General features: G+C 41.3%; 10 protein-coding genes and 1 long non-coding RNA gene across 21 annotated transcripts in view; 4 read left to right on the plus strand and 7 right to left on the minus strand.

Annotated features, from left to right (window-relative positions):
• Positions 1-643: 643 nt before the first annotated feature.
• mypn (myopalladin) lies at positions 644-33,330 on the minus strand. Its single transcript, XM_080782409.1, is given in 23 exon segments — positions 644-3,120; positions 4,072-4,205; positions 4,367-4,532; positions 4,933-5,222; positions 5,224-5,361; positions 6,036-6,115; positions 6,221-6,370; positions 6,595-6,816; positions 11,670-11,747; positions 12,735-12,885; positions 14,407-15,735; positions 17,384-17,488; positions 17,747-18,461; positions 18,569-18,685; positions 19,256-19,279; positions 19,908-20,049; positions 20,780-20,854; positions 21,262-21,561; positions 22,071-22,260; positions 22,392-22,443; positions 22,799-22,974; positions 31,335-32,480; positions 33,310-33,330. Coding segments are annotated over 22 exon segments (5,961 nt in total). The 5' UTR covers position 32,480; positions 33,310-33,330; the 3' UTR covers positions 644-2,938.
• A 778-nt stretch (positions 33,331-34,108) lies between these two features.
• Positions 34,109-42,530, minus strand: cacul1 (CDK2 associated cullin domain 1). Its single transcript, XM_080781567.1, has 8 exons — positions 42,078-42,530; positions 41,002-41,128; positions 40,509-40,611; positions 40,334-40,429; positions 40,106-40,208; positions 39,724-39,813; positions 38,211-38,349; positions 34,109-36,758 (listed from the first exon to the last, which is right to left on the minus strand). The coding sequence occupies exons 1-8, from the start codon at positions 42,400-42,402 to the stop codon at positions 36,719-36,721; spliced, it is 1,023 nt and encodes a 340-aa protein (XP_080637693.1). The 5' UTR covers positions 42,403-42,530; the 3' UTR covers positions 34,109-36,718.
• Positions 42,531-42,713: 183 nt separating this feature from the next.
• Positions 42,714-48,957, minus strand: sirt1 (sirtuin 1). Its single transcript, XM_080781711.1, has 9 exons — positions 48,826-48,957; positions 48,206-48,334; positions 47,608-47,846; positions 46,711-46,863; positions 46,144-46,291; positions 45,973-46,052; positions 45,306-45,492; positions 44,640-45,200; positions 42,714-44,100 (listed from the first exon to the last, which is right to left on the minus strand). Exons 1-9 carry the CDS (start codon positions 48,839-48,841, stop codon positions 43,787-43,789), a joined length of 1,827 nt encoding a protein of 608 aa, XP_080637837.1. The 5' UTR covers positions 48,842-48,957; the 3' UTR covers positions 42,714-43,786.
• Positions 48,958-49,698: 741 nt separating this feature from the next.
• Positions 49,699-53,306, plus strand: dnajc12 (DnaJ (Hsp40) homolog, subfamily C, member 12). Its single transcript, XM_080782853.1, has 5 exons — positions 49,699-49,951; positions 50,203-50,281; positions 50,374-50,513; positions 50,608-50,749; positions 51,676-53,306. Exons 1-5 carry the CDS (start codon positions 49,874-49,876, stop codon positions 51,756-51,758), a joined length of 522 nt encoding a protein of 173 aa, XP_080638979.1. The 5' UTR covers positions 49,699-49,873; the 3' UTR covers positions 51,759-53,306.
• A 1,008-nt stretch (positions 53,307-54,314) lies between these two features.
• cox5b2 (cytochrome c oxidase subunit 5B2) lies at positions 54,315-55,814 on the plus strand. Its single transcript, XM_080782354.1, has 4 exons — positions 54,315-54,488; positions 55,127-55,197; positions 55,371-55,470; positions 55,566-55,814. The coding sequence occupies exons 1-4, from the start codon at positions 54,392-54,394 to the stop codon at positions 55,676-55,678; spliced, it is 381 nt and encodes a 126-aa protein (XP_080638480.1). The 5' UTR covers positions 54,315-54,391; the 3' UTR covers positions 55,679-55,814.
• An 808-nt stretch (positions 55,815-56,622) lies between these two features.
• Positions 56,623-73,437, minus strand: herc4 (HECT and RLD domain containing E3 ubiquitin protein ligase 4). Of its 2 annotated transcripts, none has more exons than XM_080781390.1 (24): positions 73,062-73,437; positions 72,344-72,613; positions 70,402-70,561; positions 69,183-69,259; positions 68,826-69,047; positions 68,518-68,609; positions 67,984-68,114; positions 67,499-67,659; positions 67,041-67,117; positions 64,238-64,365; positions 63,875-63,934; positions 63,563-63,674; positions 62,602-62,791; positions 62,321-62,493; positions 62,084-62,203; positions 61,883-61,981; positions 61,604-61,771; positions 60,429-60,572; positions 60,167-60,333; positions 58,747-58,813; positions 58,520-58,602; positions 57,636-57,819; positions 57,330-57,432; positions 56,623-57,217 (listed from the first exon to the last, which is right to left on the minus strand). In XM_080781390.1, exons 2-24 carry the CDS (start codon positions 72,567-72,569, stop codon positions 57,009-57,011), a joined length of 3,153 nt encoding a protein of 1,050 aa, XP_080637516.1. In that variant the 5' UTR covers positions 72,570-72,613; positions 73,062-73,437; the 3' UTR covers positions 56,623-57,008. The 2 variants fall into 2 exon arrangements, with proteins under 2 accessions (XP_080637516.1, XP_080637517.1); XM_080781391.1 differs by lacking the exon at positions 73,062-73,437 and adding an exon at positions 72,841-72,970.
• On the plus strand, positions 72,500-76,822 carry LOC308327836. Its single transcript, XR_013965225.1, has 4 exons — positions 72,500-72,633; positions 74,744-74,874; positions 74,998-75,051; positions 75,711-76,822. It is a non-coding gene; the product is annotated as an uncharacterized lncRNA (long non-coding RNA).
• An 85-nt stretch (positions 76,823-76,907) lies between these two features.
• LOC308327834 (androgen-dependent TFPI-regulating protein) lies at positions 76,908-80,114 on the minus strand. Of its 2 annotated transcripts, XM_080781393.1 has the most exons (7): positions 80,006-80,114; positions 78,871-78,957; positions 78,661-78,786; positions 78,217-78,318; positions 77,745-77,860; positions 77,141-77,292; positions 76,908-77,058 (listed from the first exon to the last, which is right to left on the minus strand). In XM_080781393.1, the coding sequence occupies exons 1-7, from the start codon at positions 80,039-80,041 to the stop codon at positions 77,036-77,038; spliced, it is 642 nt and encodes a 213-aa protein (XP_080637519.1). In that variant the 5' UTR covers positions 80,042-80,114; the 3' UTR covers positions 76,908-77,035. The 2 variants fall into 2 exon arrangements, with proteins under 2 accessions (XP_080637519.1, XP_080637518.1); XM_080781392.1 differs by having other exon boundaries at positions 78,871-80,050.
• Positions 80,115-80,389: 275 nt separating this feature from the next.
• fam83ha (family with sequence similarity 83 member Ha) lies at positions 80,390-90,469 on the minus strand. The gene is made up of 6 exons (XM_080782295.1): positions 90,264-90,469; positions 88,837-89,287; positions 87,414-87,578; positions 86,350-86,474; positions 81,649-85,924; positions 80,390-81,524 (listed from the first exon to the last, which is right to left on the minus strand). Exons 2-6 carry the CDS (start codon positions 89,281-89,283, stop codon positions 81,513-81,515), a joined length of 5,025 nt encoding a protein of 1,674 aa, XP_080638421.1. The 5' UTR covers positions 89,284-89,287; positions 90,264-90,469; the 3' UTR covers positions 80,390-81,512.
• An 11,493-nt stretch (positions 90,470-101,962) lies between these two features.
• mlh1 (mutL homolog 1, colon cancer, nonpolyposis type 2 (E. coli)) lies at positions 101,963-109,553 on the plus strand. Of its 2 annotated transcripts, none has more exons than XM_080781559.1 (20): positions 101,963-102,067; positions 102,163-102,304; positions 102,480-102,570; positions 102,662-102,760; positions 103,198-103,271; positions 103,380-103,452; positions 103,565-103,656; positions 103,779-103,821; positions 104,205-104,293; positions 104,422-104,534; positions 104,775-104,868; positions 104,962-105,115; positions 105,592-105,923; positions 106,521-106,648; positions 107,861-107,969; positions 108,068-108,131; positions 108,246-108,410; positions 108,555-108,647; positions 108,731-108,844; positions 109,258-109,553. In XM_080781559.1, exons 2-20 carry the CDS (start codon positions 102,198-102,200, stop codon positions 109,411-109,413), a joined length of 2,190 nt encoding a protein of 729 aa, XP_080637685.1. In that variant the 5' UTR covers positions 101,963-102,067; positions 102,163-102,197; the 3' UTR covers positions 109,414-109,553. The 2 variants fall into 2 exon arrangements, with proteins under 2 accessions (XP_080637685.1, XP_080637686.1); XM_080781560.1 differs by having other exon boundaries at positions 102,026-102,071.
• Positions 109,554-110,259: 706 nt separating this feature from the next.
• lrrfip2 (leucine rich repeat (in FLII) interacting protein 2) overlaps positions 110,260-133,270 on the minus strand; it is a 24,716-nt gene continuing 1,705 nt past the window's right edge. For 2 of the 8 annotated variants that reach the window (XM_080782192.1, XM_080782191.1), the window contains exons 2-27: positions 133,117-133,270; positions 124,770-124,856; positions 123,865-123,927; positions 123,190-123,267; positions 123,001-123,039; positions 122,418-122,489; positions 121,862-121,915; positions 121,632-121,706; positions 121,248-121,349; positions 120,502-120,576; positions 119,947-119,997; positions 119,784-119,831; positions 119,001-119,069; positions 118,454-118,567; positions 117,929-117,970; positions 117,492-117,623; positions 116,600-116,671; positions 115,227-115,397; positions 114,949-115,041; positions 114,177-114,269; positions 112,985-113,086; positions 112,468-112,600; positions 111,663-111,833; positions 111,470-111,549; positions 111,103-111,207; positions 110,260-110,992 (exon numbers count right to left, since the gene is read on the minus strand). The exon at positions 133,117-133,270 is cut by the window's right edge and continues 2 nt beyond it. In XM_080782192.1, coding sequence (XP_080638318.1) covers positions 110,885-110,992; positions 111,103-111,207; positions 111,470-111,549; positions 111,663-111,833; positions 112,468-112,600; positions 112,985-113,086; positions 114,177-114,269; positions 114,949-115,041; positions 115,227-115,397; positions 116,600-116,671; positions 117,492-117,623; positions 117,929-117,970; positions 118,454-118,567; positions 119,001-119,069; positions 119,784-119,831; positions 119,947-119,997; positions 120,502-120,576; positions 121,248-121,349; positions 121,632-121,706; positions 121,862-121,915; positions 122,418-122,489; positions 123,001-123,039; positions 123,190-123,267; positions 123,865-123,927; positions 124,770-124,856; positions 133,117-133,206 — 2,319 coding nt within the window. In that variant the 5' untranslated portion in view covers positions 133,207-133,270 and the 3' untranslated portion in view covers positions 110,260-110,884. The remainder of the gene's footprint in view (positions 110,993-111,102; positions 111,208-111,469; positions 111,550-111,662; positions 111,834-112,467; positions 112,601-112,984; positions 113,087-114,176; positions 114,270-114,948; positions 115,042-115,226; positions 115,398-116,599; positions 116,672-117,491; positions 117,624-117,928; positions 117,971-118,453; positions 118,568-119,000; positions 119,070-119,783; positions 119,832-119,946; positions 119,998-120,501; positions 120,577-121,247; positions 121,350-121,631; positions 121,707-121,861; positions 121,916-122,417; positions 122,490-123,000; positions 123,040-123,189; positions 123,268-123,864; positions 123,928-124,769; positions 124,857-133,116) is intronic. The other 6 variants (XM_080782193.1, XM_080782194.1, XM_080782195.1 and 3 more) reach the window with 6 other exon arrangements.

The following is a 133,270-nucleotide window of genomic DNA, read 5'->3' on the forward strand; positions in this document are numbered from 1 at the left end:
TCTCTGCTTCAAAACACAAGTTCATGTTTCAGCTTTATTATATTATATATAATATATATATATATATAATATAATGAAGCTGAAACATGAACTTATATATATATATATATATATATATATATATATGTATATAAGCTTTTTGGTATGTGAGTGATGCAGCACTTTACTTTGGTTTGGAGTTGAATTAAAATAAAACTCTAAAGTATTCAACCAGTGTGTGGACATTCTATTCAACGTTTTCAAATGTTTAGCTGTACTGGCATACACTGTTATGTGTACTTGAACCATTCGTTATTTAAAAGATGGTATTTCAGGCAAATATTGAAGTTATTAAAAAATAAGCCTATCCATCATTGCTGTAGGAAAAAAACCTTGCTACCCATCCTTCCCACGCAAATAAAATAAAATAAATTCCTTGCTACGTCAGTATATTCTCCATTGTATGATTTGAGCATACTCAGCCCAAAAAAGCTGTAGGCATACACTGTTATGTGTACTTGAACCATTCATTATTTAAAAGATGGTATTTCAGGCAAATATTGCAGTTATTAAAAAAGAAGCCTATCCATCATGTGTGCATTTATGGACCTGCAGCAGTATTATGCACCACTCAGTTCACACGGGTGTGATTTTTTTTAATACGTCATACAAATAGAACAAAATTAAATAACCCTCACAGGCTCACATCGTCTGCACTTGCACAATAAGTGCAAAGTAAATAACTTTTCTTAAGGCTTATGGCAAAGTTTCGGTCAATAGACCTTCTTCAGGCATCGTGTGATACTTCATACACAAAATGAAGTATCGCTACATCTCAGAGGCAACTATTACAATGTTTTAACAGCTTTAGTTACTATATAGTAACTTCAAAAGTATTTCCACCACTGAAAGTGCACGTTAAAGTGATAAAATCTGAGAAATATCAGGTGATGTCTAGTCACCATGCAGATAATTATATCTACTTGATCAAGCCAGAACACCGATTTTTAAATGGGACACTGCCTTTGGGGTACTCACTCAGTCAATCAGTTAAGGGTGGGGATCGAGGCTAAGGGCTGATTCATACTCCTATTTTACCGCTGTAGTGCCGAAATGATTTCAGCTCGTCAGAATTGTTCAGTATGAATCGCGCCTATGACAGAAATATAAAACAATATTATTTGTCAGTATCAGGAAGAATGTTTTGTGAATTCAACATTATGGTAGAGAATAAAGTTTTAGAAACACTGAGCTAGATAATTACAATACTTTGAGTTTGAATAAATATAACTTTATTCTGAGAAAACAACCTACTATTTTACATTGTGCAATTTTACATGAATTCAATATGTGCTTCAAAACATTTATTTTTCTTAATATTGTTTTTTTATACCGACTTGGATGTTTCATAATGTGTTTCAATCAAAGTTATGTCTTAATATCCAATATTTCACTCAACGCCGTGTCCCTAAATCAATTAAGCCTGCTTTGACATTGAAACTCATAGTATTAGCCTAAAAGTAGCTAAAGACTCTACTGCCTTAAAAGTATGGCCAATGCAGCTCGTTGTGTTATTCTAATCGAATTAAGCCCAATGCATACTTCATTCATCGAAAACATCCGACTTCGAGCGACATTCGCAGAGTCACACCGCCGTACCACAGAGTATAAATGAAGCATTAGCACTTAGCAGGACAAAGACCTCACTTTATATTGGCATAAACATGACGTTTTGTGTTTGAACTGCAGTAAATTCACTGTGCTACTCTTGAGTCTTAATAACAGAGTTCAATTGTGTGGCAATGAGCTAAAATGAGACATACAGTACACTATATCATCTTTAAAAGCGACTTCGTTATACTGCATTGCGTCTCCTTCAACCAAAACATGGTGCAAAAGTGTGATTCATTTACATGTTCGATTTCTCACTAAATAAATTTAAAACCGCATTCCTTGGAACAAATTAAAGAACCGGCTCTAAATGGCACAATAAAACATCGATCAGTATCCTCTAATAATGTCTTTAATTATATTAATCTTTTCATCATACTTAATTAATAATAAGCAATAATTTATAAATTCCTTAAACAATAATTTATGAATCCTTTCATATAAACTTTCAAACACACCGGCATTGGTATAATATACTGTAACATGTTTTTCAAAAATATATATGGTACAAGTACCGCATCAAGAGTACAACTACAGTTTAAGAGCAGATGTACAGTAGAATATAACATAAAATTAAATATTTTGTCAAACATTCAACAACAACCTAAACAAAGAAACAAAGTATAGAAAAAAAACTACGGTATGAATAATTCAACTCCACCAGTGGCTCGTGAACTAAGACTTTGCAAACCTGTCTGTCTTTTTGCTATTATTATTATTTTTGTATGTGAATAACACACAAATGACAAATAAATAGGAATGGTGACTAACCTACCATCAGTTCCGATAGCTTTGCCATCTAGCAGGTGAGACAATAACTTCTTCTGTTACTATGTTTTGAGTGCATCCCTTACTTTAAATGCATCACTCATATCACACAATACGCTGGAGGCAATTGACCATATTCACAAATTGCATTGAGTTGCTGTGTCATACTTGGGGGGTGGAGAGGGGTGTAAAGTGAGAGTGAAAAGGTGGCCGTGGATATGGTCAATAATCCTGAAAGCTCTTAATTGTCTTATCCACAGTCGCCACCTCAAATCAAAAAGGTAAATTTATCACAAAATGTAGAACGCAGCACATCAAGAGTTTCATTCTTTCCACCATTTGAAAAGAGACTTTAACTGTGGTTTACTCAAATTAAATGGATTCTGCCAAAAAATACAGAAATTATACGGAGTACTTTTGGAATAAAGAAACCCTTGACATTACATTCTCAGGAGACCTCAGAGGATTCTGCCGTGCGTGGCGAATATTCACAGTGTTGCAGCCTCCAAGGCGGTCGGTCTCACAGCTCCTCGCTCTCCAGCGTAACCTCAGGAGGAGAGCTGGAGAACAGGATGGGGCTGTTCTCAGAAGTGGGGAAAGCTGACCTGATGTCCAGCCCCTGGCCTGTCAGAGCCGCGTAGCGGCTGCCCGCGCGATGAGGAGCCTTCTTCATTGGCATGTGGACGCTCTGATGCCACTGAGCTGCGGGTCCACACAGACAAGAACACTTTTACTAAGCAGATTGATGATCACCACTTGCCTACATAATTATTTGACATAATATTTGAGATAGATTCTAAGTCAATTACATAGTTATACGTACACAGCAAATTCCTGGGTATTTTTCAGCCTATGGATTTGTGTCTACTATCACCTCTCAATTTGGTCCAACCCAACTCCCTTGGGAAACTTTGTGACACCTGCTGAAAGTTGGGATACCATTAACAACCTATAAGGCAACATTTTGAAAATGTCATTATGCTTTAAGTAGCATGTGATGTGTCAAACTAGGGGGTTTTCATGATTCTGAATTCATTGCAAGCATTAGTTTTGCACAAAAAACACTCCTTCGACTAAAATGGCCATAGCCGTCATCACAAATGTGATGAGGTCAACACATTGGCACAGTGGCTATGGCCGACTTTAGCCCAAGGAGTGTTTTTCGTGCAAAACTAATGCTTGCAATGGACTAACCCCCCCTAGTTTGACATGTCACATGCTACTTAAAGCATAATGACATTTTGAAAATGTTGCCATATATACAGTAGGTTGTTAATGGTACCCCAACTTTCAGCAGCTGTCACAAAGTTTCACAAGAAGGTTGGCTTGGAACAAATTGATAGGTGATAGTAGACACACATTTCTCTAACTTTCCCTAACTAAATGTTGGTACCAGTTTTATTGTACACGTGCATGTGACAGTAAACATCTTGTACTGTGAACATTTAACTCTGAGTTTCAGTACCTGTAAGGGTCACTGAGAGTTAAATTAAACCTCAGTATTTCACTTAGTAGTAATGATCAAACTGTTGGATATTGCCTATGATATTTCCTATGGTCCATATGAATTGATTAACACTGAGGTTTCTACTGTATAAGCAGATGGTGTGATGGCAACTGTGGCTGCCGAGAGATTTATTCTTTACACATTACCATATATGTCTAGTCTGCACGTGCAAGATACAATTCCAGCCTCATTTTTAGCTGACACTGTGAACCAGCCAGCATCCTCTTTCCTGGTTGGCTGGATAACGATACACACATATCCAGTAGGATCCTGGTGCATGCTGAAATAAATACACATTCACAGACGCCTCAGATACTTATAGGGTTAGGGTAGAAGTCATGCTAACATGACTTGCAAGCTCTGAGTACTTATACAATGTGTATTGCGTGCAAATTCAGACAAATAGCTTTTCTACAAAAGTCCCCGATGTTGAACTCTAACCTGATTCTGTCCGTGGCTTTAGGAATGGTGTCATTGTCCTTCTTCCAGAAGATAATGGGAGGGGGCATGCCTACCACCCGACACTCCAGCCTGACAGGGCTGCCCTCTGGGATGCCTGTGTTCTGAAGCTTCTCCACAAACAGAGGAGCCTGCTTCATTTCTCTCTCTAAAGTGGACACAACTCAAAAGATTACTCTATTTTGCACAGCACAGAGTACTATAATGTTATTCTGGCTAATTATTTATTACTAAAATCTGTTTGATATGGTAGTATTACGCTGAGATGTATACACCTCTCTTGGCCGTTTCAGGACTTCCCTGTATTCACATCTCCTAACAACCTGTTCATGCTTCTAATACTGCTTGCACACATGTTTACTACTAACTTTGACACAGATTATAGTACTGTTTTCTCCATTATTTCCATATGTAAATGAGTCGGGTCAGGGTTAGGGTTAGGACCCCCTCTAAAACGAGATGCTGCATCTCAAGGGGCCATCCTCTCAATACAATTCTGACAAATTCTACTACCATATATACACAGTACAGTATGATGAAGTCCTTACCTACGACTTTGAGTTCTAGACAGAAGGAGCTCTGTCCTGCTTTATTACTTGCAATGCAGGTATAGGTGCCGGCATCATTCTGTGTGGCAGGGTCAATGACCAGCGAATGGATGCCATTCTCCCGCACCATCATCCTGTGAATAAGATCTGGATAGATTGGCCTCCCGTTGACCAACCACATCAGCTCAGGGTTAGGAAGACCATTCACCTGCGGAAACACAACGGCAGGAATAAACGGCACTTCCACTAAGACAATGTCGCCAGAACATTCCGTGGGTCTCATGTCACCTGCCGCCTACCTTGCAGTCTAGTCTACAGAGTCTTCCTTCGTGAACAACCATGTCACCTGGAGCCTGGAGGAAGTGAGGTCGAAAGAACCGCTCCTGCGTTTGCTCTCCCTCCTCGACTTCCTGTATACGGGCTCGCACCCTGTAATCAAGGTATATAAAAAAAGAAGGTAAAGACACCAACGTCAGTTTCGCTACCACACAATTCCAGACGGCAGGTTCGTCGCACCATGGGAGCCCAACTACACCCGGAATTTCAGTGGAATGCATTGGAGTCAATGAGAGCCCGGTGACCAGCTCATGAGAAAACACCATTTTTGAATGACATATAGACAGTAACTGTCCACCGTTTCCTATCTGGCAGCCAAATCTTGCGATACCACCAGAAACAATACCTGCCACTGTTTAGATCCTCAAATAAGATTATGTACTCTGTGCACATCTAAAAGAAAGTCTGTGATATGTCTTCTTTTATATTCCTGAACCGATTATATGACGAAGGTCGCAATTGTTTAGAAATAATGTTTGTTCTACATAGATTTAATGTCTTGTTGAGATATTGAAATTGTTGTTATTGTTGATGTTGTTGTGAATGCATGCATGGGGTCCCACGGATGGAAACAAGACCGCAAGATCTTTCTTCGGTGATGTTCCATGGCCAAATGTGCGTTACTGTACCATGTACTGTTTTGCATCTTATTGTCTAATAAAATTATCAATCAAAATCAATAAATCAAAATAATTATCCTGCATGTGCAATTGTGCATCCATGCTGCAGGATGTTTGGTCCATACTGTACATCGGCAGATCACTCACCTCTGAGAGTTAATAGGCGTCATTCGGTTTCTTGGGGGACCCGTTTGGATGATCAAATGCCCAGAGCAGCTGATACGTCCCTGGTATAGGAAATCAAACAGCTGATCAGATTTGGCGGTTGAGCAAAAAAAGAAGAAGAGGGAAGCTGGGAAGCACATAGGAAGTGTGAGTGTGAGGTTTTTTACTTGGGGATTAGCTGCCATGACGGTGTAGTTTCCGTCATCGTCATTGTTGGTGGTTTCTATGTGCAAGGCACACGTCCCGTCCCTCTCTCTGATCTTCTTGTAATGCTCGTTCCTCCTCAAGATTTGCTTACCATCTTTGAACCAGTACACCTAAAGAGAAAAACGCCCGTTAACGATGAAGGCCAACCCTTTATTTTATTTTAGCCACTTGATGCAAAGCGGCGACACTTTGAAGGAGATTGATCAAGACATGACGATTGCAACAGAAACTACTTTACCAAAGGGGGGAAAAAGCTGAAAACTAAATATTTGGATTAGTGATGTGTTGAATTATTAAATCATTTATATCTAGAATATGTCGACCTCGTCCTCACCTTTGGTATAGGGATGCCCACTACTTTACAGGAGAACGTGACAGGCACGCCTTCCATTGCTCTGAAGTTCTTCAGCTTCTTGTCAAAGATGGGCGCGATGCACTTCCCCGTAGGGACCTCCGCATGCTGCACCTCGTCGTCAGACTCCTCCACTGGCATGCGCTCCAAGCGGTACTCTATCTCACTCATTAGCCTCTGCTCAAAGTTGGACACTCTGTACTCCTAGAACAAGAAAGAGCACTATATAAATGTGCTGAATCACGTCACATTACCAGAGGACCAATCTCTTTGCATTTTAGAGTCGCTCGTCTAAAGTCCTCACGTATGGATACGGTCATAAGGTGCAAAACACTATCTGTGTGTGCCTAACACACCCGGAACATGCACTTGGAGGTGGGCATTTATATACCATTTCACGACATTATTTTAATCTTAAAGGACGACTTCAACCATTTTCAACCCATCTTCATATAATTGGTACTCCATTTATTTCTTACTCCGTCTGTCTCAGAGGAGGGCTGCGGAAAGTTCTGAAACCCGCTTACCACCAGTGACATCATCGTTGGGGATTCCAAGATAATCGAAACTGCAGGCATTCCTGGAAAGTTGGCATGCTATAATGGAAGCCATTGTTCTTGCGTTAATAAAAAAAAACGTTTATTTGCTTAGACACATATGATGAAAATTCTCCATTCATTGTCAATGGGTTTGTGTAAGACGAAAATCTACACTAATACCGGTAATAAAAAAATAAAGAAAAGATAAAGAAAAACACCTGCTGAACGATGTTGTCACTGGTAGGCAGGTTTCTGAACTGTCCACATCCCTCTTCTGAAACAGATCGAGTAGACAAAAATGTTGTCATTTTACCGTATCATGAGCATCAGTGAGGACCAAATATATGAAGATCGTTGGAAATGTCTGAAGTAGTCCTTTAATCTTTTTTCTCCCAATTTTGGTGTTATGCCAATTCTCCCCCATGTGTATAGACCCTGTCACTGCTAAGCCCGACCGTTTGGCCTCAGAAGGGTGTCGACAACCAAGTGTCATCTGACTGGGAAGGCATAAACCGTGAAGCATGCTGAGGAATCAGTGGTGGAAAAAGCACTCCATCTTTTTACTTAAGTAAAAGTATCAAAACAGCAATATGGCAATAAGTAAAAGTACAAAATTCAAAATGTACTTGAGTAAGTACTAAAGTATTGGCATCAAAATGTACTTAAAGTACCAAAAGTAAAAGTACTCATTGTGCAGAATGTCCTATTTAAAGTTTTCAAATGTATTAAAAGAATCTTTAGAGAATAGCCGATCTACAGTACAAGCTCCACAATGCGTCGCGGGTAACAAGTACAGTAACTAAAGTTTTCAAATAATTGCAGTGAAGTAAAAGTGCAATATTGTTAGTGTAGTGGAGTAGAAGTAAAAGTACAGATTTTTTTTTAAATACTCCAGTAAAGTAAAAAAGTCAAAATGGTACTTAAGTACAGTACTTGAGTAAATGTACTCAGTTCCACCACTGTGAGGAATATGCTATCCCACCCAGAACCTTGGCCAACCTGTAGGAAGTTGTTAGTGCAGAGACAGATATCCCCCCCCCCCCTCCCAACTGGCTTCCCACCCACGGACATTAAGATACAGACATTGTGGCTTTAAACCACTTGATAACATAAATAATGCGAAGTGATTAGAGTCATTCGTCAAGCAAAATGCAAATTGTCAAGCAAAAAACATTCATGTAACAAAAATATAAATGAGTCCTCCTTGGTATTTGAAAATGCAGCTGAAAATGCAGAGATGCAGTGTAAAAGCCTGCATTGAATGCTCTTGTGTTATATTACAACATGTGATTAGTAAAGACATTTCAATCTTATCTTCTCTGAGTCTCTCTATTAATGCATGTAATCTCCCAGTGCCTGCACGTGTTTGTTGCGTGTCTCTTGTCTCCATCGACTTGACTTCAAACATGGTGTTTGTATCGCAGAGACAGAGGCCCCGAGGGGTGACTGAGCAGTCAGTCAGATCAGCGGTTCTCTAAATCCTTAAAACCCCATATATGGAGTGCCCAGATACTCTGATAATGCATTCCGACGGACATAGCACTAGATTCATTCAACGAACAATTAATTTCATATCAAAAGACCAGTGTTGGAAAAAATACTCAAATGTTTTACTTAAGTAAAAGTATCAATACTGCAATATAAGAGTACTTGCGTTACAAGTAAAAGTCTGGAATTCAAACTCTTCTTGAGTAAAAGTATTGGCATCAAAATGTACTTAAAGTACCAAAAGTAGAAAGTAGGCTACTCATTAAGCAGAAATGTTCCCATTTCAAGTTTTCAAATGTATAAAACTTTTGAAAATAGCCGATCTACAAGCTCACAATGCGAAAGTACTGAATATCAGCGAGGCAAATATGCTTGGACATTGTAAAGGTTTGATGAGCTCAGATTGATCAGGAATGGCCATATAATGATGACCTATTGTTCTGGTATGTTCCAAAGTCCTACTATTTGTCACATACACTAGCGGTCCTTGAGGCAGTTCCAGGGGGTCCCCAGCTAAATTATCAAGTTTGTAGTCCATGAGCCAGACCTCCAAAATTGGAACGTTAATCATGAATTGAGTGTCAAAACCATACCTAAATTAAATTGTTTATAGGTTCAATCCGTGCTGCGCCCGGTAATCATTTGTAGTTGATCTAACCCCCCAATCCAACCCTTGATGCCGAGTGCCAATTAAGCAGGGAGGCATTGGGGCCCGTTTTTAGAATCTTTGGTATGACCAGGCCAGGGATTGAACCCCGACCTCCCAGTTTCAGGGCGGACACTCCTAACCACAAGGCCACTGAGCTGGTTGTTATATTGGTTTTCTGAGAGTATACGGGGCTAATAAAGGCTGCAAGCGTCAATGGGGAATTCTTCAACCTTCATTGAACGACTCATTGGCTGAAAGTCTATGGTAAATACATGTCTTGTATTAGCAACATCATCAAGTAAAAGTATCAAAACAGCAATATGGCAATAAGTAAAAGTACAAAATTCAAAATGTACTTGAGTAAGTACTAAAGTATTGGCATCAAAATGTACTTAAAGTACCAAAAGTAAAAGTACTCATTGTGCAGAATGTCCTATTTAAAGTTTTCAAATGTATTAAAAGAATCTTTAGAGAATAGCCGATCTACAGTACAAGCTCCACAATGCGTCGCGGGTAACAAGTACAGTAACTAAAGTTTTCAAATAATTGCAGTGAAGTAAAAGTGCAATATTGTTAGTGTAGTGGAGTAGAAGTAAAAGTACAGATTTTTTTTTAAATACTCCAGTAAAGTAAAAAAGTCAAAATGGTACTTAAGTACAGTACTTGAGTAAATGTACTCAGTTCCACCACTGTGAGGAATATGCTATCCCACCCAGAACCTTGGCCAACCTGTAGGAAGTTGTTAGTGCAGAGACAGATATCCCCCCCCCCCCTCCCAACTGGCTTCCCACCCACGGACATTAAGATACAGACATTGTGGCTTTAAACCACTTGATAACATAAATAATGCGAAGTGATTAGAGTCATTCGTCAAGCAAAATGCAAATTGTCAAGCAAAAAACATTCATGTAACAAAAATATAAATGAGTCCTCCTTGGTATTTGAAAATGCAGCTGAAAATGCAGAGATGCAGTGTAAAAGCCTGCATTGAATGCTCTTGTGTTATATTACAACATGTGATTAGTAAAGACATTTCAATCTTATCTTCTCTGAGTCTCTCTATTAATGCATGTAATCTCCCAGTGCCTGCACGTGTTTGTTGCGTGTCTCTTGTCTCCATCGACTTGACTTCAAACATGGTGTTTGTATCGCAGAGACAGAGGCCCCGAGGGGTGACTGAGCAGTCAGTCAGATCAGCGGTTCTCTAAATCCTTAAAACCCCATATATGGAGTGCCCAGATACTCTGATAATGCATTCCGACGGACATAGCACTAGATTCATTCAACGAACAATTAATTTCATATCAAAAGACCAGTGTTGGAAAAAATACTCAAATGTTTTACTTAAGTAAAAGTATCAATACTGCAATATAAGAGTACTTGCGTTACAAGTAAAAGTCTGGAATTCAAACTCTTCTTGAGTAAAAGTATTGGCATCAAAATGTACTTAAAGTACCAAAAGTAGAAAGTAGGCTACTCATTAAGCAGAAATGTTCCCATTTCAAGTTTTCAAATGTATAAAACTTTTGAAAATAGCCGATCTACAAGCTCACAATGCGAAAGTACTGAATATCAGCGAGGCAAATATGCTTGGACATTGTAAAGGTTTGATGAGCTCAGATTGATCAGGAATGGCCATATAATGATGACCTATTGTTCTGGTATGTTCCAAAGTCCTACTATTTGTCACATACACTAGCGGTCCTTGAGGCAGTTCCAGGGGGTCCCCAGCTAAATTATCAAGTTTGTAGTCCATGAGCCAGACCTCCAAAATTGGAACGTTAATCATGAATTGAGTGTCAAAACCATACCTAAATTAAATTGTTTATAGGTTCAATCCGTGCTGCGCCCGGTAATCATTTGTAGTTGATCTAACCCCCCAATCCAACCCTTGATGCCGAGTGCCAATTAAGCAGGGAGGCATTGGGGCCCGTTTTTAGAATCTTTGGTATGACCAGGCCAGGGATTGAACCCCGACCTCCCAGTTTCAGGGCGGACACTCCTAACCACAAGGCCACTGAGCTGGTTGTTATATTGGTTTTCTGAGAGTATACGGGGCTAATAAAGGCTGCAAGCGTCAATGGGGAATTCTTCAACCTTCATTGAACGACTCATTGGCTGAAAGTCTATGGTAAATACATGTCTTGTATTAGCAACATCATAAGATATAACCATCACTGGACCAACTTTAACTAGGTTTATGTTTTAGGGGAATTATTCATGCATAACAAAAAGATTGAATGCAACATTAGATACCGTACAAACATTATAATATATTATAATGTATTAAATATCCTTTGAAATGACTATATATGAGTAACTTAATCAGGAACCAATACAGCCAATACAGTGCTTGGAATGGAGGAAGGTCCTTGTTGTACCTCTTCATAGTTAAAGACAGTAGCAGGACAGTTTGGTCCAAGGGGGGTGCTCCCCGTTTTCCCCTCATAATTCAGCTTCTATGAGAGGATAGGGATGGATGAGGAACACACACGCGCACACACACACACACACACACACACACACACACACACACACACACACACACACACACACACACACACACACACACACACACACACACACACACACACACACACACACACACACACACACACACACACACACACACACACACACACACACACACACACACACACACAGATGAATAGACGAGTACACACTGCACAGGCAGGCTCATTCAGTACCATGGATCATGTGTGATCCATATGGATGTTATTGAACAGACACACATGAAGACAAATGAACATGATAAATGAATGATTGGGAATGGAACGATGATGGGAGCACTTGACCCTCAGTGTCCATCTGACCACATTCTACTTTACCCCATGTAGTGTCATACAGGGGTCACCATCATCAACATGTCCGTAGACAGACAATGGCAAAGACTTAATCTTGTCTGTGGCAATGTTTAGATTTTCTGTTTTACACACCATTATAATAATGTTCTTATTTTGATCATAAGCTTACTGAATGTCAATCTCTAGGTTTTCTTCAGAATATGTATGGCAATTATTTATTATGACACTATAGCACATTAGGGGTCCACTAGTAGTGGTTCTCAAATGTTTTATTTGCAAAGACCCCCCTTAACTCTGAGTGTTCATTTTACAGACCTGTTGTGGTCATTCAGGGCTATCTATTCATGTGTTTCTGGTGATATTTTTGTCCACTCATTTTACTATGTCTGTGGCAAAAATGTAATGTTGACAAAAATGTCCACCACAAGCAAACATAGCGATGATGACCCCAGGTGTTATAGCACCACCACAAATACATGTCTAGGAAGGCAAGACCAATCATTTGGTAATACTCCAAAACAAACACAGGAGCTCATTTATCATTCATTTAGTCACATATTCACACAGTTGGAACCACTCAGTGACACTTGCAGCATTGGAGACTATAATGTGGTACTGTACCTGTTGATGTTGTTGTCCAAAGCGCAGGGAATCATCCCTAAAGCGAAGCTTTTTCTCGATGTCCTGGAGGAGCTGCTCTTTACTGTCACGGATGTCTTCGTCGGACAACAAGCGCGTTCTGGGTGTCTTCTTCAGTATGCCTTGAGGTGGCCTGAACACAATACGACAATAAAACAAAAAATCAGACCTGTCTGAAGTGAGTGTTGCAACAGCGCCCCCTGTTGGTACCCTAAACACGGGGACACAGGGACAGACAAAGCTGGGCATTGGAGTGGCTGCACCCTATGGTTGCACCACTCAAACGTAATGGAACGTCCTGCGTTTCTCATACCTGCCGTGCAGTGTTGATTTTGGCATCAAATTTAGATTTTAGTTTTAGTCATAGTTTTTTGAATAAAACTTAATTTTGTTTTAGTCACCTGGAATGTTTTAGCGTTAGTCTAGTTTTAGTTGAATAAATATCATAGGACTTTATACGACCACATCTACAGGTGATTTAGTCGACTAAAATGCATTTTGGCGGGCCTTGATGTCGTCACAATGACTTTACACTTGCTGAAAATAGCATCTACAAGCTCTAGCTTGTAGATTGTAGATCTTCAGCATGTAGATTTTAGATTTTCAGCGCGCAACCAAGTGTAAAATCACTTGTCTTTTACTTAAACTGGATGTCTTGTCCAGTAGTCCCTCCCTAATATTTTAGTCTAGTTCAAAGTTGTTGACGAAATTGTCAATATACGGTATTTATTTTTACTTAATTTCTATTCCACGATTTTGCAACCCAGTGTCAATTATCGAAATGAAATCCTGGGCGCTACACTTCCTCTGCCAACCTGGGGGGGCAGTGGACTGACCTCATGCTTCCTTCCTTATGCATGAGGAGTTTCCCCAGTCGGACAAAGTGTGTGGAAGGAACACGTTATTCCGACCAGTTCCATCCCCTCCATCAGGCCAGGGGAAGGTAGTTTAGAGACCAGGATTACTGCATGTGTTTTGTGAGGGTACCTACCCTAGGGGACATGGGGAGAACATGCAAACACAGAAAGGCCCTTTCGCCAACCCCGCCTCGGGTATGGACACTGATGACGTGGAGGAACACGCCCCCTCTGGTAGACGCTACAGAGCGTGTCGTTGCAAGAGCAACCGCTTCAAACTTTATTTTCTTCCCACTTCAATTGTTCTACTAAACAACCGCCACATAGTTCATAGTTCTTAGTGGGGAAGGGACTTCTTGACCTTCATCAGATATTTAATGCATATTACTGTGAATACTCTAGCACTTTTTTTATATATTATATACCTTCTCTTATTGCAACTTGCACTTCTCTTGTGATACTCTTGTGACTTGTACTTTGCTGCTACTGTGTATTGTCTTTTGTGTATTGTCTGTCTGTTTTAAAAAGCGTTGATGTATGTACTAATGCACTTTTGCCCAAGACAAATTTCCCCTTGTGGGACAATAAAGTATATCTCATCTCATCTCATCTCATCCCAGCGCCCACAGCCCACTAGTTGTAAGTTTTAGTCTTAGTTTTAGTCATCATAGCTTGGTTTTAATTTAGTTTCCATTTCGTTTTCGTCAGTGAAAAACACTAGTCGACGAAAAAAAATTGTCATAGCATTAGTCGACGAAATCAACACTGGCACACTGGTAATCCAGGAAGTGGCTTACGCTGATGGAGCGCGCTTAGGCAGGCCCATGGAGTTGGTGGCCTGCGCTGTGTGGAGCGACGGCAGCACCGAGCTGAGGAACGCCACAGGGTTCTGTATGGGGCTGGGCGTGGAGCTGCTGGACGTGGGAGAGGATGAGGCCCGGGGCGGCGACTGGGCACCGTACCTGAACACCGAGTTCAGGTACGGAGCCGACATCAGGGTGGGGGACGACACGAGGGACGACGAAGGACTTGTGGGAGAACCCAGCACCCGCGTGGGGAAGAACCTGGGCGTCGGGCTGAACGGGGGGATGGTGGGGGAGCTGGCCGCAGAGGAGCTGAGCTCCGCAGCCAGCTCGTGGAGCAAGGGAACCGGCGACTCCGTCGGCGACGGACTCCGGACGGGCGAGAGCGGCGTTGTCGGCTGCGCTGCGATGAACTCCTTGGGCCGGGCGTAGCTGAAGCTCTGGGAGGCGGGGGCCAGGTTCATCAAGGAGGCGTGGGTGCTCCTCAGCAGCGGAGTCGGGGAGGTGATCTGCGGCGATGAGGAGGAGACGAAGCTGGTGCTGTTGAAGGAGTCTGATGAGGTGTGGACCGCACCGACCTGAGGCGTAAAAGGAGAGCTGAAAAGAGGCGAGGCCACAGTTCTGGAAAGGGATGAAGGGGTCAGATTGAAGTGGGACGCGTGGATGGTGTTCATCTGGGTTACGGGAAGTGCTGTGCTGAACAACGAACTAGAGGCTGCTGCGTTCAGCTGAGGGACACGTGGAGGAAGGGGCGACATCAGCGGGGCCGTCTTCAGCTGCGGCGAAGATGGAAGCGTGCTCGCGGGGGCCAGGCGCGTCGTGTTTAACAGAGGTGCAAACGTGGTGTTTAGTAGGGGCGGCAGTGGAGTGGAGACCAGTGAGGATGTGACAGTGGGTGGTGTGGACATGGACGGGGGCGATATGGGCTCAGGGATGGGTGCAAAGATGGGTGTGGGTGGTGCAGGAGTGGCCATGGGTGCAGGTACGGATGCAACTATGGGTGCAGCTACGGATGCAACTGTGGGTGTAACTATGGGTGCCGGTATGGGCGCAGGCGCAGGTGTAGCCAGCGGAGGCGCAGCAGGGTGGAGGGCCTGTTGGGGAGTCACGGTGGTATGGTGGGGCAGGCCAGGCTGTGGATGTGGTTCATGGTGCATTCGGGGTGACCAACATACGCCGTCGGAAGGACTCGGGGGGGTCTGTGGTTGGATCTGGGCATGATGAGGTGGAATCTGGACCTGGGTTTGGGCTGCGGCGGGTTCGGTATCCTGCTGCTGTTCCAAAAGAACCTGGTTGTGCAGGATCCGGAGCTGGGCCGGGTCCCTGGCAAAATAATTTAGATGCAAGGGATAAGAGAAACGGAAAGTCAAAATATATTAATCTACAGTATGTCACCTTTATAGCTTTTAACCACTTTAGCTGTTTTATCATAGCAGATCTATAAGCTTGTAGCGTGGCACTCTCGCTATTTTTGAAAGGTCGTGAAAATGTGACTATATAGTCTTTCACAGCTAATGTTTTTAACTCACATCTTTGCTTGGGGGGGTCCCTGAAACAACATATTTTCAGATGAGTCGCCAATTTCATATCATTGTGGGGGTCCTTGACATGAAATGGTTTGTGAACCACTGACATAGAAACATAGGTTTTTCAGAAAACTGTCAGGATTTAGAAGACATTTAGTATAATCTGGTCCCAGGTCAAAATCGGTTAAGAAAAGCAGAGGTGCATGGGTGAATGGGTGAGAGTATGTGCCTCTCAAATCGAGCCCTTTTATGGACTACCAACAAGTACTTCAAGAACCTTCCAAACACTACACTTTCAGCTTACAGGCAAAACAGGAGCTTTGTCACTTGTTTCAGGCACATTTAATCACAGTAAAGTATACAATACATGAGCTTTTAATATTATTTAAAAGTTTGTCTTCCCATGTATGATAAAATATCTATACAGTGCCACATAAAAACAACTCATCATTAAAGTTGCATTCACAATTTGACATTACAAACAATTCTAAACAAATTATTTATCAATGACAAATTTGTGGAATTTAACTTACAAATAGAAAATGCCATCCTTTGTTTTGGAGAGAGTAAAAGTCCACATGTTTTAGGTCCAAATAAATTCAACAGTGAAATGCGACTGTGATTACATCTACTGTGTGGAGCCTTAGAGAGGAGAGCCCTCCCACCTGTGCTGCTGTTTCTAAATATAGCACTCATAGTCAAACTCATATAATGTAACACTAATTACTATCTATACAACCCATATGTAATATATCATATTCTACTACACAATGTGTATATTCATATATTGTATACAATGTGATGTATTAAACATAATTTTTGCCTTGTGTTATACTCCGAGTGTGTTTTAGACCAGTGGTTCCCAAACAGTGGGACTCGGGACCCATTTGTGGGTCGCGGAAACATTTTTATGGGTCCTTCTATTTTTTGTAAACCGCAGTTTAGGGTGGATTTGGGTCATTAAAATATATTATAATATATATATATATATATATATATATATTATAAGCTTATTAGTTATTATAGCTTTTAACACTAGCATCAGGGCCGGTCCTGAGCAATCTGGCGCCCCAAGCAGGATTTTTTGCGGCGCTGGGGGGTCACTAGGGAGGCCCTGGGCATACATTGGGGAGGCACTGGGGAGTCACTGGGGGGGTCACTGGGCAGACAGAGTTGGGACAGAGTAAAATAATAAATAATGCAATTTCATGAAGAAATCAACGAAAAATCGAAGAAATTCCATAAATTAGAAAACAAATGTTTAAATAGCCGAACTACAAGCTGTGAGCTTGTAGATCTGCTTTTTTCACTAGTTTGGGTCCCGGGGGAGACATACAATTTGTGTTTTGGGTCACGGGCTAAGAAGTTTGGGAACCACTGTTTTAGGCGGTCAACTCAACATACTGTCACATGAAGAGATCACAATTATTTGCTATTATACTTACAGTTTGGGTTTAGCCAGAACTGGTGGTGGTCCTTTATTGCCCTGAGCCATGTCATCAGACTGACTGGTGTCACTTTCTTCCTCCTCCTCCTCATCCTCTGGCAACCTGAAGTAGTGTTGTTTTTGGCAGAAAATTGTTGATTTAGTTTTTAGTCTTTTGAATCATTCTAATTTAGTTTTAGTCACACTTAAGTCACCTGAAATGTTTTAGTGTTAGTCTAGTTTTATTTTTGTTGACTAAATCTACAGTTGATTTAGTCTAGTTTTTATGTGTTGACGAAATTGTTCGCAGACTACCGTGTACAACGGTAGTCGACGAACATTTTTCGCCATAGTTTTCAGTCTGGACGAAATCAACACCGACCTGAAGTGCACACGGCGGCCAACCCTGGAGCTGGAGCGTGAATCTCTGTGTTTGGTCAAACCGCCCTTGAGGCAGGAGTTGGCAGGAGGATCAGGAAGGGGCACCACCACCGTGGTGGGGGTCCCATTGTGGTGGTTTGGGGCCGCCTTAACTTTAGCAGCCCCGCCGGCAGCCAGGTCAGATAACGTCGGCAAAGAGGGCCTGGACACTTCCTGCTCGGCCTTGAGGCCGGAGGAGCTCTGAGGAGACTCGGCCATCGGTGAACCAGAGAAGGGTTTCAGATAAGAGAGAAGCTCTCCGCCTGCAGCCTGTGGCTCCACGTGTCCTCCGTTGGTTCCCGGCAGCATGTCCCGGTGACACGTGCTCAGGTAGAGGGGGTCTAGGCGCGGGGCGCTGAAGCTGTGAGAGGCGGTACCGGGACTGCCTCCGATGAGGCTCGGGGGGTCCAAGCTGGGAACACTGGCGCTGCTGACGGAGGCATCTGGACGCAGCATGCTGGAGCTGTGCGGGTCCAGGCGGAGGGTGCTGGTGCTCAGAGGGTCCAGGCGTACGGTGCTGGAGCTCAGAGTGTCTAAACGGATGGTGCTGGAATGGGCCTTCGTGCTGTTGGTCCCGGAAGCCTCCGGCGGAGGCTTCACAGCTGGAGCGGTGAAGTCTGACGAGGAAGGTTCCTGGATTTGGCCGAGGTCCGTTCTTCCGCTGTTATTGCCACTGCCTGATTGGAATTTGAAAGAAAGAGGCAGAACTCAGGATTCTGCAGTCATTTTTTGTATACATTTTATTTGTTTTATCTTTTAATGCGATAAGATGCAGAAATGGTACCTTTCACCCTTAGCGCAGCAATACTGGACACAGTTCCATACTTGTTGCTTGCTGTGCATGTAAACATGCCTGAATCTTCTGGGAAGACCTCAGCGATGACCAAAGTGCAGATTTCCTCTAGAGGCGATAGACAAGACAACAATCATCAACGGATTACGTTTATTCGACATTATCAGATTATGTTACAGTTGTGTTCTGTTTATGTGAGAAGATTCTCAATTCTAACAGAAAATGTGTTATTTTGCTCTTCAAAAGCAGTAGTAGTAGTGATGCAGATTCCAGTCTAGGGGAATAAGGCATGTGTGGGGGAGCTTTGATAGATTCTAATGATATCTGGCCTTGGTGCTTTGGCACAGGTTGAGAAGGTGCCTTATATGGTGCAGAGGCAGGGAATCACAGCCCTGGCCAATGTTCAGAGGAACAGGAGACGCTTCAGCCAAGAGTTATAAACACTTCAGTAGACTAATATGTATACAGTGGACAGTGCACAGTGCTTCTCAAAGTGGGGTCGGGGGACTAGTGGACTACCATGCATGGGGTCAACAGCAAAATGTCTTTCTTTCTTTCTTTTAAACAAATGTTGACAAATCTTCTTTTATGGGGGTCCCTGGCACAAACTCCTTTCAAATGAAAGTCTGCGGTCAAATACATATCAATTTGGGGGTCCTTGATGTGAAAATCTTGTACCTGATTCTGCCGTGGATCTAGGCTCTGTGTGAAGAAAGCAATATCAAAATCATCATTAGTTTCAGTTCAATACAAACTCATTCATAATCAATGCAATGCCAACTAAATTCAACGTTAACTTTTTATTTGAACAGATCTGCAGTACTTCTTTTACTTCGGCAGAACAGAGCATTAATGTTGCTACAATTCTAAACAGTTAAAATGTATCAAATACAGTCACAATAAATAACCTGCATTGTGCAAGTGTTTTGTCATGTATTGTTAAACAGTGGTTTTCAACCAGTGGTCCGAGGATCACCACTGGTCCTTGAGGGGGTTCCAGGTGGTCCCCAGCTAAATGATGGAGAGTTGGTAACCAAAAGATCTATTAGATCTTAAAATTATCTTGAGAGCGTAACGGGTCCATTTGGTTTAATTTTACTCTCTCAAGAGCTAAATTATTGTTAAATACTCTGCATTAGGCTACTTAATTTACAAGAAGTCTACACAATTAGAGCATGAAAAAATAATTGTCATGGAATTGTGGGCAAATATATATCCGACGACAACATGACGTGGCTTAAAATGCTGAATAAATAATGTTAATGGGTCTTGAAAACCACTGAGGTACTGTATGTGAAATGATCAAACGGTAGTAAACGGCAGTGCATACTTTTCTGTAGGATCCGAAAGTCAGGAGAGTCCTGTATGAGCGTTCCCTCTCTGTACCACTCTACTTTAGGTGAGGGCACCCCCTTCACACGGCACTCCAGCACCACCAGCTGGCTCTCCCATGCCAAGAGCTCTTGCAGACTCTGGTGGGACAAAATGTGTGGCACAAAAACATTATTGATTGCATTTGTATTTGCATAAAATACAACAAAAACTAAAATGCTAATCAGAATGACTTAGTCGTTTTCCCCATGTACACTACTTACATACATAAAGAACAAATACCGTTTCCCCTCAGTCACTTGCAGTGCAACATAAAACATAACACACCCGGTAACATAAAAGCTAAAAACTAAAGACAAGACAAGTTAAAAAGTTCCCAACACAACACAACACAACACATGGATAAAGTGCCATGGTGCACCTGTATGTATGTAATATTTTCATAGTCACAGACATGCAGGAGAGACTAAATAAATAAATCTTGCTAAAGATGACCCGCCTAGTGGACAAACTGGGGAGCAGAACTGAAAGCTGCTGTCTTCATGAATAGGTCTACAGACTGTAGCTAACTAGCTATGAGAAAGTTTAAATGTGATAAAAGACATTTTGGCAAGTTACTTTGGGAAATAATAGGGATTTTTCTTTGGAGATTATTAAGCCAATGATGCGTGCGACTCCCTATCTTCATTCAAAAACACCATAAAAGAGCACCTGTCTACAATTCACAACATGACCCAGATAGGTCTTCTAGCTTGCCAGCAGAGAGTTGATCAACAATCATTCATTCATAAACACAGTAACAATCACATTCAGATTGACTAATTGTGACATACTGTATATAGATTGTGTTTGGTAGAGAGAACGGTGTACCTTTGTGAATACTGGTGCAGCCATGAGCGGTCGGCCGTCCAACCCTTGAAAATAGCTGTTGTCCATGTTTTGACTCTGAAGAAAAGATGCAATGAACTTAATAGCAACGGAAATCTACTATCACTGAACTACAACTAATATATAATAAGAATAAAAGAAACACAAAACTAAAACTTTATTTGTATAGCACCTTTCATGACATGAAAGGTGCAGCTCAAAGTGCCTTTACAGATCAATGGAGAAAAGAACAAGGATTTTGAAAATAAAAGCAAGAGTGTAGAAGTATGTCTTGAGCTGTGCTTTAAAAATGACAGAGGCTGTCTGTCGAAGGTATAATGGGAGTTTGTTCCACGCCGTCTGCCTGTAGAAGCAGAAAGCTGCTTCACCGTGTTTTTTAGTTGCCTTTTTTTTATATATATAATACAATAATTGTATATTTTATGTATATGTCAAAAGACACAGTAATGAAAGAACTGTCCTACCTCGGGTAAGGCTGTGTGTGTAGGAGCCACCTGGACAGAAAGAGTGGAGGACACCACTGGGGTCAATGATGGCAGCGCCGGTGCGGTTTGTACATGATGTTGATGTGTGACTGCAACTGGGTCAGCTTCCGGAACCTCCTGGATGTCTAGAAATTGGGAATCTCCCGGCAGTGACGTCGTACTAGGGACAACTTGGACCAGTGAGGCCGTTGCCTCGTCCTCGGCAGGTCGCAGCGTGGTGGTCACCTCAGACTCTTCCGAGATCTCCGGCATGGTGTGCACCGTGCTCTGTAATGTTACCTGGATGCAGTGATTGATTTTTTTGTTTTGTTTTAGTCATAGTCTTTTGAATGGTTTTCATTTAGTTTTAGTCCCCTGGAATGTTTTAGTGTTAGTCTAGTTTTAGTCGACTAAATCTACAGTTGATTTAGTCGACTAAAATGCATTTTGGTGGTGCCTTGATGGTGGTGTCGTAATGGCTGATTTTACACTTGGTTGCATGCTGAAAATAGCCGATCTACAAGCTCACAACGCATCGCGCTGCGACACGTTGTGAGCTTTTAGATCTGCTATTTTCAGTGTGTTTAACCAAACATATAATGACTTCTCTTCTCCTCTAGTCTCTCTCTCTCAACTTACATTTTAGTCTAGTTTTTATTTGTTGACGAAATCGTCGATAGATTTAGTCTTAGATTTAGTCATCGTAGCTTACATTTCATTTAGTTTCCATTTAGTTTTCGTCAGTGAAAAAAGGTAGTCGACGAACATTTTTCATCATAGTTTTAGTGTCGACAAAATCAACACTATACCTGGATGGGCTGTGGCGGTGCCGTGGCCACTTCGCCCGACGGCCGACAGGACAGTTCCTGGGCCTGCTCCTCGGCAGGCGGCGCACAACGAGACGAAAGTATGGAGTCTTCAGTTCCATCAGAGGCCGTCAGGCCGGCCTCCGGAGCTTTAGTCTGGGCGGGGCCGCCGGTCACCGTTTTTCTTTGCACTCTTTGAAAACATTTGCAGAAAAAGACAAGAGAGGGTCTAAGCTTACAGTTACTATCATGAAATCCTTATTGTTAACGTGGGAGGATTATGACTTATGAGAAGCGATGACGCTTTGTCGCCAACATACTCACTGGGGTACGTGTTCAAAGTGCTGTTCCCCTTCAGACTCGCTGGAAGAAGCGCCTGTGAGACACAGTGAGCAAAATAATAATAATCCGGTAATAATAAAATAATAAGCCTAATAATAATTAAATCTGAGCTCACCCACCCCTTTCTCCCCATACTGTACATGTTTTTGTGTATATTTGTTGTACGCCTCTAAATATTCTGATGAATTGAAAATGGTGGACCCTGTTGTAAATAAGTGTAATGCTTTATCATGGATCGTGCACAAAGTAACAGTTTTTGTATTGACTTGTGCTTTCGTTTGAAATGTACCTCGTCTGCATACTGTGAAATAAAAACTTCAATCAATCAATCCCTTATAGATCCACTTTACATTCTCAGAGTTTTACTCAGGGTTTTACTGTGCAGTCACCTTCGATGTAGATCTCAGCTGATGTGGAGTCAGTGCCATAGAAGTTGGAGGCAAAGCAGGAGTAGCGGCCTGTGTCCTCCTCAAAAGCCTCTGCTATAATGAGGGAGTGCAACTCGCCATTGGTGAGGATCTGAATATCTGGGCAGTTCTCCAACTCCTTTCCCTCACAAAACCACCTGGGAGTAAACCACACAGTACAAATTAACTGTTGTCATTAGTAATTGTGCTGCCGTTGCTTTTTTTGGCCAGGTGCAACCTGGCTATACTGTCGATGTTGAGACTAGTGAGGGCCAGAGCCATAAAGTAAGACAGAGTTACGACATTAAGGGGTCAGAAAATAGCCCGGTCACGTGGTTCATGTACTCGCGCGAGCCCATAGACTCCAATGCATTCCGTAAACTTCTGGTTGTCCCCATTCAATAGAAGTGAACGGAGTTGTGCTTGACCACAAATGCTAAGAATGTTATTTAAATTATTTGTTACATGTTGTTCAGATGCTGGGTTTGATGTTTACCTGGTATGCTAGTTTCTTTGAAGCACTACAAAATGTACTTTGTGACGATCTTCTTGACTAATTCATGCCATTTACTTTGATCTTGCTGCTACTGTGTTTGCCAAATGCCAACATGAAATTAATACCAGGGATTTACAGTGCACAACTCTTCAGCAAGGACAGTTGACACAATTATGTTCAGAATTTCAATCCAGGATAGATGCCAATTTCTAATTTGGATAAATGAATATATATTATATGCATAATATGATTGTATTTTTTATTTGACCTTTATTTAACCAGTAAAAAACACATTGAGACTGAGTCAGTGGGAACTGGCCAAGGAAGAGAGGGCGAGGGGCAGAAATAAAATGACATGCTACATCATACATGTCAAATTACAGAATAGCCAATAATACATTCAATAATACATTCATGATATACCTCAAAATACCTATAACATACATACAACAATCTCCTAACTAAGTGATACACTTTAAGTAATAGGGCGCAAAATACACAATGTACAATATAGACAGAAATAATAAATATATATTCCTATACAACGGCTAGTACACATCCGAACATGTGCAGGTGTTGAACTGTACATCTACATCTTGATTATTTTGGAACTTCCAGGGCCAATTTTAGCTTGGACTGCAGGTCATTCCACGACCAGGGGCCAAATAAATGTGGCATTTGTTTTAACCCCCCTCAGATTTGAATGCTGGTACTACATGTATGTTGGTGCACAATAATGAAAAGTTAAGAATTTATATAAAATATATAAATAATCTCATTATAAACCTGAAGTATATCCAACATTGTAGGTTTCTGTGATACCTTTGCCTCAATTTGTTATACTAGCCCTTACCCGTTGTGAGATATTTGCTCCCCCTTGTGGCCGTGGGGGGTACTGCGCCCGGGTGACTAATACATTCATTCATAATCATTAATGTGTCAAATGGAAAAAAAGGCTTCGTTACGCCCTCCATATTCATATGGTCAATGCCTGTGTGAAGTGGAGTGATTGGTGCAGGCAGTAAGGAGCTACGGCAGTGTTTCTGACACACACACACACACACAGACAGACAGACACTCAGACATTGTTAGAATTATAGTATGATAAGTCAACACTGTAATCAAAACTGGCACATGGCTGAAGTGTCGTTTTTCTAAATCCCAGCCGCCTACTCGTCTTCAGTGTCATCATGACACTGACATCATGGTTTGTGTGGCATCGTTTCCTCGGTTTTCTAGTGGAGCTATATGCAGGTCAAGAGCAACAGGTTTTGATGAGCATGGGCATATCTCCGTCCCGTCCCTGTAACGTCCCTGAAGCAACGTCAACTCTCCATGCAGTTTTATGGGACCTCGCCATAGTCTGCTGATAATATTACTATGACTGGTGATTTTCAAGATGCTTCTAATGAAGTGGCTAGCCTCCCCAGTTAGCATGAAGTGAGGAAAGTCAACAAAGTATCGCCGTTTTCATGTATTAACCACTTGAACTACCCTTGAACTACCCTACCCAAAATCCCGATTTTGGGTAGGCTATGTCATAATAGGTGAAAATGTGGCTAAAATAGGCAAACAGCAGCAGAAAATAGCAGATCAACAAGATCACGGTGCGTTTGCAACGTGATGCGTTGTGACTCGCTTGTATAATGGCTTTTAGTGTGGAAAAAAGGAGGGTGCAGTATATAGGGGTTTAAATGGTTAAAGTTGTTCTTTGTGTGCCAACCTGCCACAAAAGAGCTCTGCTACAACTCCACCTAATCAAAAGGTGAAGGAGCAAGGTCAAAGAATTCCAGACACACTTGAAGTACTGGGAATACCTTGTACTTCAGAACTGAGGCATTTGTCTGTATGTGGCCTTCTTATGACTAAAAGAATATCTTACAAATAACAAATATTAAAATATTAACATACAGTATGTGTCATGAGGGAGTGCCAGATACAGTACAGTACATCATAATTATTAGCACACACACACACACACACACACACACACACACACACACACACACACACACTAGAGACTTTGCAACATGCCTCTATTAAAGTAAATTAGTCTTTCGATTGGCTCAAAAATCTCTTGTCTGAGCACTGCAGGTTTTACCTATATGGATACCTCACGATACGATATCTGTGGCGATATTAGTCCTCGATAATGATAATGTCACAAGATTCAATATATTGCGACATTAAATATATTGCAAACGATATATCACGATATCTGTATAACTGAAAATTAAAAAGGCAAAAATCTTTGCCAGTAAAACACTGACTGCAACTTGTCCACAACTTGTCTGTCCACAACAATGGGTAATTATTCTAGTACTAACTAATCAATATCACAATATTCAATACATTGCGATATTGCCTGTAGGACGAGACAATATATATTGCGGGCTGAAGTATCATGATATATCATGATATATTGGCACACCCCTAGTTAACATTCCTTGTAATGTTTAAGCTGCAGCCAATGTGCATTGCCCTGGGTTTGAGAGCAGATGAATTACCACTTGAAGCCTGACATTTAGTTTACCACTAAAACTATCAATTTGCAAAAGAATCCTACTAGTAGCCCTCACTGCCTCTGATATGGCTGGTGACCTATACAGCAGGCTCTACGTCTAAGTAGATCTATTCTGAGTGAATGAGACCATGCTGCTGTATAAAATAGACCCAATAAACGAGCAGGAATGAGTCAACATGCTGATCTGGACAGCAGTCACAATGCATCATCCAATGACATCCGTTGCTTTCATCAAGCCTGTAGTACATCAATCAAATTGAAGTCATTTTGAAAATCAACCCATAAACAACTGTACCTTTTTTGGACTGGGGTAATATGTCAACCATACACTTATTGCGAACGCAGTGATTGCGAATGCAGTGAGCACTTACTATGAGACCTAGCAGATCATGTCTGTCTGTGTGTCTGTGTGTCTGTCTGTCCCGCTTTTGTGCCCATATATGGAGCTGAGTGATTACGTCACCATGACTCAGCCATAACCATATAAGGAGTCCCCAAAGCAGCTATACGTCCACCATGACTCAGCCATAACCATATAAGGAGTCCCCAAAGCAGCTATACGTCCACCATGACTCAGCCATAACCATATAGGAGTCCCCAAAGCAGCTATACGTCCAAAACCCAAATATGTACGAGCTGCGTTCGCTTCCCGCGTTTGCGCGTCTTACTGGTATATATACTTGTATATATTTTGTTTTTTCACTCAGTATTTTACTTCGACTGACACCAAATCAAATTACACATATTGTCCCACATATTGATTACACCAGACCATTATTGTATACCGGTATATCTTTTCCAATCAGTCAAAAAGGTTGGCTTAATTTGGCTATTTCCCCATTGGGGTTCTCCTCCTCCACTTGGCTGCCCTTTGGGAGAGGAATTGGATCCTAGTATTAAAACACTTGATCTGGTATCATTTAAGTGCATGCACCATTTCAATGCAAACACTACAACAGCCACACTGGTCCAGACACTTTGGACACAATACAGCCAAAACATTACTGGAATGTCCGGTCCCATATTCTGTGTCAAAGTGTGTGATTTTCTAATGAGCAAGGGTCTAATTTGAAAGCATGAGTAGTCGAGGGTTTCAGCTGATCCATGTGGCAAAGAGCCTGTTCTCTGCACCTGTCAGGGCTATTTTCCCTCTGGAGTTCAGTACTAGAGAGGAGATCCCTGCAGTGCCTGGAGCACTGATGGGTTGACCCAATCACATACGCACAACGCTAAACATAGAGTTGGACTATGCATAATATTATTCCCTGACGCACAACAAAACATTTCAGATATAATACTGTGCACAGGAAAACTGAACCCAACTCGAAAAAAGTTATAGAGCAGTCACGCACAGTGAGTGAAGTGAAGTGTATCCAAGGGAACAAAAAGGCAAACAAATCATATTAGCACACTGGCCCACACTAAAAAGACAAAAAACACATGTAATCAACTAGGAGCTATTATATTCTGTATAATGTTCACTTTAACATCTTCAGACAAGCTATGCAAGCCAGCTAAGCAACACGACCCATTAGCAACACATTTGCTTAAGAGCCTGAAAGCAAACATAGCAGAACACTAAAACTGCATCCTGAATATCCACCAAGCAACAATAAGTCCAATATATCTCAACTCACCACTCTATCGCATATGTTCATGCTTTCGTCGACAGCTCAGGCCATTCCATTATCAGTCACAGACACAACTACAGCCCAGTGCCAGTCCCTTCTAAAAATGGCCGAGAACTATATTCTCCCCCCCGGACAATATTAGTGGCTGAACAATGTTCAGTTGGATCAACAGGCCCAGGCCCATGCCCATGCCCACACTCTACTTAGTACTACCTTCACGTCAGCTGCTGCTCAATTCACTTCCATTCAGTTCAATTTAACGACATCAAACTGAAACCTTTACTATCCAATTTGAGAAAAGTAATCTGAAGGAAACATAAATGACACACTAGAGTCACCATCGTGTTATGTAATGTACCATATAGACTTAGCAGCAATATTAACACGGTCAGTACTGTAGATAGGATCAGTCTGATGCTGAGCTAGGAGCTCAGGTAGAGCAAAGACAGTCTGCTGTACATGTTTGAGTAGAAAATCAACAATGCAAATGGAAACCATATAAACTCCATTTTGGGCTAATCTTCAATTATTATTATTTTTTTTACTCAAAAACAGCCTTCGTAATGCAATGCGTGAGCTATTAGGTAAGCTATTTTGTAGTATATGTTATGGAGCTTAAAGTGGTGAATGCATTCTGCCCAGCAACATGCGGGTGGCTGGATGGAGTTACTGGCTTATATACCCCCCTCTATACTGTGCAGCTTAGCTTGTAAATACTTGAAGGAAATTAACACATTTTAAAGTGCAGTCACTAACAGAAACAATACACTATGAGACAATTTGTCAATTGTAGTACTCCCAATGTAGTTTACATGATTTCATGTCAATGTAATCTCCAGTATGTAGGCAAAACAGCCAGCCCCCCCCGCATAGAGCTAAACCCCTTAACTTCTATGCCATTTTTTCAAAAAAGATTTGTTGAAAAAAAATCTTTCAAAAGTAGTTTTAAAAGAATGTTATGTTCATATAGGAAATGTTTCACAATTGCGAATGTACAGTAATACTGTGTAACGTTGGACTTCTTTGCCATGGCGATCACATCGAGTAGTGATCCTCAGCACCTGAGCTGATCTAGAGCAGTGCATGGTTCCCAAACCTTTTCATGTCAAGGACCCCCAAATTGACACCAATTAGCCCACGGACCCCTCATTTGAAAAGATATGCCAGGGACCCCCATAAGAGAAGATTTTTACAGCTGTAGCAGAGATTCTCAACCCGTCTAATTTCAAGGACCTCCTGTTTGACATGCATTAGTCTACGCCTCTACGGACCCCCAATTGATATTGTAAAATCAATGTTAATTTAACTCTGAGAGTGTACAAATGGACCCGTAAGGGTCTATCCAGGAGGATAGGCACAATAGACAGATAATTGATCCAATGTTCCAGACATTAGAGAGGAGACACACACACACACACACACACACACACACACACACACACACACACACACACACACACACACACTTACTTCAGTGGCAGCTGTTGACTATCATCACTTGTCATCTCTCTCTTATCTCTCAAGAAAAACACTTGCATCATTCGTCTTAACTTTCACACCACAAAGCACTCTGGGTGTCTTGACTCTTGAGTAAAACTGGATGATTGATTAGTATTACAGACAGGTATTAACCAACCCAAATCATAAAACTTTACATTTCCATATGCTCTTTCGTGTTTTCTCAGTACAAATGTTGGGTGGCTACAGAAGTATAATACAGCATCATGGATGCGTAACTCAGTAAATAGGCTAAAACAACACACTCACAGGCACATGGCACGTAGGCATTCATCACTTTCCCCCTAAATATCTTTTCACATTTTCGCAAAATGTTGTAGTTATGTCCTTAAAGGTAGGGTAAGTGATCATTGTTTTGGTTAACACAAAATGTTTTTTGTTAAAATGTTAAACCACTATATTCTGATAGTAGGCCTAATCATTGCTACAGTGTTTGTTCAGTAACAGGAGTCTTAGCTGTCTCTCCAGCCCGTTAATAAACAGGGGGGGGAAGAATTTCGGGTAGGTGACAAAATTCACCTATAGCAGCCAATCCGGAAAGAGTAGCTATTTATGAGCTTAGTTTTTATAGTGTTCCAGTTCCAATTTTGTCTGCTCATTTTTTTGTGTCATCACTTACAATTGCACTATTCTGTACTCAGTGTACTGCGTTCTCTTATCCTCCTGATTGGTATCCCGACTTGAAAATGCATTTTCTCTTTAATGAAAAGCCGGAGACACGGATAGTCCTGTTACTGAACACTCTATAGTCTATAGCAATGAGTACTATCACAATCTAGAGCTTTTTAACACTAGAACCAAAGAAAAATCACTTACACACTACTTTTACGTTGTCACTGCTGACCCCTACCGTTTGGTACCGTGGTGGTGGTAGTGGTGTGTGTGTGTGTGTGTGTGTGTGTGTGTGTGTGTGTGGACAAGCACTTGTGTGTGCATGGACAAGCACGTGTCTCATCTGGAGCCACCAGCTGCTTCTTTTCAGCAGACAGAAGTTTCACCGGGAGGGCATAACGAGTGCAACGTGCCCTAACCAGTGGTGGATTAAAGTACTCAAAGTTTTTTACCTAAAGTATCAACACTACAATATAGAAATACTCTGTTACAAGTAAAAGTCCGGAATTCAAAATGTACTTGTCTAAATGTACAAAGGTAATTGGCATCACAATGTACTTTAAGTAATAAAAGTAAAAGTACTCATTATGCAGAATGTTCCTTTCAAATGTATAAAAATATTTTGAAAATAGCCGATCTACAATTTGTCTTAATTATATTACCAGAGGATGTATTTAAAAACTACTGAAGTACACTATTATTTAATTATAACGTGCACAAAATGTACTAAAATACATACAACTAAATACTCTAAGGCCTCACTCACACCTTTCGATCTAGCATACAACATTGATGCAACAGTGATGCTAGGGGTGCGTTCGGAAATGCGCCCTGAACGCACTGGTGTGCTCTCTTGTCGTTCGTTTATTCAGTGCACTCGGTGCGTTGTCGTTCGAAAATCCAGTGCGCTGCGCACCGGGTGTGCCGAGTGCCCGCACTGAGCGACCCGACCCTGAAGCCGGTGTCGGCAGTTTGAATGCGTCACAGCTGTGGTCGTTCGTAAATAAGTCACACTGTGACGTCACCGCCCACCACACTCAACAAACTGACCACATTCCCGGTGCGCATTTCCGAACGCACCCTTGATGTAAGCAAGATGTAAGTGTCATGGCCGCCCCAATGCATTTCCAATGGAAGTCACATGGTTTGATACAACATTTTGGATTACAAGCTGTTGTATGGCTTTCGGCTGTGTTTTGACTACCCCCTCCCCCTCATACAACATAAATGTTGTGTCAAATCATGTGACTCCCATTGGAAATGCATTGAGAGCTTGCATCAGCTATACATCTCATACAACAAGCATACATCAGTCTGTTGTAAAGGTGTGAGTGAGGCCTAATACAGTAGCTCACCCTCCTCTCCTCGTATCTCCAGCTAAACAAGCAGCTAAATAAGATCAGTAATCAGAGTAATTTAAAAATCACACCCGTGCGAAGTGAGGGGGGCTCTTATCATCGTACATCATCCATTCATTGTCAATGGGAATTTTGTGTAGGACAAAAATAGCCGATTTGCTCGTCCACATAATTATGACGTAAATTCTCCATTCATTGAATGTTTGTGTAAGACGGAAATCTACACTATTGCTGAAAATAGGAAGGGCCCCTCAAAAAACGTGGATTCACAGGTGAAATAGTATCTTTGGAAATCAAACAAACAAACAATTATCCCTGAATGAAAAGGATCAATTAGTGCTTTAAAGTTTTTCATGCATATTATTTGGGTTCACCTTACCGTACTTCAGGCGCAGGGAGTCCTGTTACAATGCAGTCTAATTGGACCTTACTGCCCTCCAGAACCTCCCTGCTTTTCAGTTTCTGGATGAAGCGGGGGGGCTCACAGACAGGATCTGTTGAGTACGGCGTCTGTGTCAGCGTGGCGCTTTCGGCCTCCATCTCTTCTGGGGAAGCAGAGTTGCACGGCTCCTCCTCCTCCTCGGGAAGCCTGCAGCCCTGCGAGGGGAACTCCACGCTCCCGGTCCCCATGTCTGTCTGGAGCTCTGGCTGGCTGCGAACGACAGCCGGGCCGGGCCTGTCCGCCTCCAGCTCCAGGGGCGCGACCGGCCGCTCCCTGTCGTCGGGGCCGAGGACATACGCAGCCCCGTCATGTTGGCTCTTGTTTTGGACCCTACTCCGGTGGGGTTTGCACGATCTCTGCCTCCCCCTTTTGGAGCTGTTGGCCTTGAAGAGAGAGGAGAGCTCCTCTATGAAGTCTGCAGCCTTGTTGAGGAACTCCTTCTTGGACTGGTTCTCCAGGCCGTACGGGGCACTCCTCGATGACCTGCTAAAGTCGTTGAAGCCATCGCCGGAGGCACTGTGGCTCCTCACAGGGCCGTCGTGCTGCTGCGTGGAGCCTTTGTGGTGCATCTTTCGGTCTGCAGAGAACGTGGTGTGTGCCTGCGGTAGTTCTTTAATTTCAGGGGGTGGCTGGGAGGACGTGGCCAAAGGGTTAGAAGACTTGGGAGCGGAGGAGTCAGCAGGGGGAACGGGGGAGAAGGAAGACGAAGGAGCGGAGAGGCGTGCGGAGGGAGCAACAGGAGAGGTGTCCGAGGGGTTGTCCGACGGGGAGGGTACGACGACGTGGGCCGTAACCTCCGACCTGTCCTCGCGGGGATCATGTCCGATGGCCTGGCAGGCGAGGTTAACACTCTTATCCAGTTCCTCTTGGCTAAGGAAGGCAGACAGGTCTGAGAACTGGGGGTCTTCGCGGCCCACATGATCATCACCCTTGCCTTTGAGGGGTCCGTAGACCAGGCGGCGCGAGGAAGACGAGTCCGATCGGCTCATTTCACTGTGACGCTGCTGAGCTCTGGCCTCGGCCAGGTAGCTCTCTCTCAGGAGCTGAGACAACGACGGCGACTGGTCGATGTTCTCTTGCATGCTGTGAGCAAAGAATAACAAAGGTTCATTCAAACACTTATGGGAAACACTAAATATAATGTGCACCTCTGGGCTATCAGTTAACATTTCAGTACATTAAACAATACATGATTGGTATATATCGCTTATATCTTCTGCAGATTAGAAACAACCCATACTCCATACTTAACAGTAAGTTTACTCAGTCAGTAATGCATTGCACATTGCTACAGTTAAGTCTATGTCCACTCCACAAGTTCAACAGATATTTAAGGGTTTAAGTTCAAATAATCAAGTGTTAAACATGCTATTATTGACCCTAGGTATATAAAACGTATAGCATTATATAAAGATGTAATGAACAAAATTTGTCCCCAACTACATTCAAACACATTTGGCCTTGTGGCCTCAACAGGATATCAGTTTCCTGCACGGTCATCAGATTCAGGCGAGTGCATGCTCTTCCCTTTCCATCTCAGACACGTCAGTCTTTACACAACTTTTTGACACTGGCCTGGTGTAGTTTTTGAATACAGACATGAGATATGGTACACATATGCCACTGACACTCAAATCAGTGCAATTAAGAGAGGCTATGATGCCCTTCCAACAGACCTGTAGCTGCAGCTGTTGGGCACATTAATCCTGTGCAAACAGCCCCCAAGCCCACCAAGTCATATCTAATAATAGCAAGGGCTCAGTTTACATGTAGAAAAAGCTGGGGAAAAAAGGATCTCCACCCCCTCCCTCCATATTCTAGCTCTGAGTAATAACAGTTTGAGAAATCATAAAAGTTAATCTAAGAAGACAAACAAAATAAGTAAGAGGTTTATTAATAGGACATTGCTTACCGAGAATAAACTATGTCAGTCCACACAGATGAACAGGTCCCTGTTTAAAGACAGCACTACACAATGTCAGGTTGAGTTAATTCAGTTAAGTGCAGAGCATAGCATTTCAAAGACAAATGGAAGTCCATGCTTGCCTGATGGGTCAATAGAAAGGCATCTGTGGGTAGACGGACATGTAGGTCAAGCCAAATGGCAGCCATCATGACTACCAACAAGAAAACAGGGGCAAGGTGTTTTACCTTCAAAATAACCCCGGCTGGACCCGTCTGGTAAATCCTCGGAGCGCACCGGTGCTCAAAGAGGGAGATTCCGGTCTTCCGGTGGTGGACACCTTGTGAAACCTGTACACATGCAGCTGGCCAGCCTTCCTACAGTAGTGCACAGAGCTAACCTTTGGGTTTACAGGAAATGTGGAGGGGAGTAGCTAGGGTAACCTGCGGCCAGTAAAAGTAGCAGCATTTGTCAGCGCAGTAGCCTCACGGTTATTTTGGGGGGTTGGCCTGGCCCATGTGTCAGGGTGGAATCCCAGCCTATTGGCCAAGTGGGGGTGTACTGTAAAGGGATTCCTCGTCCAGCACAACACCTACAGTAGTCTGTCAAAGACCACCACCCAGAGCCCTGGGTGGTGGTAGAACTACTGTTAAAACAGCAGATTACCAACAGTGGTCTATCAGGGTGTTCTACATCAATCTGCTTTCTAATTATTATTATTTTAATTTCTAAAGGCAGAGCTTTGTAAAGCATGAATAGAATAAAAATAAAGACTATCCATAATATAGAATTAATGAAATTAGTTTATTTGAAACCATGAGTCAGTACACACCATGAAAGAACCATCTGCACCAAAAGAAAAGACAGTCAAGCCTGAGCATCTAATTACACTTAAAACAGTGTGAAGACCTGCATCATACCCACCAATTCAAGTTAAACATGTAACAAAAATAATGGTTCTGAGAGTTAAGTGGTGTATACTGATGACCATGCAAATGACATATTTACATAATATTAAAGAGCACATTTTCAGGATAATTTCATCAGCAAGCAAAACTTGGGTCGAACAATATTTGAAAAATACATTTTGGGTTTTGTTTAAATTTTTATGGAAAGCATGTGTGGAGCTACTCATTCTCAACATACCAGGTTGCAGATTTTCTCTGAACATTTCTCTTATTTCTTTTACGGTTAGGGTCAACTCTTACCCTAATATTTAACAATCATTTCTCCAGAGAAATTACTATTGCCTCAGAGAGACTGTAAAATGTGAAATAATATTCACATTAAAGATAGAGTCCCTATTTTGGGCATGGCAAACATTTTAGAAACAAAACAAAAATGATTTCATAAATATCAAATCTTCTGAAAGATGTCCGATTTTGCCATATGAAGAACAACAGTGTAGGAAAAGATAAGTTGTTAATCAAACCAGTAACAAGTATTTGCAAATACTAATTGTGGTGCTGTGGACACATGGAGCAATCAAAAAATTAAGAAATTAACTGGCTCAATGTCTTGGTACATTAATAACTACAGCAGCAACATAACACCATGAGTTTGATTCTCAATGCATTATATATTTTTTTTAAAAGAAGGAAAATAAGCACTGTGAAGATTCTTTGGCATGCCTGGAAAATACAATCTGGTTTACCAGTAACTACAGTAGGCTACATGTTATAGAAAATGAGAATTGAAGCTGAAGTGGGCAAGTGATATTTATGCGTTTTAGATTTTTTTTTTTACATTTCTCCTTAATTTAGTAGTTGCCAATTCCCACCCCACACACACCCACTCACGCATGTTTGTAGTCCATGTCACTGCCATCCCCTACCGGCCTATTTGGTCTGAGGATAGTCTCGCGTAGATATTATTTCACAATATCTGAATGCTATATACTGTAGTCTGGAACTACACCTCCCGGGCAAGGAAGCTGCCATTTCGCTTCACAGAAATATATTTTAAAATATCTTTAGATTTATTTTTTGTATTATTTCCATTTCTGCTAAGCAGCAAGCTATATATGTGTAGATGATTTCGATTCCAGACTGTATGATGGAAGCACTTATATTATACTCATCATCAGAGCTTCCGTGCTCCAGACTGTATGACGGAAGTCTTTATATTTTACTCATGATCAGAGCTTCCGGGCTCCAGACTGTATGAAGGAAGCATTTATATTTTACTCATGATCAGAGCTTCCAGGCTCCAGACTGTATGACGGAAGCATTTATGTTTTACTCATGATCAGAGCTTCCGGGCTCCAGACTGTATGACGGCAGCATTTGAAAATTGCCAGGCAACAGTCTGGCAATGCGAGACTAGTCTGGGGATGGTGTAGGCCAGTGGTTCTCAAAGTGGGGTCCGTGGACCCTTTGGGTTCGTTGAGGTTCCAAATGGCCCCTTACAGGTCTGTAACTAGTACAAATGGAACATGTGTATACTCTCGCAATTATGGGGATCCTTGAAGATTGTAGACATTAACCACATCTCCTCAGATACACGTGATGCCACCTTCTTTTTTTACCCGACAGTTAGCCGTTTCTCAGGGAGGATGTAGCACATGCTGTGGAACACAATATCCACCTCAGTTACGCTCCCTACTGAACAGGTCGCATGATCAACCTGTAGGAGTATCTAGTGCAGCCACAGCCAGCTTCCCGCTCTCCACCACGGCCAATTGTGTTTGCCGAAATGCCAAGCAAACCCCATGTCTCCACAGAGGTGGGCAGGAACTTTACCCTTGTACCATTTGGACAACCCTTAAAGTGAGGTAAGTGTCCGTTTCTCACAGTATTTTGTCATAAAACGAGAGAAGTCAGAGTAAGAAATCCTCCATGATTGACAAATGTGCTACGTTTGATTAACGCCTTTTCCATGAGCCTTTATTAAAAGAGACAATACTTGATGCCATTTGTGCCAAATGGAAACAATTGCTCACACGTGTAAACATGTGAAGGTGAAGAACCTAAACTTAATATAGGATTGATCTCACTAGCAGCAGTGGAGTCTTAATTGGCCAAATCTACACAAGTGGAAAGTCCCAACTGACTGATAGGAATGAAAGCTCTAATATGATATCTGGTCAGAACCGATACCTGGAAGGCACTCTTCAAAAAGGAGGGAAACATTAATAAACACCTGAACGTGTCCAGCAGCAGTGTTAATGAGGACAGCACCATACTGAACTCACTGTGCTTTTCAGAACATGGATGAGCAAAAATATCATATTTCTACTCAGCAATGCAAAAAATCATATAATGCTCACTTTTCAGTGTTTTGTGAGTTTGAGTTCAGACAGATGGAAACAATAGTGTACCTAGTACAATGAGCCAGTTTCTGATAAAAGATATCAGAGGCACAGTGTTACGTTTTGTGGCATATATTTTGTGGCAATGTTGCAACTTCAACTTCACCATCAGGAGTCCTCACTGGCCCTCTTACGAGACTGGTCCCCTCTGGGAAAAAAGGAAGAAAACAAAAGACCATCAGTGACTTGGGGAAAAAAACTGCATCAAAGTCACACTGTGTGTGTGACTTTGATGCAGTTTCTTTGATATGTGGTTCTGAGTCATTTTGATCTTTGCTTGATAATATTCAGTAGTCATTTTATACTAGTTGTGAATTGTGAATTTGTAGCTATTCTTGGTGTGCAACCAAAAGTGAAATATAAATCACATTGTATCAGCCTTTGTGTATGAATAGATCTACCAACCTCTGTAACACAAGATCAACTGTGGATAATCGATTAGCTCCACAATATAATGACGTTCCCACAACTTAAAATAAACACTATAAAAGATTTATGGGTTCCGTTAGGTGGAATAAACTTCCCATATCAATCAAACCCACGACCGCAATGCAGAAAATTAATCAAAGTGTTAAAATGGTGGTTTATGGTTAAAGAACCGAATATATGGGATAGCAAGTAACCGGATCTTACAGAAATACGTAGATACAGACTAGAAAACCCCCAAAATCTATGACACTGAATCTCTCCTCCCCATTGATAGACGGAGGGGCGTCGTCTCTACCGAACTTGAGCCATGGGAGACACCACCGAGCGACCTGCGAGTTGCAGCGCCGAGTGTTGGTCGAGCCGACTCAGCCCTGTCCGAGTTGTAACCCGATATAGAATAGTAAATAATGCCAAACCCGAACTCAACAGCGTCTAAACAGTAGTGTCATATGTACGAAGTTTGGGGTTTTCTAGTCGTGTATGCACGGAATTGCAATTCCGTACATTTTTATGCATTTCTGTGAGATCGGTGGGGAATAGAGCTGTCGGATAGCTACAGTTTATTCTTCTTTATTTATCATTAGTCCTTTTATGTATGCAAATGTATACATTTATGAATGTAATATTTACTTTTTGTCCGCTAGGTAAACAAGTCAGCTTGCTTGACTACTGTCAGTAGACACCTTTGAGGCCTGAAGTGAATATCGTTGCTGTCGGGAGGAAACCTCATTTTTAGGTTTTTTATTTTTATTGTATAAAGCAGTGCTATTGAACACCCTTTACTTCTGTGTGTTGTTTCGAAAATATTGAACCAATGGAAAGTAGTAAAAAAACGCTAGTAACCCTAACCCTAACCCTAACTCCATTGGACCCTCAAACTGTCTACTAAAGCAACTCCAACCACCTCTCATGCAAGTAATTGACAAAATATAAACTCACAACACCAACTTTGATGAGGCAGTATTGCTTCGTTTTCAAAATATAAGGTTTTCTTAATTTACTAAAGATTTTATATTATTAATTTCCTGAAAAATGAACATTTTGGAGTTAGGTGGTTTAGCAGAGATATGTTTTTTGTTCATCATGAGCCATCATTTTATGATGCCATATTCATCAATCAACTATTCAACTTAGTAGGTTAATAGCTGTGAGTGAGCATCCTGCAACTCACCTGGGGAAGCCATTCATGGAGAGCTCCATCTGTAATTTCTGGTCATGAGCAGCGTAATCCAACAGTTGAGACTCCACAGCAGGAGGGTTGATTTGTGGAATAAATCCAGAAAAGAGACTGGGAGCCAACTGGGCCCATTCTTAAAAAAAAAAAAAAAAAAAAAAGGACAATAGGTTTTCCTTAACCACTTCAACCAAATACTTAGTTGACCATATTCCCATGGGCAACCAAATACTTAGTTGAACATATTCCCATGGGCTACACTAAATATCTTCACCAAAAATATCCGATCTACAAGCTCACAATGCGAGCTTGTAGATTGGCTATTTTGGGCAATCGTTCCTTCCAGAATAGCGATACTATGGTTTAAGTGGTTAAAAATAAATTACCGGTAGTTTATGCATGTGCAGTGTGTAACTGAGAGATTTGAACCACACTGGTGGTCAAGAGTTTGTAAAGTTGTAAAAAGATTTAGCAATCACATTTAGGTTTTGATGTGTGTATTAAATTAAATATGGTATTTAGATATTTTAGTCATGGCGCCATGTTCATGACCAAGAACTTGCCATGAAAATGTGGTCTCACTTCCTTCCTGGACTACAAAGTCACACCTCCATGCAACCTCCCCCATACACTGACACGGAGCAAGACAGGAACGCCCAAAAACGTCACATCCGTTTTTTTACCCTGGGCAGAATTTTCTATGGCTGCCAATGCAACTTTTTCCAATCCTTAATCACATACGGACATATATAAACGCCTCTTCCGGAGCTGGGCCGTCTGTATCTCAACGGAAGGCAACTGGAGGCAATGGTGATGCGTGATTGCATTGGCAAGCTTTCCCGAGATTCCTTGCAAAGCATATAGCGGAAGTAAAACGGAAGAACGGTAGGCCAATCAGAGGCGGGATCAAAACGTAATTCCGACGGAGCATTAGTCCGACATGTGGGAACAACGATCGGACTACCGCTCGAACATGCACTGCTCCCGTGCTTGCGGTTAGGGTTAGGTTAGGGATAGAGGTAGGTTGTCAGTCTAATGACTGTCGGAGTCAAACATGTGTCAAAACTAAGTACTGCACCGCCACCGGCCAATGAGGCATCTATATTTTTTTAATCTCTATGACCTCATCCCTCTCCACAAGGAGGGGTGCACTGGGCATTGTAGGAATTCAGCAATCCAGTCAAACTCACAGACTTCATTCTTTTTCTGGCCATAGGGTGCAAATTTCAAATTGTGCTACTGTTATCTACACTACAAATATTATTAACATTGAGTGACTGCAGTTTCTTCCAGCTGTGAAATGCCCCTTTAAACATGACTTATACTTGGTTGTGCGCCGTGTTGTGCACGGAATATGTTAGGTTTACGAGCTCACTTTGAGCTTGTAATTCTGCCATTTTCAGGGCAGAACACTGGTGTGCACAACTACCTGTGAGTCAGGCTTTAGCAGTTCAAGGAAAGGTTGCGTTAATTTCAGCAGGTGAGGTCAGAACTCAGAAGGGAGCCTTACCTGGCCGAAGACTATACAGTCCTTTAACCACGTTAGCCATCGTTGACGGTTGCACTTGAAAGGGCATGGAATGTGCTTTGATGAGGAGAGCTAGGGATGACACACAATAACTATGTTATAAGCAATAGCTTTCTTTAAGGAAGAACCCTCTCGTGTCAAACCCCCTAAGCAACATGATAGACAAGAGCACAAAGAAACTGATCAAATCCACACCAAGAATGCAAAGTTTAAGCGAGAGTTAAAGTAACATATTGTAATTTTACAACTAACTGAATGGCCAGTAAAGTGAAACGAGGAAGCGAGGGAAGAGAAACAATTAAGAATTTAAACCAACCCACAATGACTGCTTAAGCCACCAAGATGAAGTAAGCACTGTACTCACGCATCAGTGTGTTCACGTGTTTTTCGGCAATGTGGTCGGCAAACAACTTCATCAAATCTTCTTTTAAGTCTCTGTTTAGCTTTGTCTCGATGTAGAACTTGTTCTGAAAACAGCAAATGTGTAAAATATTAATATAATTGAGCTCTTGTGCTAGAATAATAGCTAACAATCAGCTAAAAAAGCTCTATGTGGTAAATAGGGTTAATCATTTTTAAAATAAATGCATACCATGTACATGAATACAGGAACTATACACTGCAGTGAAGCTATGTACTGGCTCAGTGCTTGGTTGAAGTTTTCAATGAAGTTCTCTGGTGGACTGGTCTTTAGAATGAAATAGAGAACATGTTATCACATCGTTTCGTACAAGCAAATAAACATGGGCTAGCTATATCTTTCTTACTTCTAAATGGGAGGAAACTTGTTGTAGGTGAGACGTTATTTTTGATGTCAGATCTCTGTAGAGCAATTCAGAGTGCTGCTGACAGACACATTTGTAGACATAACTAGAAGGGGGGAGAAAACAAATCATATCAAATACACCCCGTAGAGTAGACAATGATGCATTTTGATTTGCAATGTTGGAAGTTACAACTAGTGGATACAGAGGGGATTCAATTAAATAGTCCCTCAACAGATTAATCTGCAATCGTGTAGCTTTTATCACATACCGTTCCATCATCCAGTGGCCAGGGCACATTTTAATTTTCAAATAGTAGCCCCAAAGGGGCTTTTTTGTGTGCCATCCTGTTGGTCTTTTTTCTGTATTGCTGGTGTAATGTTTTAAAATGTTCAGTCATCATTTCCAATCTGCATGATCCTAAAATACTTTGTGGATAACCTTCAAACTTAAAGAAAAGGAAAGAAAATCTTGGTTTCAGTTTATATTGCCATACCTGTATATCTGTGCATAAGAAATGGAGATGTGATTTGTGGGATTCTGGACAAGGAGAAGATCAATTGCTTTCTCCAGGTTTGGCCAGTGATTGTTTTGGTAGTCCTCCACGGCCATGGCATTCAAAACTGAAGAAATAGAAGAATGTTTCTGATGATGATAATTAATGATTTCTCCCATCGTCAGTGAGTGGGACGGGTGCTTGTAAATTCATGAAACGTGCCTAACAATCCTGTTCTTCAAAGACATAATAAGATTGACTAATATAATATCATCTAGGCTATGCTATGATTAAGATGATGGATCATAATAAAGCGCATAAGTCAAACACACGTGGTGGAGGGTCAGCCTGTCAGTCAGCCACAGCCTGAGGTTTTGAATGATTGCGCATGTGCCTGAGTCAAACCAGTTTAAAAAACAAAAACAAAAAAACATACTGCAGTGCAATAGAAATATGCAGAGTGCAATAAACCTTCTAGAATGTTTACTACCAATGCCAACAGTTAATTAGCTCAATTACAGTTATTAATCCAATTAGTAGTCTAGGCCAAAATACAGCATGGAGTTTATCATCATATTTAGTTTATCACAATTATCACCGTGGCGTTGGAGCATAGTTGGCAAGATAACTATTGTATCAAGTGGATGTGGTGGACCCTATTGTAAACAAGTGTAATACTTTGTGTGTCGTCCACACAGACAGTAACAGTTTTAGTATTCAGTTGTGCTTTCGTTTGAAATGTACCCATTCTGCATACTGTTAATAAATCAATAAATCAATGCTTGTAAAGTAGTATAGTTAAACCTTGGGGGGGGGGGTGTAGGTGTGTGTGTGTGTGTGTGTGTGTAAAATGTACACGGATTATCGTTGTGCAATGGAAGGACTTGGCACCAGACAAAGTCGTCATGTCTGTCTGGTTCCATGCAGCCAACGGCCTGCACACACCGATAGCAGTACATGGCTACATGCATGCAGCAATAGGCTGTTAACAAGTCGAGCGTAATCGATTAATTAGTTTCGACAGCCAACCGACAGATTGCTTATCGCTTAAATAAGCATGCTCGAGAGAAACTTACCAAACTTTGAGGTGGAGTTGAGAGTGAATTTGCCTGCAGCAGTAGCAGCAGGACTACAGTCTGTCTCACTGACTTCACTGCTCTCACTGCTCTCGTCCGAGTCCATGAACTTTGCACCCCCGGTGCTGCTGAAGGAACAAAGCTTCTCTCTTCCATCACAGCCCGGTTCACCTCGCTGCACCCCGGTCACCGGGGAGGAGGGCAGAGGCTGAGGAACATCTGACAGCTGCCTCCTGAGATACGAGTGGACGTTCGCACTGCACGGACAATAGTTGTGGTTGTGGTCATCGTTCAATTCAAACGTGTCCTCTTCCATGTCCTCCATGCTCACACCTCGGTGCTCCTCCTGTTGTTCTGAAATCTAGGCTGTTGTATTATAACCCACAACGATTACAAATCAGAATAAAGATAAAGTGCCAAATGTCTTGGCTAGTTGGTTTACCATCTCGCTTGCTTTGCTTGTGCTGTAGTTTACTTTACGACACGTCGCAACGCCGGAACACCGAGGGTGCTGGGCGGTGCTGGGTAATGTAGTTTCATTTTACACGCGAGAAGTAAAGGCGATAATAGACGCTAGAGGGCGCACCTTTGAAACGAACTCGTGATGGTTGCATTTGAAATAACTGGAATGCGTGGTCAGTGTTTTAAAGAGTTTTTGTTTTACTTATAATAAACCCCACTGTAGATAATGTACAACTGCAATGTATAAAATTATTCCCTTGAACCGTAAACAAAACATGAGGCTTAAATAAAATGGCATGTTAATGTTTGTGTAGACAGATCAAACACAAATTGGCTCATTTGTCTACTAAAGAACAAAACTGAGGTTTCTTTTTCCTACAGGCAGCAGGCTTCAATAATCTACAATAAATGAAAATAGTCAACCTTTCTGGTTTATCAAAAGTGACATTGACAACAAAACCTGTCTTGTAAATAGGAAAAAGTGCTATTTCCTCAATGTTGACTTACTGAACATAGTCCTAAGGCTTATAATTTTGTATAACTTTTTACAGATAAAAACTATCACCTACTCTTTGCTGAGTATGTCTCTCGTTAGAGTATAAAAATAAGCGGCTTGACCGTATAAAGTAGCTGCCAAATGTCAGGATAACATCAATTATATTTCTCTCCAGTATTTACATGACAGGTTAAAGACACAAAGTTAATGACAGCTTGGGTTGGGGAAGTGTTCTTTGGTTTAAATTGAATTGAAGATCACATTCCTTTTTCTTTTCTTCAGTAAGTAGAGTTGAACTGTTTGTAATGCAGGTCGGGCAACATGTCCTAGCACCCACCACTCAATGAACAGTAGGTTATGAACATTTACATAGTCCATGCCAGTGACATGTATACAATGAAGAACGCATTGGGAACATAATGTCATGTTGATTGTAAATATTGGCAAATTTAGTAATTGAAATCGAAAAGCTTATTCTACTGTTGCACCCAATGCGAGTTGTTATAAAATGAGATGAACATGTTGACAGAAATAAACAAACAAATTCCATTGAGGTGTGCACAGTAAGTAGTTTCAGCATACAGGGCACAAAAAATAGAAAAAAAGAAATGAGAATGAACTTTCTGCATAATCACACAGTGGTCTCATCTTTATGAAAATGAATAGTAAGGTTGCTAAGTCAAAAATATACAAAACATAAAAAAAAGAGGGAATTAGGACAATTAGTGCTTTGAGGCATGGTAGTTTACATTTAAAGGTGTGTGGTGCTCTGAACATCATCAGAAGTACTGTCTGTCTGCACATTTGATGTGCCCTCATTGGCCAACGTTAGCTTGTGTGGTACTGTGTCTCTGAGGCTAGCCTCTTCCTCTGCCACTAGCATGCTGGAATCCTCAGCATCACTCTCCTCTTCTTCCTCCTCCTCCTCCTCCATACCATCAGCACTACAGCATGAGTCCTCACTCTCACTTTCACAGGAGCTTGACATCTCATCTTCAGAGTCAGAGTATACTTCAGCCCCATGGAAGATGTAGTGGTTAGGTGCTTGGAAAAGATACTGACATGCTGAAGGAAAAAATATAAACAATAAACACACAATCAGTTGAGTTTAGCTTCAGTGCTTGATATTTTTGTACCGATGTTAAAAAATAATGTTCCAAAAGGCTCCTCGGCAAGCATAGGTTCAATATCTAAAAGTATCATCCTTCAAATGCCATTTAGATCACTTTATAACACATAATGCTCACATTCACAACTGTCCTTGCTTTTTTCCATTTACACACATCAGTTACGTGACGTGACACATGACTGGTCTTGTGATATTACTGATATACTGTTCACAATTCACATTGCATGTCAAAACAATGCACCAAGTCAAATTCAATCATGGCCAATTAACAGTTTCTGAGTATAGTGATCATCACTAATTTAAAGCAGATAGCAAAGTCAGTAAATTAAAATCATTCAAAAAGAAAAGCTCAATGTTAATTCTTGATAGTGTTCTTATATTTTTTACTTTTTACTCTTGCAAAACATCCAATTAATCAAGTTCTAATTTTGAAAATTATACTGATTCAGTTTAGTTACTAAAGTCTAAAACATACTTTCAAGACGTTTGCTGATTGGACTTCTGTTGATTCGACTGATCCAGCATCGTCTGCGAACTTCGAGGTTGGAGTTTTGGTTCTTTAATTCGGCAGCTTCTTCTTTTGGCACGTCCTCCACCGGCTCTGAAGATGCAGTTGTCTCTTCCTTAGGATGCTGGGCATTTGGACAAGGCTCTGGGGGTGTTACATCATCAGCTGTTGCATCATCATCATCATCATCAGGTACAGTTTTTGTGACATTCTGACCTTCCAACTCATCTGATGGCTTGACTGAGTCTGCATTGCATGGACTATATTCCTCCTGCACATCCTCACCAGAACCCGACAAGTTGTCACTCGAGGAATTCTGTTCTGTGGGAGCCGGTAATCGAGGGGGCTTTTCTGTGATTTCAGTGAGTCTTAAGGTGTTGTAGCACAGCTGCTCAAAATCTCCGGCTAGTCGGTGACAGAGCTCGTTAATGATGACGTCACAGTCCCCTAGTAGCTCCACATCGAAGTTGAGGTGAGGCAGCTGTTCCCGATTTATGAGTACCTGAGGCACTTCATGAGGAATAGAGTCTGGATGGAGAAGGACAATAGGGGCACTGTTACTAATGCATGGATTTACTGAGTCTTATTAAACAAAAGAAAAACTGTCTATAAACTGATGCATTGCAAACATACTTGGGATGAGAGCAACTGGTCGGACTTTAAGCGACGAGCCGATGACGATCAAAAGGTCCACCTCATCCTTATCCTGTTTCATGGCTCTGTGGAACATTTCTGGAAGATTCTCTCCAAAAAAGACAATATCAGGCTTCATGATTGCCAAGGGGATATCTGGGGGACATCGTGGACAGCGAGGGACAACCTGCAGAATGATAAATAGGGACATACAATCATTTAAAACAACTTGATGGTAAAGCTATGCTGAATGTCCCATTGTAATACAGGTGGACACAGATTTTCATACATGATTTTTTTTCAGTACTTTCTTAGTAAAATGGACCTGGGTTACAACTGTATTTGGACTGCTTTTGTCTGGTGTCCTCTATACCAAGAATAGCTGATTAACAAGCTCAGTTAATGAATCGCAATGTGAGCTTGTAGATGTGTTATTGCGCACATGCGCAATATGGATTGTAGTTCAAATAATTATAAACATACAAGTCGGAAAGAAATGTGATGATTCCACTCAAGTCTGATATGAATGAAAGATTTTCTTAGACTTGGATGTTGATTTATTGGCCAGGAACATAATTTGGTGGTTATTATAATTTGAACTGTTTTATGTATAACTTTGCGGTCCGGTGTCACACTCAAAATCGGTGGTATAGTGGTAGTACTGTACCTGGTTAAAGATGTCTTCCCTTACAGCCTCGCAATCCACTTTGTGTTTACAGACAAGACATCTTGCAGTTGCAAATGACCCTAAAACAATTAAAGTATTATTGACTCTTGATCACTGCATGAGTATTTAACAAAATATGTTGAACTTTTATATAGGCTATAAAAAACGTACCATGACACTGGATAATCCTCTGTACACCAGCCACTTGTTCTAAAGTATCAATGTTCTGTGTGTAATTCCGTAACAGCTTCCCCTGCTTATCCAGCATAGATATGAACTTGTGACAGGGTGATGGCTGGAACTGACCTGGGTAAATTTCCTGTAACGAAAGAGACATTGTCAAAATGTATACACTTAAATGTAAATGTATACACTTAATCCACTTGAATGGCAAGTAAGGCTGCAAATATTGATTATTCTCTTCACGATTATTCTATTGATTACCTTTTTGATTAATCAAGTAAGGGAAAAACGCATTTACTTTAAATATAAAAAGAATGAATCTATTTTAATGTAGTGCAAAAAAGTGAGGGGTTAAGAGCTTGTTTTTCTTTATTAATCATTTCACCCGTAATGTAATGCCCAAAATAGGAATTGATTATTGATAATTATCGATTACAAAAAACATATTTGATTAAATTTATTCATTTCGATTAACTGTTGCATCCTTATTCAAGTAATATATTTTATATATTCTATACAATGTCAGAAGTGAAACAAGGGGCACTGTCAACAAACCTTTGCAAATTTGAAGAAGGGTCTTGGGTCTCTTCTAAAGTACTCTATATCAAACATAGCTTGTGGGTCTGGAAGATCAGGGAAATCTACAGCAAGCCTTGCATATATACCATCCCTGGAACGAAAGTCTGGTATTCCACATGAAACAGACACCTATGGAAACAAAAAGTGCAAAGTAAATCAGCGAAACCTCTACAATAGCCCTACGATATATTTTAAAGGGTTAGTTCACCCAAAATACACCAAAAAGACGTTTTTCCTCTTCCAGAAAATGTTTGCCAAGTTTAGGAGTTTTCTGCCATTATTGATTATGAGGTCATTCCAATACAATGGATCTCAATGTCATTTTTAAAACTCAACAGCTATCTCTGGGCCATGCTATGTATAAATACAGCGTACAAAACTATTAATACAATTAAATGAATTTTGCTCCGAGCAGTGGCGAGCACTCTCAGTCTTAAGACAATATACACAACAACTATAGTGCAAACAAACAGTAGTGCACTGCAAACAGACAACAAGAAAGTGCAATGTAAAGTGTCAGTGCATACAGTGCAAGGTCAGCTGTTCAGCAGCCTGACTGCCTGGGGGAAAAACTGTTGTGAGATTTGATGCTCTGGTAGCGTTTTTTGGGAGGAGACTATGCCTCCTGCGCAGTAGAAATGCTTCTAAATTAAACTTTTCACAACATGGTCTGTAGTTCTAAAGAAGTCACTCTAAACACTGGGTCGGGAACATTTTATGGGTTTCCGACATGTTTTTAATTATTATTTCAAAAGGTTTTTAACAATTTCAGTCAGATATTAAAATGAATTTAAAGGTGAAATCACCCTTTAGCATTTATTATAGGTTAATTTGTAATAAACGGAACGAAACAACACTAATGTTAATACATACCCCAGCACCAGTCAGAACCAGGATCTTTTTACTTTCATGGAGCAGTCGGACCACATCCTCCAAAGTGTTAATATCCTTGCGCTTCTTTCTTTTTGGAGGTTCTGAGATATTAATTATGATCTGCCACAACGTCATGTCATCTAAATCCGGTGGGAGTACGGTCTCTGGAAGCAAGTCTTTCAGAATGGTCCTCGGGTCAGTCTCTCTCATGATGTGCTGTTGGATGAATCTGTAGGAACCTATTCAAAGACATGACAAGACGTCAGATTTTTTTGTCCGAGTTGTTTGTTTCATCGCTGACTGAGTATAAAATTACTTAGAACTGCAATCTGTGAAACAAAGTTTATGACTCCTAGCCGGGATTCCGATTCCAATTCCAAACCAGGTCTCTGGTGCAAGCGCTAAAATGCTGAGAATGGAAATGGAAAGCCCATTTGGGGAGCGGAGAATATACACTCTGAGCTTCACTATTCACCGTCTAATACGAGTAGTGGACCTACCTGACCAGACTCTAAAATCAATCAATAGAAGATTAGGGAGTAATCAAATAACAGTAATATATGCCAGCTTCCAGTAAGACGACATAACTATCTGTCACCTATTTGTGGTTGAGGTGTCCAGTCACTTGAGCTTGCATGTGAAGATCTGTCATCCTCCTCGTTGATGTGGTCTGGGGTTTCTGCTAGCCCATTTGAAGGAAGTTCCTCACCAATGAGCCCAAGTACATCTGAGTATTAACACAGAACACAATTATTACACAAATGTGAAACGTAATTATAGTAATACAGTTATATCTACACTGTTGTGAACTTGTGACATGTAATAACTTATGATGCCACAGCCCACAATTATACCAGTCTAAGAGTTGACATGTTGATAATTATAAGTTGCTATTTCACCCAATGCAATACATAATATAAAGATCAAATGTTAAGCCTACTGTTAACTTAAGTTATCTACTACTGTGTGCCACTGAGATCAGAGATTCACGCCGTAAATTGACATTTGGCTCCATTTGTACTTTGCCCAATGCCCACCATTCGAGTTTTTTTTTACTACTTTTCAAATGTTTATCTAATTTTGTTCAAGGTCCAATTAGGGATTTTACAGTGTCCTGGACTATCAAATAGTGTTGTTCGCTAAACGTGGCTACTTTGAGCTCATGACAACACGGGGAGCTCTGCTACAGTAAGTAACGTCTGGGGCTCATGCGTCTACCTGTGGCCGCTCCCATCGTTCCATGAAGCGCGCTGTTCTCGTGTGCTTCCACGGCTCTGCTATGGGGCTCCGGGGTCAACAGTGTCGGTCCATTGTCTCCGCCTAGCGCCGCTGCCGGCCTAGCCGGTGGTGGAACAGGCCCCAGCAGCACTGTTGCTGGGGCCTGTTCCACCACCGCCATCGCCGGCTCAGCCTCCTCCTCCCCCTCTGCCGCCTCCTCCTGCCGCCCGCAGTTCACCGCCGACTCCCGGCGGCCCTCGGCGGCCTCCGCTGCGTGCGAGAGCTGTCCAGTCTCGGCTTTTTCCAGTCCATGATCTACGACCGCGCTTATTTTGGACTTTTTCGCGACCGGTTCGTCCGTATCGGAGGCCCTCGAGCAGGCCCTGCCGAGAGTAGTGCTCTTCGTGTCCGCCATCTTCAGCCCGTAAAGCCGCTGAGAAGAACAAGAACTGGGTTGTAAAAAAGAAAAAAGAAAAAGAGAAGAATTCTTCCCCGGTCGACAGCTGGTTGATTTGCATGGACCACGTGACTCCTTCTCCACCAATAGTGGCGTCCTGGCCGCGACTTCCTTTACGTCGATGACGTCAAACCATAACAAAATATGTCATGTGGTTAAAAATTAAAAAATCATCGTAGGAAATGAAGTATGGAGTTATGAACGCTATTATTGTTGTGTTTTACACACTAACACACATAATTCACAATTGGTCCATGATCCATAATCCCTAAAATGTTTATCTTGACAAGATCGCAATCTTTTTGAAGCCTTAAATTTGTACAAAATAGCAGGTTTTCTGCTTCTTGGAGAGAAAAAACACAACCATTAACCATAGGAATGTGTACTTTATTCCCAATGATGAATATAACTGAGCTAAGTAACATGTGTGTAAACAATGTGCTTATGCCAGTGTCTGACCTAACGGATCTTACATCAGAGTCAGTCAGACAACAGCCACAGCAACAGCTGAACAGAACAGAACAGCCGCTAGTTAAGCAGCTGTGATCCTTTAGAAATCCGTCCTTTATTGCGAACAGTTTTGCGTATTTTATGGAGTCCGTTTTGAATTGTAGACCAGAGGACTTGGAGGATTACTACGGTTTATTAGGGTGTGATGAATTATCGTCGGTAAGTATTGCCATTTGCCAGTTTCCATAGATTAAAAGTGGTTTACTGTCTTTCTCCTGATCAAAATTATAACAGTTTAAAATATAAAACTGATAAAACATGACAGAATTCACTATGAAACGTCATCAACAACGTGCAACGGGCTATAATATTATGTAACCCGTAACCGCGCACCGCTCCAGATCCTGCAATTCCTCCAGAACCTGGACCAGACCTGTAACAGCACACAAAACGCCTTATTTTTCTTACAGACTGAACAGATTGTCAACGAGTATAAGATTCGAGCCTTGGCATGCCACCCAGACAAACACCCAGACAATCCAACAGCAGGTAACATGTAACTTCCCAATTTATTGTCCACAATCTATGTAAATTGCCTTTACAAATGCACCATTTATTCACCATTTATGAAAACATTGCAGTGGAAGATTTTCAAAAGTTGCAAGAAGCAAAAGAGGTTCTGTGCAATGAAAGTAAAAGAAAAAACTATGACCTTTGGAGAAGAAGTGGAATTGCCATGCTGTTCCATGACTGGCAAGCCTTGAATGATTCTGTGAAAACAGTAAGTGACTTTGTAAATCAGTTGCAAATACACCAGCTGTAATTTTATGCCATTATGGCTATTGCTATTAATTGATCTGGTGAACTGTTTTCAGTCAATGCACTTTGCAGTGAGAACCAAGAAGGAGGCGATGTTGGAGGGGGTGAAGGCACAATACTCTGCTACCTCTGCAGATGATTCTCATTTGGAGCTGGAGACACAAGGAGTGTCCTCAAATGAAGAAGTGCCATCCTCAAGTAAGTACAGTTTGAAATAACTGAAAAGGTCTGAAAAACAGAAATGTGTTGTTTACCGCTACCTACTACTTAATAAACTTAATACGACTGAGGTTAGCTCTGTGCTTGGTCCTGAAAATAGCCGATCTACAAGCTCACACAACACATAGCAACAACACATTGTGTGATTGATTGATTGATTGAATGATTGATTGATTGAAAATGTTATTAACAGATTGCAGAATGGGTACAGTCCAAGAAAGGTACAGGTCAATACAAAAAATGCTAAGAGAATGAAACCTGAAGCAATAAGACTTGTTTACATCAGGGTCCTCCATTTTCAATTCATCAAAACATTTAAAGAAATATACAAATATACACATCGATGCAAAAAAACCCCATCAAATACTAGAAAAAAGGTAAAAAATAGAAGGGGGGGACTTTACAGGGGGCAGTTTCGAATTGCAGACTCCTGTAAGTGCTCTATGAGAGCGGTTTTGAAGGAGGCTAGGGATTCGCATTTGTTAACGGCTGTTGGTAGGGCGTTCCACATTTTAGTGGCATAGGAGCTAAATTAATTTAACCCCTTGTTTGAGCCAAATCTGGGTTGAATGTGGTTTGTTGAACTCCCTCTGGTGTTGTGATCATGACGTGCATGGTGCATGTGTATCTTAGTGGTGTAGCGAATCTTGTAGACCAGGCCCATTGCAAGTTGCTGTACTCTGTCGTCAACCATTCCATTCCAACCTATCAAAATGAGCAGGGGTGAGGTGGGTTCTGGGAGTAAGGCCAAGTAGTAGTAGCCTGACCAGTTTGTTTTTAGGGCCTTTAAGGTGCAAGCTGAGGTGTGAGCTTGTAGATCAGCTTTTTTTGTTTTAGCTATCTCTGTCTTTGACCCAGCTGTACACCTGATATATGAGATAACTTTTATCCATGAATTATTCTAGGTGACTACTGCCACAGGCGCTTCCGTTGGGCAGGTGACTCACCATCCAGTCTACTGCGGAAGTTCAGAAATTATGAAATCTAAATGTAACAACATTCTTTTAAATGTTATCAGTCTGCCGTAAAGTCTGTCACTGTGATACCAAAGTTGTGTGAAAGTGGTCTGAATTTAAAATGGAAATAGTTGTAGAAAAACTGTAAGTTGGCACTGTGAGTTAAGAACCTTAAAGCTGCATTATGTAACTATCCTGTTCAACTCCGGATTGAACCCAGGTCTCCTGCGCATGTGTTGAAATTATAACGACTAATGGAGCTTGCCTGCTTGCTCTGGGGAGAATTTGAATTTGCCTTTCAGGTCAAAATGTATGTCAAAGGTTGTGCGCACACCCCATTTAGCCTTGAATTCATAGTAGGAGAGTCTCCTACTGGGTTGACCGTGCGATGCCCCGGTCATCAAAGTATTGGCTTAGGAATGCATTGGCTTAGGAATGCGACAAAACCGGGGGCACGGTGGCACAGTCGGTAGTGGTGTTGCCTCACAGCTAGAAGGTCCTGGGTTCAATTCACGCTGGGAACGCTGTGGGTGCTGGGGGTGTGTCTTCTCCTCCGCGTCATCAGTGCCCATACCCGAGGCGTGGTTGACGAAAGGGCCCTTCTGTGTGCATGTTCTCCCTGTGTCCCCTAGGTACCCCCACAAAAAACATGCAGTAATCCTGGTCTCTAAACTACCTCCCCCTGGCCATAGCCTGGCTAATAAGCCAGACTAATATATCGCACAGGCAATTTTCTTTTGCCAACGGCTGATTCGGTATGGCTTATTAGACAGGCTACCCTGGCCAGCCTGATGGAGGGGAAAGGAACTGGTCGGAATAACGTGTTCCTTCCATGCGCTATGTCCGGCCGGGGAACTCCCCCCTGTCAGGTAAAAAGAAGCAGCTTGGACTCCTAATGCATAGAAGGAAGCATGAGTTCAATCCGCACACACATCACATTAGATAATTGACACTGACACTGACATTGACACTGGTGAAAAAATGGGTTGCAAATTCATGGGATAAAAAAGGAATGCGACAAAACCATAAAAATCTCCATAAATTCAAGGCTTCGTGGGGTGTGTAATTGATAGAAAATACATAATTGTTTGAGTGAACTACTCTACCATACAGTAGGACAAAAACATCCAGTCAGGTGACAAAATGAAAAGAAAGGTGAATAGATTTACAGTAAATACCATTTACGAGCCCAATTCGTTTGCGATGGTTTTTGAAAACCTTATAGAGCGTCGCAGTCCCGTCTTTAAATAAATACTTTTTGAAAAGCCTATGCGAGTATGCGGGGACAATGAATTATTTCCTGGGCCACTCCTCGTTCTGAAAGGGGACTGCTCTATAACGTTTTTAGACAGGCCTTTGTCACATAGTGCTGTATTGATCTCTTGATTATTATTATTTATTTTTACCAGTGCCGTTTGTTCTGTTTTCTCTTTCTTTGCTTTATTTTTAATTATTTTTATTTTTATTATTAATATTACTTGTTACTATTGATATATTTAGCTTTTATTGTTGTGAAGCACTTTGTGACTCATGTCTGTGAAATGTGCTCTATAAATAAAATGTACTTACTTACTTACTATAACCATACCAAAATCGATCTTGTTGATTTTGGACGAATTCCGCCCCAGCTATCAGCAATTTATTTTAAGGTTATGCACCTTTTTTGACACAAATTCCACTCTTAAACAAAATGGATGCTTTTCTTTTTGGACGATTAATTGTATATATTAAGAAATATATATTCATCAGACTTTAATGTTGTCAAATAAGCTTTATCTTTTGTATTCCTAATATATTAGGCTATATTATTTGTAAACTAAAACGTTGCAGGCTCATTTTTGCCTCAGGCTCAAAATAAATTAAGGTTAGCCACAGATCTCTTTTTTGTGTATTTCTATCATCCATGTCAGAAGTGGTTTTCAACCTTTTTTTATATCAAGGCCCATTATTGAGCATTTGGTCGGACCACCATTTGATGAGATTTAGCCTCTCAGACTTAAAATGACTTTTGTTCAAAATTCCATGCTGTTGGGTGTTGGCTAACAATTCTTCTACATTCTCTAATTTGTGTAGACTTCTTGTAAATGAAGACATGAAGTAATGCAGATGTTTAACAATAATTTTACTCTTGAGTGCGTTTACGCTATCAAGAGTTAAATAGCTACTATAAGGTATAAGCTGCGCTAAAGGGACCATTTGGTTATCAACTGTCCATCATTTAGCTGGGGACCACCTGGAACCCCCTCAAGGACCAGTGGTTTTCTATGTGAAGTGAATGTTAACTGGACTGAGCGTGAGCAGGCGCGCCACCCTGCCTGACACCTAACCTAGGGAGTATTGTTCTGATCCGGTGTAGAACCCGCCTACTGTACCCGGTATTTTACACACACACACACACACACACACACACACACACACACACACACACACACACACACACAGGTCTACACCGTTTCCGCTCTATTGCCAGACAGGTCCGATCAGCAACTTGCAAATTCTGCGCTCAATTTCATTGGACGACATAGCCATCGTCTGAGCTGTGAGTGGACAATCACCTGCCACTCAGATCATGTCCGAATATATGGGTTCAACTCAGGACAAGTGAATGTTTAGGGTCAAACTGAAAAGCAGTACCTGACAGTCAGACTGAGTCAGTAATATCAACATGGCGGGACGTCTTCTTCTAGTCAGAGCTTGTACATTAGCGACAAGACCCAATGTTGTATCCAGACCACTGCAACGCGCCATGGGGACTCTGAAAGGTAAGATCATGCGTTTATGTGTGTGATAAATGAAACCACTGAATATAACGTTTAGAGACCGCGGAGATACGCGTTTTTCATAGCCCACTTGAAATGAACATATATCGAAAGACTTGTAGAGTAATGTAGACTAGTAACTATAATACATTATAGCCTTGAACATTTTTTACCAAGCTTGTCAACTAAAGTATAGGCTATCATGACACACGCATTTTCACGCACAAGACATTTTTTTATTTTAATTAAAGATGCTATATGTTTTCCCTTGTGGTTCTCCTTTTTTTTACCCATTCTTATAAATGCCGTACACAAGCTGGAAATAAAAAAAATGAAGGTCATTTGGATTGAAGTGGTATAAAGGCCTTTGATAGACCCACCTTCCTTGGCGTACGTGTGATACATACTGGACTTGTGCCAGCAGCCAGCATGTGTGCACAGCACAGGACAGAAGTAGCCCTGCTCTAGACTGTGGGTGGCGTCTATAACTATTGTGGACATGCTCATCTAGTAACAAAAACTATTCATAATTTAATCACTTGAGGTGACCAAACCGCAACTGAGAATTGCAAAAACTATGATTTGGCTAATTAAAGTATCACACAGGTGTCATAAATGAGTCTGACATTGATTTATTGCAGGGATACCAACGGACGAGGAACAAGCCACTGGGTTGGAGCGTCGTGCTATGGAGGGTTTCAAGAAGGGACAGGTAGGCTTCTGTGTCCAATATAACGACCCCCCCCCCCCCCCCATAACTAAATGTACAAATGAACCTGTGGTACACCGAGTTAAGACCTAGTTTGAATGAGAACCACTAATTATGCATATTTTCCGGTGTAAGATATTCCACAGAGGTTTTCAACTGTTCTATTTACAACACAGGATCCATACAGCATTCTCAAGCCCAAGGACTATCCTGGAACCAAAGCAGAGCCTCACATTGTCCCAGGCGTCAGTAACAAAAGGCTGGTGGGCTGTCTGTGTAAGTGCAACATTAGCCCAAAAGATAGGTCTACAATCTCACAATATATTGTCTTGTCTTGACTCATTTATTTGCTATTTTTAAATTATCTGTAGGTGAGGAGGACAACAGCGCCATCGTCTGGTTCTGGCTCCATGAGGGAAATGCACAGCGCTGTCCCCAGTGTGGTTCCCACTATCAGTTTGTCCATACAGAGGTGCCCCACTGAAACAAGCCTCCAACAGAAGACTAGACACCACTGTCAGCATTACTTTCCTCACTCAAAGTCAAATACCCTGATCAATGTGTTCCGGTTATTGTACATGTACAGTTTCTCATCAATAAAATGTTAACTCCGAACTAAATGGTCTCATTGCAAATGAGACCAGTTGTCATGTGAACTGGGCACTCTTCTTGTGAAAAGGGTAAGCTGATTGAATTCATCCCTTCAGTGCTGTTTTACACAGTACTACTGTGACAAATATTAGTAGGAAACTACATGTCGGAGTCGGAAGATGTTTTAGGGTCTAACCCCTGAAAAGTCATGGCACATATGATACTTGAGAATTTTAAAGATGGTTAGGAAATAACGCAACATTATTTCACCACTGGAAGGTGACCACGGCTTGATACGTGTGCAGGTATCGTGCATGAATACCGTCAGTGCCACTTTGTTTGCAAAGCGTCAGTATAGCTCTGTTGGGCAGAAACCAGGTATGAACAAAATATTACCTTCAGGAAACGAGATCCTGCCTCATGTCTGTATGGTGACATACATGTCAAACTAAATGTGTCCATAATCCATTTACCTAAATTCAGCTCAAGTGTATCCGTGGGGATGTATAAATTGTTAGTATTTATTTAAAGACCTGGGAAATTACTGGAAAATTATCTTCCTAGCCGATCGTTGGACTGCGACGCTCTATCGTGGAAAACATTTTGCCTAAAATTAGGTGAAATTAAACTTGATAAAGCCTAATTCACTAGTCCATAAATACAAATGTGGTTATGTAGAAAACAAGTTAATGTACATTTCCAAAACTTATGAATGGCTGTAATTTATTTTATTTGTGACTAGTTTAAGGCTTACAGCCAAGCAAACTCACTCAGCTTCTAAAGCATATCCTCATACATTGTTCTTGACAAATTGTGACGACATGTGGTCTAACGCCGTTTTCTTTTACACCATCTGAGCCCAAAGATTCAAAGTATATACTGTACCAATGCTTTGGCTTCATTATACTATTCTTATCCAAACATGAAAAAGCATCTCTCTACAATAGATATCAAACCATGTGAATTGACTTTGAAATTAGTTCAGCGTTCAATACTGCGTTGGCATGAGGAAATAAAAAGAAAAAGCTGAACTTGAAAGTCCATATATCCAATCCCTTCAGCCTGTTTAGTGTCACTTGGCCCCCTGCTGAGTGTTCTTTTTCCACACTATGATAGTGTATTAAGATTAGAACAAGATTCAGCAGACAAAGTTCTGTGAGGCAAAACATTTGTGCATGTGGTTACCATTGGCAGTCTGTTAAGTTTTCGCCATTTTCAGAGCATCAGGCAAGGTTGAAACCTTGATTGTGATCTATAGCTTTGAGAAGCTTGTCACTGAGTGCCTCATGACTGGTGTACTTGGGCAGGTCCAGCAGGTTGAAGCAAGTGTGTGCGACAGGCAGGTATTGCTCTCCTCCACCAGTTGGCTGAATCACCAGCTTCAGGCTTTTCATGCCCAGAATGGGTATGCGGTCACTTCCTGTAAGGAACACTGAAGCCAAGAGGAATTTGTAAGTTATTCCCTACTGTAAGCATTGTCAGATGTATCTCAACTACTAAGCACAAAGGCTGTATGAACTTGTGTGATGAAAGGTACCACTTACACAGAAACAGTTTTTTCTTTTCTATAGTGAGATCGTGGAAAACCTCCCAAAAGATCTTAATGGTGGGATGGTCAGCCCAGTATTCTCCTTTATATTCAGTACTCTGAAAAGTAAAAAAAAAAACATTAGAATCCCCAGAAATGGGGATACGTTTTGATCAGGGGATGGACGCAATAATCAATGATTATTATTCATTCACATTGAAGTCAATGAAGCTTTACAGTAGATGGGTGGATTAAAGCGATTGTAGCTAAAGGCTTATAGCAGAACTTCAAACAATCTCACAGGAATATGCCATCGCAATACCTTTTCTAGCTCTTTCCAGTCATAGTTGGTGTTGCCAATGACCATGGCCTGCAGTTCATTTGGCTGGAACAGCTCCAGAACCTTTCCACCACACACTTTGTGGAACCCTGCAAAGAAGCTCTCAAAAAGCGAGGCTACGGACATGTTGAAGATGTAGTCCACATATGCGTTGACAAACTCGTGTCTATGAGAAAGGGAAAGATTATTATTAGCAATGGCATGCTCATTATGATCAACTCAGCAGTGAGTCAATATGTAACCGGTTAAAGGAGAATTCCATGCTAGAAGGCTTCTTTCTTACCTTGTACGGTAGTTTGTAGTTGTTACGTCCCCACCAAAGAGGTCCAGGTGTTATTTTGTGCAAAAGCGCATTATTGGCCATTTCCCCTACCATAAGCCCTCAATGAATTGCATTGAATTGAATGGGGCTATGGGGTGCTAATTCGCTAATTTCCATCGCTCAAAAATCAATATTTGTTGTATATATCCTCTCTTCATAATGTAAATAGTATCCCAAGCGACACACTTTACTACTTATTTCGATGGAAATAAGCGAATTAGCACAAAAACCCAACCCCCATTGCAGGCATATTAGGAGAAATAGCCAATAATGGATTTTTGCACAAAATAACACCTGGACCTCTTTGTTGGGGACGTAACAACTACAAATAAAGGTAAGAAAGCCTTCTGGAATGGAATTATCCTTTAAAGTACAGCTATAGTAGGGTCCAAAATGTGCATGTCCATTTTAGTGCATTTATTAGAGGTAATTTCTAAAGATATCTACTTGGTGAAACTATTTCACCATCAGCCAGTCAGGGCCAGCCCTAGAAATTAATCCACCATCTTTTTATACTATTATATGGTGTTTACTGAATAATTACCTGTTTGACTTATTAACAGAGATATTGTCACCATTTGGAACAAGCTCCAAGACCTCTGTGGCACCAAAGTTTTCTTCTGTGACCTAAAGATGGCATCACAAACATTGACACGATACTGGACATATCACATTCCCAACTCATCCATTGCATCTTCTAATCTACACTGTACCCATCATAGTAATACAATAAACGCATATATGTGGCTTTGAAGCTGGCAATCAACCTACTGTGAAGTTCAAGCAGAATGTATCCTCAAGATCATCTTCTGTGTAGTCCAGCAACTGCTGCAGACTCCTAGTTTTAAAAGTTTGGTAAAGTTAGGGATTTATTATTTTAGAACAGAACATTTCCTAACCATTTCTGATGGTCTATCAAATTCTCTGAATGCTATAACATACAGGGCGATGAGACTGAAACCTCACTAAAATAAATTATTTTCACCAACATGCTTAACCGCAAAGTTTTATTAATTTTGTTTTCTCTCCAACACTTTAGTAAGAAAATACCTGGGCTACAATTTTCATCCAGTCAGAAGAGAGATTTTTATCAGCTTTTCTTATAGTTCCAAATTTGCCCGCTCATTTGTTTCGTCAGTGACTCAGGGGTAGAGTCCCCCAGAGTTAGTGTCAATGTGTCCTTGAGCAACGCTCAAGATTGCTCCCGATGTGCAGGTTGGTGCCTTGCATGGTCCCCCCGCCATTGGTGTGTGAATGGGTGAATGTAAAAGAAATGCACAATCATGTAAAGCGCTACATAAGTGCACCATTCATCTAACGTATTTATCCTGTATGAATTCTCTCTCCTGATTGGATGCAATTGGTATCCCAACCTGAAAATGTATCTTGTGTTTACTAAAGCTGGAGAGAGGGGAGACCCCTGTTATTGAACAAACGCTATTTAGCAATGATTGCTCTGGGGATGTGAGGTGCACATAACTGATGCAATCATGCACCAATGGGCATGCATTGTCAAAATGCTTGCTGTGCGGCAGATTAAAGGCATGGAGGCGCTTTTGCGTACTGAAAGATTTACTTTCTGAGAATCCTGACAACATTCCAGTGCCGTACTGTATTTACGATATGAAAACCATGCATCTGTCACTTAAACAATGTACACACTTTGGAGTTATGTTAAAACATGTGAACCTCTGTGGCATTATTAGGCGAGTACCGTAATTCATTTTATCAGTAGGCTATGGCTGCAAGGTTCATGTGCAATCTCATGTTGGCTAAAGTAACGTTGTGGTAGAGTAGAGACATCCGTACTTAAACCAACAAAATATTACTTAGGATTTGTTTTTTTACTTAAAAATAGCAGATGATCTACTAGCTCACAATGTGTTGTGACACATTGTGCCGTCATATGACAAAGTACAGTACCGTATAGGGCCTAATGCTGCATTCACACTTGCAGATGAAAAGATAGAGTACAGTCATTCATTTTCAATTGGAGCCAGCGGCATGAAGAGACAAAGATACATCCAACGTTTGTAGCTGCTGCAAAAGCTACAAAGATACAAAAAGGTTGAGCTGGTTTAAACTTCAGATTCAAAGCTACAAATACACTGTGTAGCTTTGCATAATTTTGCATCTGCCAGTGTGAACACAGCTTTAGTGGTTAAGGGTAACTAAACGTTGATAGCCTGACCTTCCCACATCTGGCATCAACTCCTTCAGGTCATCCATTGTTGGGTCCTTCTTCAGCAGCTTCTTGTAAAGAGCCACAGGGAAGTGAAGCTCCACGATGGTGAGGTTGTAGATGGCCAGGCCACAAATGACTCCAATGAGGTGGAACAAGTCAATGTCCTCAAAGGTCTGGAGGGGACATTCTCAGTCAGATGTATAAAATATAGAAAGAAAGTTTCAACGGTGCGACAGGAAAAACTATGGAATTGAAAGTCATAATGTACCTTGTGAGAAAACCAGATGAGCCTGGACTCCTCGTAGTAGCGAAACATTCCATATTTGGGATCCAGCAGTTCTCTCATGATCAAGAGGAAGAACTCCTTTCTCACTCCTCCAGCATCGACTGCCTCCTCACCCACAAATATCACCTGCCAATGTTAACGTATCTTATTGTGATTTTTTGTCTTTAATAAAAAAAACATTTGATAACAAAAAAAAAATATCACCTGCCACAAATTATATCAGACAAAAAACATTGCAGGTGCTTCTTAGATTTGTGAGTGCTCCTACATTTTAGTAAAAGTTCATTTCCATCATTGTCATACTGTGTACATAGCGCATAACCCAAAGTCTGCAAATACTTTGAAGTCTTTGTAATGGACCCGATTTTCGGGCTACATCCCTTCCCCCAGGAGGAGGTCACTGATGTTGTTCTAGAGAGGGAAGTCTGGAGCTCTCTGGTGGAGCTGTTGCCCCCACAACCAGACTACTGATAAGCGGTTGAAGATGGATGGACAGTAAAATGGTTATTTAGATTTACTACAATGTATCTATTTTACAGTAAAATTAAAACCGCTAAGTGCAAGTGTAAACCTATTTTTTGTAAACCTTATTTTGTAAAGTTTGTGTCTATAAACTATGATAACCATCAACAATTAACAACCAAATTTGTGCAGACAGCACAGTTTAGGCCGTCTGTCATATTTTTGGAACAAAATGCCTCAATTATCATCCAATTGCCATCAAAGGCGTAAGAAGAAATGGCACCCTTTTCACATTGGCCTATTATAATGCCACCAGGAGGCCACAACCTGACCTGGCCTGGTGGAGACCTGTGCCACTTTTTCTAGTTGATTATGTGACCTTTAGCACATTAAACTCGTGAAATTGCTGCAGTATATCTTCTGCTAAAGGGACACCCACCCTTCAAACTGCATGAACATGGTTAACATTTCTGACACGATCAGAACTTTGCTGGAGGCATGGGGCCTACAATGCCATGCATTCGCTCATTGATAGCCACCCTAGAACGACTCAAGGCGATTACAATTAACATTTTTGCTACTAAATTGCATCTGGGATGCCACTAAGACATAATATTGCACAAGGTGTGCTTCCCATTAACAAAGTTGTCAAAGTTACCATTCAAAGAACTTACTACTCAAAAATCTCAATTCACCTTGAGTGGTTTCTTGTAGTCCACATTCTTGGACTTTCTGAGAACCTCCATGGTATCTCCGACAATGTTTTCCCTCCGAACAATGAGGATGAGACAGGGGTTTACAGACTCCGCCACTGGTAGGAACATGGAGCTGAAGTTTTGCCTCTGTGCCTGGTCGACTGCCATCTGGCAACACATAACAAGTACGTGGCTATATATTTTCACAGATGGTTTGATCACAATTCTTATGAAATTGAGTGCAGGCCTGTTAAGCATAGGTTAAGCAGCATAGGTTACCTGCATTTGTATGACAGCGTCGGTTTGAAGTAGTGTGGTCTTCGCCTGGGCATCGAATACAAATGGGTACTTGCACAGGGTGACAGCGCCATCATGGCCCTGAACATACAGTACAGAGATAGACAATATCCTATTATGATGTTTGATTTAACTTTCAGTAGTAGACGTGATAATCTTAAGATTTTGAACCAAGTGACTCACCAAAGGGTACATCTGCTGCTGTATCCATGTGATGTAGTCGTTTCTGATATCGATCAGGTCATCCAACTCATGTATGTAGAATTTATCATACTGTATGATCTGTCCTGCTCTCTCGTTTACCTGACGATTGAGAATAGACATTTTCAACCAGCTACTTATTAGAATGAGAATAGGCTATGTTTGAAAAGAGCAGCAATCAAATGTGTGAAACATGAAACATGTTCTCAGCACTCTTACTCCATGCAGGATCTCCAAGAGGCGGAGGGATGTGTCCAGGAAGCAGGTGAAGATCCTCTGCTCCGAGTGAGGGACGCCCACTTTGTTCATCCTGAGCAGATACACCACAACCTCTTTGTACAGCTCCACCAGCCTCTGGAACACTGGGGCCTCAAAAGTAGACCACCAATTTCCTATAGCGCAAGCATAACCAAAGGTTGCCCAATGATACATGTATCTTGACAGCAACAATGACAAACAAACATGTTCATCATGAGCAGTGACAATAGTCTTCAATCTACCTAGCACTTTGAGTGGAGCTCCTTTTAAGCTGATCAGTGATTTAGCAAAGGGGATGGCGAGAGTCACGTAGCTTCCTGGGTCACTGAAGAGTGGACATTCTGGAAGAGTGAGGTAGAGTCTAAGAGCCTCAATGTCTGGCGGAGAGTTGCTTAGTCTGGGAATCGTGTTCTTTTCCAAACTAGCAGCAATCTGATGGGAAGAATAGAAGATCACAGACCTAGCCCGACTAATATCACTGTGTTGATATCTGGAATCTCTGTGTGGCTGATTTTTTTAAAATGCCTCTGGTGATACCCGCCCCAGATTTCACATACTGCACCCCGATTGGTGCCCCACAATTTAGGGAGCAGCGAAATCCAAATACAACTATTTGGTCTGGTGGGACAACACCAAATCTGCCGATTTTTCTTTTTTTGCACTGGCACATTCGTCTCGTTAGTAGTGTATGCATGCGCGACGCATCAATATGATGTCATAGTACCAACGTCATAAAGTCCTATGTTAATGGTACTGCACTAAGTACTCGGGTACAACCAGTGGTGTCATGCTGGTAGAACGCAGTACCACAACGTGATACCAATACATTTTTCACGCGCACGTACAGTACGGTGTGTGTGTGTGTGTGTGAGACAAAGTCACAAATTAACTTGTCGGAAGATTTTAAACACAGTATTGGTGCTAGGTAAAGGCTGGTAGAGTGTGTTGTTAGTCTGTTACTGTTGTTTTATGGTTGTTTGAATTAATTAATGTGTCACAAGTTGTCTACTTTTGTGCATTTGCGTGTCTAAAAACTCGGCTGTTTTGTGCGCATGACCATATGTAGCTGCACGTGTGTGTGCATCACCATTACACCACTGGGTACAAGAGGTATGCATAATCGACGAGGGCATAGTACTTACAATGAAAGGACAATCAAATGACTAGTATGTGCTTTGACTTCAACTCCTGACCACCACTCACCTGCTGAGCTAGTTCCGGGTGATCATGCTGAACCACTCTGTGAAACAGGATGCGTGCCATCTTCATATCCACCCCTGAGCATTTACTGCTGGTGTTGTAGTGATCTGGATGACTTGGAACAGCAGATATAAAAAATAAATCATAATTCAAGGTCCAGGGGAAATGGATTTTGCAAACATTAATAACAGAATCAAGGACATGTCAACATGGCTTCATTTTTCAGAGATGCAGCCCAAGAAGAAGTACTGTATACTGAACACTTGACAGACATATATACTGTATATCAACTTAAGGAAGCTCAAGTTTGGTTACCTTTCTGCCAAGAAGGACCCGTTGAGACAACTCGAGGAGGAGAATACCAGGTCAATCTCACTACAGCAAGTATTAAATACAAGTAATTAGTGTGACTGCTTTAAAAACAAAATGAACATAATTTACAAATACTGACAATGACAATGTATTAAAAAAGGGGGTCATCCTTATGTTCTCCAGGTTCTATGTTCCCCACTAGTGTTTAGGGTTAGGGATAGGTTTATTGTTGTAAGCAGGGAACAAAGAACCTTTTTTGCAGGGTGGGGATAGGTTTATTGTTGTCCGCGTGGAACAAGCATCACTATTGCATAGATAGCATGCAGGCAGTTACTGTGTTTGTATTTTGTGAGGTAAGGACTTTACTTGGATATCTCTTGGGGGAGTCTTCCTTGTGAGTGCCTCAGCCAACTCTGGATGAGATCAGCTGTCAAGGTGCAAATCTGACCGCGGGGATCCGGCGGCGTCCTCGTATTATCCGAGGCTTGGTGGTTCTAGGACAATGAAGAACATTAGACTTGGTGGTTCTAAGACAATGAAGAACATTAGACTTGGTGGTTCTAAGACAATGAAGAACATTAGACTTGGTGGTTCTAGGACAATGAAGAACATTAGACTTGGTGGTTCTAGGACAATGAAGAACATTAGACTTGGTGGTTCTAGAACAATGAAGAACATTTCAAATCAAAGTTGTAAAATTGTATTGTTCAGGGACAATAATGCATTAAATTATTTTAACTATTATTTACATTCACCAATGTTAACCTGTTACTAAACCGCTAAATGAATTGTACAGGTATGGATTTGTTTTAAGCCTGTAAGAGCGACCGTATATAATCAATTCATATTGCACCGTCACCCTTGGTTGATTGTCTGATTGTTTATCATATGAGACACATTCATTTTGAACAGTAGGCTACCCCATGATTATTACCTGTAAACTGTAGTAAAATACAAATCTAACTTCTGTTACTACATTACATATTTCTCGTCTCAAATGTTTTCGGAAACATTATGTATTGTTTAGTGTACAGTTTAGCTGTAAAATTTGATTATTTGGAAAGGCCCCCAAGTTGGATAGGGCAGATGCATACAGTAATACTGCCCTCTGGTGTCAGTAGCATAATTAATCTGTATAGAGTCCTAGCTTTGTGTGGAAGACTGACTAATGGGTAGATGTCATATTATTGTTTGAAATTGGTTGGTATTTGCCGACATACTTTAAGCATGCATCATATATACACACACACGCGCGCGCGCACACACACACACACACACACACACACACACACACAGACAGTATATTCAAATTGGTGCACAATATGAAAATATGGTAGAATGTTATCAACAAGCTTCCTTTCTGTTGTTCCCCCCCACCCCAATTGAAGCTAGATCTACTGGGTACTAGCATTTTGACTCATTGGCTACGTTTACATGGACAGTTAAATCCCCTTTTCATTCAGAATAAAAGTTAAATCCTATTAAAAGTTCTCATGTAAACACCTACAAAAACTTAAATCGGAATGAAAATCTGTCAATCTGATTTAAACTTAGATCGGATGTAACTGACCGGTTTATTCCATTTTTAAATCCTATTGAAACAATTGTGGACTCATGTAAACACTCATTCGGATTGAAGTTCATTCTGGTCTTTCTGTGCATGCTTGTTTCCATGTAATTGGTATGGCTATATTATGCTCTATATAATATATATATATATATTTGTATTATTACTCTGTCATTGTGTTTTCATTTTATTGTTGATCTATGTGTTGCTCTTGTTTTATTTCATTTTATTTATTGTACAGCACCTTGTGACATTTGTTTTGAAAGGCGCTTTATAAATAAAATTTACCTTACCTCTTGTTTTGCGATTAATTATATTAAGAAATTATATTAGAAACCTCTCATAGGCTACAGGATAAATCAAATATAAAGTAATACGGCATAAAAGTGTTTTTCTATTATTATTTTTTTTTTTTACTGAAATGTAGTGTAGTAAAAGTAAAACAATTGGAAAGTAAAGTAGAAATACCTCAAAATTGTACTTTAGTACTAAAGTACTAAAGTAAATGTACTTTCCACCACTGGACGTAAACATATCCGCCCGCCCCCTATCCAATCAGAAGCCTTCCCAGCCCCAAACCTGATGTGGAACGAAATAATGGGATTTAAAAGTATTGTCCATGTAAACACTCATTCGGAATGACCTTTCCCATGTAAACACGCAGCAAAAAACATTACTTCTGAATTAATTCATTCTGAAGTTTTCATTCTGAATGAAAAAGCCCTCATGTAACCTCAGCCACTATCAGGGAGAAGAAAAGAGCTTGTGTGGCTGCTGCCGCAGGGGTCTGTTTATGTATGGCTTTCAAAGGAAAAAGTGAAAAGTCACTGTTCAGACTATACAAGTCTGAACAGTCTAATTCTCGTTTTGCCTTCAGCTACAACTCATCTCATTCAAAATGCTTGCACTGAAGAGTTGCGTCTTTTTCTAGCTGTAGTTAGTGCTACCGATATAACATAAAATCTACGTTTGCGACATGATACATTTCCTCAGTGCATTAATCCTAATCTTCCCCTTCACACAGTCTTGTAGTCATTGATGAAAATTATTTCTATTTATTTATATACATTTGAAACACAATTCAAGTTACTGTTTATCTCACAAAAATATGCAACTTATTTAAAATGTATAATCCTAATCAATGTAAATCTGAACCAAAGGGCAATTTCCCAAAATGTATAATTCGGTCTTCCTTACCCAGGGTTGAATGTAAGTGTGAGATTTGACTTTAATTTGATATAGTTTAGTTTTATTTTAGAGACCATGTTGTTGTCTTTTTTGTTATCTTTGTTTGTCACTTACATTGTGTGTGTTAGAGAATTGCAGACCTTCTTGTTGTACTTATATACTTTGTTGCCTTTTCTGTCTGCATGAAATTGAAATCAATAGACATTTGTAAAAACTCTACTCCACATGCTGACGAAGGCTCCTGCCAAATGCCTAAGTGAAGTGTCAGCAATGGTCCAATAAAGGCTTTTTAACTTTTGTTAAACCAGAACTTTACTTCCTCTTTACATTTGTGCAGATCAGATGCCCCTCAAAAAGTCAGAATTTGGACAGAACAACAAAAGCAAAATAAAAAGATAATAAAATGCAATTTACATTCGTAGTGTGATAGTGGGAAAAACTCTGGTCTCCCCCTGCATAGATCCGCTTGACACAACATCTTTGTGTTGTATCTGCAATGAAAAAACAAGACAAGGTCTAATAACAGCGTGGCTTGCTTCATGTGGATGTCAGACTTAATGTGTTTCCCCACCCTCTTGGCTTGGCTCTGCAGCTAGCAGAAGATGCAAGCCATCACCTTAATGCCTCAGTTATACTTAGTTGCGTGCCACTGTCGTTAAATTAAATCTGCTATCTGTCAACATTTAGCGATGCGTTGTAAGCAGAATGAATGTTCGCCCCCAGAATAGGGATGCTGTGGTTCATACAGTATGAACTTAATGAAATTAAACAATATGTGGAAAAATGAATTGAAAAGAAATGAAATTTCAGGTCAGGCTAGGTAAGCATGTAAACAAGGTAGTATTATAGTTGATGTGAGTTACATTACTCACCTGTATGTGAGGAAATTGGGCCATTAGTAGCAACCCAGGGGCCTTTTACAGGGGCGGGACTTTTTCTATTGCAAGTAGACCGTGTTCCAAGTTGGCCGTTGCCGCCAAGCCCAAATGCATCCATCTTTCCCAAGGAGGGGATGAACGCCAAAGTATGCTGCCTTAAAAAACGAGATTAATTAAATACAATTATTATTGTATCTATTGTTCCACAGTTAGACGGAGCCTATATGCCTAGGCATGCCTACCACTGACTAGTCCAGTCCTTTCATCCATTTGTTTTTCTATCCGTCTCATGTATCCAATCAGTGCTCAGCTCACTATCGTGCACTTGTTCATTCATAAACATATACTCACCCTTTTGCCCCACTTCTACCTCTTGTCTCACATTGTTAAGCCTTTCTATTACTTTCAATGAAATACTGTATCTTAGTTATTATAAAAATGTCATAATAAAATGGGAAAATTCTCATCAAAACACTTACCTTCCGCATGCAATCTGTGTGACGACATTACCCATGAGCTCAAACACTTTCCTGGGGTTGATCTCATGGTTGGTAGAATTATGTCCAAGTTGGCCATACCCTCCTGCTCCAAATGTAAACACACCTCCTTCCTGCATAATCACCAGCAAAACCTAGTTATAACCTTTCCACCAATAACTAGAACTTGTCTAAGAGTGTATTTAGACACACAACTGAGACACACAAGAACAGTATAATAAAGTTAATGACAAGTTTGTGTACTGCTGTTCAAGATGTAAATGTGAACAGAACAGAAAATCAAATGTAAGACAAGAGTAATTGATCTAACAATCCTCTGCCAAGAAATTGACTTGTGGCTGGAGTAGTGCTGTGCGGTACTAATGGATCAGATTAATTTCTCAGCAGGAAATGTATCTGGCTGGAGATACTGAAACCAGTTTCAGGCTGTATTAATCTGGACAACCAAGTTTAGTGTGTAATCAAGACCTTAATTATAACTACTACTACATAAAGAATATTGAGTAAATAGCTTAACTTGGTCAGTGCTGCTGTGTGGTCCTCTCCACAGGAGATGTAAATTACCCTCTGTGACCTAAGGGACTTCAGTAGGGTTGGGAAATGTCGATCTGCAAAAAAGCTTTTGAGGATTATTTCAGGTCTAAGGGATTTATGTGATACCATGATTTTATCTAAAGTGCGTTACATTCACCAATTTACACTCCCTAATGACAGAGGCAACCAACATGCTCATCAGGAGCTGTTCATCGGGAGCTCTTGGAACCTTCTGTTTCCAAGACCACCCGGCCTACCTCCTGAGCCACCAAAGTATTTGAAAATCTCACCATTATTGTCATTGACACCCAGCTGTCCAAACTTGTTCCGCCCCCAACCAAACACTGCCCCTGAGAGTGTGAGGGCAAAGCTATGGGCTCCCCCTGCTGATATCTGGGCAAAAGGAATGCCCTGCAAAGACTTAATGAGTTGGGGTGTGGAACTGCTTTTTCCACTTATTCCAAGTCCCAGTTGGCCATATCGATTCTGACCCCAGGAGAACACTTGTCCCCCTAAATCAAAGTAGAAACAATGTTACAATTGTGTTACAAATGTTTCAATTACATTGAGTGACAAAATGACAAAGATCATGAACAAAACCTGGAGGATCTTATCTTAACTTACAATAAAGAAAATAGCACACTCACCTCTTGAAAGAGCAAGGGAATGCCAGTATCCACAGGCTACCTGAGCAATTTGTACATCTGATAAACACTTTGTGTTTCTAAAGGGGACAAAAAGAAAACCAATGAGTCCTAGTCCTACTCATTGCATTCACCTCCCATATTGCCATTGTATCTGTCTGGTATGACCCGGCCGGGGATCGAACCCCGACCTCCCAGTTTCAGGGCGGACACTCTAAACACAAGCCACTGGGCCACATCAGCAGTGTCATGCTCGTAGAACGCACTACCACGCTGTGGTACCAGTAATTTTTTGACGTGCACTTGCAGGGACGGAACGAAACGGTGCATGTGCGTGCACGCTAGAACGTGATGCGTCCCCCTAGATTCAAGAGAATCTAGCACCTAATCAACCTCGCGTCACCAAACTTTCCAAAACACACAAAGTACCCAGTGGTCTTACTGGTAGTCAAGTCTACTGTGCCTTGGAGAATAGCTAAGATGTGTATGTATATCTGTTTGACAATATAATAAGCCCAACAGACATGCATGAACAGGCCAAAGAGACTGACACCTGTCCTCAAAGCAGGCGGCTCACATGGCACATTCCAGATTTTGCCCACAAGCCCAGACTACAACTCATAGTATTGCTTGGGAAAGAGATCATTGATCTCAAGTGACTATCTGGTTAAAACAAATCTTTGATTTTTAAACAAATAAACCATTGATTTCCATATTTCAATATCGTATGAAAATGAACTCTTAATTTTCACTGAGCTGTTATTTTTGTCAGTGTTTTTGTTATTGTATTTTAAAGCATGGGTTCATCTGAAAAGTTTAGCCAAAAAGTAAGCCCTTGAGAAAAGACAGAAAATGTCCATGATTTCAATGACTTCTGTGCATGACTACCAGCACAATGAGGTTCAGTCAACAATGATTAAATTCATCCAAGGCCAGTAATGTTTCACCGACTGCTTTTAAACACATGAAATCGAAGAATAAAGCCATTTATGGAAAATTGGCTTTGTTACTCTATACGATCATGTGTTGATCACTGTATGGTGCTTTAAATGTACAACTGTGTCTTTGTACGAATTAAAATAATGAGCTACCGGTATTCAACTATGATTATAATGATCAGAATTATATTATGATTGAAATAATTACAAATTAATGAGAGAGAAAAGGGGCATGTGATTTGAACTACTAAATATGCAACATTAGAAGTGTTAGAAGATTTTACCTAGGCACACGAACACATTCCTCAAAGTTATTAAGGCCCAACTGCCCGTCAGAGCCAAGACCCCATGAGAAAATTTGTCCCTTGTCATTCAGGGCAAGTGTATGGGCCTCTCCACATGCCACTGCCACTATGTTCTGTGCATCCAGTGCCACAACCTGTTCTGATAGAAGAGACAATAAAATAAAAATGTTAGGCCTATTGTCATGCTGTATTGGTGGACTAAATGTGATATACCCTGAAGAAGGCAGTTACCTGCCGAAACGTTGGTTTCTTTACTTTGCATCCTATAACTAGAAATGCACTCTGTCGAGGTGGCAACTTGCGCCTTGCACACAAGTAGGCCATACATGCCCTACTTGTGCGCAAGCAGAGCATGTAGTACTGCTAACTAACTAATGTCTATTACAACTGCTGTTCTAAATCCTTTAGACCCATTATTGACCTTATACTTAGTTACGTCATCCAGAATGGTGGTCCCTGATTGGCCGACAGACAACACCGACATACCCAGCCGATCGCAGTACTTGCACGCTCTGCTTGCACAAGTAATAAATAAAGTACTGGCACTTTGGCTACCAGTGTGTGCGGCCACCTTCTAGGGCTCCATTTTCTTCCATGCTAGACCCCTTATGACTAAACTACTTTGCCTTTTTTACCATTTTGAAAAACATTTTTGAATAGTTAAAATAGCCAATCGACACGTTGTGAGGGGTTTAGCATGGACGAATAGAGCCCCTAGTCTCTTTAGAGCTGAAGACTAATATTCATGGACTAAATGTGAACCTCTGAGTGGAGCCACTATTTTGAAGAAATGTAGTGTTGGTAAGGATAAGGAAATATACTGTGTGTGTGTGTGTGTGTGTGTGTGTGTGTGTGTGTGTGTGTGTGTGTGTGTGTGTGTGTGTGTGTGTGTGTGTGTGTGACCCCTCCCACCGCACCCCCAAAGTATTTGACATAGAGCAGGCGTTGACAGTTGCCAACCTACTACTAACTACCTACTACTAACTTTCGGGCAGGTGGCCCGGCTAAATATGGCCAGAGTGGCGATCGCTCTGACATGTTTAATCGCAAGGCCCCAGAAAGTTAAGTGTGAAATTGAGCAGTAATACAATACAATAATTTACCTATCATTTTATAATGGGTGATCTACATTTCTGGCAAGTAGAACATGACCTGTACTTGCCCGACAGGCAAGTGCCTGAGACGTTAGTGTAGTCCGGCAGCCGGGGTGGGCGCGTAGGAAATTTGGTTTATAGTCTTTTTTTATTGGCCTAAAATATTGTCTATGGATACATTCATGAATCCACTTTCCTTATGCTTTAAGTAGCATGTGACATGTCAAATTAGGGGCTTTTCATGATTCTGAATCCATTCCAAGTATTAGTTTAGCACAATAGCCATAGCCATATTTGGGCAAGTGGGTATGGCTTTTTTTGGCCCAAGGAGTGTATTTTGTGCAAAACTAATACTTGGAATGTATTCAGAATCATGAAAACCCCTAGCCCTGGTTCTTGACTCTCGTATTCATACGAGAGTCATGTCATGATAATCATCATGGCAGTCATGTATCAGGGCTAGAAAACCCCCTAGTTTGACATGTCACATGCTACTTAAAGCACAAGTTTGACATGTTTGCCTGCCATAGGATGTTAATGGTAGGGTCACAAGAAACCCCTATAAAAAATGCCCAATACCGACAGCCGGTCAGCAAGTAGATTCATGAATGTATGTAATATAGACAATATTTTAGGCCAATAAAAAAAGACTATACCAAATTTCCCACTTTAAACAAAAGAAGCCTGTCGGCTGCCGGACTAGTGTCAAAACCCCTGTAGAGTAGCTGATAATCACAGTGAAGTTAAATATCCATAGATTTGTAAATGATTCATGATCTACCTTTGGCAAGAAGAACTGTCACAAGTGATGACAATATTTCACCAACCTGGTTTCTTTTGAGACTTGTCGTGTCCCAGCTGGCCTAGGTCATTACAGCCACAGGTATACACCGCACCATCTTCAAGCAAGAAAGTTGTGTGCCACCGGCCACACCCCACTTCGCACACTTGTTTACCATGGAAAAACTGGCACTTCCGTGGCTCAAGCACTACCTCTTCATCGATCCCACCCAAACCTAGTTGTCCTAAGGCAGCATTGCCCCAACACAGCATTGCGGGTCTCCCTTCCAGGTAGCCACGCTAACAGGATCCTTGTTCTGGGAAAAGAGATAACCACGTAAGTGTGTTAGCTAACGTTGTATTACTGATCACAGCAGCAGACAGGCTGGATCTGGATGTCAGTTGCTTATCCAGTTTCACAACATTGTGTGGGTCTCATCATGTTCTTTAGAAAGATCCACTTCTCCAGCTATAATAGCCTATCTTGTAAATTAACGGGCGTCCTATAAAGACTAGCCGACACAAGAATTAAGTTAACAGTTACCTTTAGCACTCTTAATCTTGTGGTTAGCTAACACTGATGGACGGGGCGTTACAAGGCGAGTCTGTGGGTTTGTTTGACTGAAAGCAACGGGTAAGCCATTCAGGACATCTATTAACATTATAGTCTTCTGCATGGATACAGCATCGCTGCAGCTACATTTAACACACCAAGGTAGGTCAGCCTAGTGACTAATTTAGTCAATGTGTGTTCTTAATGCTTACCCCGGCGTTGTGAAAGCAAATCCAACCCCCCCCCAAAAAAAAGAAACAACAAAAGCCTCGCCGCTAACCGTTAAGTCACGTTAACGGTCCCTGGGCAAAAGGGGTGAAAATGAGCAGATCTTTCCCCCCCACACACACAACACAACAACACGAGGACTAGTAGGTGTATTTGGCTAGCTTTAGCTTGATATTTGGACAGCTATAGTAAACCGAACATGACACAAGATAACGCGTGTTCTCGGCGTGTCTGCATAAAAAAGCCGACCGCTATCTGGGTCTCAGATCAGCTGCAGTGCACAGCGGTTCGCTGCTTCAGTTTGGTAACTTTATAGTTGTTGCTCAGCAGCTGTGCTGTCAGAATGTTGGAGGAGGCGGAGAGAGAGAGAAAAAAGAAAACAACTGTCTGTCAAGATCTCAGTTGTAAACTGGGTGCTATTGGGTAAACGCGTCTGAACGTGCGGTTCGCGCGAGACTATCGCTTGCCCCCCCCCCCCCCCCCCCCCCCAAAATAAACGGATCTACAAGCTACCAACGCGTCGCCGTGCGACGCGTTGATGTCTTGTAGATCCGTTTTTTGGGGGGCACGAGAAACACCGTCGTACTACGGCGTATATATACTCCCATTTAAGGTGTAGTAGACTAGAAGACTCGCGAACAATCCAATGTGTTCTGGAAATGGATAGAAGAATCTATGGGGTTTGCACGATTTGGCTACCGGGAGAGCCCGTTATGGGTTGAAATGTATATTTAATAGGCTATTATAGTATTACCTTACCGTTACTGCCAGTGACACATTCATTTTTAATTAATGTTCTATAATAATGCATGGTTAGAAAGTATACAGTCATATGTTACTTAATATAACGCACCCGTCCATATTCATCATCAATCATTTATCATTTGTATTGATAATGGTGCTATAAGCATTAAGCAGCCCCTGGGTCACCCACCAGGCAGATGGAATTTACTAAAATGTTAACGCTCAAGTCAAATATGTGGACTTGTGGGTGCCTCAAACTAGTAGTAGTTTGTGTCCGACACCCCCCAACAGTTTGAGATATACCGGTACTAAACAATACTAAATACTATTTAGTAAAACATGATCAAAACAGGTAGCCTAATCATCATAGGAGGTAAAAAGTGAAAAGGAACACATACAGTGAGGGGGGGGGGGGGGATTCAGATTTTACGGGGGCCAGTTTCGAATTGCAGCCGTCCGTAGGTGCCCTTTGAGAGCAGTTTTGAAGGAGTCAAGGGATTTGCATGTCTTAATGACTGTTGGTAGGGCGTTCCACATGTCTACACCTTAGAGTATATAGGTCTACACTCTATAGGCGCATTCTTGACCCACATCACATGACTTAACTCATGGTGTAGCCTTCCGATTCTCGGTAGTGTGTGGGGGAGGACCACGGTGGGTGGGGATAGGGGACCTTAAATATATTTGGCCCAGGCCGCCAGGCCCAGGGACCTCTGACTGTGAGTCTATCCTTCCCTAGCCTTGGAAACAGCAGGCATTTTGTTTTCAAAGGAGAAAAAACACTTCCGACACAAATGAGTTTAGATTTTGTAGATCCACTTATATGATGCATATTGCTTCTGATTAACCAAGAAAGGAGTTTCACTTGCATAGTGCATTGATTACATTCCTTGAAGTGAAAATGGTGTAACCTGTATTTCAGGTTTCTCGTGGGGAGTTTGCCACCTTCTTGGTTTCTACTGACTTGACACTTGAAGCTAAAGGACGTCTTTTTACACCTAAGGCACACAAGTTCAGTTCCCAAGAGCGAGACACATGTTGTACCTTCTATCTGTAAGTATACGACTTCTTTATTGTTATTATGTGTTCTTTATATGTTTATAAATCAGTTCTGTTGAAATCTTAGACCAGTGAGTGAATTGACGTTGTTGATCTCTCTCTTTAAAAATTATCCAGGTCACCATTGGCCTTTTATTCATCATAATGTGGATTTCCAAAGGACTTAAGGAGGTGAGTACCTTACATAATGAGTTTTCCTATTTTGTACTACATAAAGCTAAATCTAGAACCATTCCATTTAAGAACATTCTAATACAAAACTGTTTTCCATTTTCATATTTTAAAAAATCATTAAAGGTGGTCTACTCTATTATTATTAGTAATATAGGTTGTTGTTAAAAGTGAAAGCTCTTGCTATAGACTAGAGTGTTGTTCAGGGGTCTCCCTCTCCCCCATCTCTACAGCTCTTTAGTAAACAGAATATACATTTCAGTTCAGGATACACATTTTATCCAATCGGGAGAGAGAACGACACAAAGATAATTTATCAGCTTATATGTTATGGTCTTCCAGTTCAGTTTTGTACGCTCATTAATTTTTCATCACTTGTAGTTTCACTTGTTTTGATAAAATTGGTATCCTGACCTGAAAATGTATTTTCTGTTTATTAAAGAGATGGGGAGACAACAAACACACTATAGCAATGATTACTCTGAATATAGAGCTGTTTAACACTTATTTGAACCCCTAAAATATATCAACCTTTAATAAGCGTTCTTAACAAGTATGTGTCGTAGTAGGGCAGGCTAGCTGAATAAACGTTGAGCATTACAATGTGATATTTGAAATATCATGGTTCAATTACTCAACGATAATCATTTTGTTGACAGGGAAATATGCCAAAGATCACTGAACTCTCTGCCAATAATGTCCACATCTTGGCCAAAGTCATAGCAGTTGGTTTGGTGGACGCGGATCCCAACTATCTTCACCATCTCAAGGAATACAGGGACTTGCGTGGAGCTTCTAATTAAGAGATGAGATCGTTATGGAGCATTACTTCATGATGGGAAAGACAGGAGATGATCATCGAGCTTCATGTCAAATCCAGCTTTTTTTCCCTTCTTCTTTTTTTGACCACTTTATAATTTACTAAGAGATTACATGATGTGCATAAGCGTATCTCACCATTAGTACCAGAAACCCCAGCTCGACCAGCTATATTTTAAAGATGTCGTTCTGTGATTCTTCCCCCCAAAAAACATGATCATCAGGTACTATGATTATACTAGGAGGAAGATTTATTTTTAAAAAGTGTACAGAAAGTGTTACAATTATTTTTTTATGTGGCCACACCCACCAGTTCATTACCATTAAGTATACTGGTTTTCACCTTAGCAGCACCACCCACCTGAACTGAATTTAAGTCTCGCTCACAGCTGTTGTATGATAATGGTGGAGGGGTTAGGGTTATGATGAGTCTGACACTAAAGTGGTGTATTTCAATGGGGCCTTTTGTCTCAAAGGTTTTCAGCTTTCAGGAAGAAACCCAATATATACAGGGAAGACATATTTGAATATTATAACCACATCTGGGGGTCTATTAAAGTAATGTTAATTCCACAGACAGACACATACAAAACAGGAAAAGTACAAAAATCACGTCATTCCATCTTTAAGGAATTACAACAAATGCTGTTAATACAATAGAATTAAGCTACAGTACTCATATCATTTCCAGTACAACTTGATGAAAAATGGAGCATTATGCACTCCTTTACATCGACGTGCAGTTAATACTCACATCCCAAAAATTATAACAGAAATCCAACATACTACAGTCATCAATTGGCTCCTCAAACCAAGAGATACAAAAATGTGTGTACATTATGGAGAATTGTTTCATCACTTTTAAAGTAAATTTCATTGTGCTTTATTTGTGCACTGCATTATGAGTGTTCTGTAAATGTGTATTTTTATTTATTAAATGTTTTTTCAAATGCATACTGTCCAAAGTGTATTAAAACGGTAGCAAGTCTATGCAACAATAGAAAGGCAAGGTATTAGATATATTAGATAGGCATCTTTTTGGAGGTATATTTATTACAGATTGTTGCCATACGCCAGAAAACAGTTATTCATGAAGTGTACTTGACAAGTGTCCATTTGGATGAAGTATTCTGTATGCTTCAGGCAAATTCAGAGAGAGGCTGAATCACTTCTTGTTCTTGTCTTTACCTATGGCGAGAGAGTGAGAGTTGAGTAGACTTCAGCTATTTGTCCGTCTGGCAGTGGTAGTAAATATGTCAAGATCACGTACCCCAGACACAGTTGTTGAGTCTGCGTCCCAGCAGATAGAGCAAGGTAACCACAGACATGTTAAAGGAGAAGAGGCCCACCAGACCAGCATTACTTAAGAGTCCAAGAAAAGGATACACCCAGAGCCCAACGGACAAATACACCCATATAACCCTGTAGAAGAGGTTCAGGGGGAGAAAGATTGGGAAACATTAGCATCATTCAACTTTTTCTTTCAAGTGAATCCCAGGAAATGTTGGTGGTTACAAACAGTACTATAGTCTACTCTAGACCTAAAGAGTTTCATAACATGTGGGCTCTAAACAGAAAACATACATGTCTTGTGATATACAATATCTTCTGTTATGTCCCACCAAGCTTTCCCTCTGCAAACGACACATTACTTGCCAGGGCAGAATCAAAATAATAATAATCACACTCGCATCACACATTCACACAAACAGCAATGATTGCATGTATAGCTGTTGCCTAAATCGACTTCCATTAGGTTACGTAGATAGACTGTACTTCTGCATTTGTGCAAGTACTGTATAATAAGAATATAATTCATTACACGTTTATATCACTATTATCCTATTCCTATACTAGTTGACAAGTTTACTTACCAACTCAGGTAAGAGAAACCCACTACTAATAATGCTGCCAGGCCACACTTAGCCTTTGGGTAGACATGAGGTTGTACCAGGATTTCTCCAAGTAAAATAGGTAGAACCAAGGAGTGCTATATGAAAACATTGAAGGTGTAAGTAAGTCATCATTGTATTGAAAGATGATGGAGAATATAGATAAACAAACAATATAATAAACAAAAAATTCGAAACTTTGTAGATTTTGATTGTTATTACAAGACATACATTAACCACTTCAGGCCGATATACATTTCGGCCATTTGTCGATGTGACGCATAGTGAGCTTGTAGATCTGCTCTTTTTCCAAAAACAATTATACATTGTGAAAGAGTAATTTCTACTTTCTACTGGTACTTTAAGTACAATGTATTTCTACATTGCGGTATTGATACTTGTACTTGAAGTAAATAAATTTAGTATTTCTTTACACCACTAATGTCATACAGACCATAGCATGGTTCATCCACGCTGGAAAGAAAGCATCAATAGTGGCTGGGTAGACCAACTCCCTGTTGTAGGCACATAGAATCCAGAAAAGCAGGACAACAAACTAAACAAGATACAGAAAACATGGCATCAAGCTAAAGTTTAAGGGTCATTCATGATTATTATAAAAAATGATGCAACCTGATATAATTACAGTTCACAGTACACTTGAACAAGGATGCTGTGTTATAATGCCTGCAAATTATTAAGGTGTCATGGATTTCTAATAAATGATAATGCTTCATTATATAAGCAAAAGGATGCACAGCACACCGGTCCTTATGCCAATGCATAATTTGTAATGAGGACACAGAGACAATGCTTCATTATATAACATCAGTAGCATAATAAGTGTAACAGTTCTTTATTTAATACCATTTTACATGACAAATATGTGCTTTCTCACCATGCCTACAGGGAAGGCAAAGACAGAGAAGAGAAGGTCTTTTAATCTGTTGAGACCATATCCTGACTTCTTCCCAGGTTGAAGATCGGTCACTGCAGCCAATCCAAAGTATGCTGTTTGCAACAACTGAAATGTAACAAATGTAACATGTGACCATATCAGATCCTGTAGTGGCCAATCCATGCAGTTATAACAAAATACAAATCATACCAAATTCAAGAAAGTGAGGTATTTCCAAGGTCCTCCATAAACGAAGATTCCTGCGGGTAGCTCCTCTCCATCCTTATCAGCAAGGGACTTCACAACAAAAGCATACCAGATGAAAGCTATGCCATGGTAAACTTGAGCTCCACGCATTCTGAACTAGGCCTATCTGATAAAATATCTTCACAAAAACAACACAATCGAACAAATGTCATTGGCCTAAAAGCAAAAAACAAAAAAGGACAACTTCAAAGTAGCTGCTGCTTTTCCATCAGAGAGTAATCCACTATGGTGAATGTTTTCGAAAGAAAGGCTCTTTATTGTAAGATTAGTCTGCATGGAGCCATGGGATTATCAAGACATACAGTGTGTAGTACTAAGTGCTGGAATCAAAGCGACATTCCAAGACAGAGGCCCACTATGACGTAGATTCGTAGAAGCATTCTGTTTCACAACCATTGAAGTGAAGCATGTGATTGTAGCAGGTTCACACTGTAAACGTGATTGGCTTTAGAGTGTGGCAAGGGAAGCCTCTCAATACTAAAGAGGAATATGAGACAATAACTAGTGGCTTAATTAAAATAAAAGTCTGTCTATAGTTCTGAAAGTATATTGAATGTTTTGACTTGATGAGAAAACAATGCTGGGATAATGCTGACCAGTGACTATAGACTGACAAAATCTAATTAATTCTGGAGTTTCCCCACAGGCACAGATACAGTACATTGTAAAAGGAATTAAAAATGTAACGAATAAAGAAAGGAATTTAATGAATTCAGGCCACAGTCACACAAATGTAACTACTTTGGTGTAACAGTTAGTTACACAGTAGAGTATAGGTAATATAAAACTATAATTGGAGTAATCAGTAATTAATTATAGTTAGGCTATACCATGATGGCACCAAAGAATAACAGGCCACCTTGGCAAGCGTTCCCTTAATTTCCATTTTTAGAAAAATAAATTCTCAGCTTCTAGGTAGGTTGGGCTGTAGGATGACTGATTTTGTTTTGAGGCACGGTATGAGGCACTATGGTGTTTAAAATCATTGCATGTAATATATTTTCAGTAGGTTGGTTGGTAGGTAGGGTGGTTTTGCTGTAAGATGATGTTCAATTAATATTCAAGAGTGTGTTGTTACCGTATACCATATTAACACCAGGGGGAGACCTTTCATTGTCTATACTTTCTCACTCAGGGGCAAGTGACGTCCAGTCTGTGCAGAGATTTGGCTGCTTAGCTTGCCAACTCTAGGGATACAGAGTACAGACAGTGTTATGTTAAAACAAAGATACCGTTTCTGTGTGTAATATTTCATGAATGGACTGTTTCTATAGGCTATGTAACCTTCATCATTTTTACAGAACAGCTATTACCTTCTCATGCACGATCTTTTCTTGTTGCCTATATGTACAGTATATCTTTTTGTTGCCTCTAGGGCTTCAATAATACAGAATACTCAATAAAAATTTGTTAGGATCTGATGTTCTACTTGGTAGATTTTGTAAAAAAAATATTAGCGTAATTATAAAGGTTTATTACATGTATTTTATTTATTCAGCAGTAATGCAATTTGATGACATCTTGGGACCCCAGAGCTTAGTGTGAACAGATATGCAGTGGAATACAAGAGTAACTAACTATGTTTCAGGCTTATTAAAGTGTTGTAGAAGAGGACTGACCATAAAAGGTTTATTAACAAGTAGACACAATCTACAATAAGCTTTTAGATCAGAAAGCTGTATGTGTACAAAATACTTTTATGTAAATTCTATGCAGGAATCAACATAATACTCCAATAAAAGTCTACTGAAAATGTACATTTTCATAGTCACAACACTAGATTAGAAAACATTTATGCAAGGTTCTCGTTTAAAATGTAAGTTCAGACAGCATAAGGCACACAAGCGGTTCATTAGCAAAAACAGAAGTAGTTTCTATACTTTGTGCAAGGAAATACTTACTGTATAGTGACTAAACATATACTGTAACATGTATAAAATATAATTACATTTTTATTTCTACTTTGTTTTTTATCATTTAAATCCATATAGCAACCTATTTGCAAAAGGACAGACTCCTTTGCATCTTTGCCTGATTAGAATGTCAAAGGTGTGGAATCATTATTGAAGCACTGACTGACTCATTGTATTACATTGTCAAACCAGTGTACCCTAACATTATATTATTCAACTTAAATGTGACTGTCACTATACGACCCCAAAGACCACATCTAGTTCAGTTACCTCTACATTGCACTTGACCCAGTCCGTAAAACATGTTCTGTATAGGCAGTGGGCACTGTAGTGACGGTATGTCTCTGAATCCTTTCACACTGATTGCAGTTCAGAAAAACCCCCAGTGGGCCACCGGAGACAAATAGTCTCATAGTTCCAGTGAAAATGACAGCAGGTTTTAGTAGCTGCTGCTAAATAATCCTTTAAGAAGGTATACATGCCAAAAGGAGTATAGTTTCACACTTTTGGAGCCTCAATCCATGTTCACAAACAGCTGTCAGAAATCCTTTGTTAGTGATTAATCTCTGTTCAGAAGTTTACTTTATCCTCACAGTCTTGTTATTGGACTTGGGTGCTTCCTCTATCTTCTTCTGTCCTCTCTGTAGGCCACTCTCCAGCTTTGGTCTGCAGTTAAGGTGCCATCTATAAAATATAGAAATGAAAACAATTAAATGCTGTGGAGTCAAACAAAGCATAATGTTTATTCAAATGAGCTATCTATAGTAATAACATTACAAATAACTGCGGAATCCTAAACTTCATGCACCTCAAAGCGGCTGTAGACTTTTCTCTCTTTCCGCATACTCTGTATCTTCTCAAGCAGCTTCTCTCGTTCCTCTGCGCTCTTTGGACGCCCTCTCCTTAATGATCTGATGCCACTATCTTTTTCCATCCTCATATGCTTGTCAGCCTCTTCTTTGTAATCATCTGTGTTAGCAAATTCACTGGTGGGCTCACCCCTGCTCTGGCTATTAGCAGATATCTGACCTAAAAGCAGCTTTGTATCATCTCTGAGGTTGCTACTGGAGATCACATTGGCTGTTGATGAATGGTAGCGGGGAGGGTTTGATTTGGGCTGCTTTGACCGTGGTGACAGTGGAACGGATTCCGTTTCCGTTTCAGAGTTGCGCTTCTCCCTAGTCTGACTGTTTGGTTTGACATGGCAGATAGATTCCTGTGGAACAGTTCTGTTAATTGCATTTGTGGCCTCCGCATCCCCAGGTTCTATCTCAGCAGTAGATACGATCTGTTCGGGGTGTTTTCTAACTTCACATTGATTGTTGTTATTCCCAACAGGTACAGATGCCTCTGACAGTTGACATGTAGAGGTGACAGATTTGGATTCGGCAGGCATTTCAGACACCACACTAGGCTCTGTCAAGTCTGTATTGACTTCTGAGGAGGCTTTAATTGGACTAGGATCAGATGAGGATTCTTCTGATTTGTCTGAGTCTTTTGGGGTGTGTTTGGGAAGGGAGGCGATGGCTTCTACTTTTCTAAGTTTCGGGGGTTTCGGGGTCACGGCCAATCCACCTGAGCCAGATGGAGGAGAACATAATACTGTAGCAGCAGAAGTGGGAGAGACATACCCTGTAGAGGTAAGCTCACATGGAATGTGTGCTTGTGTTAGTGTAAGTGTATGGAGTGTGTGTGGTTCAGATGGGGAAGTATCAGGAGGGATGTCGGAGTCATCGTCTGGAATAAAAATAGAACATGACTCTGATGGCATACTGTGCTCAGCTGAATATCCTTTTAGGGTGAGAATGAGATCAGGTTCTTTTTGGTTGTGTTTGGGAGATGAATTTGACATTTCTAGAGCAGAGGATTTGGTCTGTTTGCCTACTTCACATTGATTGTCCAAGTTGTTATTCTCAACAGGTATAGGTGCCTCTGACAGGTGGCATGGTGAGGTGACAGATTTGGATTCAGCAGGCATGACAGACTCCACACTGGATTCTGTCAACACTGGAGTGTCTCCTTTTATGTCTACAGGTGATTTGTCAGAATTTGACATTTCTAGAGCAGAGGCAATGGGTAAAGATGACTTAGTATGCAGAAGGTCAGTGGACACATGGCTAAGGCTAAGAGATGCAGAGCATTTATCCTTGACATCCTTTGGAGACAGAGGCACAGAACAAGAAGAAGCTCTGTGTTCCACTGAGACGGGTTTTGAAATACAACGGTCTGTACCAGGTTTGGCAGAAAGAGATTCTTCACAATCTGGCTCTGTGGTAGACTGAATTGTAGTTGTGGGTGGATTGGAGTCATTTTCAGGACTGTCAGATGGAGTATTATCCGTGTGTGGAGAGGCAAGAGCTGAGGGGCTCTCAGATGAGGTGCATGACGTAATAATGGAATCAGGTTGGACTTCAGTAGGCCCAGATGATAACACTGCTTGTGTAATGGGAGAGTCTTGTGGACTTTGGTTAGACGACAGAGAGGATTCTAATGCTGAGGGGTCAAGAGATTCATTTGGCTCTGTTTTGTTCGTCTCAGGAAATGGATTGTCACAGGACTGCATTACACTGCAGGGAGGGGTGGAACTTGAGTCTGATGGTTCCGCTTTACAGATTTTTGATTCAGGTGGGGGCTTTATGACAGCTTTTTCAGTGCTATTTGGAGCTGCTGCAGCCATAGCAACTTTTCGTTTTGCCGCCAGCTCTTTGAAAAACATGAGTCTGTTGTCAGGATCATTCATATCTACATAAGATAGATTTAGATTGCTCATTAAAGATGTGGGCAGGTGCACTGGATTATTGATTTGGGGTGACACTTCATGAGAAAGGTCAGGTTGAGAGGCTGAAATTTTAACTGGTTCTCCTTCTAGAGGCTCCATTTTGTCTGTATGAGGTATAGACCTAGATTCAGAAGACCCAAGTGGTTGGAAGCTAGATGCTAATTTAGAAGGTAATGTGAGCTCCGCTTGCTTGGGTGAACTGGTATCCTTCAAAGTAGCGTCAGGGACTGGGCATTCATTTTTATCAGCCCTATGTGTTGTTGGATCTGTCAGAGTGGGAACAGAAATTGTAGGCAGATGAAATGGGATGTGCTCTTTCACAACAGACAGCTTTGGTTCCTCGAATGATTGGCTATGAGATAGAAGTGGCTTCGAGAAAGCACTTGCTTGATTGTTTTTTAGCTCAATTTTCTCAGAATCAGTTGAGGCTACCACTGAGTCATCATCACAGACGGGGGCAGTTTTTGATTCAGGTGGGGGCTTAATGGTGGCTTTCTCAGCTTTTCGTTTTGCTGCCAATTCTTTGAAAAACATGAACCTGTTGTCAGGATCATTCATATCTAGATAAGATAGACTGCTCATTCCAGATGTGGGTTGGTGCAATGATACTGTGGGTGACTCAATTTTAGAAACGTCAGGTTGAGAGGCTGACGGTGAAATTTTAGCTGGTCCTCCTTCTGCGGGCTTTGAAGATTCCTTCTGCATTGTGTCTGGAAGGTCCTGTGATTTCTTTTCACTTGTTAAATCCTTATCATCTGAACTATCAAAAGTGGCTGGCCTTACATAACGAGTCCATTCAAATGGTTCTTTTGCAAAAGATCTCCTTTGGCCCAAAACCCGAGAGGCAAAGGGTAATTTTGAAATGTCACCCTCATTTTTGTCAGTGTCCTCATCTTGGCCTGAGGCCGTTTGGGAGTCTTGAGGGACTTGTTGTTCCAGTTGGGAGCTGAATATTAAAGATGATCTCAGCCTGGAGCTCCTTTGTACTGCAGGATTGACTTGTCTGCGGAATGACTCCCTTCGAACTACAGTGTCTTTTGGTTCCTTTGGTTCTAGCTCCTCTGACTTATCTGTGGTAGTTGATGATGATTCTGATGGCGTTGTTGTTTTTCTTGTTTCTGCTGCCATGGTGACAAAGTCGTTGGGTATTTTTTTGCAAGGATCCGTGACAGTGGGTTTGGTATAACTTGGCAGCTGACTTGCCCTGGGTACTTGTGGAATCTTGAACACCCGAGTATTTGGAATCTTTGGAACCGATAACTCTGCGCCTGATGACCTTCGCTGTAAGGAGTAAGGGGACTCATCGAAGGGGTCTCCCGCCGCCGGTGATGGCACTGGCAGCTCTTTATCTCCCGGTTCATCATATGCACTGAGGTATGAACAGATTCTATAATTTCTCAGCCCTTGCTTCACCTTAGGATCTTTACGGTCCACGTTTGACTCGTCAAAAAACATATTCTGATCAGGTTGATTTGAAGCTGTGGGAGAGGTCTGACAGGCATACGGCTGACCTGCATTTAATCTTTTAGGATGAGGCGATACTTCCCCCGTATCTGATATTTTGTCTGAGACCTCGTCCATCTCTACATTACTGGTTGATGACAAATAGTTAAGTACGGGATCAAAGCTATCAGACTCCAAATCTTGTGGTAAACCAGACTCAGGATACTGGTCTGATGGGTGATAGCCAGGGCCCCGGAACTTATCAAAGCCACTATAACCTGTTTCTGGTCCTGTCCTCAGAAATGGATGCTGCTCTCTATGAAACCGCTTCCCCTCGGTTTCAAAGCTCGGCAAACCTTGCTGCTGCATTAGCTGGTAAGGATGTCTCCCAGGGGAGCCTTCAGCAAAACTGTGCCGTTTGAAGCTGGGGCTATCCTTTACATTCACAGGCATCCTGGAGTGACCTTGCTCATAAGGCTGATCCATGCTTAATTGCTGGGGCGGATACATGTACATATCCACTGAGGGGTCTCGTGACCTGATAGAATCATGTCTACTTAGGGGCATGTTTTTCCGGTCCATATCCACACGGTCATCAAAGGGCTGTCTTTTCCACTCGTCTGGACATGAGGGCTCCCTGGACAGGGACATCCTGGGGTCTTTGTACAGCGGTGGGTTGTCAATGTTGTATTGCCCCTCAGGTACATGGCTAAAATCCTCAATTCGAGCGAGCACATTTTCAATGATCAATGGTTGGGACTGGGCATATAGAATCCGGAACTCCTCATCAAAAGTACATACAAGCTGTCCAAGGAAGAGATGTGCTAAACAGCGGTGTAGCTTCTCAAAAGACCACATGAAGCTGGAAAAAGAGATAGAATAAATATCAATGAATGGAAGCTTTGTAGTCACTGTCATGCACATCAAGTCATCTGAACCTTTGCTCATATTGCCAACTGGGCAATATGAATACATTCATAAAATGAAAGAATAATCACACCCGTGTGAACTGAGCGGTGCAGTGTGTGTGTGTGTGTGTGTGTGTGTGTGTGTGTGTGTGTGTGTGTGTGTGTGTGTGTCAAGCACTCCTCCCTGGCGTGTGTGCGTGCATGCTTTTAGGCTGCTCAACAGTGCCACTTTAGGTCACCTAGCGGTGTTGCAGCTGTTCATACTCCAAACATACAGAGGGACATAGGGACACACACACACACACGACCAGTCATTGGAGTGGTGTGCACTGATCAATAAGCTGTCACAGCTATCAGTTAGACTTGTGAATGTTCTCACCTGTAGTTTCCACTGAGAACAGCCCTGCAGTCAGTCAGCAAGAAGCGATCCATCATCTGACCTTTGAATGTTTTCCCTGAGCGGCAGTGATAGGTAATGCCAGATACCGTTCTCACACGCAAAAACTGGAAGGAAGTAAAACACAGTAAATATTAAGTATAGCAGTAAAATACAACCTCTTTGTTTTACACACTGTAAAATCCTGAGTGCTAATTTAACTCTGGGAGTGTACAAATGTAACCAAGTGGACGCATAAGAGTCCATTTGGTTGGTCGATCACTCTCTGCTGATTTCTGATCTGACCTTTGTTAAATTGACGCACACACGCACACCTGTACACACACACACACACACACACACACACACACACACACACACACACACACACACACACACACACACACACACACACACACACACACACACACACACACACACACACACACACACACACACACACACACACACACACACACACACACACACACACACACACACACACACACACACACACACACACACACACTCCTCTCTCTCTCTGTCGCTCTAATGAATTAGTCTCTTGTCCAGCAGCTGCGCACAGTTTCTCCCTCAATTTTCTTCTACTCAGTCTGTGTCTCATAGGAAGGCTGTGGGCAGTTCAGAAACCCGTCCACCAGTGACATCATCGTTAGTCAAATTTTCTTTTAAACAAAAGTGTTTAGATTTTTATTATCCTAAGAACAATGGCTTTCATTTTTGCATTGCAACTTTTCAGGACTAGAAAGCCTGCAGTTTATATTAGCTTGGATTCCCCAGCGATGATGTCACTGGTGGGCGGCTTTCTGAACTGCCCAGCCCTCCTATGAGACACAGACTGAGTAGAATTATTTTTTATCATGAACATTATGTTGAAAAGTGGTGAAGTGGTCCTTTAACCACAAGATAGATGGCAGCATTGCACAAGCATTCGAAAGTGATGTACGGTATAATTGCTGGCTTGTTTCCAAGTTCTTCCTAATTATTAGAAGTAAAACAATAATTATAATAATAATTTTAAAAAAATGAATAAGAAAAAACTTCACCTGAATGCTCTCTAGATTGACCCGGCAGTTGGAAACCATGTTGACGAAATGATGTACATTCTGTTCGTCTAGAAGGATATAGACGGCCACATTCCGCATTGTAGCATCAATAATATCTGAAAATATGTCCACATCCGTAAACATATCCATCACAATAGCAACCACCTACGGAGAAACAAAAGCCACACAGAGGAAAAACAGGTTGTTGACAGTGTGTGGGTTTTGCATTGAAAACAAAAACTGAACAGCAGATGTGTAAATCCCTGGCATTTCGGTTTTGCTTTGGAAGCCAAACAAGGAATAAATGTATGCAATATATAATGAATGAAAACATATTTCTCTTAACATGCTGTAATCCTCAGTGTTCATTAAGTCAATTTGTAACTATGAGAGTGTACAAAATGTAGCGCATTGCTCACTTGGAGAAAAAGTGTTTGTTCAGTAACATCCACATCTGTCCATCCATTTAGTGAACAGAACATTCATTTACAGTTCTGGCTATCAAATTAATCCATTCAGGAGACATAACTCACACAGTGACAGGATACAGGATAAACAAGTCAATTAGAAGTGATAATTTAAAAGCTGTTGAAATTGGAACTGGAACACTATAAGATTGAAGCTGAAAATGTATTTTCTATTTACTAAAGAGATGTAAAGATGGGGAGACCAATGTTACTCTAGTCTATATCAATTGAATGATTACTACCAGAATATATAGACAAACATATTTTAACAAAACCCTTTTTGTTTTAACAAAAATCTCACTTGTGTGAAGTGAAGGGTGCCTCACTTCTTTAAACAAACATTGTAATCTAAACAAACATTAAAATTCCATAGACTTGGCCGCCACTCTATGTTGAAAAAGGTCCATATATATGACTTGGCTGCCATATGATGTCACGTAATGTCGGAAAGCCAGACGTTGGAGGGGCTGGTGCCCCTCAAAAAACATCAGTTATGGCACCTCTATATGCATACTGAGTTTTGTACTGTGTATATAGTTATGACATCTGTATGTATGACTTCTGACTCGAAAGGAATTGTTATGCACATGATCACATGTGTCCTGATGCAGGACAAAAACTGTATAGAATAAGAGAAGTCTGCACAGGCAGAGATGCTTCAAATAATAATTACTGGGAGCAGCAGAGCATGTGCAGAATATAAGGTCATCAGGACCTTATATTCTGCACATGCTCTGCTGCTCCCAGTAACAGGGACCTGGTCCTGTCTTATGCACTGCTATTCAGTATACTGTACCTGATGGCCAGGTATACCGCTTTGGTAGTAAATACATTATTTTGGGAGCATTCAAAATGGTTTGCAGGCTTCCTCCTTCTCTTTAGTTTATCTTTTTTGTTCGAGCACCTCCTGACCACAGAATATAAGGTCCACCACTTGGTAGAAATAAAAAACATACTTGCTGAGCGTTCTTGATGAGTCGCCGGGCCTGCTCCTTTATGGTGGGCATATCAGGCTCTGCAGGGTTGACCAGAGTGGTGACCTCAGTGGGTCCAATGAAGCGATGCATGTGAGGCCAGCCGAGGTCCAGACCTGGGGCGTCGACATCAGAGTGGATGGGCCAGTATGTGTCTGAAGAGCCATCCCCGCCCAGACACTCCAGGTATCGCTGTTCAGGCTGGCTGCTCTCGCGGGGGACCTTTAGAGTGGACTGAATGGACTCGATCTCCGGCCTGGAGAGGAAGTCCACCACATCGACGCTCTGGAGGAATTTATAGTAGCCCTCCAAGTTTTCTTCAATAAGGACATCGATGGCCAGCCGGTATTCCTCGCGATAGTGAGGAGGGAGGTAGTTTGGGTCCAGGGGATTATCCCCAGCAGAGGAACTTTGAGAGCGATGCGCCATAATTCTAGGAGAGATCAGAGAGGAAAAAAAACAATATATATATATAATTCTTAACTAGGCTGGTTGTGTTTTATGTATTATAATATATTATAATAAGAATTACTGCAAATGCAAATAGGCTACTATAGAAGTTAGAGTAGAATGCAAATGTCAGTGTGAGATGGAGTCTTCTCTTAATGTGAGACTGCATGGGATGAGTGGGATCACAGCCCTCACAAAGTGGAAAGCACATTACAAATTATAAGTATGCAATAATCTTATTGTGATTAGTATTACTAGGTGGATGTGCAAATAATGTTCGTAATGATCAGTTAGAAAACCACAGATTATTTTCAAAACCCCAAACAATGAAGCAGCATCAGTTGCTGTGGTCTCAGACCAATAACATGACCCATAAATCCCAAATCTGTGTGGAAATTGTACAATTGTCTTTGACTCTGTGACTGCCATGCATGCGGGTGATTTGGGAGGTCACATCTGTCCTTGCCAACCAAAAACACAGAACAGAACGCAGATGATCTGGACCACAGGATTGTAGGCTATGGGTGTGGCTCCTCCCTGTGGGCTAAACTATAGCCAAATCCTCCATTTGCAAGTTCATACTGTACATGAAAACTGACGAAATAAGGGGGGAAATAGTCTACATGCAACGCATTCAATTCAAAATATTATACAAATGAGTACTAATTTAGACGATAGGCGTACCTTTCTAGAGTTATGGGGTTATACAATAAACTGTCCATGAAAACAAACGGGCGGAATACGATTAGATTTAGATAGTTTCCAGCTATAGTTTTCACAGTTTTGGTGTTAGCCTATTTATTCGGGTAGATTTTCAACATGATTAAATTAGATTTTGTTTTAAAAAAGCAGAATCTCGCGGTTACAGCTTGGAAACAGTGTAATTCATATAATAGCCCATGCCATATGTTATAATAAGTTCTCAATCTCTCATTAACGATATTATAAAGTTGTCTTACCTTAATAACGTCAAGCTTTAAATCTTTTCAACTGTAGCCGGCCATTTCAACAGTTCTCTTTTCATCCGATTCCGATTGCTTTTTGTCATAAAAGTGCGATCATCGTCCGAAGAGGATTCGTCAAAGGTTTTTCTTGCATACAGTAACAGTATAGTGCTTCAGTTCCACAGCCAGCAGAACCAGTTCACTGTCATGCTTGAGGCATGTTGGCGAGAATGTTTGTGACTGTGAGCCTACTCCAGTGGGGAACAGTAGCCCCGCCTCGCATACCGCTCCGTAGGCTATATTATGTTTTTTTACTATCCAGGCATGATGAGGCATCCATGCTTGCTCAAGTTCTGGGCTGGATGAACTTTACCCATTCATACTGCACTCACGACGTAGTTAACCTATACAATATTGACTCTGGGTCAAAATTCAGTTCTAGCTAGTACAATCATTAAAGAGGGTTCACTTTTTTTTTCTTTCTTTCTTTCAATTCAGTTCATGTTCATCATGTAGGACTACACATTTGTTTACCAGTAAAAAAAAAAAAAAAGCAGGACCACGTGAGCCACCACATTTCAAAGAATCCAAAAGCAATATGCATTATGTAGCAGCCTACAAGTTAGGCTTATAGGTTGAGCTTTAATCATGATTTGCAGGTTTGATATACAGTAGTAGGCCTAGCCTATATAAATTGTCTGTGGTAACTATGGTATAGTCTAGCATCACTCATAAGTTAGAATAGTTACAACTTCATGTTATATAGGAGGAAAAATATGCATTTCTTAAAATAAATAAAAAAGAAATTGTACATTGATACAATCTTATTCCATGAAGATGACACAGAATGGTACCATAATCATAATGAACTGATTTGCAATATAACTTAAGCCGCCTGGAGTGTGGGTTGTTCCAAAGTAACACTTTGTTCAGTGATCAATAATGGAATATCGTTTTATTTCTATAGCGGTGCACCAGATCCTGATATGATTTCAGTAATAAAATTATTATTTAAATTATTTCAGTAATACGTGGGAATTGTTGGTGGTGACAATGATTATGATGATGATAGTTATACTTTGCTATCACCTTGAAAGATGAAAATGAAACTCAAACAGAGCATCATACTGTCAGCACAAAGAGGCCAAGCCCAGGGCAACATTTCAAAAGTCAGAGGTTACACTTACACAAAGATACGCCATCAGGAAGGAGAATTAAGTAACGTTATACTTTTGCTCACTTTGTTTCTCTTTGGGTTCTATAGGTATAGGATCCCATTGTGTTACATTTGCCATAAAGAACACAAGTCAGTATCAATATACACAGGAATCAGGATCATATGTGCTCCCAGCCTGTGCTCGATGGAGATGCAAAAAGTAACAGTGAAAAGTAGGGCTGGTGCTTCAAAGATCAGTGTGACTGGAATAGGCCTACTAAAGACAAGGCGGTGATCTGAGCACTCAAAACGTTTAAAATGAGGGTGGATAAAAATAGATGTACTTTATTTATAAAAGTTAAAAGAAGACTCACACAGAGTCTTCATCAGGGCAAGTATGTATGTGTATGTGTACAAAACTAAACTGATATATTTGTACACTTAAATCAGTTTTACAAACACAGGATTTGATGTTATTATCCAAAGTGCCTTGGACTCTCCATTACACTTATAATGAACTTAATGAACATTTAAATGAATGAGTTGCATGAACACTGCAGGATTTGACTGTGTGTCTGATAAAATACAGCAAGTGTCTAAACAGAGCACTAGATTGAACGTTAGAGGGTTAAATCATAGGTATGTTCTTATCAGTCTATCTCACATCATTGAACCAAGACCTAAGTTAACCTAAGTTAACAGCAGTTCGCCTTTAAGACACATAAAAATAGTCAACTCAGGATGAAGTCTGATGTAACTACAGTAAAGGAAGTGATGCATCTTGGAGACAATTCCTCATTGTTCCTTCTTTAGGCCCCACCCAGAGCACACAAAGTAGCAGGAGGAATATATATTCAGTGCAACTGTTCTCTTACCCCTGAGGATCTCAGTAATAATAAATACTTAGCACATAGGCTACATATTTAACGGTACGGGGGCCCATGCACACAGCACCTAAATAATATACATACTATGCTATTTAAATAAGAAAATAATAAAGGTGTATTTGTCACTGTATATTTGCACATACATAAGCATTATTCTCTGCATTTACTCATCAAACTATTAAGAGCAGTGGGCACTTAAATACAGCAACCGGAAGCTAGGGGCTAGTGATTTCTTTACCCTTCCACCTTCTACTTACTAATGCTGTTATTCTATAACTATTTCTTTGTTATTGTTGCTTTTGCAACTACAATGTTGAGGAACCGGAACCAAAGTATTAGAGACCTGCGGATGGCGGATTTAGCTGCGGTTGCCACGGATAACCTCAGTTTAGGGTGAAATAATGCGGGAAATAAATTAATGGCATCTATCTATAGGCTTATTATAGCTTTTAAAATGCACAAAATCTCGCAATTTATAAATCGGAATAATGTATTAATGCGGATAACGTCGACATAACGGGCGGATTATAAATATGCACATGCGGATTCGGGTGACCAAAAAAAGCTCATCCGCAGGTCTCTACAAAGTATTGACCCTTGTGTACTCGTATATGAGATGTAATGTAACCATAAAAAATCTTGAATCTTAACAGCACTGTGAGCTCAGGCTGCTTGTTCAGCTTCATAAACGTAGCACTGGAGGTGGTGATAGGAAACGTGAGCTTTTATAAACAGTAGTATTTCATATTAACCCTTCCTCATGCCTTCCAAGACCTTTTCAGCCATGTTTGCATCAAACACACATAGTGGAACTGATTACACACAGTAGCCACAGTTCTAACAATGGCTCTTTTTTTTGTCAAGGTGAGGTCACCATAAGGTATGGTATGCCTGAGGATAAACACTGTTATACAACAGAGTGCATTAACATAGTAAGGAGTATCGCCTTGTTGAAAAAGCCCATTAGTCATTGCAGATACAGTTTAGTCAAATCCTTTGCTGCTGTGATGGGCAGCACATGTAGGCCTACAGTAAAAATGTGAAAGGGTATGGTCACTCCGGCTCTACTTTAAATATGAAAATAGACAAATATAGACAGTTTTCTGCAGAATACAGATGCTGGGGTTTAAGTGGTTAATGTAGCGTGTCATCTGTAAATTAACGTCCCATTCCCATATGTTCATAAGTACCGATATTAAACCCCTAAATCAGGGGTTTTCAACTGATTATGAACCAGGGACCACCACGCTGACTAATAATCAACCTGGGGACCACCACCCTGACTAAGAATCAACCTGGGGACCACTGTTGAGTTGGGTGAGGGGATATTAAAATTAATATCAAATTTGTTAATTTGAGGTGAATTAAATCAAGCCCTTAACAGTCAGTAATTTAACTGGCTTATGCTAGTCATCCGGAGCTATTCCTTTCCCATGGTTGCCCTTACTCTGTTCTCTTAACCTTCCATATTAAACTCATAGATAGCAGACACATGCGATTGCATGATTATATTTGCACATTTGACATTTCCTAATAGACCCAACCAGTCAATCCGGTTCACTTTTCCTTTCAATTCAAACTCCCTTTCTGTGGAAGTTCTTGACATCCGACTTCCCAGTAACTGACATTGATGTCATCATACATCAACATCATACATCAACTGGTGGTCCACGGACCACCAGTTGAAAACCTCTGCCCTAAATAATCAAACTAATACCAACAAAAAAGATCCCAAATTATAGAACATGACAAACAAAAAATTATAATAGAACATAGCTGACAAATTAAACCTAAAAGTAGCTGGGTGGGACCATGGGTGAGTGTTGGGCTTGGATGTGGGATTAAACAAGTTGCAACAGGCAACATATATGAGAATCGACTCATTGTCACTGTCAATAGCAATCTCAGTGAAAGTTTGGTTCATCACAAGAACCAGTCTGTATTTTTTGGGGCAAACATTTTGCAGAAAAACTGTTGACCTACAAGATATCAATGCATTTGTAATACTAATGAGCACCTGTTGTGAGCTTGTAGGCCAAGATATTTGGAGTAGAGGGGGAAAGGAAAGGACCGCTAGTATAGAGACATGGGGGACACCTGTCAATGAAGTATTTAGGGTTTAAGTGGTATAATTTGTACATGCTCTGGCCACAGCAACGTGTATGTATGCCTGTTTATAGACTGAAATACTAGCCTACTATAAGTCAAATAAATGAACAGTGAGGATTTTACTGTGCATTCAGTTCCAACAATGTTGGCAGTGACTTTTTGCTGCATCCAATGAATTCCAATGAATTTAGTCATCAGGCTTAAATATTTTTCACTGCTGTATTATGTTCCTGCTTAGAAGAACGCATTGAAGCTGCATCTGTGACTTTCATGTTCTCGTTCTCCTACACAGGATCTTTTACTGTTGAGCTATAACAGAGGGCAAATTTGGGATATTAAGTTATTTCCATTTCAGTTTCATGCAACACCTCTTTTATTGTATTAACATATGCTAGATTGGTCAAAATAATATTTTGTTTATTTAAACAAGTTAAGGATTGGCAGCTTTAAATATAATAACTTGAAACAGGTCTTTCACAAGTCTGTCATTACGGGGTAGGACAATCTCAGCATTGTGTAGTCTGAGCATGTTGTGCAACTTTAACCAATAGAGCTACTGAAAATGTAGCTGTTTGTTTGCCTTTAAGCACAACCTGGAAACGAGTGTTGTGTTTTGTTTTGACATGTATCTAGGGCTGCTGCAGTACTGTACTGTGAGGAGATAGAACAGGAGGAGGTGGAGCGTCACAGGAAAAAGGAAGAGGATGTGAGAAAAAGGAAAATGGGCTATACAGTAGCTGAACCTGCATCTGGAATCAGTGTTGTGATACACAACGCAGTTAAGTTAGTTCAGGGAGGTCAAATCATGTTAGTGTGTAAAGAAAACATAAAAACATGTATTAGCCTAATTAGCCACAGTTCCAAATCAGGGCATGTGGAGACTGGTAAAAAAACGTATTTAATTAAGTCATTTAGCTCCTGATTATGAAATCTTGGCAAGTTTAAGCATGCAAAAAAGGACAAATCGTGGATCCAGTATAACTTCATTCACTATTATATTGCACAATGTCTGAGCTCTTAATTATGGGAATGCCAGACTTTAAATGCTCATGCAGACAGCCAGGCTCCAACTTAAGGCCTGATTTACTGTAGCTGCATGCTGGTGTCAAAAATAGCTGATCCAATGGCAACACACACAGCCATGTCAGAGGTTGCAGGCCTGGGTCAGCCTGAGATCATCACCTTATTGGTGGAGAAAGAAGCAGACATTAACATGAAGGTGAGAGTAACCCGCACCAATGAAAACGAATAGCTCCCAGTTCAATGGGAATGTACTTTATGTATTGGCTGGTACCCATGATATGAACACAAACTTGATGTAGAAACTTCTTCAGAGATTGTTGCAATTGACTGGATGCCACTCTTTCAAGCTGCATTTGTTTATCTTGCAGCAGTGCAGATCTTGCTGCAATTGGGCACACATGCACAAATCCATGCAAATGATGCACCCCAGAGCACATGTGTGCATTTGTTTCTGATTTGTTTGTCAGCAGTTTATGTGTATTTTGGTCGGCACCTGTGTGTCTGTGTGACTGCTTGTGAATATTATTGCGTGATTAAGCACAATCCAAGTTTATAATACAACATTAACATATACGATTCCTGTGAGTGCGTGCGACCTGTGCGTGTGTGTGTCATCAGGAAAGGCTGTGGCAGCTGTGGCAGCTGTTATCTGAGTGAGTCTCACTTATTGTACATTGTTAAAGTGGAGGCAGTGAACACAAGAGCAGAGGAACGCTGAACATCTCTTCAAAATGTCAATATTGTTCAGTCCACCCATAATCTCTCACTCAATTAAATTCAAAGGAGCTTTATTGGCATGATAAAACGTACGTTTACATTGCCAAAGCAAGTGTAATTTATAATACAATAAAAATTGTAGAAATGGGGAGTATACTACGAGCAGCTGGCATTGACTGACCGGTGAGATACATAACCAGTACCATCACTCCACCCTCCTGGAGGCATGCTGGTTAATAGCATTCCACAAGGCACTGTTTACAGTTTCGTCTGTAGCCTACTTTTAAAGTGTAAATGTTTACATATTCATATTGCAGCAGTCTTTAACCCTCAAGTCTCAAGACAGTAGTAAAGATCTTATGAAGGCAGGCTTCAATGGCTTTTCACCACTCCTCTTGCCTTGAACTCGTATTTTTACATGCCTGACCTCTATTGTTTCCATTGTATCATATCCTGTGGCATGTCCTGCTAAAGAGTGCACTAAGCCTTAAGACACCGTGGGTTGCAGTGGAATGCACCGAGTCATGCACAGACTGAGCATGATACCTGACATTCCCCTACATGTCCAGGGAATTTGGTGCATGGCCTGGCCTGTATTTGTATTTGCTCCCGCAGCCGAAGGGTGAAGTGGAGCAGAATTCAGAATGAGTGGAACGTGATGTCAGAGAGACAGAGATACACATCTGGATTTAATAATTGAAAAGCTAAAATAATAATAATGTGTGTGTGTGTGTGTGTGTGTGTGTGTGTGTGTGTAGCTGACAGACACCCCTAGTGCACACTCTTGTGCACACTCCCAGCAGGCCACAGAACGATACCTCCACTAATTACACATTTTGAAAAAAATTACTTTCATTTAAAAAAGAAAGAAATAGCTCTATATTCCCATAGCAATCAATTGGGATACCAATTTCATCCAATCAGGAGAAATAACTCAAGCAAGTGGAATTGGAAGTGATGAAACTAATAAATGAACAAACAATGGAAGTGAAATATTGACAACTTATCTTTGTGGGGTTCTCTCTCCTTTGTAATCCAATATTCTCCAATATGAAAATTTATTTTGTGTTTACTAAGGACCTGGAGTGATGGGGAGACCCCTGTTACCTAACAAAGTTACACTCAGGTCTAAAGCAATTTTAAAATATACCGGTATACATGTTTTCAATAATACATTTTAATTTTCATGAATTTTAAAACCAACAAAAAAAAATCTAAGAAATTCCACAAATGATTTTTTTTAAATAGCCGATCTACAAGCTCGCAGCAAAGCGATACTTTGTGTGCTTGTAGATCTGTACTATTTTCACTAGTTTGGGTCCCCGGGCAAAGGTCTAATCTCTCTTTTGGGTGTTGACCTGAAAGGTTTGGGAGTAATAGGGAAAAATCATAGTAGGACTACTGTTTACTGTATAAACTTTACAGCATAGCAACGACTGGTGCCTGATGCTCTTCAAACTATTCACATTTAACTCATAATTTCTGAAAGACAGGTAGGCTATGTGTCTATTACAATGCCTAGATTAATGAAGATGTCGGGATCTGTCAACTCTAGAGATTAATTCGTTTATGACTGAGGATGTGTTGGCAAAGCCTCAAATAGAAGCACAGCAGAAGTAAGCTGCAGAATGGCGTCACTTGCCAGCAAGCAAGATTATAATAGTTTTGGATTTTTCATATAGTTTATTTTGTTAGTTTTTACTTTAATATTTACACTTAGTTTTTTTTTTCTGTCCTTTTCATTGAAAAGGGCCAGTGTAAGTATTGTGTTATAAAAACTCAAGAAAAGATAGCATTTTAAAAATAAAAAATCAGTTACAGATTAAGCTTAAAAGAAAATTGACAACTAAAACTATAAGCGCATTTTGTCTATCATTTCAGTGTTTTAGTTTTGTAAACACACAATACAGTTTAAGTTTAGTTATAGTTTCTTTTCTAGTTTAAAATTTAGTTCAGTTAACGGAAATGTTTTTTTAACTTTAGTTTTAGATAACTTGTTTAGTGAACCTTGCTACCACTACATTTGAACCTAAAATGTGAACCAAAAATGGGGATTCCTCTGGCCAGGCTGTGACATCTCTACAGTTAGAAACAGAAACACTATAGCTACCTGGACACACTGAATCCTGAGGAGATGTAGATAAATTGAGGATATCTCGACGGGGTCTGGGGACTTTCCTGTGAGAAATAATTTAAAGATGTTAAGCGTGCACCTTTACTCTCACATTTTGTATTTTTGATGTGAAGCCACGGGCCAATAAAGGGATATGAAGCCCTGCATGCTGCCCTAGGCTTGTAGTTCGTTCTCCTGCATGTGGTGAAAGTGAAAAACTACAGAAGGGTAAAAACATGGAACAAACTAATGGGTGTTAGATTTAGGTGCGCAGTGGCCCCTCTAGGCACATGGGCTCTGGCCTGGCAGTGCGTCACGGCCGTTCATGTCAATCTTCACTTGAAACTATCAATAATGGCAGAAAAGCCAAAAACAAATATTAAAAAATGAAAAAAGATTTAGGTGAGCTGATGTGGAAGCATTGACAATACATGTTGACTGCGGTCAATGCTTGCACGTTGGCACACCTAATGCACCATTATCATGTGATGGAGCTGCAGCTGCACTGTTACATCACAGTGAGTGTAAAGTTCAACTCTGTTCCACTCCAAAGGACATAAAGGATGCAACTCCAATTTCCAAACTTTGGAACAATTTTAATTCACCATTTAAGCTTGAATAAATGATTCAAAATCAAGTAAACATCTCAGCATTTTAAGTATTCAGCTGAACTTTGAGCTTGTAGAGCAGCTATAATTGAACAAGGCATTTAACATGGTAAATTATCATTTTTTTAGTAGTCTTTTAAATTCTTACATAATTTCTAACTTGGTCTAATTCTTTTGTAAAGAGATACTTTTCAAACATAAATGAAATCCAACTTTGAAGTAAATAACTGATAAATCAGTCTATATGGTAGGGTTCAATTCCCCTTTAACAGTGTGTGTGTGTGTGTGTGTGTGTGTGTGTGTAGGAAACAACTCAGTAACTTAGGAAGCATCAGGATCTGGAGGATATGTTATGTCGCCTGCCTAGTATGTCAATCAAAAAATACATATGTTCTTTGCAAAGCTCCTTGTGAAACATGTCATGGACATGCAGCCGCAGGTACATGTATGACTGACTATCACTCTGATGGTCCCCAGGAGTAGGACTATTCCATATCGCCTCCCGGGTCCCCCAGCTTGAGTTCAGCTCGAGTTCAGCCTGGTGCACATTTTGGCTATTAGCGCCACGCCGTGGACAAACTCCTTTCTACCCTATGCGCTGCTTGGCAAAAGTAAAACTACTGATAATATAGGTCTATATTTTAGAGTGTCACTCCCTCCATGAACGAGTCAGTCGTTTCTGTTTACTGATGATTTTATTGAGTCCTCACTTACTCTCAATAGACCAACGTCAAAACTGATGAACACACAATGAATAAACAGCGATCAGTACATGAACAAACTTAAGCACATAAACATAACGAACATGACAATATAATGCATACATGATGAACACATGTATTTACCTCACTGGCTGCATAAGGGGAATGAAGGGAATGGAATGACAGGAAAACCATATGAACAACAACAAACGTCAAACTGTAACAAATCGCATCAATTAAACTCATATACAAATCAAACATACACCTTAAATGTTGACAAAGAACGTAAAACATTGGTTCAGAAACAACAAACAAACCTTGGTTAATGACACGCTTCTCTCAAACAATTCATGTCCTTCCGTCTACTCTACACGGAGGCTTGACAAACAATGTTGTGAGCCATCGCTGGTTAAACACCAAATAAGGACATGGCACCGGACGTGACGTAATTCCAAATACCTTTCCCAATATAATGTGAAATAAAACAAAAAGAATGACAGAAACATATTTCTGGCAGCCAAAAGAGGCATTAATGATCAATTCATTCTCATGGATCCACACATGCCACAGACAGAGTGGGCACAAGGTGAAAACTGGCACTTCAGACTTTTCTTCATGAACAAACTGCGGTTATGCTCCGCTACTGTATGTTGAACTGAAGAAAATAGAGATTGTTGTGATGCGACAGTGATTGTACATCCAGACTTTGGACGCAATAACATTTGAACGTTTTTTGTCTGTTACATTTTATACATAGAGATCTAGGCCTACTACTAGGTGTGCGTTTTACATTATTAACTTATAGTAGCCTATATGCTAGAAACTTGAATTGGCCTACCATCAGAGATACTATAGGCCTAAAAGCAAAACATTTAAATACATGAAAATCATTAAAAAGGTGGCCTGGTGGACTAATAATATAGCAGGCTGTAACGTGGTTCGTTCCTTTTACTGGAGTAAAAAGGAGCATTATAGTAATACTGTAATAGTGAATTACAAAATGCTGGCAACAGTATGTATACTCCCCATTTCAACTGTTTTTATTGTATTACACTTGCTTTGGCAATGTAAACGTACGTTTTCTCATGCCAAAAGCTCATTTGAATTGAATTGAGTGAGAGATTATTATGCTATGGGTGGACTGAACAATATTGACATTTTGAAAATGAAGAGATGTTCAGCGTTTGGGATTTTCCATTATGGAAATAATGTCAACGTGATAGTGATATCACATATCGCTCCGTCAGGTGGCGCTCTGCATCTTTACACGTTACGCGCCACTAAATAATAACAATAATAATAATAGTCATTTATTACAGAAGAAGAATTTCCGCCAATCGCTTCATTTAGCTGCAGAGCCCGCCGGAGCCCGCCTCGATCCCATCGCGTTCAGCCAATGAGCCATGAGAGGGGCGTGGCATGTTCCCCCCTTCTCCCGCGCGTAACCAGTGTTGCCATCTCGGCTTATTATAAGCAACTTTGGGCTTGTAGTTGTAAATGTTGGTAGTTGCAATTTTTTTGTTTGATTTGATTGATTGATTGATTGATTTATTAACAGTTTGCAGAATTACAGTACATTTCAAGTACAACTCAATACAACAACTGTTAACAGTGAGTGGACGACGACACCATAAAGCATTACACTTGTTTACAATAGGGCCCACCATTTTCAATTCATCTAAACATTTAGAGACGTACGAATATACACAACTATATAGTCAAAAGGTAATCATCATAGGCGGTAAAAAGGTAAAAGAAACATATACAGTGAGGGGGAACAGGGGTGGGTGGGGGATTCAGATTTTACGGGGGCCTGTCAAGGGAGTCAAGGGATTTGCATGTCTTAATGACTGTTGGTAGGGCGTTTCACATTTTGGTGGCATAGGAGCGAAACCTTGTTTGTGCCGAATCTGGGTTGCACATGGTTTGTTGAACTACCTCTGGTGTTGTGGGTATATTGGTGTAGGCTACTGTAGCGAATCTTGTGGACCAGACCCATTGCAAGGTGCTGTACTCAACCCTAAGCCATTCCAGCCTGTCAAAGTGGGCAGGGGTGAGGTGGGTTCGGGGAGTGAGGCCAAGTAGTAGCCTGACCAGAGAGGTTTGTTTTGGGAAATCTGGAGCCTTGTTTTAAGGGCCTTTGAGGTGCTGTGGTACCAGGAGGTGCATGCGTAGTCGAAGAAACATTGTCGGAGGGCTCCTATTTGTAGTTTAAAGCATGGTTTAAAGTTGCTTATTTGGGCTTGTTGTGATTCTCACAACCTCACACATTTCTCATACGCGTAGCATTGTGAGCTTGTAGATCTGCTATAATAGCCTAGTCAGGCTTCTTTTTTGGGCTTGTTTTTATGGACCTGGTTGCTTATTTCTCTCACACAATCTGGCAACACTGCGCTCAACCTCCATGGTGCGTACACAGCGTACCCAACTACCCATGCCGGCTGGGTTTGTTGTTGTGTTGACGGTTGGGAAAGCCTAGTAAAGGGTGCTTGTAAACACATTTTAGACAGTGAGTTGAGTTGTATTACATGATAGGTTGCGAAGTACATCGCCAGCCCATCTGATTTCGCCATCATATTAACATTCTCTCTTATTTGTAGGTTATATTTATTTACCTCGTTGCAGCACTGTGATCATGGCAGGAGTTATCCGGAGGCTGGACGAAACCGTTGTCAATCGGATTGCTGCTGGAGAGGTCATCCAGCGTCCTGCTAACGCCATCAAAGAGATGCTAGAGAACTGGTAAAACTATACGCCACTTTTTCCATAAGCTAAAGTTGACCATGCAACCATGCGAGTATTTTATTACTAGGAAATACCCACTGTGTTTCTTTCATATATATCACCATTTGCCACATAGGCTATGTGACAGAATTGCTTGTATGCAACATCACATTTGTGTTTTTCGGTGTCACAGTTTAGATGCCAAGTCAACCAACATTCAGGTGACAGTAAAAGAGGGAGGACTGAAGCTCATTCAGATACAAGACAATGGCACTGGCATCAGGGTAGGACCGTCAGACCGCAGTGTTATCAACCAGGTTTTATCTCTGATAATGCTGTTGATTCACACAACCTTAACCTGTGTCTTTTAATCAGAAAGAAGACATGGAAATAGTGTGTGAACGGTTCACCACCAGCAAACTAAAGACTTTCCAGGACCTTACAGCCATTTCAACATATGGTTTCAGAGGGGAGGTAAAGTAAAAGCAGTATTATATAGTCTTCTTGGCATTGTGTCAGGCTATAAAATGAGTGGAAAGTAAGTACATTTACTTAAGTAATGTACTGAAGTGAACTTTACTGGAGTGTTTCCATTTTTTATTCCTACTCCACTGGCACTACATCTCAGGCAAATATTGTACTTGTTTAGTTACTTTGCGGATGTAGATTATTCATACAAATAAATGCAATGCTCAGTACTCATATTATGAAGTGGTGCTTTTACAGTTTGTTTGGTACAGTAAGTAGTACATATTAATGACAATACTTTTACTCAAGTAAATTTTTGAATGCAAGACATTAACTATTTCTACATTTGTGGTATTGCTGTTTTTCTTCCAACACTGGATATACTTTATGCATTCATTGTTAATGCACCTCATATTTATTTGTGTCTTTATACTTGTTTGTAGGCACTGGCCAGTATAAGTCATGTTGCTCATGTGACAATAACCACTAAAACAGCAGATGCCAAGTGTGCATACAGGTACATTAGATCCACATGTTTCATCGCTCCTCTTGCTCTCTTGCACAAAGCAAGCTGCTGTTCTTTCTGCTCCTCACAAGTCTCCTTATTGTTCCCGTCGTTACTCAGAGCCAACTACAGCGATGGGAAACTCAAAAGCCCCCCTAAGCCCTGTGCTGGGAATCAGGGAACACAGATCCTAGTAAGTTCATTGGTAACACATGCTGTTGTTGCAGAGAAGGACGCACTGCATATACTGTAACTGTACCTACCTACCTTTAGAAGCATACAATATAAGTTTATCAATCCTGCAGGCGGAGGACCTGTTCTACAACGTGCCCACCAGGAGGAAAGCCCTGAAGAGCCCCGGCGAGGAGTATGGCAGGATTGTAGAGGTGGTCAGCAGGTCCGTCTGCCTGGCGTTTCTCCGAATGCCTCATGGTCATGGAGTTTGCTCTTGGGTTAATTGACTGGCTCATTCTTTATTTGTGTTTCTGTCTCTGTTAATTCACAAACAATGTTTTACAGGTATGCCATACACAACTCTGGGAAGAGCTTTTCCGTCAAAAAGGTGAGATAATCCGTTAAATCCAATAAAAAATAGCCAATCTACACGCTCTATGAATTTGTAGCATATCCACTCCTATCAAAGCTACACACGCCCCAACATAACAATGTCAAGTTAAGACAAATTTGATTATGTCCAAATATCACAAACTGTGTCCCAAAGGTCTGAAAACAAAACAAATTTATTTTGTATTTAACCAAAGTTAAATACAAAGCAAAGGAGCCCAAATTATGTTTGCATATTTGTTCTCTCTCAGCTACTTTGGACTATTCTTGATCAGCATTACTAGAAAATACAGGGAGAATAGGCTCACACAGGTATGACTTAACTTTAGACTTCATTATCTGAGCTTCAACTTACTTTGTCTTGTCTTGTTTTTTCTTCAGCAAGGAGAGACTGTGGCAGATGTCAGGACATTACCCAACGCATCCATACTGGATAATATTCGTGGGGTATTTGGCAACGCAGTCAGCAGGTACAAATCAAATGAGAGAAGCCCATGCTCTGCTCTGATGGCCCGTACTGTTCAGTATTGAGTCAATGCTTTCAGGTGGAATGAATAACAGTGACGTTGGTGGTATGTGTTCTGTTCCCACTTCCCAGGGAGCTGATGGAAGTGGGCTGCGAGGATCAGAAACTGGCCTACAAGCTGAAAGGCTATATCTCCAATGCAAACTACTCGGTCAAGAAATGCATTCTCATCCTCTTCATCAATCGTATGTAGAACAGTCGGTCACATTGTCCGAATCTTATACTGTTGTGGATAACATTGTATTATACACATATTGAAAATATGTCGACTACAAGCTCTTAACACATCGTGGCGAGCTTGTACCGGTAGATCTGCTATTTCCGCTAATTTTGAAAATGTTATTTATTTTAAGTTTGAAAATGTTTGCCTATTATGATGTACCTCCAATAGAAGCACATGGTTTTCAGTGGTCTCCCTCTCGCAGATCGTCTGGTGGAATCAAGTGCCTTGAAGAAAGCCATTGAGACGGTTTATGCTGCATACCTACCCAAGAACACCCACCCCTTTCTTTATCTAAGGTAAGTAAATCTAATTATTATTTTGTATTCCTCAATAGAAGCCATTGCTGTTAAATGCCCTTTGGGTTTACCCACCTTTTTGTGCTACCATAGCCTCGAGATTGCCCCGCATAACATCGACGTGAACGTCCATCCCACAAAACACGAGGTGCACTTTTTGCATGAAGACTGCATCGTTGAAAGTGTTCAGAAACACGTCGAGAGCAAACTGCTGGGCTCCAACTTCTCCCGCACGTATTTCACACAGGTATGGCATGACTAGTGATCCAAGTCCAAAAACAAAGACCACCGGTCTTTGAGGGGGTTCCAGGTGGTCCCCAGCTAAATGGATAGTTGGTAAGGTAACCAAATGATCTTTAACTCTTGAGTGTAAAATGAAGCCATTTCTTGTTAAACATCTGCATTACTTAACTTACACAAAGTCTACACAAATTAAAGAATGTAAAATAATTGTGATTTTGATTGTTTGGCCATTATCTCTCCTATGGTACCACATCAATACAGCATGGAATTGTGGACAACATCTTATCCAACGATAACATTCTTTAGTTTTGGTTCTGAGGGGCTAAATCTCATCAAATGGTGGTCCGTGGCTGAAATGCTGAATAAATAAGGGGCCTTGATGTGAAAAAGTTGAAAACCACTGTGTTAGACTAATCTTCCGACAATCTCTATCTTCATTAAATGTGAAAGCGTGATACTACAACTCTATTCTGTGTGCAGACCTTGCTGCCAGGGCTGTCAGTCTCTGCCAGCAGTGAGGTGAAGCCCTCTTCTAGCACAACGTCTGAATCTGGCGAGCGAGTCTACGCGCATCAGATGGTGAGGACCGACTGTCGAGCTCAGAAGCTGGATGCCTTCCTCCAGCCAAAGGAGAAGGCAGCAGTGCCTGTCGCCAAATCGCCAGGCACAAGCAGCGGGGAGGCTGGGACCAGCGCTCAGCTCTCTACCATCGATGTGGATGAGATGGACGATGCAGAGATGCTGGAGGCTGTGACAGGGCAGGAGGTGGGGGGTCCACAAGATGGCGGCATCTCCAACCCAGATCTTCCCAGGTATTACCAGATTCCAGAGTTGTGCGTGCTCTTCTGTGTGTTATTGTCAGAACAGTGGATTTAAGATTATGGCTGAACTTTGTTGAATATTATTTATAGTGTATCTACATTATAAATATGGTGATGTAACAATAAGACAGCACAGGCAGAGTATCAGGGGTAGAGTGGCCAGGAGAGCAGCTGGATGGGAACTGTGAGGTTCCCAGTTCGATCCCGGGCTCCCCCAGAGTTAGGGCCGATTCATACTCCTATTTTAGAGCCGAATAAAAGTCGGTTCGGCACTGTAGAGCCTACAATTTCACGTCATTTGAGGTTCGGGGGGGGCGGGTACCGTCCTAAAGTCGCCTCTTCGGTGCTACTGAAAATTTCTGACGAGCCGAAATCATTTCGTCACTACAGCGCCGAAACAGTGGTAAAATAGGAGTATGAATCGGCCCTTAGTGTCGAAGTGTCCTTGAGCAAGACGCTGAACCGATGTGCAGGTTGGTGCCTTGCATTGCCTTGCAATGAAATGCACAATCTATGTAAAGCGCCTTTGATAAAGGCGCTATGCACCATTCACCATTTTATATTGTGTATGTGGTTATTCGAACACAGGAAGCGTCCCAGGAAAGGACCAGAGGAAAAGGAAGACCTCACCGCTGCAGCGACACCCAGAAGGAGAATGATCAAGCTGATGAGTATCAAGGACCTCAGGACTGAGATCACTGAGAAAACACATAAAGGTACACTTGCTGAAATCAGGGTTCCTACACTGCCATCACTGTTTTTGGCAGATAAAGTATAGCTTCAGAACGAGACACCACTAAATCATGCAAGTTGTCATGTCGACGTTGCAGAATTTGCTCGAGCCGACTCAGCCCCATTCCTACCTCCCCATTTACACAAAGCTGACAATGCTTGCGAATGTGACCCATAACTAGAGGCGAAGCCATTCCTCGTGAGTCACAGAAGGGGGCGTTCGGTAGGCCTATCAGAGGCAGCTTGGCATTAAGTCTGTTGCTGTATGTACAGTATACACGTGTCCCTGACTGGTTGGTGATTCCAGCTTGTGCCGTCTCCTACAGTATTACAGGTGACTGGGGTGTCCGTACCCCCAGGGCAGCCAAGGGGGCGAAGCTAGTGCTGCACGATTCTTGCTCAAATGTGAATCTCGATTTTCCTCCACAAGAATTGAGATTACGATTCTCACACGATTCTTATTTTTTCCATGAAAATGTGTCTTTTAGTATAGTTGCTGAACATTACTACATTCAAAATGTAGCATTTGGAGCCAGCTACTGTGGCTTTAAACGGACCACATCAAAGTGCTTGACTTAAACCTCTCTTAAAGTCTCTCTTGTAGCAAAAACATAAGAGTAACTAAAATGAATTGGACAGCCAACTAGTGCTGCACCATTCTTGCTCAAATGTAGGAATTGAGATTGCGTAGGTGTTTGGATCTAGATTCCGACCTTTTTTCAATTACTAGGCGAAGCCTTGACGTGCAAAGGCCCGCTGGTGCCAGAATGTACAGCAGGAGCGAGGTGGTGAATTTAGCGACTGACCTAGTCGGCCGCTAAATCCCATATGTCGGTCGGGTCGCTAAATTCACCTCGCCCTCTCTCAGAATGTATGTATGGAGGTCCCCTGGCCATCCCAGGCATTTAAAGGCTACAGCATATGAGTATGGACATCCCAGGCACTTAAAGGCTACAGCATATGATGAGCTGGAATCACCGACCAGGAAGGGACCAGGAGGCTCCCCTCAAGTCCCCTGCCTGGGAAAACAGAACAGCAGTAAAAGTCTAGAAACATGAATATTTTCCATATTCTTCCAGACTTGGAATTGGAAAAGTATTAAATTAAATTCCATACTTGCGTAGGAACCCTGTGAACTGTACGCAGTTCTGACCCAGACTTTACATAATATAAAGAAAAGTTTTCCATTCCTTCAGGTCTTCAAGAAATGCTTCAGAATCACTCATTTGTGGGTTGTGTCGATCCCCAGTGGACGCTCATCCAACATCATACCAAACTGTACCTACTCAGCACCACCAAACTCAGGTCAGTACAAAAAGCCTGCTTCACTGTCTGCTTCCTCTCAGGCTGCCGAAACATCTCACTCATTCTATTTCTGGATTTTGTTTTGTTATCTATTCCAGCCAGGAGCTTTTCTACCAAATACTGATCTATGACTTTGGCAATTTTGGTGTATTGAGACTATCTGTGAGTATCCCATTTAGAATTTATTTTGTTTGAATACCGGTAGCTTATTGAAATTGCCAGTATATGAGGGATCCTAACCTTCCTGATGGATGGATGGCTGGTTCTGTGTATTAGGAGCCCGCTCCACTGTATGATTTGGCCATGCTGGCACTAGACTCTGAGGAGAGTGGCTGGACGGAGGATGACGGACCGAAGGAGGGCCTGGCTCAGTACATAGTAGACTTCCTGAAGAAAAAAACAGAGATGCTGGGGGACTACTTTTCTGTTGAGATAGACCAGGTCAGTTGAAATGGTAGGGCGGTAAGTCTGTTGGTTAGACAATTTACCAATATTTGATGGGGAAGGGAAAATAAGTCTGCATTCTCAATCGTAGGCTACTCTTGTTATTGGTCATTTTGTAAGACTAAGCTTTGTGCTTTATAGGAAGGAAACCTAACAGGGCTGCCGTTACTGCTTGACAAGTACATCCCTGTTATGGAGGGACTCCCAATGTTCATCCTGCGCCTAGCCACCGAGGTACGATTCATTGCAGTCAATCTACAGTAGAAACAAAGTCATCTGAATTACGTTTACGGTTACTTCTGTTTGCTGTTGAGCAGGTGAACTGGGACGATGAGAAGGAGTGCTTTAGAGACTTTAGTAAGGAGTGCAGCCAGTTCTACTCCATCAGGAAGCAGTACATCCTGGAGACTGGGCCTGGAGATGAGCAGACGGTATGGAGAAAAACAAGACGAGCATTTTAACATTGTACAGTCACTGTTAGGTAGAAACATTTTCATGTCCAAAACCATAACTTTTCAGGGGGAAAAAAATGAATGAAATGATTCCAATGGAACCATTGTAGTAATAATTAAATGTTGTTTAAATATGAATTTATAAAACCCAGACTTAAAATGACTTTCAATCTAGCACGCTTATTTTGAGAGCCTGCTGGCAATTCGCTACTTTTGCATGATACTATCAATCATAATAAAACAATCATAATAAAACATGAAATATAAAAAAGCTATTTAAGAACAAGATTCTGCCCAACAGCGACTACATGTAATACATGAATAACGCATGTGAAACAATTTGTCATAATACACATTTATCAGAACTGATATGTAATTCGTTCCCGTTTTAGGACAGCGAGATTAATTCATGGCGTTGGAAGGTGGAGCATATTATCTTTAAGGCTTTACGTAGCCTCTTCAGCCCTCCAAAGCACTTCAGTGAAGACGGCAGTGTGCTCCAGATTGCCAACATACCTGATCTCTATAAAGTGTTTGAGAGGTGTTGAATCTGTTGAAAAAGTTGACCCAATGTCAAGGTGCTGCCATTCTTTTATACTTTGTAAGTGTAAATAAAAAAGATATTGTGAAATATTTCTCCAAATGTTGGACAATTAAAATGGACAATGGAAATCACCTGTTCTGTCCTTAATAGAATAAATTGTAACTGCGGACATGAATGTATTTGGATAGATAAGACTAAAAGTTTCTCAAAGTTTGCAAATTCAATTCTGTGGGCCCTCTGATTAATCCTTAAAATCTAACATTAACCATGGAATCCCCATAAAAAAACGGGATGCACAAGCACATTAGACACCAACGGTCGAACATGCGGTCAACCGCTGCTTACGGTTATGGTAGGTTGTCGGTCTAATGACAGTCGGACCAATAGTATGTATAAACTAAACCCTGATACCCAAAAAACTTAAATAACAGATCTATAAGCTCACACTGCTGTGATGCTTTGAGCTTGTAGATTGGACAAGTCCATAATAAGTGATTAGTCTTTGACCGGGCTTGTTATGCATTTGGTCAAAACATCTTACTACTTTCATTGAGCACAGATCTGTAAATGAGTATATAATATTATTTAGGCCTGACGTCGAAATAAATAAAAATGTCTTCTGAAAGAATATTCAAAGATTTGTGCCGCATTTTTAATAGCAGACCTGCAAGATCGCGCGCTATGAGCTTGTAGATCTGCTATTTATATAGTATGGTATAGCAGTAGTATAACAATGCTTACGGTAGTTAAAACACCAAAAGGGGTTCCCGCCCAGAATCCTCATGAGCACCAGTGTAATCTTCACCTACCTTATTTCATGAAATGACAAGGCAACAATTCACATTGTATGTACAGTTCTGTAATTTACACATTTATTTTCAACATCTTAAATATTATTTGCAAAAAAAATGAAAGTATTTCAATGAAACCATAGCAGACACAATTGGTATTATATATTCCCAAATAATGGCTGCACCTTTTTAAATACAATATTCTGTACCAGTTAAAAACGTAGATTTGCAGAATGGTGCAAACCCTCAGTCTCCAGGTGTGAGAAGGCACTGTGTGAAGGGGTTCTGGGAAGGTGCAGGGCCCGAGCAGCCATGAAGATTTCAACGGTTTGGAAGCATCATTACTCATTCATGCAACTTATCAAAAAACAAAACAAAAGAATAGCCAAGCACCCAGCCAGAGAGAAATACAATTTTGTGAATAACATAGTACAAAGCTTTGAAAAAATTAAGTAGTGATAACAAATCTCCCAGTAACTCTGTACTTTGAGTAAGTAGAGTTATTTCTCCAAAAGATGCTGGCTTAAAATCCAAAGTTTATGTTTTATAAAAACACAGATCAGTTTTTTGCCTGTGCTACATTATGTTTAGTTTGTAAAGTGTTTTTGGTTTGCTACACAACTTAAAGTGTTACAGCTGAAAATGGAAATGTGCTCCAGACATAATGTGTGAGGCGTGGCCTCACTACTGGGACAGAAGGGCATTTCGGTTGGCCTTCATCTTCTCAAGGCGTTTTACTAGGTGGTTGTTGGTCATCTCCATCTCTTCGATCTTATCCAGGGATGTACGCAGCTGCGTGGAAAGAAATCGAGGAATTCACTGTTATGTCACAGCAAGCTCTTTGCGCTGTAAAACCGGTTGTCATAAGGACATGGACGTCTGTGATCAGCTGCAGTATTTACCTCTCTCTGAAGTTTCCTTTTCTCTGCTTTTAGTTCATCTTCTATTTTCTCAGAGTTGTCTGCTGATGATTTGTACCTCAAAACCTGCCCTTCAAGTCTGTTGATCTGGATGTGGGTATAAAAGTAGCAGTGAATGCAAGAGTATAACAAATTGTCAAAATACCAATTTCACACAGGATATGTACACAGATGTACAGTATATGTTACAGTACGATTGGAAAACCAACGCTCGGCGCGGCGACTCGCTCACTCTGCAGTGCCTCAAGTGGCTCAAGTCACCTCTGAGACGCTATTTCTTAGTTGGGGGGTTCAATCATACTGTAACATGTATAGAGAGAAGACATTCCCTGACGCAGACATGACTTACATTCTGTTCCATTGTACCCATTTCTTGTTCCGCCTTAGAAAGCTTGAACTTGTATTCACTCATCTGTCTGTTGGCATCTCCTGCAGAGAGAAAGGGCATTGCGTTTACACATAAGAGGTTTGAAAGATATCAAAGCATGGGGATAAATATGCATGTGGTGGTAAACAGCAGCAGTGTGCAGAAGCAAACTCACTCTGCATTTCGATGAAATGCAGGTCAGTGCCGTTCTCCATCTTCTCCCCGTCTGTGTACACGCTGTCCATCTTTGAGTGTTTCTGCCTCTCATCTTCCAGTTGCAGCTTCAACTTCCTGATCTGAGCCAACAGCTCGTCCTTTTCATCTGCCAGCTTCCGTAGCCTGACGTCTAAAACAAAAACCCATCCCCAGTAATGACATTTACAGTAGTGTTAACACGGAGCATAACATCTCCATCAGCAGACTGTGTTGACATGGAGTATAAGCAGACGGACTGGACTGTAGGGCTGTGTACAGTTGACTGCAACGGTCAATTATTTTCTTAGACATTATTTTATCGATTACTTGTTTGATTAATCAAAAAGCATTTTTTGTGTGTTCTATATCATCTAAATAAATGATGTTGTTGTGAGCTTGTAGATCCTCTATTTTGTCTTTTCTCTAAGAAAGAAAATTCTTGTAAGAAAGCTTTCTCCCCCAATTTCTTTCTTTAATCCTGATTGTGAACGAGGGACCACTACCCTGACTTAGAATCAACCGGGGGACCACTGTTGTGTTGGGTGGGGATATGGGCTAAGATTAGTGCTTTGGTATCACTTGCTATGCATCCCATTGTTTCTCAATCAATGGCCCATTGACTACTAATTCTTTCCTATTAATCAGACAATCCGGTGCACTTCCCACTTCCAAGTAGTGGAAAGAAAAAATAAATCACCAAATCCTATAATACCAAATGTGTGGTCAGGGACCACATGCTTTAATGGAACATGTCTATAATCAAATTGTTTGATTGGCTGACTCACCCAGTGGTCCCTCTCCTGCTGACTCTAGCACCTGAGCAGCCTCCTGGGAGACCACAGTGATTCCTGAGGACAGAGGCTCGTGGTTGACGTCCCCGTTTGGCATACATTCTGGGATGATGACCAGGCCGTGTTTCTGTGAGGAGGGGGTACACGGATCACTGAGGCAGAATGACAGTACTCCCATCTAAAAATTCAATCCAGCATTTAAAACGGCTGCCATTTGCACTGTAGTCATGGTTTTACAGTTGGCCTCCCCTCCAGAGACAATACGGGTAGACTACACAGCCAGAATGGGGCCCAAAATGTTGACATACGGAGCGGGACAGAATGAAATGGAACAAACACAAACGAACAAAAGCTGACATTACCAGATACGGCATGTGACAGGAGTGACGGCATTTTACTGGCTACCAACCAAAATAAACAGGCAGCAGTGGGGTTCAATGGCCAGTAACTCCTCTAACCTGCTTTCTCTTTCAGAGAGAAGTCACAGAGCCCAGTCTTTAGGATTACCTACCTCGCCTGCTTTGGATTTCCCCTTGAGGTCAGCCAGCTCATCTCTGAGCTCATCTCTCTCATTCCTAATGCAATCAAAGTACTCTTTCTGCCTCTCTAGGGCCTGGCCACACCACAGGAGGGAGAGAGAAGACAAGAGGGAAGGAAGGAAGGGTGAAAGAGAGGAGGGTAAAGTAGAAGTTGGATTGACAGGGCTTGATAGACATGCACTGCCGTGTTCTACGCAGAGCAGTAGGAACCGGTACAAAATGCACACAGACAAGAACACTGGACATGCTAGCAGACCACACGCCACAGAAGACACACACCTGATGTAAGGAAACGGCAGAAGACAACACCAACCTTACGAGAGAGCAGCTACGGGTTGTATTTGAATAGTGCACAAGGACTAAAGGAGCCTTATTCGAGAGGAAATAAGCACTCTAAACTTAAACTGTTAGTATACAATTTGATGGTTTCTTCACAAAATGTGCCATTATGTGATATCTATATTAATGTAAATGATCATGCTTTCATGATAAATGAGAACATTTCGGTTATAGTATAATATAGATTTCCACAAAACCAAAATGTTACAAATGCCATACGTTTTTTTTAAACTGACATTGCAGCATCCAAAAACATTGCCAGTGGTCTTCTAATAGTCAGTGCACATGCAAAACTCCAAACTGTGAATCCAATGGGAAATAACTTTAAATTAATGGTCTCCGTCATGCAGCTACAACATGAGAGGCAACATCGCTAAATGGCTTGATGCACTTTGTTTGATTGATTAAAACCGAAATTAATAGAGCACCGATGTCTGACGTCAATATGAGGCAAGAGGGCGCCAAGTCTACGGGTTTGTGTACATTTTGTTTGCATTGTAATCCCCATAGGAGGATTTTAGATCGCCTCATATAAGAACTCTGATTGACAAAATAAGCAAATCATCCCGGCCGTCAACTGACCTCAATCAACCTCCCAGACAATATCGCCGGGGAAGTTTGTTTATTTTTTGACCACAATGCTTATATGACACAATTTATGCTCAGCTTATGAGGACCCCCTGTTATTCTCCATAGAGAAAAACTTCCATGAACCAGGGGATAAGCGAGTGATGTCAGGACTTCGGCGCTCTATTGTCTTTGGAGCTTAAACACTGTTGCCTGTCATATTCTGTCAGGGCACGCCCCTTTGAGACCTGCTCCTACCCCAATCTTTTTGTCCTTCCAGTTTATGGTTTCCTGCAGGTCAAACACCTCTCTGGTGAGGGTATCTAATTTAGTCTGCATTCGCTGGCTCTCCTGGAGTGGCGTTGCACGGTTAAAGAGAGGACAGCACAGAACAACAACAAGAGGGGGGAAAATGAACCAAGGACATGGTGTGGAAAGTGAAACGCACAAGAGGAATATAGACAACCGAAGTACAGCCTGTGAAGCTTATCATAATTCAGAAATTGAGAAGTTAGAGACGGAAAATGTAAGAGACTGAAACAGGAGAGACCGTGTTTAATCACTTTCAACCTGGGATATCTATTTTAGGCATGTCATTGTAAGCGAAAGCGTCAAATAAAAAATAGAAAATCTTTACCAATGGAGAAAATAGGTTAACCCGTTTTGGGCGGGAAACCCTTTTGGTGTTAGCATTATGTTATGCTTTAGCTATTGAAAAATAGCAGATCTACAAGCTCATAGCGCGCCACCGAGTGGCGCACTACGAGCTTGTAGGTCTGCTATTTTTGAAAAATCGAAGAACGACTGACATAGAAACATAGCCTTTTCTGAAAACTGTCAGGATGTAGAAGACATCTTTAGAATCTGATCTCAGGTCAAATTAAGAGTTGCCACATTTGAGTACGAGACTCGAAAAAGACCAAGGGCAAATGGAGTCAATCAATCCACAATAAATGATTGCAGAGTAGAACTTCCTCTGCAGTCTGCAAGGCGCTGACAGAGTAGAGGTGTGATGAGACGTTTTCCATACCTCTATAAGTTCATCTCTCTGGCGGATACCCTCTTTCAACTCTTCTTGCTTATGCTGCAGGACATTACACGTGTGCTTTTGTCTTTCTAGTTCCTGGGAAACAAAGACGCAGACACAGAAGTTGGAACTACATATTTTCAGATCCAAATACAGATCATTCTGGGGGCATGAAATAGTTTGAGAGCCACTAGACATAGAAACAGAAAACTGTCGGTTTAAAAGCAATTTGTTCTAGAATCTGCCTCATCGGCCTAAATGGGTTGAAATCAAGGTCCTACCTTTGATTTGTCCTCCACCTCCCTCTTCATTTCGGCCATCTGCTCCTCCATCTCCTCTATGACGTCCTTGAGAGTGTCTACCTGGTAGATGAGGTTTGCCTTGTCGTTGTCCAGCTGTGCGTTCGATACCATGGCTTTCTTGTACTTTTCCTCCACTTCTGTGAGCGACTCCTGTTTAGGGGGTTCACACACACAGTTCAACTTGCTGCACAGTTCACCTGCTAAAAGGGGATAAGATGGGCTCATCTGATGTAAACCAATTAAATACAAAGGGAACTGCAGTGTGGAGAATGCAAAATATATGCCTGTATAAAATATAGACCACAACTTTTCACTTTTTACTTTAGTGTTTATCAGATCTCTATAATAATAATAGGTAAAAATGGGGGGGAAGGTGTTACATGGGGGAGGTGTTTTTACAGAAAAGGGGGGTCTTATTCATCTTAAAGAGTATGCCTGTTGAAATCAGGGAAAGTGACGTTCTTGAAACACGTCAAATTCTACCAAGGATGAGCCAAAAGGCAGGTTAGTAAACTACCATCATCAATGGAACACACAAACAGCAGCACAGTTCACAGAATAGTGAACTAGTGAGTGAGACATGGAACGTAGAAGGCCATCCAAACGCTGCAAATCTAAGAACTTCAGGCACACAAACCATGACAGGAACCTGTCAGCAGGGGGAGCAAGACATCTCCTATCTATCTTACATACAGGGTTTCATTTCAGGCTACAACCAGTGAGAAGGTCCCCACCAAAACAAATAAAATATAAACGTGAATGAAGAACTGAAGATCATGCAAAAGGGAGGGTGCGGTGGGTGATCAAGCCATTCAGAGTGGGTGCCCCATACATATTAATACACAAGTGGCCATGGTGTTAGGAGTGTTATAGCGCTACACAGTAAGAGATACAAGTCTGGAGGCAGGAAGGGAGAGAGAGAGGGGTGTTAGGGCAGTGGTTCTCAAAGTGGGGTCCTTGAGGGAGTTCCAGGGGGTCCCCCAGCTATATAGTTTGGAAACAAAAGGACCCTTATGGGTCTGTAACTCTGAGAGTGTACAAATTTAACTCAGAGTTAATCATATAGTTTAACAATAGTTAACATTAATTTTACAATATACATTGGGGTCTCAGAGATAGAAATGCCATTAAATGGAGGCCCGACAAATGCAAGGTCCTTGAAATTAAACAGGTTGAGCCGTAAAAAATATTCTCTTATGGGGGTGTATATCTCTTCAAATGGGGGTCCGCGGGCTAATTAGTGTCAATTTGGACATGAAAAGGTTTGGGAACCACTGTGTTAATAGGGATGTCATACGGCTCCGTGCGGACAAGAGAAGGCATGCCACGTCGCGAGCAACAAGCCCCTCTACCTTCAGCTCTTTAAGCCCCTGCATGTATCGCCCCTCTACATCCTGAATCTGGTCCTTTAGTTCATATATGTCCTGCAGGGCAGAAGGAATGGTTTGGGGGTATTAAGGAGGAGAGATAATTAAGAGTACCCCATGCTGACATCTCTCTCAAGACAAGTCCACAGCTGGCAGAACACATGACCAGAACACAGTACAGTACACCCAGAGAGAAGACATGACCAGCAGTACACCCAGAGATAAGGAGGAACAGCCATAAGAACACGTCATGACATGACCAGTACGCCCCAGGAGATGAGGAGGACCAGGCGTTCACAGGAGGACAACATGTCACAGTCACGAGTCCTCCCGTGCATACTGTACTGCATAATGGAGAAGATGCTGATGATGACAGACAGACACATAGAATAGGAGGCAGGTCGACATGATTGTGTGATTGATACGCAGAGGACACAGGTGGTTACCCACATGAACCTGTACATTGTACATACAAAACACTTTGTCACATGGATCAATAATTCGTCATTATTATAATATGTACCGTATGTTGTATTATAATCAACACAATTTAGTAAACAATTATTGATTCTATTGCAAGTAAAATGTTACTATGTACACATAAAAAAGGCATAACAAGGTTGTTTTAGTCATACATGTAATGTGTGTGTGTGTGTGTGTGTGTGTGTGTGTGTGTGTGTGTGCGCGCACGCGCCTGCCTGTGTGTGTGTGTGCAGGGGGTAGGAGTTATGCTTGATTTATACTTAGTTCTGTTGCAGTGTCGCACATCGGAAAATAGAAGATGTATAAGGCAAGCTCACACCGCGCTGCAAGTCCTCACAAGTATTGTAATACAAGAGTGTGTGTGTGTGTGTGTGTGTGTGTGTGCGCACCTTACCCTAAGTTCACTCAGACTAGTGTCAGGGTCGACGACGCTCCCAGTGTCTGCGCTGCCCCGTCGTGAAGAGGTGCCACCCAAGGACGCCAGCGTGGCGGCCGTGAGGCCTGGGGTGGCACAGCGCGAGGACGGCTAGGAGCACACAAAGCACCACAGACCTCCGGTCAGACCTCCGGTCAGACAGGCTACACACAAAACACAAAATGCTGCGCAACCCAGCTCAAGACTCAGGTCATTCAACACCGCTACCTGACACCAGACTGAGTAACTCAGCTTTTTCTAACATGCCGAACCCCGAGTGCCTGACAATGGAACAGTCAGGTAGATGGGTTTATATTAGCTCATTTGGCTTGACAAGTACCATACAGTAAGTCTGAAATAAAATGTAAATAGAAAAGAAAATACATCTATATTGTGTTATAGTGGTTACTACTCACCCGGCTATAGTCTGTATACTGCTTGTCACATTTTTCATCCAGCTGAAATGAAGGAAGAGAACAGAGTTTATAAAAAAGGAAAAGGACAGTTATCTTAAGGATCATGCATCCAATGTGGTCCATGCTTGAGCTGTCATTTCCCTGTGAATCAAGGAGTTAGTCCAGAACACTGATGCGTTAGTGTGTGTGTGTGTGTGTGTGTGTCACTGTCCACACTGTGTGGACAACCGAAACACTCTCAGGTCAATCACACCAGTCATCTTAAAACCAAACAAAACACATTCCCAAATCCATAGCATTAGCCAACACTACACTATAGTGACCATTACCACTTTCAACTACTGCAAATGAGATCAACACCGGAAATGGCAGGCTGTGAGACGCGATTCCAAGAAAAGGATGAGAAAAACAACTAGGTAATCATGCACTTTATGTCTCAGATTAGTAAAACACTCATCCACCATCAGTGGTGATGCAGCAGAGCACTCGGCTGCCCACCGTCATGAGGTAGGCTCAGCCACTTACAGAGTCCAGGTCAGGAATGCTCACATCGTCCAGATCAGACACAATGCTGCCCCTGCGGTTGGAGCGGCTGAAATAGTCAGCGGCCGACTCACTGAAGTCTGAGAAGTCAGACGACTGATCATCACACACGAGGACAGAGATGGAGACGGAAACACAAAAAAGGACAGAAAAGAGGTGACAGAGACAGACCAATGGTGAAAGAGCCATGGGTAAACGTAACAGAATGACATTCTTACAAAAAGAGATTACTGCATTTCTGTATAGAAATGTAACACTTTCAATATTAGACAGGTGTTTTGCTAAAGCCATTATCTAGAATGACTCAGAACTTAAAACCACCAGAAAATCTAGAACAACTTCTAGCACGGCGACATACAATTACAATGAATCAACAACGTAAAAGGTTTCTTAACATAAATTAATTCCTGTTTATTTGAGTTAAGCGTTTCACAATAGAGCACGTTTTTGAGTGTAGAAGGCGATTCCCATTGTGAAATAGTCCTGAAAAGCCCAATAGCTAATTTTAAGCTCAGTCCCTGTAGCTCACCACACTGTCCCTGCGACCTCTCCTGTAGCCTTCCTGGGAAAGGGTGCTGCTACTGTCATCGTCTGAGGACTGAGAGGTATACAGTGAGAATCCCCACTCGCAAAGGCAAACTGTTGTACATGCACATGGGTCTCTCTCGCTCTTTCTCACATTGATTAAGCTCACCAGCCATCTCTCCGATAAATGGATTATTGGATTACTTTACGTAACCCTAATGAGCAACGCCAATTCATGCAATTAGGACCGTTTGATCAAACGCAAACCTCCAGAACGAATTTGGGATGAAACCTACAACAACATCAGCCTAGCCTGAACAGCATTGGCAACATCACATTCACACACTTCAAGGTAAAACCAACAAATGCAGTTCCGTAAAAACAAGCCTTGCTACTGACGGTCCATCGCACATGGGGTCCAGGGACCACCACAATTTCAAATGGACACTTACAAGTCTGTACCTCTGAGACTGTGCAAATGGACAACTCTCAGAGTTAAATAAACACTGAGGATTTTACCGTGTACATCGAGGTCCCAGAGATTTAATTTAATTTATTTAATCAAATTGGGGTCCATAGCTTAATGCATATCATCAAACTGGGAGAGCTTGAAATGAAAACGGTTGAGAATCTTTGATCTCTAGGGTCCCTATGTGGAGGCAGGATTGAGAGAAGGGACAGGAGGGGGCAGCCGGTTGTTAGTTGGGGCTGTGTGTGTATGCATGTGTGGCATGAGCTGACAGCATGCAAGAAAAGGGGTGGTTTCGGGGTGGGGGTGGGGGCTCACCGCAGGGCTGCTACGGGTGGAGTTAGAGTACCCGCTGTATTCAGAGGGCTGTGGAAGGGAGGGCAACAGACAGTATTGACATGAGGGCAGATGCCAGGCCAGCCATGGTCCGCCATGACGATTATAATGACATCACTGTTTGACAAACACTGAGCAGACTTACAGCTCTCGAACTGTTGCCCAGGCCATAGATACCGTCGTCACAAATAGAGGCCTGAGGGCACATGGGGAAAGACAGACAGCGCAGGACTCAGCAAGACGGAAGAAGGAGCATAAATCTTAGGTGGAACTAGCTAACGGGTTGAGTGGAATGCCTGCGACTGCACCAGCATGCGCTAAATACTGAAGTCGTCAGGCTATAGTATTTCCCATATCGAGCAGGCTATTCCCCTCGCGTCCCTGTACTCTTGAGATGGTAAAAAGGGACGCTTACACTCTCAAGAGTGCAGAGTCTGCACCCTTAGAGTCTCTCAAAGACTGAGAATCTTACTATGTAGGGAGAATAAAATCACTGTATTGAGACACAAGGCCATATCTTGTAAAGTCTCTGGCCCCCCCCATCAAGTGTCAAGGAGCTAAATATAAGCTTGGACATAATACTACTATGTAGATATGCGAGTCAATAGAGAAGATTGGGTATCAGGTCTACTTCTGAAGGTAAAAGGAAGCATGCATGTACAGAGGGGCACTGGCCAGCAGCACGTGGTAGCAGACTGACCATGCTGTAGCTGCGCGACAGGCCCGTGCCAGGGGAAACGGTGGTGGAGGAAGAGGAGGTGGTTGTGGCGATGGCCTGTTGAGGGAGCAGGGGAGCAGTGAAAATGCCAGTTAAAACGACAGAGGAAGTGAAGCGAGGTGGAGAGGAGAGAGACTAAACTAAAGAGAGATGCAGTAAGAGTGTTTTTATGACCCTCTGATACTGATATTAGCACTTTAGTGTTGAGTTGAGAAGTGAAGTGACGCTACTTTTACTTTAGCCATCGTCTCTTTAAAAAAAAGCAAAGAATGTATTTCAAATGTACTCTTATTCTAAATATCAAAGAGGAACGTTGATAGTATGTTATGCAAATCCTGTCATTCTAATGTGAGCACATCGGACATAACACTTCGTAGACTATCGGATAAGTTCCCCTTTGAACTTTGTTTCTGACTATACAGTATGTACTGTAGAGCTTCAAACTGTAAACACATCCCGTTCAAGGAGAAAAACATCTCGTTACTTTCTTGGCTGTAACACTTAAGCAGTAAACAAACCGGCTGTGTGTGAAACACAATCCATCAGTGTATTAAGATTTGCCTCAAATGCCTGTGGATTTACAGTACATGTCCAATAAAACGAAGCATCTAGATAAGACTTTGTCAACTAGCTTCAGCTAATCTGGCTGGCACTCCTCCACTTCACTTGAGCCTATGTGGAGCAGGGCTGAGAAATGAGACATGGGGGGGGGGGGGGGGGGGACCGACCCGTGGCTGATAGCTGGTAGGCTGATAGCTGGAAGTAGTGGGAGGAGGAGGTTTGGTCTTCGATAGGCTGCTGTAGCTCCTTTGATCATGGTACAGTCCAGTCTGGAGGAGCGGCAAGATGGTATGAACCAGAGAAAAAATACACCAGAGATCAAGTTCAGCTACAAGGTATGTCAGAGAAAAAAATAAATGGAGGGCTAACTTTAATTAACACTGTGCGGTTGTTATCTAAGCGACAGAGCACAATGGCAATCAATAGGATACTGCCAGTACCATACAGCTGATCAATAGTATACATTAAAAGCTGTTGCCTGCCAACTAGCCTTGCCTCCTCCATGCTAGAGGCTGCAGTCAGCAAGACCAACACTGAGGGAGGGCACTGACCAGCAGGTCCTTCCTGGAGGAAGAACTGATTGATGAGGCCTTCCTAGGGCCATGCAGGTCATTGTACACAGAACTCTGTTCACCCCCAGAGGAAAAAAACAAATATGCCATGTCAAGTCAAACCTCTTCAAATGAAACAAAAAAAATGTCTCCAGTGCTAAAAACAGTGTCTCCAAGGCTACAAACAGCAAGTGAGTGAATTCATATAATGTCAATCGTACAGTACATACAGTGGAACGGGAGCTCTTCAAGGCGGAGCTTGAGTAGCTTGAGAAGTTGTCGGACTGAAGGGAGAACAGGAGTTGCGGGCGTTATGCTTATGACATGATTAAACATTTGGGAAGCGCTCTGCACACACGGACATGCCACTAGGATGTGCTGACAAAAAGAAACACTGCTAAGTGAAAGTTGAACATCCATTAGGCTGTTGCCAAACGCAACATATTAAAGCTAAAATATTGAATGCATACTCACAAGCTAAACTAACCCAGCAAGAGTAACTTAGACATGCTTGACCTAATTTCTAGTACACAAACACAAGAATATTGAATAATTTGGGCAGGAATTTTGCCACTGCACTAGATAGTTTGGTTAGCGTAACAATTAAAAACTGTTTACAATTTATTCTTGACCCGCTTTAAACATTTTAAGTCTTTTAGTGAGTTAATATCCATCCAACTGTAGTTTCCACAAAATATCTTAATCCACAGCATTCAACAAAACCCACACAAATAAAAATGTGCTTCACTTCCACACACACATGCACATACACAAACACAAACGTACCATGAGTTCTTTTCTACGAGAGCTTGACAGGCTCTTAGTAGAGCCCCCGTCGCGCAGCGACGAAGTTGTTGACTTGAAATAATAATAAATACAAAAATTAGACTAAAGCCACTTCACGAAGATGGAAGTATTAAGGTCCTTGCAGACTGGACGTGTTTTATAGAAAACCAACGGAAAAACGCTGCTAAAAATCAGAAAAACATAGCAGTGTGCCAGTGGACCTTTACTGTCTCCCAACACATTATCTTATCATGAGCAATAAACGCTTTGTGCAATGTCACTCTAATCATATGAACCCAATGGGGAATGTTCGGCATGTCATAATACAGGTGAACGTTTGGCAAAAATATGCAAACATTCTGTGAAAATAGCTCACACTATAGATATACAATTTTGTTCTATTTGACACAGTACATAGGGTTTAAGTGATTAATGTAGCCTCAAGCTAATTCTTTCTTGACAAGAACAGAAATGTCAGTGTATCGTACCGAGTCAAATTACTGCACACCATTTTAATAGTACAGGGGCCGAATATAAAAACGTGGGCATGTTATTAACACAGGCGATTATGTACAGTACACACCCTGTAGCTGCGGACTGACATGACGTCATCATCCAACCCCTGCTGATGTCAAGGTGGAAGACACAGAACCATGAGAGAGAGAGTTGCAGACAGAGGAACATGAAACACACGAGAGAAAGGAATAAGTGAGATAGAACATAGGAAATGCAGGCAGACAATGAGGAAGTGAAAGAGTGGGGAAATACAGACCCGGCGATGCTGGCTGCTGGACCTACTACTAATACTAGAGGATCTGGCCTTGTCTGTTCTGGCCTTGTCTGAGTCAGCCTAGAGGTAGAAATGAAAGATGGTCAGGAACCACAGAGGCACGCAGATAATGGGATCACTCACTCACTGCAACACCAAACAGCTGCTTTGCAACGGCAAGAATCCATGCAAAGGTTTTGTTAGGGCTGAACAAACCAAAGTTCTTACAATGTAGTATGTATATTAAGCGCTTCATCGTTTAAGAAGAAAAAAGAGAGCCTGCACACAATAAAAACATTTGCTTCTCTTCAACTGTGTTCATAAATTGCCACGCCGGTGTAAAGAACTAAAGATAAGGTCCATGCAAAATGACACTATGCCATTATTCAAAACTATTGAATGCTTATAATTATTTGAATGAAGTCAAAACAAGGGGGTCCAAACTGCTTTGTTACCAACAGAACCATCAAGCTTAAATAATGGCAAGAGGCCAAATCCTCTCTCACACACACACACACACACACACACACACACACCTCTAACACGTCTCTAAAGCAAATACAACGCAGAGGCGTATTTCCTCTGTGAGGTAAGATGCAGTAAGTGGTTCAGATGGAAGCCCAGTATGACGCAGCAGGCTATGTTAGTGGAGTGAGACGCTCCAGTACTCCTGCCTACCATCCACTGGTGGATCTGACCCCATTTCCTGCTGCTGCTACTGCTTGATGAGTGGTAAGAGATCTGCACAGAAAGGAGGAAGTCCCAAAGAAAACACACACTTTTATCATACTCCCGCCTGCCATGGTGCTTTTGCCATTAGAACACATACGATTAGACCCGAGCAGTGAGCATTACTTCTTTCTCTAAACAGTGAATAAGTGTGAAGTGTGAATAAAGCACACACATCCAAATATGAAAGGAAAACAGAGTGCACACACTGGATACAGCTGTAAAGGAAAGGTATTTTATTACCTCCAAGGTAACATAAGAAACTATACTCAAGAGAGTGCAGATATTTCATTACCTCCAAGGTGACAAGCCTAATTTCAAGCCTAGTAGCTCTTCCTCGTTTTTTCCCTACCATGGACAATATTATTGCATCGTAGGGCAGATTCACACTATGGTCCCGGGTGCGCACTCGGGACCACTTGAGAAATGTTGTGGTATTATGAATGCTGGTAGTATGTTCCCCGGAGCGGATCAACCATTCCCGGGACCGCATGGAGGTAATCCTGGGACATATTGAAGTGTACTCGGATGCGGATCGATGTATTGTGAAAGCATTGAATACAGTTGAATGAAGTGTATTCGGGTGCGGAAGAATCTATATTCGGGAACAGTTTGAATCAAACTGTGTGAATCTGCCCTTAATGTCTATGTATTGTATTTGCACATGAATGTAATGATGCTGTTTTGCTTCAAAACCTTGATTGTTTGCAGGAGCAGAGTTAGATAAGGAAGGCAAGAATCAAGAATGAGGAGAAGAATTGAAAGACCAAGAGCATCTCTTGTCATATTCAACTGAGCGAATTATGTTATCTGGTATTTTGGCTGCTCACTCAGGGACATTTTGCTTTGCATACCTCTTTCTGCTGCCTTTCAAGTTCCCTCATTCGAATATCCCGTGCCTCTGCTCGAGCTGCCCTTTTTGCTGCCAGCCTGGCCTCCGCCTGTAAGAAACAAATGGCATTGAAGTTTTGAGGGAGAATGACACGGGTGGACGCACCGAACAAAAACAGGGTCACATTCTCATACATCATTTAACATAAATAAGGAGCAATATCACCGTAGTATTGAGCGATATCACTGTGGACAAGAAAATAAGGGCTCAAGTGGATCGATCCTGTATTTTAAGAGAAGAGACATTAAAATTAAATACACGCAATTACATATTTTATGTAACTGTTGCACAGGCTCTCTCTCTAGATATACTGTCTAGTGGCAACTCAGATTCATGGTCGCTGGGTGCGTGGGTGGTCATTAGCCAGAATGTAAACTTGCTAAACTTAAAAACCAATGCAATCCAGCTCTGTGTTGGGGTTTCCCAGTCATCAATGTAATCCTGGCTTTGATTGGCTCAATCTACAGGTTAACCCATTGTGTGTATAAATCATGGGTCTTTACTGTTATCTGTTTTTCATATTTCATCTTCTCTAAATATGCTCGGATACTACTGGGAAGACTAACATTTCATGTTACTCCTCCAGATTCTATTTTTATCCCAAATCAGTCTCACGGTGGCGCTATAACAGTCCTGTTTTACCTATAACTGCATCGAAAACTATGTACACTCCCTAGAGGCCATGGAAAAACATTTTCCCTGCATCCCTCCACATCTGCCGGTTATAGCGCCACCATGAGGCCGATTTCTGCAAAACATTGTTTATGTTAGTCGCACAGATTTCATCCAAATCTCACGCAAATCAGTACACATGATCTCTGTAGTCATGTGATCAAGACGAGCCTGTTGGATTTCTCAGATTCTACACTGATTAGCTAAGATTGCCTTCCAATGTTTTCAGGAGTAGCCAGTTTTGTACGAAATGCTGCACATCCAGAATTCTATCCTGCTGCTATGAGTGATCTGGCTCTGCATTTCCTCAACAAAATGAAGAAAATGCCAAACATCACACACACTTCTCTCCTCCTGGTGGAGACCTGTGCCCAGAAGGGCACTTTTTCTAGTTATCATGTCACTAGCTTGCTGCCTTGCCACTTCTGTTTCTCTTCTTATGCTCTGGTTTGCTCAGACTAAATACCCAGACAGAGAGCTCTCGCTCAACGACGACCTCTGCCTCTGATTCAACATGCTCAGTTGGATAAACGGCCACCAGTACCAGCCAACTACCAGCAACGGCACAGAATACACCTACAAAACTACAGCCAAAGATGCTCAAAGACAGGGTTCTTCTCACATTCTTAACAAGATAACTTGCTAGGACATTGTATGTGACCCACACCTATATCATCATCAAATCTAATCGTGTAATATTTCATAATACTGCATTTTACAATTAATAAAGTCAAATTAAAATAATCTATATAAAAAACTAAAGTGCTATTAACAACCTAACAATGTTGGATATCACTATGGAGAGCTCACTCAGTAATATTGTGAGGTGCTGACGGTCAAATCATTACATGCAACAAAAGAGAGCCACATACTTTTAAATTGCTCAGACAGCATTTACTTTATAAATAAATTCTATTTATTATGAGTGTGTGGCTCTCTCTTTTCTTTTATTACATTAATAATGAAATTAAATTCTATGTTTTTGACTGCTGGGTAAACATTTCAAGATGTCTGTGCGATCAGATAACTTAACTTGTGTAGACCAGACCATTTACCATTGTTTTGTACTACATTTTATAGACTAAATGGATTTCAGCCAGGAGGCACGTTATTGTCTGTGTGGTGCATATAGTAATGTAAACATTGTTTTGGCATTGTGTATGAAAATGTAAAAGGCACAGTGCAATGGGGAGAAAAACCCCGCAAATCGTTACACACTCTCTCTATAGTGCTGTGTTCAAGCCGGATCTGTCCGATATTTCATATTCCATCCTAATTGGCCAACATTGGCTTTCAAAGTTGGCATGTTTGGCCCGTTTTGAACAAAAAGCCTCAAATCAGGAACGCAACGTGCAATTTACGTGAACTCTTTCACAGACTTTCCTACTAGGCTGAGGAATATATCTCACATTGGCCTGTTATAGCGCCACCAACGGGTGGATTTAGCAAAACACATTTTTTGAACAAAATGCCTCAAATCATCCAATTGCCATCCAAGGCATAAGAAGAAATTGCACCCTTTTCACATTGGCCTATTATAGCACCACCAGGAGGCCACAACCTGACCTGCCCTTGTGGAGACCTGTGCCCGAGGGGCACTTTATCTAGTTTTACACTAAATGATGTCGTTTGCGAGATTAGCCACAGACAAACAACAATATGTCTGGCTCTGCTTCTCCCTGGCTGAGATAATTAATCAATTATGAAAAATGTCACAGACAGTCAACACTACTATGTTTTGGAGGGTTTTGAACAGTTCTTAAAAGTTGAGAGGATGCTATCATCTCTGAGCAGTAAAAGGCAGGTCCCCTATAGCTGAGTTAGTTGCTTTAGCAGACAGTAGTCAGCAGTGCATCCCGTGGATGCAGAGGTCGTTGTTTTATTGGGTCCCTTAGCTATAAACTGCGTTTTGGGATGCAAAATGCACCCTATTTTAATCTCTGAAAAATAAATCAATCAAAAACCTCAAAAATGGAATTAGGTGGTTTCTTCCTGACAGCAACAATATGTTCAAGACATCCTACACACATCTAATGGCTAAATATTTTATTAAGAGTCAGTGGGCTAAACCAGTAGTTCCCAAACTTTTTAGACCGTGGCCCAAAGAGATTAGACATTTGCCCAGGAACCAAACTAGTGAAAATAGTCAATCTACAATCTCACAACGTGGCGCAAACTGCAAAGCGACACGTTGTGAGCTTGTAGATCGGCAATTTACACTACTTCTTAAACATTCGTTTTCCAATTTACGGAATTTTTGATTTTTTTTTTACATTTCTTCATGAAATGATTGAAAAGAAATCATTTAATCATTACATTTTTAACTCAAAACTCAAAATGTAGGAAACAAAATATAAAAGGGACTGATAAAAATTGGTCAGCGACCCAACCTTGGGTCCCGACCCAGTGGGCTAAACGATATGATTTTGCAACATACGTACATGCATCTGAACAACCCATTCCCTGACGGATATCTACCTTATGATTGAAAACTTCATCTCCATCACTTTTCATACGCATCAAATATATTCCAGGACAGCAACATATTTTCCAGGACATTCAAATCCATTTTAGCGTGAATGGTTTTCAAGGTTTGCCAGTACGTGAGGGAAGCTTGTTTTTGGCTGATGCCAGCTTTCCGTCAGCTTAATATGGAGAACATAGTAGTATTTTACCATTAAAAGAAGGACTTACTTTTCTCTGGATGTACAGTAATTACACTAATCTTAAACATTAACTGAGATAACCAGCTATGCTGTACCATGCTACCACCATGAGAAATTGTCCATTTCCCGTCAGTTAGTTAGTCACATCACGCGGTGACATCATCAATATTAAGCCCACATATTGGGAATGCCCATATATGGAGATCCCTGATGTCATCAATATTGGCCAGCAACTCTACATCTGACCTCAAACCCTTAGATCTCCATATATGGAGCTGATCTGTTCTGACATTCTATATGTTGATCCTTCCCTATCCATCCTTCCTCTTCGATGTCTCCCTTTTGACTGTCTGATACCTGTCCATTTAAACTCTAGACGGGCCTAGTGCAGCCTTAGAGTTCTCAACAGGCCCGAAGATTAAGGCCGGGCCCTACCTGGGCCAACATCAAACCCTGTACACTCAAGAAACTGCCATTACTTGCTGTTGCGGCCAGAGGCAAGCATGCGGCGGCAGCCAATACATGACGACGATTGCGCTACAGAATGGGAGCGGTGCTAGAGAGACCACATGGACATAATGCTTTATACTTCTTATCAGTGTCTCTACTGGTCAGTTTGCCCTGGTTGACCAGTTGGAACCATGAGTCACAGCTTCATAATCCATGCATGCAGAGTTCCTGGGATGCCTCATCACCAACATGTGCTAACCATTTGTTTGAGGGAGGCTAATTTAAGGACCTCGTACGGGGAAATGTCAATGGAGAACAAACAAACTGACAAAGAATCAAGAGGATAAACAGACAACAGAGCTTTGTTCGGTCACAGTAAACATACTTGTTCACAAACTTGAACTACTTGCCATTTGCAAGAAGAAACACAGTCTATGCTAACTAGTTCAATAAACCAGGTTGCCACCCGGGTGAAAAGTGAGAAGAGCCATTACACAATTTGCCCCCAACTGAGTCAGAAAATGAACAGGGGCTGATTATACGAGATACCTGAGCAGCAGGGACTAATTTAGGCAAGCCCTCACAAGAACTCAAGAAGAGTCCCATGGCACAAATCAGTAAACTACCCCCGTCCCCTGCTTACCTCCCAGTTCCTAAATATTCTGAAACGTACCATTCCACCCATAAACAACGAATGTCCCAAACCTTTATCTCTAAGTAAAGGATAGAGCAGCCCATAAACACCCGTCTAGTGTATGTATACTGTATCTCACTGCAGACAAACAGAGTCAACATTCCGGAAAATGCTTATCAGTGCTGCCAGAATGGAAGGCCTGTGGGCATGGGCTATTCCTGTTTTGATAATGGGCTCAAGTCAAACTGAACGAAACTAACAAAAAGATACCCCCACGGTGCCACCCACTAAGTACTAAACTGTTGTCCAAATTTCGGGCTATACCATAGTATTCTACCGAGTTCCTCATTGAAGGTGAGAAGTTAACATGTTTCTTTTATTGTTAAAGGACTGAGTCAAGCTACAGTAGTAAGTGCCAAAAACCAGACAGTAAAAATAGAGCAACAGAAAAAGCAACACTTGGTGAGTCAGAGGGCTTACTAACAGTAACAGTAATGATAGGTACTGTACATGCATTCTAGTTGAAGCAGTGGTGATTAAACATGAAGTGGCCTGTACATACATCTTCCTCAAAATATATATTTCCATGTATTTACACCATTACTGCTGTAGTAAAGCAGGTTATGTTAACACATTAAAAGGTGCTGCCTGTGAACTATTTTGTTTTTGTTCAAAGAGAAATAAATACCATAAAAAATGTTTAATCAGTATAAATAAAGCCCTGAGGGACTCGTTCAACAACGTATGGTGTTTAAGTGGTTAATGATTGTTGATGTTTTCTGTTCTTGCTTATTGTAAATCGCTCTGGATTAAGAGCGTCTGCTAAATGCCTAAATTTTAAATTGTAAATGATTAGCTGGCTTTGGGATGTTCCACAGATCATCACAAAGGATAAAACTAAATTAAAGGCATAATCCCTCAGCCCCGATAGAAAACAAATATGCATGACATGTGGCATTTAAAATTGGACGTCCTGATAGTATTCACTAGCATCTGTCAAAAGTCATCCTAATCCTTCTCATCATAATCCTTTTCCAAGCGCTGGCATAAGGAGGAGTAGCTGGAGTGCTTTTGAAGCCTGTCATTATGTTTCACTCTCATTAGTCTGTGTGACTAAAGGGCACTCATCCATTGGCATGTTCATTGTTCATATTGAATATATTAAAGATCTACAGTATAAGGGTCTATAGACCCTTCTACCAGCTTTCCATCATTTAGCTGGGGACCACCTCTTGGAAACCCCTCAAGGACCACTGGTGGTCCACGGACCACTGGTTGAAAACCACTGTTGTAGATGGAAATGGGCATTGCCACCCCAAGGTTTTTGACACAAGGCTGCGAAGGAAGTGGAGTTGCGATGGTGAGCACATGAGAAGAGCGCAACGGCTGGCCCCTGTGCTCTGCACCTGTTGAGCTGTCTGACAGACTGACCTGCTCTGCACACCAGCACAGCTGAGCTCTGTGTCTTTGGCCTATCTATAGCCTTTGCCCATCCGGCCCCAGCTCTCCGGCACCTACATCATGGGACTGGAGGGGGGAAACCTGATCCGCAGCAGCAGAAGTGCACCATCATAGAACTCTGTAGCACTCTGTGGTTGTTAGGGGCTCTAATACGTCAAACTGAAAACGGGATAACCTGGGGGTGCTTGCAATACAGAGTGTGCTTTACGTACACCAGAGCAATGGTTCTCAAAAGGACCCCCAAATTGATGTGTATTTGGCCATGCCCCCCCCCCCCCCCCCCCCCTTTCCCCAAGGACCCCTGGGGTTCCCCAGACCCCCACTTTGAGAAGCAACGTACCAGAGTACTCCAGAATACAAGCTCATGTCCCAATTACTCATGGTAAGATGTTTGGAACCCAAATCACACAAAAACTATCTGAATGTTGCAATATAACAGAACTTGTACAGAGGACACAAAACCAAATCAGTGGAATCAAACAGGTACGTGTTTTACACCTATTATATTCCAAAAGCTAATCTAGGACAATGCACAATATAGGCACTATATTGGCACTACACAAAAGATTTGGAATTGTCTCGCGTCACCTGCATCAACACCAGTTCTTCATCCAGAGTTCCTGATTAATATATTATTATGGTATAACAATCCACCTACGGCAAATACCAATTGATTTACTGCCGGTTCTTTTCTCATAACAGATTTGCACACTGTGCACAGCACATTACTCCTAGCATAAAATATACTTACTATACACACAAATATTGAATCTTTAAAGCCTGCTTCATCAATTAGGTCAAAGCTGGATCAATTCTTTACAACACAGCTGCCTGAAGAGTCAGTTATTGACAAAAACTGTAATATGTCCCATGCCCTCTCCAACCAGTGAAAGAAGGCCAAAGTTGGCTGATATATTGTATATGGAAAAAGACTGCAATACATTTCCATTTCAACAGAATGTCTTGTTGATATAAACACGCCTCAAATAAAATGGACTATGAACTATAGCGTCCACTCCCACACAGATTCACACAGTGATTTCATTAATTAAATACCACAAACTCCCTTCGATCTTAACGTCTGTGGGCATGACAATGTGATCAAGGTGATCACCTAATTTCAATGCTTGGACCATGTCAAATTTTCATGCTGGTGTCTTGACTACTGTAGAATGACTGAGTGCCCAGTAATACAAGTGGTCTCAAAACTGGAACAGGGATTGTGCAGGCTCAAGTTCACAGTCTGCCTCAGCAGTGATCTGTGCCAAGCACAGGCAGGCAGGCAGGCAAGCAGGAAGGGAGACAGCCCGAGACAGGCATGCTTCAGCTCTATAGACATGATGAAGTACAAGCTGCTGTGTTTTGAGAATTTGTTTGGGAAGGTGTGGTGATGTGTGCCAGGTTAGAGGCTGACCTCATGAACCCCTGCACACTAGTTGATCCAATGTTTGGTTCGCTTCAAAAAGGCTGTGATTCATTTAAGACCTGACTGGGTGGGTCAGATGACTCATGTTTCTATGATCGGCTTGCATGACTATAAAGAGAGCAAATGGAGTCTTACAGTATGCTTAGTACCTAAGAATGGGACATCACAACTTCCATGCATGAAGACAGATACAAAAATTCTTCAAGTGGATCAGGGGACCTATTTTATAGGTATATTATGAACTTGTTATGCCCTGCCCTTTGTCAAGTAGATCAGAAGCAAAATTACTGTACAAAACTGTGCTAAACAATATGTAGCCAGATAAGGCGATTAAATTGATTTGGCCAATATTATGCTAAACCCAAATCTGGCCTTGCATTACATGTTTTCACCCGTTTGACTTGTCTTTCCGAGGAGAGCAAAGGAATGACAATCCTGTAGCTGAACAAAATGGAATAATCCCAGGGCAAGTCATTACAAGCCAGGGAGCCACTCTCCTCTGCCCTTTTTTTTCAACAGCAAACTAAAAACGCTACAAGCTAAGTAAATCTCTCTGTGGTCCAAACCAGCTGTCTCCACTCCTTTGGGCTGAGACATTTGGCATTATTGACTAGCAAAACCTGAATATCCACATAACAAGACCACCTCAGATAAAGCAGCGCTATTGTGAAAATGTATCAATATATAACTTTAGGCCCATTTGTTGAATTTACCTCAGCTAAGAGGTATAGTATCTTATTTAATGTAAGATATCGGCTTCATAGTGCACAACACTATGAAGTTACGAACTATGACTATGAATACATTGCTATCACTTCCAAATTGCTGTATAATAGCCAGGGAGAAAATGTGATTAGTCTAGTTTGATATGGGGATCATCTGACGACCCAGCTTTGAAGTTGGTATGCTACATTGACCTCAGTAACCGTGCAACTCCATCGCACTTGCAAACAACAAAAACAAAGAGTGTTTTATTTTGGTGATTCATGAATGAGCTTACCTCTCGGGCGATGCTACTCAAGGCCTCATCCTCGGCCGAGAAACGGTCTTTAAGCGGCGTGCGCTTTCTACCAGAACCTTGTGTGCCCATGTTGCCAGTGCAACTGCAGCTCCACCAAAGATGTTTACGGCCAAAAACAAGGGACTAGGAATTC

Source organism: Protomyctophum bolini (assembly GCF_963924005.1).
Source record: "Protomyctophum bolini genome assembly, chromosome: 14".
NCBI lineage: Eukaryota > Metazoa > Chordata > Actinopteri > Myctophiformes > Myctophidae > Protomyctophum > Protomyctophum bolini.

Bases quoted from the DNA above. Each gene is read 5' to 3' on its own strand.
- fam83ha (XM_080782295.1), bottom strand. From the start codon at position 89,283: ATGGCGCATCGCTCTCAAAGTTCCTCTGCTGGGGATAATCCCCTGGAC. The intron at 87,579-88,836 runs GTATGTTTTTTA...GTTTCTCCGTAG, and splicing joins TCATCAAGAACGCTCAGCAA to GTGGTTGCTATTGTGATGGA. The intron at 85,925-86,349 runs GTGAGAACATTC...CTCTTTTTCCAG, and splicing joins GTTCTCAGTGGAAACTACAG to CTTCATGTGGTCTTTTGAGA.
- dnajc12 (XM_080782853.1), top strand. From the start codon at position 49,874: ATGGAGTCCGTTTTGAATTGTAGACCAGAGGACTTGGAGGATTACTAC. The intron at 49,952-50,202 runs GTAAGTATTGCC...TTTTTCTTACAG, and splicing joins GGTGTGATGAATTATCGTCG to ACTGAACAGATTGTCAACGA. The intron at 50,514-50,607 runs GTAAGTGACTTT...AACTGTTTTCAG, and splicing joins TGAATGATTCTGTGAAAACA to TCAATGCACTTTGCAGTGAG.
- cacul1 (XM_080781567.1), bottom strand. From the start codon at position 42,402: ATGGAGGACATGGAAGAGGACACGTTTGAATTGAACGATGACCACAAC. The intron at 41,129-42,077 runs GTAAGTTTCTCT...CTATTTCTTCAG, and splicing joins CAACTCCACCTCAAAGTTTG to TTTTGAATGCCATGGCCGTG. The intron at 36,759-38,210 runs GTGAGTTGCAGG...CTTTTTTCCCAG, and splicing joins TCCATGAATGGCTTCCCCAG to AGGGGACCAGTCTCGTAAGA.
- sirt1 (XM_080781711.1), bottom strand. The intron at 47,847-48,205 runs GTGACAGATAGT...GTCTTTGAATAG, and splicing joins GACACCTCAACCACAAATAG to GTTCCTACAGATTCATCCAA. The intron at 46,053-46,143 runs GTACGTTTTTTA...TAATTGTTTTAG, and splicing joins GAGGATTATCCAGTGTCATG to GGTCATTTGCAACTGCAAGA.
- cox5b2 (XM_080782354.1), top strand. From the start codon at position 54,392: ATGGCGGGACGTCTTCTTCTAGTCAGAGCTTGTACATTAGCGACAAGA. The intron at 54,489-55,126 runs GTAAGATCATGC...GATTTATTGCAG, and splicing joins CGCCATGGGGACTCTGAAAG to GGATACCAACGGACGAGGAA. The intron at 55,471-55,565 runs GTAAGTGCAACA...AATTATCTGTAG, and splicing joins AAGGCTGGTGGGCTGTCTGT to GTGAGGAGGACAACAGCGCC.
- mlh1 (XM_080781559.1), top strand. From the start codon at position 102,198: ATGGCAGGAGTTATCCGGAGGCTGGACGAAACCGTTGTCAATCGGATT. The intron at 108,132-108,245 runs GTGAGTATCCCA...TCTGTGTATTAG, and splicing joins TTGGTGTATTGAGACTATCT to GAGCCCGCTCCACTGTATGA. The intron at 108,845-109,257 runs GTATGGAGAAAA...TTCCCGTTTTAG, and splicing joins GGCCTGGAGATGAGCAGACG to GACAGCGAGATTAATTCATG.
- herc4 (XM_080781390.1), bottom strand. From the start codon at position 72,569: ATGCTGTGTTGGGGCAATGCTGCCTTAGGACAACTAGGTTTGGGTGGG. The intron at 69,260-70,401 runs GTAAAATCTTCT...TGTCCCCTTTAG, and splicing joins GAATGTGTTCGTGTGCCTAG to AAACACAAAGTGTTTATCAG. The intron at 60,573-61,603 runs GTGAATTGAGAT...TAACATTGGCAG, and splicing joins ACTACAAGAAACCACTCAAG to GTGATATTTGTGGGTGAGGA.
- LOC308327834 (XM_080781392.1), bottom strand. From the start codon at position 79,017: ATGCGTGGAGCTCAAGTTTACCATGGCATAGCTTTCATCTGGTATGCT. The intron at 77,861-78,216 runs GTCTGTATGACA...GTTTTCATATAG, and splicing joins CGTGGATGAACCATGCTATG to CACTCCTTGGTTCTACCTAT. The intron at 77,293-77,744 runs GTAAGTAAACTT...CCTCTTCTACAG, and splicing joins GGTTTCTCTTACCTGAGTTG to GGTTATATGGGTGTATTTGT.